The 144,179-nt window shown below is 43.0% G+C and overlaps 4 protein-coding genes across 5 annotated transcripts; 3 read left to right on the top strand and 1 right to left on the bottom strand.

Moving 5' to 3' along the window:
• The first annotated feature begins 32,797 nt into the window (after window positions 1-32,797).
• On the top strand, window positions 32,798-45,916 carry LOC134534612 (uncharacterized). Its single transcript, XM_063373096.1, has 8 exons — window positions 32,798-32,819; window positions 33,874-33,922; window positions 34,879-35,540; window positions 36,333-36,519; window positions 39,232-39,380; window positions 43,148-43,288; window positions 43,881-44,003; window positions 45,648-45,916. The coding sequence occupies exons 1-8, from the start codon at window positions 32,798-32,800 to the stop codon at window positions 45,914-45,916; spliced, it is 1,602 nt and encodes a 533-aa protein (XP_063229166.1).
• A 1,311-nt stretch (window positions 45,917-47,227) lies between these two features.
• LOC134534475 (fibrillin-1-like) lies at window positions 47,228-56,921 on the top strand. Its single transcript, XM_063372951.1, has 6 exons — window positions 47,228-47,298; window positions 47,503-47,664; window positions 48,402-51,656; window positions 52,576-52,686; window positions 53,716-53,829; window positions 55,636-56,921. Exons 1-6 carry the CDS (start codon window positions 47,232-47,234, stop codon window positions 55,791-55,793), a joined length of 3,867 nt encoding a protein of 1,288 aa, XP_063229021.1. The 5' UTR covers window positions 47,228-47,231; the 3' UTR covers window positions 55,794-56,921.
• Window positions 56,922-56,960: 39 nt separating this feature from the next.
• LOC134534611 (sushi, von Willebrand factor type A, EGF and pentraxin domain-containing protein 1-like) lies at window positions 56,961-73,723 on the top strand. The gene is made up of 10 exons (XM_063373094.1): window positions 56,961-57,007; window positions 57,063-57,196; window positions 58,570-58,690; window positions 61,614-61,750; window positions 64,483-64,625; window positions 65,175-65,277; window positions 66,998-67,032; window positions 67,303-67,371; window positions 68,671-68,770; window positions 71,721-73,723. Exons 1-10 carry the CDS (start codon window positions 56,961-56,963, stop codon window positions 71,795-71,797), a joined length of 966 nt encoding a protein of 321 aa, XP_063229164.1. The 3' UTR covers window positions 71,798-73,723.
• Window positions 67,366-130,999, bottom strand: LOC134534261 (uncharacterized). 2 transcript variants are annotated; one of them, XM_063372553.1, is made up of 14 exons: window positions 130,630-130,999; window positions 103,184-103,325; window positions 101,000-101,124; window positions 98,689-99,691; window positions 92,420-92,688; window positions 91,580-91,702; window positions 90,486-90,743; window positions 89,094-89,246; window positions 86,421-86,609; window positions 84,292-84,516; window positions 82,372-82,491; window positions 78,792-78,906; window positions 78,049-78,247; window positions 67,366-68,754 (listed from the first exon to the last, which is right to left on the bottom strand). In XM_063372553.1, exons 1-13 carry the CDS (start codon window positions 130,694-130,696, stop codon window positions 78,070-78,072), a joined length of 2,967 nt encoding a protein of 988 aa, XP_063228623.1. In that variant the 5' UTR covers window positions 130,697-130,999; the 3' UTR covers window positions 67,366-68,754; window positions 78,049-78,069. The 2 variants fall into 2 exon arrangements, with proteins under 2 accessions (XP_063228623.1, XP_063228624.1); XM_063372554.1 differs by lacking the exon at window positions 82,372-82,491 and having other exon boundaries at window positions 130,630-130,945.
• Between the last annotated feature and the right edge of the window lie 13,180 nt (window positions 131,000-144,179).

Raw genomic sequence — 144,179 nt, 5'->3', positions numbered from 1 at the left:
CGTTATTTTCATGTATAGTTTTAAGTGCTGGTCAATACGTTTTGCTTTTTTATTTGAAATGAGTTTTCATGATTTCGTATAAGAAAAACCTTCAAAGATTTTTACTGATTCATATGACGTGATTTCAACTGATTTTGATCGCTAGCATTTATAAAAAAATAACCCTTAAGATAAATTAGCAAAAACCACGGCCAGTGATTATCAAATTAGGATTGCAGCCCCAACAATGGGCCACAAGAATAAAACTACTGGAGTGTAAGGAAACCACGGGGGATGTACCTATAAACTACGCATGGCTTCGGCGTGTAATTAGCTTCCTGTAGAGCCGACGTCACAAAAAATCCTTTCAGTTCAAACTCCGCATAAATTGACGTTCCGGGTCACGGAGCTGGACGGTGAACGACCATCTGTGATACTCGCCGTGTTGTAATCTCTCAGCTCGGTTTCCCCGGCGTAGCCCGCTTGCCCCCACCACTCCTGCCCCGGCTGCTGAGGACCGCATAAGCCAGCGATAAGCGCCGCCATCCATCACGGCAGGCAGGCAATCGGCCCCAGGCTACACCCGGCCGCTATAGCCCGCGCCACGCACCTTGTCACGCATTTAGTTTTACACGTATTTCAGTCAGAGGACGAAGCTCTTTTCACCACTGCGGACTTTCCGTCTCCTAAGTCCAGGGTTGGAGACTCGTGCGCATACGGGCACACCAACAGTCCGCGATGGTGCTTGGACATGGATCCAAACCCACGGCTGTGCTTGGCTTATCACAGGCAAGAGGGCAGTGGGTTTTGTGCCGGAAATTAGGTATTTCGGCACTTTTTTTTTTTTTTTTTAATTTTCGTTATAATTTTAAATTATTTTTTGAAATATTTTTTTCTATATAATTTGGTTACAAAAGGATGATTTACACTTTGTTAGGCTGGTGTACTCTACTTAGTTAAACTTTGCTGCAGTGGCCCGAGGTACCCGTGGCGAAACCTGCATTTCGTGAAATTTTCGAAAGACCACTATTATCTTAATACCTTAAATGCGATTCAAAATACATTTGCACTTTTCTCAGCGATATTAAGCGGCACGCAATCAGCTTACTGGTGAAGTATAGCAACGCACGGATCTTCAAAATACAACCTGCGATTGGACTGCGTGTGCGGCGAACCGTATCCGTCCGAGCACCAGGTGAAGAAGTACGATTTCAAGACAGTGAATTCTGTCTTGCACGTCGGGGAAGCCCAACGGGCATGTCCTAGTAATTGACAGGCAAAGCATAGCGGATGTACCGACCTTCTGTTCTACAAAACTGTGGACCGTGTGTGCTGCTCAGAAGACTCAGATGGTCGTGACCCGGAACGTCAATTCATGCGGATTTCAAACTGAAAGTTTTTTTTGTGACGTCGGCTCCACAGGAAGCTAATCAAACGCCGAATCCATGCGTAGTTTATAGGTACATCCCTCGTGGTTTCGTCCCACTCCAGTAGTTTTATTCTTGTGGCCCATTGATGGGGGTGAAATCCTAATGTGATAATCACTGGCAGTGGTTTTTGCTAATTTATCTTAAGGCTCAGTGCCCTGATATCTGATCGATCACAGGTGGTATTGCTCTAGTCCAATAGAATTCCTACGAGGTGAAGCAGTCTGTTGAACTCAATACCTAGAAACTGTGTCGGGAGGGAGAAATGAATAAACACTACGTGGGAAACGTATCTGGCAGGTCGTCGTGTTCGGAGAACAGTCTAGTGGCCTCGGCAGACGTCACGGCCAGAGAACGAGGCCTCGTCGGCCCGGGAGAGACAACCGCTCATTACAGGCGACGCCTGCGCCATCTTGCCTCCCAGCCGCCGTGCTTGCCGCTGTCTCGCGCGCGTCGTAACACAGCGCTCTGGAAGCGCCCGGCGGCGCTAGTGTGAACCTCCGTGTGGAACATGCTGACAGCCGCAACACCAGCGAGGGGATGTTTAGCTCCGCGCCAATCAGGATGGTTCAAGTGCTGACCTTGCATGCCTAATTGTTAGAGACCTGAAAAATTCGCGGATTTATTTCGTGTTATGCTAAAATTAAAATAATTATACCTTAGCGCTGCTTCTGTCATTGGTTCACTGTTAATCTGGAGGACTGAGGGCCAATTAGAGACCCATCACTCATAGAAGTGTCGTATCACAGGCCCACACAATCGAGACGACTCACAAGTCAGCAGCCGATGAACAGTTGGCATTTGCCCGAGTGTGTAGAAGATATTGGGAGTCTATCCTGGAGGTTATTGAACCCGCGAATTTTTCCGGTCTCTACTAATTGAGGTAGAATCAAAACATAATTTCTCAATATTTTGTATCGTTTAGGGTTAAGAGAAATTAGATTAAGTGCCCTCTGACCTTTACGACGTAGCATTTTATACATTAATTTTTTCACGCTAAGATGTCTTATTTTTGATTTAAATAAATTATAATACTCCAAATACACATTGTTTTAAATTAAAGTAGTAGGAATATAATCGTTTTTTAGAGTATTTTATTTCTCAATTCATTAAAATTTCATTTATAATCGAGAACATAGCTTCATGACGTCGCTGTTTAAGGTTCACACTTTTGCACCACAAACGTACTTGGAAATTTTTTTTGAAATGTCGTGTCAGACGCTTGTGCTGTTTTTGCGCCAAGCGGACCACCACAGAGCAGAAATGTATTTTGCATACATCCTGACAGCTCCGGAGATGGGCAGTAACGACCTGAAGTTGTTTTATATTTGTTTGTAACTTTTTCTGACAAGAGAACCAAACCTCATGACCAAATGCATAACACAGTTCGGCTGGAATATAATTTACGACAGAAGATAACTATAAAACCAACCATATCATTTTTAAAGCTGCAATAACCGAATTTTCATATTGTGTTTATAGTTTCTTTGTGTGCCATTCTATGGAAGTATTTATAACATACGAGCGTCATAAATATGGCGATATAATAAAATATGCGAGTGATGGTTCGTATTTCAAACCGAACCTTCGACAGCATGAATAAAAATCGCATCTCACTTACTTTGAAATGCGTACTAAAATTTTTCATTCGTGTTACTTTTCAGTTTGCATTTTTATATGCTTGCTGATTTATATCATAAAAAAGTGGGGAACATTGATTTATAATGAATATATGGGTTAAAAGAAATATCAATAACCAGGCGGTAACAAATTTTAGTATATTATTAATCATTTTTAATAATAACTTATATTTTGAAATTAAAAAAGATAAATGGTTACTGTGTACAGGACTGCTTAAACATTTATCTCATGTAATTGACCTGCAAATAATTACTCCATTGCACATTTAAACTTTAGCAAATAATGTGTTCAGATATATTTTAAATTTTTCTCAAAAATATCCCAAAATCGTCTTATTTGAATTTACAAAGATAAATTTACCATACGAAATATTTATTCTCTACTTTTTTTTTTGCCCGTTGAACGAACGCACGAATTACTGGTCGCATCTGACGGTTTAGACCAGGGGTCGGCAACCTTTTGAGTCGGAAGAGCCAAAAATTACAATTTACAAAATTTCAAAGTTTTTAAAGAGCCACAAAAAAATTTCTTACCAACAATAAATAGTACTTGCATAATAAAGTTTTTTGATAAAAAAAACTAATCTATTTATTCATAAGAAAAATTTATTCATATATAAGTAGAGTTTTTTCACAACAAATTAGATAATATATATGGTCTTATTAGATAATTACTTATTATATTAGTAAAAAATTAAAACAATTAAACACTTACTAACAGCACAGCCCGTAAGTACTAGTAAAATGAAAACCTCGGGCGGATGATAAATTGATAATTTAACTGCTTGATGACATATTGATTAGTAAAATATAACAAGCGTGAAAAAAAAAACCAGGCTTACTACTGGTTTGTAATAAAAAAGTATTTTCTGTATAAATGACCTGGTGATGCAGTATTTCTGGAACGGAACTAAATAGCCGCAGCTTCACATCCAAAGAGCCGCATGTGGCTCGCGAGCCTCAGGTTGTCGACCCCTGGTTTAGACAATTGCCGTGTATTGGCAGATCCTTGGAGACATTGCTCAGTCAGAGAAATCATGCAGTTGAAAACATGACATTAAATGAGTCAGAGATCGGCTTCGGGATATAAGCAAATGAATGGTCCCAAATACTGACTCAAGGAAAAGTTTAACGCATAAAAAAAATAAATTTACCACTAAAACAATTCTGGCGTGGGAGAGGCTTCCCCCCCCCCCCCCCCCCTGATCCCGTCTCCTGAGGGCCGTCTCCAGACAATTCCCAGCTCCATGAGGCTCACAAAGGACAGGTTTGTGCGCAGCCCTCGTGCGCACTCTACCCGACTATCAGTCCAGGGTCGCTCTGGGCGTCGGGCCAGGCTCCCCGGCGCGCCGGGCGAAGACAAGGAGGAAGGAACGCGCCAAGGAGGAAGGAACGCGCCAAGGAGAAAGGAACGCGCCAAGGAGGAAGGAGCGAGACTGTTCGCCGGTCGGCGCGGCGGCGCGGCGGAAACAAATCGAAAACGCGCCTTCGGAAGATGATTTACGCGCAAGGCTTGCCAGCGGGGGAACCGCAGTGCAATGTAAACACGAGTGTGCGGGGATAATGAATGCAGATGAGATGTAGTTCGTTATAATGGCCGGCCATTAACCACGTGTCTTCTGCCCGGCCGCCGGCCGTGATTCATGACGTCTCACTCGCCGAGCCGCGCACCTCGCGTTGTGGAGCGAGGCCTGCTGACCACCGACCAGCTTTACAACTGCACATTTCAATTTTACCGTGGAAATGATGTTCGCAGGCTTTCACGGCCATTGTCTGAAGTAGCTTAGCTTCTGGGTTGTAGCCGTGTCCTTGGCGAATAATTCACCGACGTTTCGGTCGACATTGCAGTCGCCATCATCAGGGAGCAGTTACCTACTCTACGTAACTGCTCCCTGATGATGGTGACTGCAATGTCGACCGAAACGTCGGTGAATTATTCGCCAAGGCCACGGCTACAACCCAGAAGCCAAGCTACTTTAGCGTGTAAAACTTAATTGTAGGTTTATTTTTTAACACCACAAAATAGTAACTGTTGACAGCGTCTTATTACAGTTGTCATTCTGAAAAAAAAATGCAATTCTAAGTAACAATTTTTTATTTCGCAGGAGAAACTATTTGTAGCGTTCGGTCTCGTTTAGCAACAAGACATCCCATTAAATGATATGCTTTGCTCAAACAAAGCCAAACTTTTGGATATTAAATTATAAAAAAAAAGTATTTACCTACAAAAACGTTTGAAACAAAGATGGCGTCCTTCAGTTAAATCTCCTTCGAAGTAAAAGTGTAATACCACCAGACAGGCGTGGGGTGGGGGTTAACCGACACAAGTCATCTCTGGACGCGGTGCTTATATGTTATATGCTGTACACGGCCCATATTTTTACCTGCATGCACGCAGTAAGCAGAAAAAAAAACTATAAAATACACAGAAAGTTTTCGATAAGACATCATTTCGACATCGAACCCGTTTCATAGTCGCGCTTTTACAAGTGCAGGCAGGCTTCCACAGAGAAGGGCTTCTTGATTCCGCAGGGGGAGGGTGGGGGATCCCTACCACCCCCGACTACCACTATGCCAAGACAGATATTACATCGGCCAGTATGATGTCACGGCCGATACGTTTTTTTTTTTTCATCTGCTGTAGGGGCTGCCACAATGGATTCGACATTCCGCTAGAGTGGCGCTGCCGCCCATGTTAGGTTTGATCTTTACCCGCTGGAGCGAAGTATCATCAGACAGTTGACTGTCACGATGTACGCCATCTTGTCGGCCGTCCTGGCCGCCATCTTGGAAATACAGCCAGAATATGTATTTCCGAAAGTGCACCGGATGCAATGTTTCCAGGTTCAAGGAAAAGAAGGTACATCATCACGTGATGGGTCAGTGTGTGTGATGCTGGACGCGTGTGTCGGCAGGGGCAGGTGCAGGGGCCGGGGGAGGATGTCCGCGCCGCCGCCGCCCCCTGCACGGTGGGGTGGTCCTGAGGGCGACACCCGGGGGGCGGCTGGAGGCCAGCTACAGCTGCGACCCCGGCTACCAGCTGCGGGGCAGCGCGCGGGCCGTGTGCGAGGCTGGGCGCTGGAGCCGCGCGCGCCCCGCCTGCCTGCCCGCGGGTCAGTCCGGCCCTCCACACCTCCAGTGGTCACCACTCACACGTGCACACGTGCACCGGCTGCACGTCCGTGGCGCGATCAACACGTCGTGCACGTCGATACTCGGAATAACTTCTAAAACAACTGTTTTCATGTACAAAGCCGTGCGTACAGACCAAGAGTATCTTCGGGCCACGAGACTAGAAAAAAAAAATCATCCGTTTATCCTAAACATAGAGCGCCTGTACTTCAGTACATACACGTCATAAGAATGAAACCCTGTTTGGAAATTCAAACCTCGCCCCGTAATTATATCGTAAGGAGTAAAAACGGCATATATATATATATTTATACACACATATATATATATATATATATAGAGAGAGAGAGAGAGAGAGAGAGAGAATACAATTTTTGGCCGAGTTTTTGGTTTTCATTTTATTTTTCAAGTATTTGAGATTTTTTTTGCATTTATTAGAAATTCGAATTTAAAAAATTCAAACTAATAAACATGAATTAACAAAATTAATACTCACATAAACAATAACTGCTTAGAATATCAATTATTAAACATTGATCGATCAATAATTATTTAATAGGTCCGAATAATTTTCGCGAAATGATTCCCGTCCAGACCGACTGTGCGTTAGATCATTGCGGCACTGTGTGTGTTCCGTGATTGGTCTTTGAAAGGACCGCACAGTTATGTACTGTGCTCAGTGGAGGGCAGTCCAGCGCCGGGCCTGACCGCTGACCAGTCTCTGGCTCGTGTCACGTGTCCTCTGGAGACGGGTGACAGGGTGACGGGTATCTCCTGCCGGCCAAGGACACACTCAGATCGCCGTCCTGCGATACAGCCTGGTCCCACCAGCACTCCCTCCCACCCCCCCTTCCCCTGGAGTCTCCTAACGGCTCGGTGCACGAGGCACGCTCCACAGCTTTTTTGACGTGACAACGTCTAATAGATCGATGAACGTCGGCTGCACGCACAAAAAATTGTCCCGTTACGCACATTGTCCCGTTTCGCTGTGTCCCGTTATGCTCATTTTATATTGATCTTTTCTAACCTGAACCTCCTAGCATTGCGACCGAGTCCGTGGCGTAATTCTGTTTTCATGCATTTCAATGTAACATTTTCATTGCTCTTTGCTAACCCGTTCCTCCTAGCATTGCTGCAGAGTCCGTGGCGCAAATATATTATTTTTGACTGCATCTTGGTGTTGGGTAAGCCATTTTCCTTCACATCATCTTTGAAACACTCGCATTCGTTTCCTACTTTTCCTATCATCGTCCTATCCTTAACAGAATAACACAGATTTGAAGAAGTTAATTAGTAAACATGCATAAAAGTTATAGTTAAAATAATCTCTTCATTAAAGTAATAAACATATTTGAATTAATGAGTGCAAATGAAAGTATATTTATCAATTAAATTGTAGATTTCATTTCACTCCTTCTTTGTATCCATACAAAATAGTGATAATTCAATAAAAATGATTCAATTTTATTCATAAAAGTATGCAATCATTCCATCAATGTTTTGTTATGACGTTGTCACGTTAAACTATCGTCCGTAAACCGACTTTACAGACAACCAATTTTTTTTAATTGAAAGAGCTGTAGTTTAGTGCCAAAGAGCTATTTCGTTTTGGTGGTCGATATTAGACTCGGGAATTATGACCTTATTTCCATAGTAGATCGCCGGGAGCGGAGCGAACAATGGGAATGGAGGCTAATGCGAAGGGGCGTGTGTCCGCTCTTGAAGCGAGCCTCGCAGCTGCGGTCCGGACGACTTGGCCGGCCATTAGAGCCTCGCTCCTCCTCTGGTCGGGCTGACGCGTGGTTGGCAGGACTGCTGTCGCCCTGGCGGCGCGCCTGTCGCAACGGGAAGCCTTCGTTTCACAGACGAGAGAGCCGCACCCCGAGTTACTCGAAGTTCATCCTAGCTTCTTTTTTCCCCCCCCGTTCTATCTCATTGTATAAACCGGTGTGGCATTAAATTTTGCGGTCGAATAGGATAGGTTAGCCACATTATAAATACTTTTAAAACATTGTGGATGGTTGGTTATATTAGGTAAGTATAGCTACATTAAAAATTACTGTAAAATAATTTTATGGTTACTTAGCAAATAACTTTTTTAATATGTAGCTATCCAGGGCTAGGAAACCGTTTACATGATTCAACAGCATCTTTAATGTAGCTATCCTAACCAAATCAACCGTCCACAATGTTTTGAAGTATTTATAGTGTAGCTAACCTAACATAATTGACCATTAGTTATAATGAACAAAAAAAATAACCCCCCGAAGATTCACGATCGGGAGTTTGGCTCTCTCGTCTGTGAAAAGAAGGCTTCGCCGGGGGACAAGGGGTGCGAGCTGCTACACCCGCGCTCCAACCGCATCCCACTAGGACATGGTCCGTCCCTTGTTTCCTTCAATAAACCTGTCTGTTGGGCTGAGGCGGCGACCATGCTGGGTTGGTTATCCCAGCATCTGGTCATTGCCGAAGCCCTAATACCCTCCCGATCTAACAAAATGGAGCGATCCCTAACAGTTCTGTTGTTCTTATAAGCTCTGGAATGTTTATATAAAAAAAAAAGCGAAATGTCCACTATAATGCGTTAGCACCAATTTCTAGCCTCGCGCAGGGTACCGTCTGTTAAAACGGTTTGCCAATCTGTTTCCTTACTGGGGATTCGGTTTGGGCATGTTCTGGAATACGGCTCGCGAGTTAGGTTACGGTTACATCACCACAATTCAGTGCTTACTCGTTACCTTACCCGAACATCTTGGAATACCGCCCTAAGAGTAATGCCCTGGGAAGCACCATCTTTACTTTATAATAATCTAGCTGTATCCGCGTCTTCGTTCGCATTGGCAGAGCAATTCAGAGGTATTTAAGAAAAGTAGCCCTATGAAATTTTATGATATAAATAATATATTTTTTTATTTGTAGAGCTAATTGAAATTCAAGTTTAATATGTGAGAAATCATTTTAAAATAATGATTTTATCACTACAAACACGCCATAAATAAAAATAAGATTAAGTAATTTATAACTCAATTTATTTCTTTAATGAAATATATTTTTCGGAACTGTTTGAGATATCACACAAAATGACTTAATTCTATGTTTGATATTCAAAACTTCATTGAATTTCAAGTCAATAGCATCAGCAGTCCTTGAGTAATTAATTTCGTACAGATTCAAAGTATTTTTGACATATTTGGAATATATATGTATATATATACTTGATTGTCAGAAAAAATACATAAAAGACAAAAATCTCACACCAACATTTTCAGTTTTATTTATTAGCCTTTTTTTATTTCAGATATACATACTATATCGAACTTCATTAAACCAACGTAAGTGGTAAAACTAATATTTTTATTTTACGTCTCGTGAAAAATTCACATGCATTCCATTAAACAGTGCAGAGAAATTAGGGAATTACACGGAAATTGCCTGTATTTAGGGCGAATCTCTGGAGTGAGTAGGGAATTCCTGGATGATAGTCCGGGATACGAACCCGGGTATTCAGAGTAGAGCCCAACCTCTTACCCTAGCGCTACCTCTGGTGGTAGGGGGAAGAAGTGAAGATGCATAAGTCTTGTTGGCACATTCCGTGTCGAAAACGCAATGTGATGATAAGACAGACGTCAAAACGTTTCATTCGGAATGCCTGGAAGGTAGGTTACTCATAGTGCAACGCCTGGGAGATAGGTTACTCTTAGTACAACGTCTGGGAGATAGGTTACTCTTCGCGCTACGCCTGGGAGGTAGGCCATAGTGCACCTACGCCATAGAAGCAGCAGCGTTCATGGTCTAACAGCCTGCAGTACCGCGAACTATGCAATGGCCGTTTAAGGCATTGGCTATCCGGAATTTTAAACTACTTTACTGGAATATGTTTAACTCAACAAACTGTTTACATGTGGTATTCTGATCATGTTCCCATCTGGGCTATTTCTCATTCGAATTAAACTTTTTTTTTCAATTACTTCAGAACGACTCATATTCTATGCTTGTTTGTGATTGGCTGGCTTAACGTCAGCGAGCCATAAAAAATATGGCCGAAAGTGAAGCGTAGAGCAGGAGAAATATCAACAACAAACATTATAATTAACTAATTTGTTTTGTGTAAGTGAATGGCAGTATCAAATAATTATGTGGCATGATAGCTTTAACCATGCATTTAAGACACTTCCTAATAAACACCAAAATACAAACATTAAGTATACAATCGATTCGAGCTGTAAACAATCGATTCCCGTGTAACCAGACCAGCACGTTCTTCTCAACCAAGAAAATGATTTCAATGTGGCTACCTGAACATATTCTCCTAAAATAGTTTATCTGTGCCGTGCAACTTTAGTCACGCAAGTTGTCTCGTGACACACCTGGGGTATTGAACGTTTTGTAATCCACCGGTGCACCATTTCAGGCAGCAAGATCACAAACTTAGAAATTGCAGTGAATTTTCTGACTTTTCAAAGACAAATTCACCTCAAATAATCGAAAAGTTCGTAATTTTAAATATCTGAATATTTTTAGAAATTATGCCGTATTTCGACTTCCGAGATTTTTTTAAGGTGAATACACTCGTAGAAAATATAAAGAGTGGTTTTGCAGGAGTCTGAACATGTTTTTAAATGTTTTGCTAGTACCTATACAAAGATTATTTTCGTGGATTCATATTCAGAGCATGTATCCTCATTACCATACCGACATAACATTACAACAAGTTAGTATGTTATTCAATCGCAAGTTATAATTCCTCCTGGACTGTTTTCTAAAGAAATATGAAAACCCATTTTTTTAATATGCAGCTAGTCGCTCGCTTGTAATATGAGTTTGAATGTAAATTTTCTGAACTTTCAAATTCACACCAAAAAAACACTATAACAATATAATGGATTTTAAAATGTTTTTTTTTATTCTAGAGACGTAAAATAATGATTAAAGCAATATCTGGATGTAATATTTATGTTCCGTGATTTTTTTTACAAAATATAAAATTTAAAAAAAAAATTGGTTGTCTGTAAAGTCGGTTTACGGACGATATTTTTACGTGACAACGTGATAACAAAACATTGATGAAATGATTGCATACTTTTATGAATAAAATTGAATCATTTTTAATGAAGTATCACTATTTTGTATGGATACAAAAAAGGAGTGAAATGAAATCTACAAATTAATTGATAAATTTACTTTTATTTGCACTCATTAATTCAAATATGTTTATTACTTTAACGAACAGATTATTTTAACTATAACTTTTATACATGTTTGCTATTTAACTTCTTCCAATCTGTGTTATTCCGTTAAGGATAGGACGATGATAGGAAAAGTAGGAAACGAATGGGAGTATTTCAAGTTTAATGTGCCTGGAAAAAGTCAAATCGATTTTTGTTCCAATCGAGTGGAAGAGAGATAGATGCGGCGCAAGCGTACAATGAGCGTAACGGGACACATTGTAACGGAAAAAAATTTGCGTAACGGGACACATCGATTTATTAGACGTTGTCACGTTAAAAAAAAAGTAGTTTTCCCATCTTATACAATGGGATTTCATTAGAATCTGACGGCATGTGGAGCTTGGCGCTCCGACTGCAATGAAGCGGTCCCCAGGTGGGGCCGGGGGTGCGCGGGGGGACAGTCCCCCAGAAGGCCGCCCGGCTGGGGGGCTCGCGATAACATCGGCGCTGCGAGAAGCCCCGCTCTCACGCACCATCTTGCCCCGGGGGGGGGGGGGGTGGGGGGGGGGGCAGGGTGTCCGGCGAGGGACAAGGCCGCAAGAGGAAGACAATAACTCACTCTGACTTGCAGCCCGCAACGGGGAGATCTCCAACCACCACCACCACCAACCACGGACTGGCTTTTGTCGGCGGGGCCTCACAATCGGAACCTTTTAAACTCTAGCCCGAGGTGACTGGCCGCATTCACCCACGCTGGAGGGGGGAGGGGGGTGGAAGTGGCCTGGTGCAACGGTACTCGGTCAAGCGGGACTAATGTTTTCCTAACCTAACTAAAACTAAGTTTTTTTTTAAAGGGGCTTGGTTAGGGAGTACTCCAAGAGAACCTCAGGCTGAAGCCTATATGCCTAATCATGCTGGGTTTAACCCCCACGCAGAAAGGGTAGCTATGCATCGTGTGCTTCGTTTGAGAATTGGCCTGCCATTATTTCAGCAATTGATGCCATGATTAACTTCCCCATCTTAAATATAGCCTATAGACTGTGACTAGTTAAGTTGGGCCCAGATAAAAACCTGCACGGACAAAGGGGAAAAAAAACCTGGGTTCATTCATGCGGGGTTAAAAATTATTGCAAGCATTGAGCAGGCTGGTTCAACACAGGACAAGAAGGATTTTCCGGGACGAATAGTTTGGTCGGGTTAGCTGGAGACGTATTTTGAACGTAAATTCCTGGCTTAACTTGTTACTGAAGCTGTCATTGTTCTGGGTCGCAAAAAACAGGGCAGAGTAAAGAAGACAGCCAATTATCAATTGCTTGTGATTTCTGAATGGTTTCTGTCAGTTCTTTTATAGTTTTCATCTACTGTAATATTTGGAGGAATTAAATTACTAAAAAAAAAAGGAGGGGGGGGGGGGGGTTCACGTGTGAAAATTGAGCACAAATTCTTAACACATATATATATATATATTTTAAAATTACGAAGCTAAACAAATACAGAGTCTCTGATAGGAGTTCCGTAAACGTGAACTAACAACATGTGTCCACAATCACATCGTTGGGGAAACGAGTTCCCCGATGGACTTGTTTCAGCATGCCATGCCACCATGCCACTGCAAGCCCGCAAGACTATTCCACTTCGATAAGGGGCCACAAAAATGAACCTTAGCAAGATAGCAATCAGCAGACCGAAAGTCATTTGTCCGAAATTTCGGTTCAGTGCAATTTCGGCGAAATAAATTTTCGGGAGAGTGACTTTTTGGTGTATCTGAAGGTCTAGTGCCTTTTGCCAGAATTACATCCAAGTGAATTTCGATCTAGTGTCTGTCGCTCTAGTGTAGGTTGCCATAATTTAGACTAAACGACTCTCGGTATAGTTCCCGTCGATCTAGTTCCGTCCGGTCAAATGACTTTCGGGTTCACTACCAGTGCCGCCCCCTCGGCAAGGGACGCCAAAGGGACGGACGCTTGTGGAAAATGAAACTGGGCCTTCGACAGTTGCCGACTGCAGAGGCCTCCAAAGGCCCACCCAGCCGGTGAGGGTGGCGCCGCTGAGGGGAGACAATGAGTCAGACAGGCGCCACGGGGCTGTGCGCTCAGCGCGCCGGCCAGAAGGGCACCGGGCTTCCATATCGGGAAGTTCGCATCGGCCTGAGTCACAGCCTGTTCTCTTCCCCGCGCGAGGTCACTCAGTGCCTCACGCGCGCCAATTGCAATCCGGCGGAGCACCCCCTTTCCCCCCTCCAGCACACACACACACACACACACCAACACACACACACACACCGTTGAGTCAGGCAGCAGCTCGAAGGTTTATCTAAATCCGTTCGACAGTATTGCATCCGGTACAAGCAGTGCTGCAGGGGAGATGCTCTCTCTGTGCTGAAGAATTGTAATTGCGAAGATGGCAGCGCCCAAAGGCCGCCACAAAAGATACAGAGGATGCAACGATTGCAGAGAGTTTAAATTAAGTTTTGGGAAGAAAAAAAAAAACAAGAATAAAGCTGGTATTGATAAACGTATTGAAAAACATGTCCATACTCGCTAATTAGTGCCCTAAATTTACCACCTCACCAAAATAAGCTCATTAATGTTTTCTGAGCCTACAACAATGAAATGAATTTTATTTCATAAATACTTTCGTTTGATATTCTACAAATGTTTTATCTTTTTTTTCTTTTAACGTATGTACCTCAAATAGAATAAAATGTAACAAATTAAGATTAGAGAAAGTATCTTCATTATAACATTGCTGAATAAAAGAAATTAGCTTAAATTGTTATATACGATAAAAAAAGACGAACTTATAAATTAATTTATTGCATCACCATTTTAAAAAAAATCTGGAACAAACTCGCAGGTAAAAGGTTCTGATTCTTTAGTTGCAATAGCAGTCAAGCATTTTTTACCCAAAAAAATAACATTCAGACTGGATAATTGTCGATAATGTGACACATGGAAAAAACTAGAAATGAAGACATGATTCAACATGCCAGTAGACATGTGGATGCATATAATCTGTCCGAATGTCCATTTCTCCGAGAGACCACTTCCCCGAGCTCCTTTTGGTCGAAGGACCACTTGTCCGAGTAACCACTTCTCCGAGCTCCTTTTGTTCGAAGGACCACTTGTCCGAGTAACCACTTCTCCGAGCTCCTTTTGTTCGAAGGACCACTTGTCCGAATAACCACTTCTCCAAGCTCCTTTTGTTCGAAGGACCACTTGTCCGAGTAACCACTTCTCCGAGCTCCTTTTGTTCGTAGAACCACTTGTCCGAGTAACCACTTCTCCGAGCTCCTTTTGTTCGTAGAACCACTTGTCCGAGTAACCACTTCTCCGAGCTCCTTTTGTTCGAAGGACCACTTGTCCGAGTAACCACTTCTCCGAGCTCCTTTTGTTCGTAGAACCACTTGTCCGAGTAACCACTTCTCCGAGCTCCTTTTGTTCGTAGAAGCACTTGTCCGAGTAACCACTTCTCCGAGCTCCTTTTGTTCGTAGAACCACTTGTCCGAGTAACCACTTCTCCGAGCTCCTTTTGTTCATAGAACCACTTGTCCGAGTAACCACTTCTCCGAGCTCCTTTTGGTCGAAGGACCACTTGTCCGAGTAACCACTTCTCCGAGCTCCTTTTGTTCGAAGGACCACTTGTCCGAGTAACCACTTCTCCGAGCTCCTTTTGTTCGTAGAACCACTTGTCCGAGTAACCACTTCTCCGAGCTCCTTTTGTTCGTAGAACCACTTGTCCGAGTAACCACTTCTCCGAGCTCCTTTTGTTCGTAGAACCACTTGTCCGAGTAACCACTTCTCCGAGCTCCTTATGTTCGTAGAACCACTTGTCCGAGTAACCACTTCTCCGAGCTCCTTTTGTTCGTAGAACCACTTGTCCGAGTAACCACTTCTCCGAGCTCCTTTTGTTCGTAGAACCACTTGTCCGAGTAACCACTTCTCCGAGCTCCTTTTGTTCATAGAACCACTTGTCCGAGTAACCACTTCTCCGAGCTCCTTTTGTTCATAGAACCACTTGTCCGAGTAACCACTTCTCCGAGCTCCTTTTGTTCGTAGAACCACTTGTCCGAGTAACCACTTCTCCGAGCTCCTTTTGTTCATAGAACCACTTGTCCGAGTAACCACTTCTCCGAGCTCCTTTTGTTCGTAGAACCACTTGTCCGAGTAACCACTTCTCCGAGCTCCTTTTGTTCGTAGAACCACTTGTCCGAGTAACCACTTCTCCGAGATCCTTTTGTTCGTAGAACCACTTGTCCGAGTAACCACTTCTCCGAGCTCCTTTTGTTCGTAGAACCACTTGTCCGAGTAACCACTTCTCCGAGCTCCTTTTGTTCGTAGAACCACTTGTCCGAGTAACCACTTCTCCGAGCTCCTTTTGTTCGTAGAACCACTTGTCCGAGTAACCACTTCTCCGAGCTCCTTTTGTTCGTAGAACCACTTGTCCGAGTAACCACTTCTCCGAGCTCCTTTTGTTCGTAGAACCACTTGTCCGAGTAACCACTTCTCCGAGCTCCTTTTGTTCGTAGAACCACTTGTCCGAGTAACCACTTCTCCGAGCTCCTTTTGTTCGTAGAACCACTTGTCCGAGTAACCACTTCTCCGAGCTCCTTTTGTTCGTAGAACCACTTGTCCGAGCAACCACTTCTCCGAGCTCCTTTTGTTCGTAGAACCACTTGTCCGAGTAACCACTTCTCCGAGCTCCTTTTGTTCGTAGAACCACTTGTCCGAGTAACCACTTCTCCGAGCTCCTTTTGTTCGAAGGACCACTTGTCCGAGTAACCACTTCTCCGATCTCCTTTTGTTCGTAGAACCACTTGTCCGAGTAACCACTTCTCCGAGCTCCTTTTGTTCGTAGAACCACTTGTCCGAGTAACCACTTCTCCGAGCTCCTTTTGTTCGTAGAACCACTTGTCCGAGTAACCACTTCTCCGAGCTCCTTTTGTTCGTAGAACCACTTGTCCGAGTAACCACTTCTCCGAGCTCCTTTTGTTCGTAGAACCACTTGTCCGAGTAACCACTTCTCCGAGCTCCTTTTGTTCGTAGAACCACTTGTCCGAGTAACCACTTCTCCGAGCTCCTTTTGTTCGTAGAACCACTTGTCCAAATAACCACTTCTCCGAGCTCCTTTTGTTCGTAGAACCACTTGTCCGAGTAACCACTTCTCCGAGCTCCTTTTGTTCGTAGAACCACTTGTCCGAGTAACCACTTCTCCGAGCTCCTTTTGTTCGTAGAACCACTTGTCCGAGTAACCACTTCTCCGAGCTCCTTTTGTTCGTAGAACCACTTGTCCGAGTAACCACTTCTCCGAGCTCCTTTTGTTCGTAGAACCACTTGTCCGAGTAACCACTTCTCCGAGCTCCTTTTGTTCGTAGAACCACTTGTCCGAGTAACCACTTCTCCGAGCTCCTTTTGTTCGTAGAACCACTTGTCCGAATAACCACTTCTCCGAGCTCCTTTTGTTCGTAGAACCACTTGTCCGAGTAACCACTTCTCGGAGCTCCTTTTGTTCGTAGAACCACTTGTCCGAGTAACCACTTCTCCGAGCTCCTTTTGTTCGTAGAACCACTTGTCCGAGTAACCACTTCTCCGAGCTCCTTTTGTTCTTAGAACCACTTGTCCGAGTAACCACTTCTCCGAGCTCCTTTTGTTCGTAGAACCACTTGTCCGAGTAACCACTTCTCCGAGCTCCTTTTGTTCTAAGGACCACTTGTCCGAGTAACCACTTCTCCGAGCTCCTTTTGTTCGTAGAACCACTTGTCCGAGTAACCACTTCTCCGAGCTCCTTTTGTTCGAAGGACCACTTGTCCGAGTTACCACTTCTCCGAGCTCCTTTTGTTCGTAGAACCACTTGTCCGAGTAACCACTTCTCCGAGCTCCTTTTGTTCGTAGAACGACTTGTCCGAGTAACCACTTCTCCGAGCTCCTTTTGTTCGTAGAACCACTTGTCCGAGTAACCACTTCTCCGAGCTCCTTTTGTTCGAAGGACCACTTGTCCGAGTAACCACTTCTCCGAGCTCCTTTTGTTCGTAGAACCACTTGTCCGAGTAACCACTTCTCCGAGCTCCTTTTGTTCGAAGGACCACTTGTCCGAGTAACCACTTCTCCGAGCTCCTTTTGTTCGTAGAACCACTTGTCCGAGTAACCACTTCTCCGAGCTCCTTTTGTTCGTAGAACCACTTGTCCGAGTAACCACTTCTCCGAGCTCCTTTTGTTCGTAGAACCACTTGTCCGAGTAACCGCGCCCTAAGTTGGCCCCATCGGCCCCAATGGAAGAACCACATACACGGCCTGTGACTTAGGAATCCTGAACACTCGACCAAACGGACATCTTTTCGGCAGAAATTTAAAAAAAAGGGAAAAAGGGGGGGGGGGGGTTGTCTGCAAAGTCGGTTTACGGACGATAATTTTACGTGATAACGTCATAAGAAAAACACTGATGAGAAATTGCATACTTTTTAAATTTTCAAATATTATTTACAGTTTTTTGCAAATTTAATTTAAATAATTTGTTTAAATACAATCACGAACAATTACTTAAAAAGCCCGCCTTAACCTGTTTGATATTATAGAAGATTTTCTCGCACGGTGGTTGGCCGGTTATTGCACGCTTGCGGCTCAGGCGGAACGTTACAATGAGCCATGCTTTTTTGTGCGTGCAGCCGGCGTTCATCTGTTGAATGTGCCCTGAAGCTGGCAAACGGAAACAGCAGAAGGCAACGGCAACCCTCGTGCGCCCACCGAGACGCGCGCTAAGCACACACCTGGCTGACGGCTCCGGAATAACGATTACCAAAAGATCGACTATCAATCATCGCTACAGCAAAGACACTTTGTTATCGAAATGTAATCATGGGATAACATACACGTCCAATTAAAAAATACATCTAATCGGTCGGTCTTAACTGTCCTTTTGCGAGGATCTTCGCACATACCTACATACTCCGAGCGTCGCGTCCGGCTAATTGCTTACGTGTGTATGTTCACAGCCGTCGTTATTACATGCTTCATTAACTCCGCGTTGTCCTTTTTTTTTTGTAGCATGTCGTTTCTTTGTGTTCTATTTTTGAACTGGCTGTTATTTATTTGACCCTGGTACGTCTCGCCATACCTTTCTAAGTCCAGCTCTCTTCTGTTGTCGGTCTGTCTTGCGTGCTCGTATAAATGTTGTTTTATTTTCTTTTATCGTGCCTGTGTTTTTTTTCCTCTGACAGAACTGTTTTCTTTTGTGCTGCGAGACGTTGCGCACAGTCAACAAAAAAATCCGGCAACAACAACACTATCTCCGGCACCGACGAAACACAACTATTTGTGTTTACGTATGTTGGATTTCAACATGCTTACGATGTTAACCTCATTGTGACTTGCTCTAGTTGCTGAGCGGTGCTGAGACTGTCTGCTCAGTCAGTGAAGGGGACGCACCACAACGCCGAAATACCACAACGCCGAAATTCCAAATTGACCACAACGCCGACAGCTAAAAAACTGCTGTGTACCACAACGCCGAATTACCACCACGCCGAAATACACTAACGCCGAAAAATGTCATTGCAGGAATGCCACAAAGGTTAGGTTAGGTTAGACTAGGTTAGGTTAGAGTAGGTTAGGTTAGACTAGGTTAGGTTAGACTAGGTTAGGTTAGACTAGGCTAGGCTAGGATAGGCTAGGTTAAGTTAGGTTAGGTTATATTACGCTAGGTTAGGTTAGGCTAGGTAAGGTTAGGTTTGATTGTGGTATTTCGGCGTTAAGGTACATTTAAGAAACACACACAAATTCATTCAGTTGTTATTTCGGCGTTGTGGTACACAGCAGTTTTCTAGCTGTCGGCGTTGTGGTCAATTTTGACATTCGGCGTTATGGTATTTCGGCGTTGTGGTAACGACCCGTCAGTGAACACAGCTACACGGCGTGCCGCAAACACTGTGTCGTCATGGCTGTTTGCGGGTCACGTGGTCCACAAGCCAGAACTGGGACTCAACTTGGCTGAGCCGGTGAGAACGCGAACGAACATGATCCACCTGCGATGTCCACTGTTATTGTTTCGATCATAGCAGCTACAGTGTTCTGAGGTACATCCCGACGGTAAGCCTACGATGTACATCTCTGTATTGCACAGACCAGAATACTCACGTTGGCAAGCCTTCTTTCAACAGACGAGAGAGCCAAACGGCCGATCGTGCATCTTCGTTTTTTTTTTTTTGTTCATTGTAAATGAATAAATATACAATTCATGATAACTAATGGTCAATTAGGTTAGGTTAGCTACATTATAAATACTTTAAAACATTGATGGACGGGTGATTTGGTTAGGATAGCTACATTAAAGATACTGTGAAATCATGCAAACTGTTTCACCCAAAATAAATACACCTGTTGTGGTACAGGAAAAAAAAGCGAGCATGAACTTCGGGGAACTTCGGGTTCGGCTCTCTCGTCTGTTGAAAGAAGGCTTGCCAACGCGAGTATTCGGGTATGTGCAATACAGAATGTACATCGTAGGCTTCCCCATCGCGACACGGAACGCTCGAGCAGATAACACCAGTCTTGCGGCGGTATGGCGGGTACTCTGTCGCCGTGAGACGAGGCGCAGTGGTGAAGCACTGGTCCACTCAGTCGGCGGGACTCGGGTCGAGTCCCGTCAGAGTCATCCTGATTTCTGCTGCTCCTTGGCTCGTTCTTCGCTGTCGACCGCGGCGGAACCTACTCCGATCTGCCTGACTTGAACCTGACTTGAACCCTTACCTGCATACAGCCCCATGTGGGGATTTCAGTCTACAGGTTCCTATGAAGCCACTATGGGTACCGTAGTGGTGGAGGGGACATGTTTTCTGGATCTGGTAGCTTCAGTAGGAAGGGTCCCTGGACTATACAAATCTGAAAGCAGACTCCCAATCTACCCTTAAAGGGCGCGCATTTGGGAGGGGCGGAAGGCGGGTGCGTTGGCCTTCGGGCCTCCGAAAACATGTCCGATCTGCCTGCAGTGTTGGAGTTGTGCCTGTACGCCTCTGTCACCTCGCTGTTGACGAGTCGTACAGCCCTTTGACAAATAATAATTAAAAAAAAAAAACATAGCCATGTCGCCAAGTGCACTACAAGTGAAACACAGATAGAGGTATACGAATGTGTGCAAGTATGTGAATTATCAATATGCGAGTGATCAAGTATGCGATTAAGAAGGTATGCGATTAAGAAAGTATGCAATTTAAGAAACGATGTTATTAAGAAAGTATGTGATCAAGATTGTATGCGAGTGAACTAATATGCGAGCTAGTATGTAAGTGAGCTAGTATATGAGAGAGCTAGTATGTGAGTGAGCTAGTATATGAGAGAGCTAGTATGTGAGTGAGCTAGTATGCGAGCGAGCTAGTATGAGAGTGAGCTAGTATGTAAGTGAGCTAGTATATGAGAGAGCTAGCATGTGAGTGAGCTAGTATATGAGAGAGCTAGTATGTGAGTGAGCTAGTATGAGAGTGCGCAAATATGAAAATTTTCTGTGATGAAAACATGCCATTGATCGCCCCACTCCTGATGGTTGCACTTTAATCGTTTCCCTCCGAGCGTTGCACTTCCGTCACGCTCCGATGACGTCGCCGCTCCACTGCGGGAAGGTCGAGACGAGTGTCTTCCAGGTCAGCGACCGCGGGAGCTGCTGGCGCTGTCGGGGATTGCCTCATGCCCGTGCGTTAAACTCTCCGCGGCTCGCCGGGCCCATTACTCTCGGCTTCCGCAGGCCGGCGGGGACGCGATGGGCCGGCGAGCTGCCCTGCTACTCGAGGCGACCTGGGGGGGGCTTCGCGCCTCTGGTGGCCACGTGACCCCCCCCCCCCCCCCCCCCCAGCTCCTGCACGACTCGGTACTTCCGTAGTTCGACGACCTGCCCTGCTGTCTGGCGGGCCGATGCCAGCAACTAACTGGGATCCGCGTCGTCACGAACATTCAACAAAGCACGTTTCTTAGCCTCTTAGAGGATGCAATTTTTCGTTTAAAATAGACCAACTTGAACCAAGCGCGGCTCCAGAAGGGGGGGGGGGGGGGCGGTGGGGGCGATAGCCCCTCCCGAGACCAATTTCATTGATTAGTGTACATTTATGTTTACTTAAATATTTGATTTCATATGTTAAAACTTTTATCTCATCAAAAGTTGCACGGAGCTGCTAAGGTTCTGTATTTGAAAACCTGTAATTTGTAAATAATATTCCAAGGCCAATATCTGACCACTTTCATTTTTTTTTTTGCAACTACGACCTTTCTTTGTGCGATAGCCCCTCCCGAAAAGTCATCCTGAAGCCGCAATTGACTTGAACTTATTACTATGGCCTGTCTATACTATACAAAGTTATTTAATTAAAATTAATTCTATACATCTATGTGCAATAGTAATTTGATACGGAAGCGGCAATTCTAAAAAAATAATTAAATACAATTTTTGAGCTAAACGGAGTATAGTGTATTAACTGCACCCATATAAACTTACTAACTGTTAACACGATATTACGTGGTATTTAAAATGTAGCTAATTTAACCTAACCTGACGTTAAAAACTATAAACTGCATTTAAATTGCTTGAAATATCGCAGTGCCATCTTACAGAAGGATTAAAAAAAGTAAGGAAGTAAAAATAATTAATTATCCGATTTTTATTCGCTTCTTTGTTCACCCCCCCCCCCCTCCCCAACCCGGATGAGCCATTCACGTAATAAATTACCGTAATACCTCAATCCTGAGGTTAATTGATGTTTATTAGTGTGTTTCGCGGTTTGCACTGTCTGCAGACTTGGCAACCCCGCGCGCTACCGGCAAGGACTCTTGCGGACGCGCCGTGCAGGGCCTGGCTGGAATTCCGAAGGGAAACTTCCTCACAGCCGCCCATGACGGACACGGATCGTGTGGGCAACTTGCGCAGAAAAAAAATAAACGATTCACGGCACCAACGTTGAAATTATTATCGGCAACAAGAGCTGTTAAAAATAATGCGTCAGTGCATTTTTTTGAGGTTATGAAACCTTTCATACCCTTGCATAACGCAATTTAAATGCAGTAAGAGTTTTATATCTCATCACTAGACGAACACTCGGTGTACGGTAGGAGTAATGTGCTGCGATATGTAGCGGATGGCGTAAACCAAAGTTCACAAAGCCAAAAAAAAAAAAAAAAAAAAAAACTTTATAGTGTTGACTCTTTGATGAATTTTAACAAAATGTGTTTTTTTTTTTTTTTTTTTAAATAAAATTCCTTGTCTAAAATCAGGCGCAAAGCCGGGGTTTAGTAAATTTTCAAGTCTTTCCCGCTTTCATCGAAGTCGTTTGATTACACAGTTTAAAAATTTGGTCTGCAAATGGAATGATTCGATAGTCGACGTAGTTGCGCCGGCAGCGAAGTCTAGCGGCGAGCGCAAAAACTAAGTTGTGATTCGCGTCCAGAAATTTAGTTGAAAAACCACAACTTGCGTATATATATTTATCGCGCTAGGCGTTATTTTAAATAATTCTGCGTGAAATTTTGTGTCCAAGTTTCGTATTATATGAATTTGCTCTTTACCGAGGTTAGGTGTTACTGCCAAATAATCGCTCACGAAAAAAAAAAAAAAAAAATTTAACACTGATTTTTATAATTTTGACAAAATCGTTTGATTATTGAAATATAATTAGTAAACAAAACGCATCATTAATTTGTTTTTGTCCGATGCTTTGAACAGTTCCCTTGCCAGACAAGCCTGTTTCAGGCGGCGGTCGCGTCGCACCTGCCGAAGAGGGGCTATAAACACCGGCGCGGGCAGGTTGTCGACGTAGTAATTACCACGTGACTGCATCTCAGCCGTGACGGCAGGTGGGATGTGTTCCTTCCTGCCCCCACCCACTCCTCTGGAGCCTGGAGCGACATCTCCGCACAACTGCCGGAGTTGTTAGCTCATTTTTTAACGTGACAACATCTAATAAATCGATGAACGCCGGCTGCACGCACGAAAAAGTGTCCCGTTACGCACATTGTCCCGTTACGCACATTGTCCCGTTACGCTCATTGTACGCTTGCGCCGCATCTATCTCTCTTCAACTCGATTGGAACAACCATCGATTTGACTTTTTCGAGGCACATTTAACTTGAAACACTCCCCGTCGTTTCCTACTTTTCATATCATCGACCTATCCTTAACAGAATAACACAGATTGGAAGAAGTTAAACAGCAAACACGTATAAAAGTTATAGTTAAAATAATATCTTCGTTAAATAAATAAACATATTTGAATTAATGAGTGCAAATAAAAGTAAATTTATCAATTAAATTGTAGATTTCATTTCACTCCTTCTTTGTATCCATACAAAATAGTGATAATTCAATAAAAATGATTCAATTTTATTCATAATAGTATGCAATCATTTCATCAATGTTTTGTTAAGACGTTGCACGTTAAACTATCGTCCGTAAACCGACTTTACAGACAACCAATTTTTTTTAAAGTTTGTTTTTAAAATCTTTCACACCCGCATACGTAAGAAACCAGGTTCTGTTTTGATGTCCCTCCGTAACGAGGCGTTAGTGAATCTTCGGGATCACGTTGTCGCTGTAGCGACAAAGTCGTGGCGACTTGTGCCCGCGACTCTCGCGTCGCAAGTCGCGGTTCTTGTCGCAAGGCCAGTTCATAGCTACCCCCACCACTGCCCTGCAGGACTCCTGACCAGGCCGTTACGGGCTGGCAGCGGGTGGGCGGGAGACAGAGGGACGACCCTCGGTGGATGAAGGGGGGGGGGGGGAGCGATCAGCTAGTATTAACAGATGATCGATAAGGGAGGGCGCGAGCAAACAAAAGGCGAGCGCGAACGCCTCGACGAAAAAAAAAAAAATAATAAGAACACGTTGCCTCGGTTCTCCCTCGGGGCCCCCCTTCATGTCGAGGACCTGTGGTTGTCTCTGAACCCGGGTCCAGCTCACCCCTGGCCACGTGCAGTTGTCATCTCAACATGGCGTGCTCGCATCACTCCTCGTTGTGAAGTCGCTGGTGCCAGTGTTCCACTGGCGATCTTCGCTCGCAGAAAATGTCACCGTTTACTTTCATGAGTTTCAACGACGTGCGGGCATCTTGCATCGTCTTCCCCTCCTCCCCCCCTCCTTCACGACTGCTAACCAAGGTACAACGACACCAATTTGGCTGGTTGAGACCGGGAAAATTCATCGCAAGTATTCCAACTCATTTACCTTTCGCTCTAATTCTTCGATTGGATCTGAGTCTTGTGAGAATGACTTTGAGCCAATGAAATCGCCTAAAAAAAAAAAAAATAAGCATTCGGATTTAAATAATGCCCTTCGTTGTTTGACATAAGGACTGCAATCATTGATTCGCATCGTGCTTGTCACATGTCGGCAATGCCGTTGGGACTCTGCGGGCGGCAAGGAATCCTCGTGGTCATTGTTCTGTCTGGCAAGGCCACTCAGGATGCGTTTGTTTCCTCGCTGGACGGCTGTGATTGGTGTGCTGGCGGTGGACTCGTACATGAAATAAACCCACCCAATCACGAAACACAGACGATGCTACAGTGTTTCAACTCGAAATCTTGTAGCGAAAAATGCATGGCCATAGTGATACGTTAAATCATGTTTGGTATCTTATATGTTGATTTTTTACTATGTTTAATCTTTGATAATATATATATTTTTTTTGTTTTTTAAGTTTTCTATTGTTCTGATGACATTCTGCAGCCAAAGAGCAGGTGGCATTTAATCAAGAAAAGACGTAAACTAGCGACTTTTAACTTTCTAATTAAATAACTACAGACCACTTTATTCTGTAGATATTCATTTACACAAATTTTTTTTTGACGTGATAACGTCTTATAAATCGATGAACGCCGACTGCACGCACGAAAAATTGTCACGTTCCGCCTGAGCCGAGCGTACAAGAACCGGCCAACCACCGTGCGAGAAAATCTTCTATAATGTCAAACAGGTTAAGGCGGTTTTTTTTTAACTAATTGTTCGTGATTATATTTAAACAAATTATTAAATTTAAATTTGCAAAAACTGTAAATAATATTTGAAAATTAAAAAGAATGCAATTTTTCATCAATGTTTTCTTATGACGTTATCACGTAAAATTATCGTCCGTAAACCGACTTTACAGACAACCCCCCCCCCCCCCCCTTTTATTTTGTTTCAATAACCTTGTTGGCAAGGGCCTCTCCTACCAGACATGATTCCTGAACTCACTAATCAAACGGAGCACGTATTTACGGATTGCACGGGGCTTGGATCTAACACTTCGTTGTAGAGTTTTCGACCAATCACCGAGCAAGGAATAACGAACACGGAACTTAGTGGACATAATCGGTAAAGGACAAGTTGCAGGCGAGTTTTGGTTTCATTAAACTAAAAAAAAAAAAACTCGCCTGAGAAAGTCCAGCTGTATTCGTTTACATGCATGTTTCTTCAGTGATGTACTACTAGCTCGCTGTAGGAAAGGTTTTGATGGAGATTAAAAACTGACGAAAACTAGCTTCTACTGCGCAGATTAGGTTCCCCCCTCCCTTCTTTACGACAGAGAGGGGAGTGACGGAAATTCTCTGTCGCAAAGAAGGGGAGGTGGGAACCTAAGCTGCGCAGTAGAAGCTAGTTTTCGTCAGTTTTTAATCTACATCAAAACCTTTCCTACAGTACAGCGAGCCAGTAGTAGGTACGTGAAGTCTGAAAATCAACTTTGATAGTTTATAAAGGAATAAATCATTCGTGGGTAAGATCATCACTGACGGTTTGGTTTTCAAGGTTGCGGATTGTTTTTTTTTTTTTGTATCTTGCTGGGGATTCGATGAATAAGTCACGACTTAAAGAAAATTAATTTAAGGGTTCACGGGGGAGGGGGGAGGGGGTGAAGCGAGGTAAGTGGATATTCTGAACGTGCGCTGAGCCCTAGTGTGATTGCGGCCAGTCGGAATGTTAGAGCTGTAATTGGGAGGACCCTGGTAGTTGGAGGTCGTAATGCACGGTGGGGAAACTAACCCCCGAGCACTCATTTCACGCAGAACGTGAGAGCCGGCGGCTTGATGACTGGGATTACCGGCGAGTGATTCCATGACGCGATAACAGGCGCCGGGCGAGTTGCACTCGGTCCAACTGCTTGCGTGCCAGCCAGCTCGCCGGCGTGCGTAGCAGGCCGTGCACACGACCATGCACACCACCTGTGTGCGTTGGTTTCAGCCGATTTAATTTTACGACGAATCTAACATCTGTAGGTAGGGTTTGTAAACAAATATTTTTGACGTGACAAGGTCTAATAAATCGATGAACGCCGGCTGCACGCACGAAAAAGTGCCTCGTTACGCACATTGTCCCGTTACGCTGTGTCCCGTTACTCTCATTGTACGCTTGCGGCGCATATATCTCTCTTCCACTCGATTGGAACAACAATCGATATGACTTTTTCGAGGCACATTAAAACTTGAAACACTCCCATTCGTTTCCTACTTTTCCTATCATCGTCCTATCCTCAACAGAATAACACAGATTGGAAGAAGTAAAATAGCAAACATGTATAAAAGTTAAAGTTAAAATAATCTGTTCGTTAAAGTAATAAACATATTTGAATTAATGAGTGCAAATAAAAGTAAATTTATCAATTAAATTGTAGATTTCATTTCACTCCTTTGTATCCATACAAAATGGTGATAGTTCAATAAAAATGATTCAATTTTATTCATAAAAGTATGCAATAAATTCATCAATATTTTGTTATGACGTTACGTTAAATTATCGTTCGTAAACCGACTTTACAGACAACCAAATTTTTTTTAAAGATTTTTATGTACATTTATCGCGAATAATTTGCGATGATTTGTTTTCAAAGAAAGTATTACCCGAGAAATGCAATATCTGCCACCAAATTGTATATGAATGTAAACAGTTCTCATCTCCCGCCAAAATGCCACTCTACTCTGCTCTTATCGGCTGTTGCACCATGCGTCCGTAACATAAATTAAAAAATTTCTCTAAGGATCTGGTCTCTCATGCCATGTTGGATTTTTTTTTTCATTTTCTTGTTATTACTATTAGTTAAGGGCTCTCTATGAAATTATAAACAATACCTCCCTTGCTTTTGTTATTCTGTCACCAATAATTTCGTCAAATCAAGTCCAAAAACCGGGGTTTGGTATATTTTTTTCTTTCGGTTTTAACGGACCCGTTTCATTATAAAGTTTAAATTTCGGATTACGTAGATGCTCCGGCAGCGAATTCTAGCGGCGGGTGCGGTAACCACGTAGTTGAAAACACAGTAGCTACTGGTAGGTAACTGCTCCCTTAAGATGGCGACTGCAATGTCGACCGAAAAGTCGGTGAATTATTTGCCAAAGACACGGCTACAACCGAGAAGCCAAGCTATTTCAGACAATTGCCGTGATAGCCTGCGAACATTATTAGTTGAAAAACACAATTTGCGTGTATTTAACAGCTTGGCATTATTTCATAAAAATGTCGTGTCCGAGTTTGGTATTATGAGAGTAATTGCAACATGGTCGTTCCCGAAGGAGGTTACGTGTTACGCAACGGGAAGCATTCTTTTCTGACGAGAGAGCCAAACTCCCGATCGTGCATCTTCGGTCTTTTTTTGTCCATTGTAAATAAATATGGCGGTGTTGATAAAAGGAAAGACCATAAACCAGGCCACGGTATTTATTTGTAATTGTTTTTAGAGGAGTGTACGTGATTGTTTATTTTGGACAACTCATGATAACTAATGTTCAATTAGGTTAGGTTAGCTACATTATAAATAGGTACTTTAAAACATTGTGGACGGTTGATTTGGTTAGGATAGCTACATTAAAGATACTGTGAAATCATGTAAACGGTTTCCTAGCGCTGGATAGCTAAATATTAAAAATGTTATTTTCTAAGCAACCATAAAATGATTTTGCAGTATTTTTAATGTAGCTATACTTACCTAATACAACCAACCATCCACAATGTTTTAAAGTATTTATAATGTAGCTAACCTATGATGTATGTTAATAAATAATTTTAAGAATGACATCTTATAAGTTAAACCCGCGCATTTGGAGAATAAATACCCGCGATCCCCCTCCCCCCCCCCCCCAAATAAATACACCTGTTGTGGTGCGGAAAAAAAAAGCGAGCATGAACTTCGGGGAACTTCAGGTGTGTCTCTCTCGTCTGTGAAACGAAGGCTTCCCTTGCGCAACACCAGCGGGCGTCGAAAGACTCGCTGACGTCACGGGTGGTGTCGGGCGGTGTCGGGCGGTACGCCCTCAGCGCGGGCGACGCCCAGGGGACCTCCGCGGACCGCCGCGCCCCTGGCTGTTCACTGAGCCAGAGTGCTCCATCCGCGTTCCTGCTCATTCTTTTTTTTTTTTGACGTTATAACTAGAGACCTGCAAAATTCGCGGTTTCGATGGCCTTCAGGATAAGACTGCACATACCCCTGTACACTCGGGCAAATAACGCAAGTTCATTGGCTGCTGACTTGTAAGTCGTCTCAGCTGGTTTGTCTGTGATTCGATCCTTCTTTGGTTGAGGGTTTATAACTGGTTGAGATTCGTCCAGATGAACAGTAAGCCAATAGCAAAATTATCTAAGAGGTATATGTGTTTGAATTCTAGCCTATCACCGAATGAATCCGCGAATTTTGCAGGTCTCTAGTTATAACGTCTTATAAATCAATGAACGCCGGCTGCATGCACGAAAAAAGTGTCACGTTCCGCCTGAGCCGAGCGTGCAAGAACCGGACAACCACCGTGCGAGAAAATCTTCTATAATATCAAACAGGTTAAGGCGGGCTTTTCAACTTCTTGTTTCGTGATTATATTTAAACAAATTATTTAAATTAAATTTGCAAAAATTGTAAATAATACTTGAAAATTAAAAAAGTATGCAATTTTTCATTACTGTTTTCTTTTGACGCCTTCGCGTAAAATTATCGTCCGTAAACCGACTTTACAGACAACCCCCTTTTTATTTTTCCTCTTGTAGTGTAGGTTTTCCGATATTAATTTTTTTCCGGTGTGGTATGTTATATGACGTTAAGGTAATTGTGAATAAAATGAAAGGTTGGTTAGTTGTAATGCTGTGAAATGGTTTGGTGGAATGAGTGGTTCAGGCAGAATGGTCAAGGGTGCCCATATGAAAGTTTTTAAGGGGGGGGAGGGGTACAATTTGTATGGGGAGGGGGGCAAACCAATACAAATGGCCAAAAATGGCCAAAAATGGCCTTAAAGGACTCAAAATTTGCCCAAAATGCTCAAGAACACCTAATTGTTGTCTTTGCCTGAAAGCTAGGGGGAGCCACGGACCCGCCCTGCCCATAGGTACGGGCGCCCTTGGGTGCGGTGGTGGTGTTGTTCATCACGACTGCGAAGCTGCGCGAGTGTGCACTCGGGACTGGTCGGGCCTCAGTGAAACTGGGGGCCTCCGCGGTTCGCGACCGTGTTTTCCCGGCATGCCCTGCGGCCCCGGGCCGGAGGAGACAGTGTGTGTGTTACGTGCGACCTTGCAGACCTGTTCCGCCCCGGGCGTAGCGAGGCGTTCGACGATATTTCAACAAGGAAAGCTTTTCTTTTTTAAAATCCCGTTCTCAGTTTCACATTTCCAACCTCCCCCCCCCCCCCTCCAAAGTGTTCAATCGGCGCCACATAAACTAAAACTCCAAAAGGAAAAAAAAAACAGTTCACAATTAATAACAAAACCATGATCTTTAACGCAACCTTTTTCCAAATCACGCGCCTGTTTCTTTTGAAGGAAAAGAAACAAATGTTTACTATTTATACGATAGTCTGGCGAAATATGCTCCGTCGTAACTCACGAGGTTGAACATTTATAACATCCGTGAACCAAGGTGCAGGAAGAATTAGGCTATCGGTTGGTATATATAACTTCTGGTCACTGGCATGAAATGTCTCGAGTTCAAGTAGAATTAAATTTTTTTTCTTTTCTTTTAGTATTCAGTCGTAACTCTCAGTAGACATTTTGAATTATTGTTATTTACTTGCCATAGGTATAGAATGCTTTGAGACAGCAACAGTAAACGTCATATGAAACAATTTTTTTTGACGTGATAACGTCTTATAAATCGATGAACTACCGGCTGCAAGCACGAAAAATGGTCACGTTCCGCCTGAGCCGAGCGTGCAAGAACCGGCCAACCACCGTGCGAGAAAATCTTCTTTAATATCAAACAGGTTAAGGCGGGCTTTTTAACTAATTGTTCGTGATTATATTTAAACAAATTATTTAAATTTAATTTCAAAAACTGTAAATAATATTTGGAAATTAAAAAGTATGCAATTTTTCATCAATGTTTTCAACCCCCCCCCCTTTTTTTTTCACTTAAAAAAAAAAAACTTAAAAGTGCCTACAAGTGTTTACTCCATATCCGGGGAGTAAGTATGTGCTGTGAGTACATGTCTCTCTCTACCTCTCATGAGCTCATGTTCTCCGGATACATCCATCGCTCACAGGTGGAGCGTCTTGTCGCCTGAAGGTGGGAGGAGGCACAGATGGGGCGTGGCTGTATCCGGGGCGCATGAACTGTGAGGAAGTGAACGAGTCTTGAAGCCACACGCCTCAACCTCCCATGAGCTCATGTTCTCCTGATACATCCAAAGCTATGTCTGCGCCTTATTGCCTGACCGCAAGTAACGTGACTGTATCCGGAGAGCATGAATAAATAGTTAGTTGTGAGGAGGTTACTGTTGTCGCACGCTTTATCCTTCATTTACACGTCCTTCATACACGTTGCCTAGTCCAATACACAATAATATATTCAACCTTTGGAGATATGCATCAGTCTCAGTCCTTTGATTCCCAAGCAGTAAATTGAGAAGTCTTTTTTTTTATTAAGAAAGGTGTGCGTACTGATGTACGCTTGTTTGAAGTTATACTTCTCAGTATTCAATATTAATGTAAACATGTGTATCAAAGTATTTATTTAACTCAGTAATATAATCGAGATAAATTTTAATTAATAATGAAAATCAATAAATATGCTGAATGTTAATTCTAATTTATTTACTTTAATTATTTATCAAATCATATTGTAATAATTTATAATGCAAATAAGTTACAAATACGGGAACATAACTTCACTTATATTAATACACTTGGAAAAAAATTATAAACACAATTCCTATCACTAACATTCACAATAAAAATATATGTTTTTTTTAATTATATGGACTTGTATTCAATATCTTACACTGAATTTCTGAACGCGACTCGCACGTAGTTTCCGCACCCGCCGCTAGAATTCGCTACCGGAGCAGCTACGTCGACCGTCGAATCATTCGATTTGCAGAGCCAAAGGTTAAACTATGTATGAAAGGTCACCGATAAAAACAAAAATATATATATATATATATAAATAAATAAATTGAGAAAATACTAACCCAGGCTTGAATTGATTTTTGACAAGTTATTTTATTAAAATACTGCCCACCTTGTTACAATTGATTAAAAAGTTAATTTTTGAAGTTTTTGCACACGTTAGATGGCAATAATTTATTAAGTATTAAAGAATAGTTGCACGTTTATAAAGTGTTTTCTTACCTATGCGAATTCATGGAAATTCATTTCGAACAAAAGTGATTAATTTAATATCACTTTATGTATAAATGGAGTACATAGGCATACCCAGTAAGAAATAACCAATCCAATGGTCTGAGATATGATTTCATAATATTATAGCAATGCGATAAATAATGTATAAATATTTGCTTGGAGCACAATTTGTATAATCCAGTAATCTGTAATTGAAAAAAAAGGAAATAAATAATTATACTGGCGGGTTTTAAACCACTTTCAGTTAGCTTGTAAAAACCACGCACTATGACCACTGCGTTACGAAGCATGACAGGAGATTGTAAGGAAATTACGTGTTATGACTGGTATAGTACCAGAATCCTTACTTTTTTTAAAATTAAAATTACTCTTTACTATGACTATTTTAGTAGGTATACCAAATATATTCCAGGGTAGTTTCAATATCATAAAGTTTCATTTGGCACACCAATACGTTTGTTATTTTCCGTAATTGTTATATAAAGTGTCTAAATATGGGTTTATGTACATACACGTGGGCGCCATCTTCCTGTGAAATTTTCGTTACATGGTGCGCGCGCATCGTAAAGAAGTATAGCTAAAAAAAAAAAATAAGGATGTAGCTAATAATGTTCTCGGACACAATCAAATCCATCCTGTTTTTTTTTTCTCTACCAAATGGCTCTCTTGAGCAATTCTCGACAAGATGACTTTTTTTGTTAAGAGAGACTCGGCACACTCACGACGTGTGTACACCGATGCGTCATGTCGAGAGAAAGGGAACGAGTTTGCGCTTTTGAAGAAGGCCCGTGGACGAGAGAGACTTATCGAGGCGCCGACTGCCCATTGTTTCCAAGCGCGGGGCCTTTAATTAAGTTTTTTTTTTGTTTTGACACCCCTTCCGCGCGAGACGAGCAAAGTCATGACCTCGGCCGACCCCGGAGGTTAATTGCGCGCACGACAAGGCAGCCGCGAGGCGCCGCGCCGGGGGTTTCTTTGCTTTTCCCGGGCGACGAAGTGTTCGGAGCCGCTCCGTGATTCACGGCCGCGGCTGACCCTGAGGCCCAGGGCCGCTGAGCCACGCCCTCGGGTCTCAGACGGGGCGATGGTACACTACCATACTGGAAAACTACCATATTATATGGTAGTTTTCCGTTATGGCACAATTCCGTCCGGCCCCATAATTTTTCTTCACATCGTGTTTATACGAATACAGTGCTGCTCCCTGCCGAATTTTTTTTTTTTAGAAAAAATGGTTTCTTCTCGTGCGCGATCTGTTGCCTATTCTCCGCACTACTTCGATAGCAAATGCGTTGTAGTCATTCCGTCGAGTGTGTAAAAAAAAAAAAAAATATGGCAGAATTCCGCCTCGTCCTTTTGAAATATGGTAGTTTTCCGATGTGGTACTTTTCCGTCTGTTTCGAAGAGGCGAGGCGGAATTGTGCCATGACGGAAAACTACCATATTATATGGTAGTTTTCCAGTATGGTACTTTTCCGCGTCCCCTCTGAGACTCGAGACCCAAGCGAGGGCGCATGCCTGCAGGTCTGAGACAGACGCTGCAGAACTCGCCGGTTTCCGCGCAGCGTAGCGTAGCGTAGCGTAGCGTAGCGCAGCGTAGCGTAGCCAGGAGCTCCTCCAGAGTCGGGGGCGATGGCTTATACCGAGCCCGAATATTCTTCTTCTTTATTTTAGAGGGTATATTTAAATACATATTTTTAACTTTAATTTCATCAAAAGCTGCGAGAAAGTTCTAAAGTTCAGCATCTGAACCCACAAATTTCTGTAAATATTCTAAGGTCAAACTCTGAATTATTAAATTTTCATGTTTTTTTTTTTGCAAATGCATATAGTAATTTAGGAGTTATTTTACTAACGTGCTAAAACAAATTTGTTGTGTGATAATATTTTTTTTTTTTTTGTAAAAATTGCGAAAATGTTTTCACTTCTGTCGGCAGTCCTCATGACTGCTTTGAAATTTTTTAATTTTTTTTCCAGACCAAGAACTGCACGCAGAGCACACAGATACCGGCCCGAGATCGCAAAGGTAAGGCACAACTTGCAGGTTCTGTGCTGTGGTCCACGGTTGTAAATTATTAATATTATTTACATTTAGGATTTAGACACCAGAGAAATGATCGCGCAGAAAAGTAGCCTGAAGAGCAGCCTTAGAATAATTAATTATTCTGACGTGAACAGGTTCTAATAAGAAAACACGTTTGTAAAAATTATTTGCCCAAATTTTTTAGATTCCTTCAGAATTTTTTTTGCATATCTTTTCAGAAAAAATTATGCATTAAAAATTTTAATTTACGCAATTGTAGAAAAACAACTGTTTATAAATATCATTACGTCATTACTACCTGTGGGTATGCATACATCCAACGTGTACATTGATTAAAACTATATTAGGCTCGGATCCTCAAACGAAGTAATACAGATTATTTTTAAGAAGGACCTATGAGCACCCGTCAACGCTGAATGTGACGTCAGATGATGCCCTGAGACGGGACGGAATGACGGGAGCATCCAAATAAACGCCTCTATTGGCCACGTTCCCCAGCAGGCGTGTGATTGGTTGCCACTCGCACCGGTAGTTCAATTACACACACACACACACACACATATATATATATATATATATATATATATATATATATATATATACACACACTTTAGTGAATAATTTACAAAAAGGTTATCTGCGCATGGTATTAACTACGGTTGTGCGGCTGGTGACAGTACAATTCAAAAGTGTAAAATGTTTTGGTATGTACAGTACTTTTAAAAGTATAGTCAACGGAAACTCAGTTGCCAATGATATCATTCGTAAAATTGCAAAAGGCAGACAGTTTTGTACCATTTGCAGTTTTACAAAGCTCTGCCTTGCAAGTTTCTCAAGTGATGTCGTCGGCAACTGAGTTTACGTGGATTTTCCTCGTAAAAAAAGTACGAAGATGCTTGTACAGCGAAGGACGTGAGGGGGGTTTGTTTGTGTTCCAGCGCCGCGGGCCAACTTGACATCGTGACCGGGAACACTGACCATGTGACCGCTGCCCCTGACCATGTGACCGGGAACACTGACCACGTGACAGCATCCCGTGACCATGTGACAGTAGTCCGTGACCATGTGACCGGGAACACTGACCACGTGACAGCAGCCCGTGACCATGTGACCGGGAACACTGACCACGTGACAGCAGCCCCTGACCATGTGACCGGGAACACTGACCACGTGACAGCATCCCGTGACCATGTGACAGTAGTCCGTGACCATGTGACCGGGAACACTGACCACGTGACAGCAGCCCGTGACCATGTGAAGGCAGCCCCTGACCAAGTGACAGTAGTCCGTGACCACGTGACGGCAGCCCCTGACCATGTGACCGGGAACACTGACCACGTGACAGCAGCCCGTGACCATGTGAAGGCAGCCCCTGACCATGTGACCGCAACCCCTGACTACGTGACTTCAGCCCCTGACCATGTGACCGGGAACACTGACCACGTGACCGCAGCCCCTGACCAAGTGACAGTAGTCCGTGACCACGTGACCGCAGCCCCTGACCATGTGACCGGGAGCAGTGACCACGTGGCTGGAGACTCGCCAGTCACGCCTCAGACACACAAGAAGAGGCGGAGAAAGAAACAACGTAGAAAGAAAGGTAAGACCGACGTTACACCCCGTTTGTACAACTTGTAAACGATAGGGTTTAACTAAATTCAAACTAAGTAAAAAAACAGAATATATATATAGATATTTATTAGATAGGCGTAACTTACGAATTAATCGTCTTCTCGCAATAAGGACGCGAGAAAGACAGAGAATAAATACTTAGCCAAATATTTATATAAAGAAGCACTATGCTGTATACATGTTGGGGTCTTTTTCTTTCTCCTCTTTGTACGATGATTCGTACCCCGCCAAAAAAAAAAAAAAATAGAACCAAAAGGTTAACGAATGAGAGAGAGTGTGTGTGCGCATGCGCTTGTCTCAGAAAATAGATATAGGTATCCTGTACAGTCAGCTGTGAGTGCTACCAGCGCGCTCACGTTCCTCTTTGTTCAACCAGCAGCGTAGAGAGCGCTCTCGAGACAGTCCCTGCATTTCCCGCACAGGTAGCGCTACCTTTTTAAGACTTTCGCGTTTCGTTCAGAGATCTGGCGTGTTTCCGAACGAGAAGGATTGTTTGAAGAAACAGTAACACGCACAGTTTGGTTTTTGCACTTTCATCACGTGTACTGAGTCACACGCGCTAACTTTTAAGACTTTATCGCGTTTCGTTCAGAGATCTGGCGTGTTTCCGAACGGCAAGGATTGTTTGAAGAAACAGTAACACGCACAGTTTGGTTTTTGCACTTACATCGCGTGTGCTGAGTCGCGCGCGCTGTTCGGACGGTAGTGTATAGTTGAGAAGGGAGGCAAGGAAGGTTGTTGGTTGTGCCGCGGGTTGCAGGGCGGCCGGCGGCCAGGCTGAAGGGCAAGTCGTACAGCGGCGGCAACCTGGTGGGCAGCTACCCGGGCCAGCTGGACAGCGAGCTGGCCGCGGCGCTGGACCTCAGCTGCCTGTTCAGCCCGCAGAAGGGCCGGGGGTTCATCAAGGCGCCGCAGATCCCGCACTCGGCCGGCGCGCGCTACACCAGGTACCTCGTCCCTGCTCATAGGCGTGCCCAGACATTTCCATTAGGGGGGGCCCTGCTATATGTTTTAAGCAGAAGCTGAATTTAGAATGTTAAATAGCCTAAATACATTCACTCATTGACTTGTTGATATTTTTGTGCAGTATCAACGAGCTATGTTTACTAGTTATTATTTATACCCGTATAATTTTAACAATCTTGAAAATATGTTTTTTTTCCATAGACAATGTTTAAAGTGTACTTACACATTTTTCCCCCTCGAATTTCCAATAGCTTGGTCCAGATCTACCTTGAAATGAACTTCTTTTTAGTGAATTCAAACACAGCCATTCATTGAGTGTCACAGTGCCAGGAATATACGAATATTAACGAACGCATTAGAGAAAATGCCGATCTGAGTGATTACATTGGGGGGGGGGGGCCATGGCCCACCTGGGCTCCCCCCCCTGTAGGCACGCCTATGTCCCTGCTGCGGTTCCTGACCCGGGAAACTGTGGCGTCTGCTCACGGAACTCACATTGAGGGTGGAAGAGTGGCCCTGTTTTTGCGCAAAACGGCAGCAGTTCACTGAGAGAAAGGTTTGTTTGCCTCAACAAAATATTTGTTCATGTATGGCGAAATAAATATATTTTGTTAATTCAAACAAATATTTGTTTATATATGGTGAAATAAATATATTTTGTTAATTCAAACAAATTTTTTTTTGTAGTAGGAAAGATTCTGGTTGACACAAGAAAATGATTTTGTCAACTCAAATGTATATTTGGTTAGGTATAACAAATTATTTTTGTTATTTACCGAGTTCGGTTAAACTAACAAAATATTTTGTTCTGCCAAGTAAATATTTGTTTCGCCATATATAAACAAATATTTGTATGATTCAAACAAACCTTTTTCTCTGTGTGGTGTCCTCAAGGGGAACACCACGCAATTTACATTCAGATGCCAATTCATCTTTAAGGAGAAACTCGGGAATCAAAGTAGTAGTCATAATGAACAAAAAAAATTAATACAAAACACTAAAAGAACTACAAAACTGCTGTCACCCGCAAGCCATGAAAGTTCCGAGGGAGCAACTCATGCAAGCCAGAAGAGCTACGCATGCGCAACACAACACCCCCAAGATGAAACACCAGAACGTATTTCGTGTGTAGATTTGTGTTTTTATGAGAGTTAATATTGTTTAAATATGTGTTTTCAGAATAATTTTTTAGACATGCACAACCGGTAGAAATTCTTGAAAGCACTAAATTGATATGCATTACATATGTACATCCTTATTTTCATTTCATTCTGCCATATACGAAAACCTTTTTTTAATAGTTCCGTTTAGTCATTAAAAAAATTAAACTCGTAAAAAAAGGTTTTATTGATCGTTTTAGTTAACTCCATATCTACTTCATATACCCACATAATTACCATTTAGTTTTAAGCACTTTTCGTAAAGTTGCACCAGTTTCTTTAGCCCCTCTGCATGGAAGTTCGACGCCTGGGAATCAAACCGCCTGAGAGCGCGGCTACTCGCAGTGCAGACGAGTGAAGCGGTAATCCCGCACACAGGGGCATCTGCACAACGCGCGTGCTCACGTGCCTCACATATGTTCTGCTGGTCGGCTGGGGCTGCCGACGAGTAGCCACGCCTGCGAAGATGCCATCGTCTTTGGGCCATGGGAGGCCATGACAACTGCCCCTGTGTGCAGGCTTCCCGCCTCGCTCGTCTGCACTGCGAGTAGCCGCGCTCCCAGGCGCTCCGAGAGAGACTGGCTGCTGTTTGCTGAACTGTCTTCGGAGATGTCGCCGCGGCCGCTTTGTGAGTGGACCACGAAGAACTCGAGACTGCCGCTGTCAGTTTAGTTCCCAGGCGGCTAACTTCCATGCGGAGGGTCTAAAGAAACTGGTGCGGAGTTACGAAAAAGTGCTTAGAACTAAATGGCGATTATGTAGAAACATGAAGTAGATATACAGTCAACTAAAACAGTCAATAAACCCCATTTTACGCGAGCTTATTTTTTTTTGAAGTAAAACTTATTTCCTTAACGTGAACCTACGGATCGCCGATGGACCGTCGGTTGGATGTCTCGTTCACAGCGAGGCTAAAGACGGCATAGTACAGGGATGTTGCCGGCATACCTACGCACACAGTAAGTAACCGTTCCAGTATTTGCCTGGAGTGGTTCCTGGAGATAGTGGCCCAGCCCGCGGCAGCCTTTGGAGTGATAGTCCTGTGTCTGCCGCTCCACGACCATTCTGTTGGTAGCTGTCCCCTGGGATACATACTCCCGAACATCTGCCTGGAACATACCGCACACAGGCGAACTAGCCAGAACAACAACCCTCCCTCCTTTCAAACTCTTCATGGGCTTGGTTCCCGGCAGAGAATTTTGCACGATTGAAACTAGGGAGATGTTACTTTTTCCTTGGAATCATCACATTTTCCGCCTTCTACGATTTCTGCATTAAAAGATGATTTTTTTTTTAATGTAAACCTTGAGATGAGTAAAACAGTAAATGCGTTGTCAAATCGGAGAGAAGGGTAAATCAGCAAAGGCATGGTCAAGTAAATAAAACAATAAGTACAATATTATTAATGCTAGTTGATAATTATAGATGCATGAAGTAAACAAGGAGCGATGCACGGAAGTGTTGTAACGGAAGGAGTGATGGGAGACGGCGGAGCGACGCAGAGCGGGGTTCACGGGGGCGCGCTGTGCGCAGGCGGCGCAACACGCAGCGGCCGCACAACCGCTACCTGGTGGCCGTGTACGAGTGCTCCGAGGGCCACGCGCTGCTCGACCCGGAGGTGGACCGCCTCTACTGCAGCGCGGAGGAGTGGGTGGGCGAGCGGCCCGTCTGCCAGGCCACAGGTGACTCCGGCAGTCCCTCTACACCCGGCACACCCTCTACACCCTGCACACCCTGCACACCCTGCACACCACGCACACCCTGCAACTAGGCGCTACTACCAGCGACTCGTTCTACTGTCTGTGTTTATTTACACACACGTGGGACGAGGTTTATGTTATATGTTGAAACGGGTCGTTACCACAACGCCGAGATACCTCAACGCCGAACGTCCAATAACGCCGAATACCATAACGCCGAATGCCAAATTTACCGCAACGCTGACAGCTAGAAAACTGCTGTGTACCACAACGCCGAAATACAGTAACGCCGAAAAATGTACCACAACCTAAACTAACCTAGGCTAGCCTAACCTATCCTAACCTAACCTAACCTTACCTTACCTAACCTAACCTTTGTGGTAGTCCTGCAATAACTTTTTCGGAGTTAATGTATTTTGGCGTTGTGGTAATTCGGCGTTGTGGTACACAGCAGTTTTCTAGCTGTCGGCGTTGTAGTAAATTTGGCATTCGGCGTTATGGTTTTCGGCGTTATTGTACGTTCGGCGTTGTGGTATTTCGGCGGTTGGTGCGTCCCCCATTGAAATACGAAAAATAGGAGTTATAATAACAGTTTTGTTAGGCTATGCATTACCATGAGGTCAAATATCAAGGGCAAGGGAGGCAACTTCCCCCATTTTCGAACTTTCAGTTACCGAAAATGTGTAACTAATCCTCACAAACTATTGTTAATTTTAAAAAGAAATAAATAATGTTCTTCCTTTTGTTATTGTTCATGATAGCATGGCAACGTGGACCATACTTCCCCAAGAAACGATTTAATTCCGAATAAAACGTCCCCTTCCCTTTTTTCTTTCTTTTTGATTTGATATGGATGCGCTCTTGATCTACACTAACTATTTAACTAGATTGCGAGTATAAACGTGATCATTTTTTTTTACATAAATTCAAACGTAATTTTACCAGGGGGTTCGTTTGGTGATGTAAAAACTGTGTAACTTACCGTTCATTTCATAGATGCCATCACAATTGGGGGTCGGCACCCTTCTTTCTCAATCAGAGTCGATCCGGGTTCAATTCCCTATCAGGTGGAAGCCCGCAATTTAGAATCTTTTCTCTGGGTTGAGTTTATAAATTTTCAAAATTTTTTAAACGGCTAATTATATATATTTAAATATTTTGTTGAGTAAATATAACAGTTTACTTTCGTTTAATATGTTTCGAATATTTGTTTTTGATCAGTTGGGCAGAATGTGTCATTCTAATTTCAGCTCTTACTCATGGGTACAATATGTTTTATCCAGTAGTGCGCGTTTATCTTAACACATCATTTGATGCTCCCCCCCCCCCCCCCCCCCCTTCGGTGCGACCCGCAAAAGTGTTTTTCCTGCCACGGACGCCCACCATAGTGCCGTGCAACCATTCTCTCAACGACGACTGAAACTAATGCACATACTTTATATAGTGCTTTGTTTTTGTTATTATAATACATGTAATACCAAACACACTTGTATACAGCGCGTCCTACAATTAGTGCCCAAACGAACAAAAAAACATTGAGCCCCGTGGCTCCAAACGATGCAGAAGGATGTTTTTTAAACTTTTCCTTCAAGGTAATACCGAAAAAACTTGTAAATAACGTAAAGGTAAATGTGTGTATATGTGTAAATAGTTATGTTTATTAAATATGTCTTCCCTCTTGGTAAAAGATCACTGAGTGCTGGAGTACCAAATATTACTGTACAATCCCATGTAAAAAAAAGCATAAATAAAGACTTTTGAACAGGGGCGCAACAACTAAATTTCCAAAGGGGGTGGGGGCAATACACCTTTTTATAAAGAATCATCGATCCCCCCTATTGAAGCGAGGGGTCCGGGGGTCCTGCCCCGGGAAAATTTGTATTTCAAGGTAGAAATTTGTGCTATTTAAGCAGTTTTATTATCTAAAAATTGATTACACAGCACTTTCTTTGCCCCCGTTTGCCGCCATTTCAAGGTTTCAGAGGGAGGGGGGGGGGGAATACCCTTGCCCCCCCCCCCCTGTCGTTGCGCCCCTGCTTTTGAACTGAACTGAACTGTATTCCGATGCGTCACAGTCGAGAGTGGTATCAGCGTGACGCACCCGTGTGTGAAGGGGCGAGCACCGGTGAGGTACCTGGAAACTCTGACAATTAGCGCTTCCGAGAACGGCACGAGCTGAAGAGCGGTGGCGAAGTGAGGCTCATGAAGCGCGCTCGATTTCCATACAGAGGGCCCATTATTCCGTCCAGGGCGGGCCCTCCCACTAGAGTCGCCCCCTCTCGGCGAACAAGACAGCGACGACCAAGCGCCGAGACGCTACATGTCGGGAAGCCTTCTTTTCACAGACTTACCTAATATAACCAACCATACACAATGTTTTAAAGTATTTATAATGTAGCTAACCTATCCTAATCGACCGCAAAATTTAATGCCACACCGGTTTGTACAATGAGATAGAACGGGGAAAAAAAGAAGCGAGCATGAACTTCGGGGAACTTCGGGTGTGGCTCTCTGGTTTGTGAAATGAAGGCTCCCCCTCTACACGTACAGCTCATTCTTGACCGTCGGAACCTGCCCTCGAACAACCGGCTCATTGCCACGAACAAAACTGAACACGAACTGTCCTCGGCAGAAACTGAGCAAGGTCGAGCCGAAAAGTGTAAAACTAGACGAGAAAAAAAAACAGATGCATCGGAAGCAAAACATTTTATTACGTGCATATTTTTTTTAAAAATAAACTCATTAATTTGTGGTATCCAAAAAAGAATAACTTCCTGAACGAATGCATCAGTTTGGATAACTTAGGCATTATTTGTAGGCAATTTATGTATTTTAATTGAATCGAATTTCAATGATTAAATGCTTGAATTGTAACGAAATAAATCAAAGGAAAGAACTGAAATGTGTGGAAATGTTACTTAACTGTACATATTAATGTGAAATAACCGAAAGAATCTGAAACCAAACTTTGGTCATTTAAAAGCCAGATAGGTATTTGTTCACAACTAAAATGCATCATGGTCAGTCAGTTCAAAAATTTCCTTTTCTGTTCCTCCGCAGCTGTGAAATGTGTACAACAAAAGCTCGGTACCGTTTAAGTGTTGCGTGTCTGTTCAGAGAATATAAAATCGAAAGGAGAGGTGGAAATGGCGCGCGGTATTGCAACGCTGCCGACTTCCACGCACGTGCGTCGGTAATCACTGTTATGCATACATCTCAACACCCGCTAAACAATCACTACGAAGAGTTTCCGCCAGATACTAGACTCTACAGAATAAATTAACGCCACATATGTAGAGTTACGAGATAATCCCTCCGCCAAGTAATATAAAAATTACCCAAAGTTTGCAAACCTTTTAATCGTTAAAAAGATTTAATAATTTGTAGAATTAATATTTATGTTAATATTACTTCCAACAATGTGGCAGTACCAACATGCTACAGGTCACCTGGCTCGGTACAGCGCTATTCAGAGCCCTGTAATGGAAGGATACTGTAAGTAGTTCCTAAGAAAGGGTCCCGAAAATGTTAGTTTGAGCGTGCAGTTGTCAAAGATATACGGATACTCATGTATACGCCAGAAAAATTGCAATTTATTTTTATTTTTCGGGCCGATCGTAACTGAAGTGAAGAGGGTTGGTTGATTTTATCGAAATAGGGAGGGTCGTCATGCGTAGTTGCGGAGTGGCTGGAACTCGCATCTCTTGAGGTTGGTGTGATGGCTGGTTGGTGGCGTGTGTGACGCGCAGGGGACTCCGCGGGACCCGAGCCCGCCACGTCGGCGTGCGGGGCCGACCAGGGAGGCTGCGAGCACGTCTGCTCGGAGGAGGGCGGGCGGGCTGTGTGCTCGTGCTTCCCCGGTTACGAGCAGCTCGGCCAGGCCTGCCGAGGTGAGCAGCTCTCAGCAGTTCATCCCCTCCGCACCTCCTTCAGCACCTGCCCTCAACACCTCTTCTCATAACCCCCTTCAGCACTTCCCCTCAGCTCATACCCTTAACACCTCCCATCTACACATCCTATCAAAACCTCCCATCAACACCTCTCATCAACACCTCCCATCAACACTTCCCTTCCGCACCTCCCATCACCTCCCCCCAGCACCTCCTTCAGCACCTCGCCTCAACACCTCTTCTCATAACCCCCTTCAGCACTTCCCCTCAGCACATACCCTTAACACCTCCCATCAACACATCCCATCAAAACCTCCCATCAACAACTCTCATCAACACCTCCCACCAATACCTCTTCTCATAACCCCTCTCAGGACTCACACCCCTCAGCACATACCCTTAACACCTCCCATCTACACATCCTATCAAAACCTCCCATCAACACCTCTCATCAACACCTCCCATCAACACTTCCCTTCCGCACCTCCCATCACCTCCCCTCAGCACATCCCATCAACACCTCCCACCAACACCTCCCATCAACACCTCCCCTCAGCACGTGTGACTGCACGAGCGCTGGTGTGCTGTGCAGACGTGGACGAGTGCCAGGACGACAAGGGCGGCTGCGAGGGGGTGTGCGTCAACAAGCCGGGCTCCTTCAGCTGCTCCTGTCACGAGGGCCTGCGGCTGGCCGAGGACCACCGGCACTGCCTCGGTACGTCGCCTCCGCCAGCCTGGCCTCACGCGCTTCTCGCGTTCCAACACGGTTGTTCGGTGATCACTCCACTCGCCTCCCGCTTCCTTTCTAGGTGGGTTTGGAACCTGGTTCACTCCATCAATCATTCCATCCATCTTTGTCTCACCAGTCAACTCTTCATTCCACCACGCTCAGTCTCACTAATCAACTCTTCATTCCATCACGCTCTGTCTCACTAATCAACTCTTCATTCCAGCATGCTCTGTCTCACTAATCAACTCTTCATTCCACCATGCTCTGTCTTACTAATCAACTCTTCATTCCATCAAGCTGTCTCACTAATCAACTCTTCATTCCATCAAGCTCTGTCTCACTAATCAACTCTTCATTCCATCCCGCTCTGTCTCACTAATCAACTTTTCATTCCATCACGCTCTGTCTCACTAATCAACTCTTCATTCCACCACACTCTGTCCCACCAATCATTCCACCATTCTCTGGATCACCAAACCAATCTTCATTCATCCACTGCTCTGTCCCACCAAACAAACTTTCATTCCACCACGCTCTGTCTCACTAATCAAATCTTCATTCCATCCCGTTCTGTCTCACTAATCAACTCTTCATTCCATCCCGCTCTGTCTCACTAATAAACTTTTCATTCCATCACGCTCTGTCTCACTAATCATCTCTTCATTCCACCACGCTCTGCCCCACTAATCATTCCACCATTCTCTGACTCACCAAACCAATCTTCATTCAGCCACTGCTCTGTCCCACCAAACAAACTTCCATTCTTTCATTCGTATCAAATGAACTCGATATATACTAGATGCTTGATTCTAATTCATTTATTTATCCAACCATGTTTTAACTGCTGACTGGTAATGACTTCACTGTGACCACTATATGCATTTCATGCAGATTCCCAGTGTTCCAGTCTGAGAGACATCATTTTTTATGAAGTGACAGTCGCACTATCGATCCCATGAAAACCATGTTTTTTTTAACAGCCTCAAATCGTTACACTTACAGTCAAAGCGACCCCAGTAACACCAAACTGCCCATTTCCCACCGTTTCCACCAATCTTTAGATGCTTCCTAGGTCAGTGCTGTGCTCTGCGTGCGGTAAAACACTCGGGCCCGCCAGAAATGTCTTAAATGCCCGGTTGATAAATCTGTGAACTGACTTTGCTGCTTTACTTTACTGCTCAAAGCACTGAAGTTTTTATCTGATGAACTGAAGACACATCAGCTATCTTGAGTTGTGGTGTAAAATACTTTTACTTACACACTCTGTAAAAGTAAAGTTTTGGCTTAAACCTTTTTTGTAAGAAGTAATTCATCATGCTCACAAAACCTCACCTGCAGTACACGTTGTAGTAAAGAAGTTTTCACAAAGTTATCAATAAACCAGCAATACTTTAACTTTCGGGGTGATTAATGTGTAAAGTACACAGGCCAATTACCTTAACCTACAGTCCTGTAGTAAGTCATGTAATCTACTTAAGGTTTCGGCTACCGGTCTTTGACTGATAAATAAATGCACAGCTTTTAATCCATCTTGCTTTCTAAAATGGAGTAGTTAAACAGTTTAAACATCGGGCTGATGGTCTTGAGCAGTTGGACTGTCGGGGTGCATCACGGGGTATGGGCATACAGACATCAACGAGTGCCTGCTGAGGAACGGGCACGGGCCGTGCCAGGACACGTGCTCCAACCTGCACGGCGGCTACTCGTGCAGCTGCGACGGCATCCCGGGCACGCGACTGTCGTCGGACAACCACACCTGCGAGGACGTGGACGAGTGCGCCGCCGGCACGGCGGGCTGCTCCCACACCTGCATCAGCACCATGGGGAGGACCTTCTGCCTGTGTCCTGCCGGCTACGAGCTGGGCTCCGACTGGAAGACCTGCCAAGGTACCGTATGACCATCCTCTCTCCTGCAGCGCGGAGCGGACTCCTCTGCCATCAGCACCATGGGGAGGACCTTCTGCCTGTGTCCTGCCGGCTACGAGCTGGGCTCCGACTGGAAGACCTGCCAAGGTACCGTATGACCATCCTCTCTCCTGCAGCGCGGGGCGGACTCCTCTGCCATCAGCACCATGGGGAGGACCTTCTGCCTGTGTCCTGCTGGCTACGAGCTGGGCTCCGACTGGAAGACCTGCCAAGGTACCGTATGACCATCCTCTCTCCTGCAGCGCGGGGCGGACTCCTCTGCCATCAGCACCATGGGGAGGACCTTCTGCCTGTGTCCTGCCGGCTACGAGCTGGGCTCCGACTGGAAGACCTGCCAAGGTACCGTATGACCATCCTCTCTCCTGCAGCACGGGGCAGACTCCTCTGCCATCAGCACCATGGGGAGGACCTTCTGCCTGTGTCCTGCCGGCTACGAGCTGGGCTCCGACTGGAAGACCTGCCAAGGTACCGTATGACCATCCTCTCTCCTGCAGGTGCGGGGCGGACTCCTCTGCCATCAGCACCATGGGGAGGACCTTCTGCCTGTGTCCTGCCGGCTACGAGCTGGGCTCCGACTGGAAGACCTGCCAAGGTACCGTATGACCATCCTCTCTCCTGCAGCGCGGGGCGGACTCCTCTGCCATCAGCACCATGGGGAGGACCTTCTGCCTGTGTCCTGCCGGCTACGAGCTGGGCTCCGACTGGAAGACCTGCCAAGGTACCGTATGACCATCCTCTCTCCTGCAGCGTGGGGCGGACTCCTCTGCCATCAGCACCATGGGGAGGACCTTCTGCCTGTGTCCTGCCGGCTACGAGCTGGGCTCCAACTGGAAGACCTGCCAAGGTACCGTATGACCATCCTCTCTCCTGCAGCGCGGGGCGGACTCCTCTGCCATCAGCACCATGGGGAGGACCTTCTGCCTGTGTCCTGGCGGCTACGAGCTGGGCTCCGACTGGAAGACCTGCCAAGGTACCGTATGACCATCCTCTCTCCTGCAGCGTGGGGCGGACTCCTCTGCCATCAGCACCATGGGGAGGACCTTCTGCCTGTGCCCTGCCGGCTACGAGCTGGGCTCCGACTGGAAGACCTGCCAAGGTACCGTATGACCATCCTCTCTCCTGCAGCGCGGGGCGGACTCGGTTTCTGCCATCAGCACCATGGGGAGGACCTTCTGCCTGTGTCCTGCAGGCTACGAGCTGGGCTCCGACTGGAAGACCTGCCAAGGTACCGTATGACCATCCTCTCTCCTGCAGCGCGGGGCGGACTCCTTTTCTGCCATCAGCACCATGGGGAGGACCTTCTGCCTGTGTACTGCCGGCTACGAGCTGGGCTCCGACTGGAAGACCTGCCAAGGTACCGCATGACCCTCATTGACGTCAAATCGAAACATTTATATTATCTAACAATTAGATTGAAACAAGAATGAAATAGTACATGAAATATTTTGGAAGCATGTATCATAAAACAGCTAATTTTAAACAAAGGACATTTAGGAGTGAAGATGAGAAAATATCCGAGAAATTTCTCAGAAAGTGCGTTGACGTCTTCTTTGTGCAGACATCGACGAGTGCGACATTGAAGACAACGCGGCGGTGTGCCCTGGGGAGTGCGAGAACACCATTGGCTCTTACGTCTGCGCCGAAACTTCCCAGCGAAGTCCGGAGGGAGACGATCCTTGCGAGCCAGGATATTTCAGAAACGTCACAGGAATTTGTGAAGGTGGGCAAACAATAATAGGGGATGATGGTTTGTGTGTACCCCCCTCCCAAGAAATGTATCATTCCCACCAACAAAAGGAAATCATTTGAAAGCAGACTCTATTCCACCCGAACTGAAATATTGTGTACACGCCTGACAAATAAGTCTGTTTCTGATAAACACAATGGTTGCCAGTAAGTTAATAGGAACTTTCCCTTTAAATAGTTTCAATCTCGTGATCGAAAGCTGGCCTAATGAAGGAACCAAGCGATGTCGATATGAACTTTTTAAAACATTTTAATTGCCCCTGCACAAAAAGTTATGCTTTATTTTCAGTTTTTTTCCAATATTCATAATGTACTTTTAAAAAAATATCATTATTTTATTTGTTATACTGTCCTTTAAGGGGAATTAAAAATGTATTTTTATGTTACATGATAAATGGGGCTCCGATTGGACCTATGATAGTGGCAGAATCACACTGAAGATCAATTGGTGTATACATCTTTACACCGAGTGAGTGGGGCTCAATTGTAATATGCTAGACTCACATTCGGGGAACCGGTATTTCTGATATGGGCGGAAAATGTATCCCCGAAACCACAACAATAAAATTTTAAAATAGTTTGTTACAAAGACTTTGGAATATTTTTCTCTCTCTTAATATGCAACCATGGGTGTCGCCATCCCAATAGGCCCTATCTTCGAGGTAGAGTCAAGAGCTGTACAAAGCTGATCCAGAGTCCCTGGTATTGCAGACGTGGACGAGTGCACCAACGCCACGGTGGACTGCTCGCACGAGTGCGTCAACGAGCCAGGGGGGTTCCAGTGTGCGTGCCCGGCCGGCTTCGACCTCGGCGACGACGAGAGGACCTGCGAGGACCTGAACGAGTGCCTGGAGGAGGACCTGGGGCCGGACACGGGCTGCTCGGACGTCTGCGTCAACGACGTGGGCAGCTACCACTGCGAATGCCTGGGCGGCTACGAGCTGGGCGCCGACGGCAAGCTCTGCGCGGACGTGGACGAGTGCGACCAGGACCCCGGCTGCAGCCACATCTGCGTCAACGACGCGGGCAGCTTCCACTGCGAGTGTCCCCTGGGGCTGAAGCTGGAGGACGACCTGAGGACCTGCGCGGAGGAGGACCCTTGCGCGCCGCTCGGCTGCTCCCACGAGTGCTCCAAGACCTCCGAGGGGCACAAGTGCAAGTGTCCCAGGGGGTACACCCTGGACGCCGACAAGCGGACCTGCAGGGATGTGAACGAGTGCCACGAGCTGGAGAACAACGAGACGAACCCGCCGTGCTCGCACGACTGCGTCAACGAGGAGGGCGGCTTCAGGTGCACGTGCCCCGCGGGACTGGTGCTCGGCGCCGATGGGCGCGTCTGCGCGGACGTGGACGAGTGCTCCGGCGGCGACGACGACATCGACGGGACTCCCCGGGCGAACTGCTCGCACGAGTGCATCAACGAGTACGGCAGCTTCAAGTGCTGGTGCCCCGCCGGCCTGAGGCTCGCGGACGACAGGACCACGTGCGAGGACGTAGACGAGTGCCGCGAGAGCGAGAACTCCACTTGCTCGCACGACTGCGTCAACATGCACTCGAGCTTCAAGTGCATGTGTCCTCCGGGCATGGTCTTGCAACAAGACCTGAGGACGTGCGAAGACTTCGACGAATGCTCGTCCGAACACAACTGTTCCCACCAGTGCATCAACGAAGTAGGGAGCTACAGGTGCGAATGCCCAGACGGGTACACACTTTCAGACGACGAAGCTACTTGTGAAGATGTCGACGAATGTGTTGAAGACAACGAAGTAGACAGGTGCTCCCACGAATGTGTGAACACAGAAGGAAGTTACAGGTGTGAATGTAAGTATGGGTTTGTTTTGGATCCTGATGGACGGATGTGCGCTGATGTAAACGAATGCCTAGTCAATAACGGTGGGTGTTCTCATTTGTGTGCAAATACTGAAGGGGAATTCATATGTGCTTGCCCAGAGAACTACGTGCTTTCAGAAGACAACAGGACTTGCAGTGCAGTTGTCACATGTGACTTTAACAATGGTGGCTGCTCTCACTTTTGTGCAGAGAGTGAGGATGGCGTGACTTGCAGTTGCCCTGAGGGTTACACCTTGGCCGACTATGACGACAAATTATGCAAGGATATTGACGAGTGTGACCTGGAGCATGCAAACTGTTCTCATAAGTGTATCAATACTGATGGCAGCTTCTTTTGTGAGTGCAGTACGGGTTATTTTGTCAATGAAATCGACCGCAACCTATGTGAAGATGTTATAGAATGTGCGAAAAATAATGGTGGTTGTTCCCACGAGTGTGTAAATACAATCGGAAGTTATTATTGCAGATGCCCTCCTGGTTTAGAAATAAAGGAAGGAAAAAGTAATAACTGCTCCGATGTTGATGAGTGTGAGCTGGACAATGGTGGATGTTCACATTCATGCATCAACACTCATGGTAGCTACTATTGTGAGTGTCCTGAAGGTTACCAACTGTCTATTAATGACCCATTTACCTGTGAAGATGTAGATGAGTGCAGTGATCTGATTAGTGGTGCCCACAATTGTTCACATACATGTCACAACACGGAAGGTAGCTACACATGTTCTTGTAGAAATGGTTTCGTCACATCTGAAGAAGATAACGGAATATGTGCTGATATCGATGAATGCTCATCAGAAGATAACGATTGCAGTGACTTGTGTGTGAACACAGATGGGAGTTTCGAGTGTGCATGTCCTTCCGGCTACAGTATTGGCAATGATGGGAAAACATGTGCAGACGTTAATGAGTGTTTAGATGAAAACGGCGGTTGTTCAGACATTTGTTTAAATTTAAATGGAAGTTACAAATGCGAATGCCCCGAATCAAAGTTTCTTTCCCAAGACCAGAAGATTTGCATTTTCAGTGATCTGTGTTCTGAAAACAATGGCAACTGCTCTCATTTGTGCTTAACAGTAAATTTTACAGTCCAATGCTCTTGTCATAAAGGATTTGCCCTTTCAAGCGACGGAGAATCCTGCGCCGATGTAGACGAATGTTTATTTCAGAACGGAAGGTGTTCGCATGCGTGTGAAAATACCGAAGGAAGCTTCGTTTGCAGCTGCTCCAAAGGTTACGAGCTGTCATCGGACGGACGCACCTGCTCCGACACAGACGAGTGCCGATCAAGGGAGAACAAGTGCTCCCACACCTGCAGAAACACCCCAGGGAGCTACGCCTGCAGCTGCCCGGAGGGATACGCACTGCTGGAGGACCGGACGACGTGCGCCGACCAGGACGAGTGCTCGGTGAAGAATGGAGGGTGCTCCCAAGAGTGCGTCAACACGCCAGGGGAACACCACTGCTCCTGCCGACCAGGCTACCACCTCGACGCGGACAACGCGACCTGCGTCCTCACCGACTCCTGCTTCCTCCTGGACGGCTGGTGCTCGCACGACTGCGTCAACACCGCGGAGGGCCCGCGGTGCTCCTGCCCGGGCGGGTACGTGCTCGGCGGCGACCAGAGGTTCTGCAAGGACGTGGACGAGTGCTCGCTGAAGAACGGCGGGTGTTCCCACACGTGCGTCAACACCCCGGGCAGCTACGAGTGCAGCTGCCCGCAGGGTTTCTACCTGGCGCACGAGGAGAGGAAGTGCGCCGACCAGGACGAGTGCTCGGTCAAGAACGGAGGGTGCTCCCACACGTGCGTCAACACCCCGGGCAGCTTCCGCTGCGAGTGCCCCCGGGGGTGGCAACTGCGTGGCACCAGGTGTGTGCGCAGGAACCCCTGCCTCGAGGGCAACGGCGGCTGCGACCAGCTGTGCCACGACAAGTCGGGCCGCGCCAAGTGCTCGTGCGAGGCCGGGTACCGGCTGAGGGACGACCGCAGGAGCTGCGAGGACGTGGACGAGTGCTCGGGCCGCCACGGCTGCCAGCAGCTCTGCGTCAACACGCCGGGCTCCTTCCGCTGCGGCTGCAAGGACGGCTTCCGGCAGGAGAACAACACCTGCTTCGGTAGGTGCGGCTGCGCTGAGAAGCTGCCGTAGAAGGAAGGTACCGCTATGCCCCCTCCTCCCCTCTGGATTCACCAATGGGTCCTAGACTTTGTGGGGCCCGGGTCATTGTCTTTTGCAGGGTTTCGTATTTTGGAGAGAGGCTTACTGGGGCTCTTAGGGGAAGGCTATGTAAGCCACAAGAGAAAAGTAAATTTTACAAAAAACAAACTCTTTGAAACAATGTCTTTTTAAGCCAACTGAAACTTAAATTCCGACGATATTTTTGCCAATTTTGCACAAGAAGTCGTGTTATTCTTTCCTGATACATTAGATCGTCTTATTTTATGAGTCAATAATCTTTGAAAGTTTTTGTATTAAACCATCAAGAAAACTCAATCGAAATAAAATGGTATTGGCCAGCACTTTAATTAAATTGGAGTATTTTGAGATCAATAATAATACAGATAAGAAATTCTTACCTAAAATTTTGTTTCACTGACTGCATATATTAGTTGTTTGACCGCATTCTCTCATTATTGGGTGGGTTGAAAATACTTTGTTCAACACTTTCCGTAAATGTCACCAAAATGTTTAATTCAGTTGTGTGCTTGGTACTTTCTTGAAACAAAACATTTAATTAATTGTACCAAGCTAGTGGGATAATACAAATGCTAATAAAATATACATGGTAATACATCAAAACACATACTCCAGAAATAGTTATTTTGAAATTCGCATAATTAAGAATGTTTATTTACTTAGTAGGCTATGAACAGAGGAATATGTGCTCTGTAAATGAGTTCCCGGTTTGATGAAGCAATCGTGGTACCATTGAGTGAAATAAGACAAATGCTTTATATAAATTTCACCTGAGACTGCTCAAATTTACATCCACCGTACCCATGTGCAGCTTACTTTTCCTTTGTTTGTTTATTCAGATATCGACGAGTGTCAGACGGCCGTGTGCGAGGGACGTTGCGAGAACACGGTCGGGTCGTTCTACTGCCAGTGCCACTCTGGTTACAAGCTGGAAGGGGGAGTCTGCATCGGTAAGAGTTTCCAGCACCAACACAGTGCCACTTTACTTGACCAGTTCAGTGACAAATTGATGAAATTTTGCTTGTGGCTGATATCTTTGTGGTCACTTTTGGAAACCGGAATGCCCCTCAGATATACCACAATTATTTATCTCCATTTCATTCTGCATCATTGAGGTGAAGAGGAATTACAGCTCTCATTCATAATATGACAGTAACATTTTCTTTCTCTGAGTATCATCGGATTAGTATCTAGATAACTAGTTTAGTTCACCTTAATATTCTTTAAAAAAAACTTAAATGTACTTAAAATTTGTTTGTATACCACGCTATGGTTCACACACGATGTTGGAAATTTACGAAGAACGCTGGTTACAAATTATTCAGGGATCTTAGTGAATTTGATGATATCTTCGTACATTTACGAACACTTACTTTGACATGATTTCAAAAGAATATTAATGTTATGAAACAAAACATAAAACTTAAATGTCGAAATACAGCCTAGTTTCTATGAAGATTCAGTTATTCTAAATTACGAAGAGCTCTTTGTTTGTTTGAGTTAAATTCCTTTTTGGAAGGACCGTAAATTTACTGCAATTTCTAACAGTGCAACAATTATTATAGTATGGCTTAAAATTTTTTAACATTAAGTAATTTACTAGTGGTTATGCGCCGATTGCGAACTTAGGGACACTAGTCGGAATCGAAGCTTTTCTGCGCCTTTCAAACCTAACTCAGTCCTCCAAAATTTTGTCCTATCTCAGCTCATCGCAACTCCCACACCTGGTTCGTTCTACCGGATGGCTTGTAAGGGCAGTTCTGCCCTTCTGGTGGGCAGCTTGGTCCACCAAATCACTGGCCTCGTCTCATTCGTGCTGGTCTTGTCTCGTGCGAGAACGAGTGCCATTTATGTTCCATCATGAACATCAGGGATGGCTTGAATTTCAGTGTATTGCTCCTCCGTGATGTAGGTGGATTGACTGGTGAGGTCAATAATCCTGTCAGTTGCGCTAACTATGTGTGTGTGTGTGTTTGCAGACATCGACGAGTGCGCGCTGCTGTCGCCTTGCAAGGAGAAGTGCGTCAACACCTTGGGGTCGTACCGTTGTCTCTGCGGGGCCGGCTTCACCTACCGCGGCGACGAATGTGTTGGTAAAGTGCATCCACGCTGGTTCCAGCTCCTTCGAGACTGTCATGTGATTACTAGCTATACTTGTAGCTTATTGGCAGAGATTTAAGAAGTGCAGTTCCATTCCCTAACAACTTATTACAGACCTTTGAGCGAAGAATTTATGACCAGAGTCACCAAATAATGTTTCTCGGCTTTTGAGTAGAAGCCAATTCAATCTAGAATCGCCAGCACAAGCATTTCGGCATGACTTGGTAGACTCAAAGCCTGTATGTAATTATGGGCCTCACATTTGTGCTTTCATAGTGGCCCTTAATGGTCATGATTCGTTGCAGGCGTATGAAGTAGGATGTAGTGTTATTTTTAATTTGTGATTAAAGTTTCTCTTTTCATCCATGATATAGTTTCACTATGTGTAATCATGTTTATGTTCGGTCTTCGCGGCCATAAAAGAATGTCCAGTTATAAATTTTAATATGTCAACTGTAACCACTGTAGAGTGTTGGTTCAAGGTCACAATCAAAGAATAACTCAAACAGTTAGATAAGTGTATGCACGAGTACTGCTTTGTTGTATTCTCGCTTGCAGCGCCACCTGCGCAAAATGGCGACTCCTGAGCGTAAAGAATTTTGTGTTCTGCGATTTGCTGAGAGTGAATCTGTAATTTCAGTTTAACGTGGGTTTATTTTAAAGTTTAATTGTGATCCCGCATGCAGCAAAACCATCCGCCGATGGTATGGGCAATTTGAAACGACCGGATGATAGAGTTCTTTTTCGCTGGCCTTCACGTTCACCTGACATAACGCCATGCGATGGTTTCCTTTGGGGCTTTATAAAAGATCGTGTCTACGTTCCGTCCATACCCAATGATTTTCCAGAGTTGAGACACATAATTGAAGAGGCCATTACTGCCATTACTCCGGACTTGTTAACCAAAGAGTGGAAAGAATAGGACTTTAGGTTGGGTGTATGCCATATAATTAAAGGTGCACATGTCACACATTTGTAAAAACAAAAAGCTAGGCTAGTTTACTTTCAATTTGTTGTATGCTTTGTCGTAAATAGTCTAAATTAAACTGTTATGATAGTCTAGTGAAACTGAGACATGCTTTTATGGACACAGTATATAATAAACTATCTTGGCTTTCAAGAGTTGAGTCGCGTCAAAGTGGCGTATGTTACCAACGTTTCGTTCTGCTTTGACGGAGGCATCATCATTGTTGAAAAATCAACTGATAACTTAACTCTGAAGATGCCCGATGCAGAGTAAGGGCGAAACGTCGGTACAATGAACCACTTCAACGCGGATCCACCTTTTTACGATCTCCTGTGACCATCACGCGGACACAGTTCGAGTGAAGACTGGGGAGACATGAACTGCGGCACGTCGAGAAAGGTTTCGCGGGGAGCTTACTTGACCCGGGGATCCGGGCCCTTGCCGTGGGAGTCCGGGGGAGACCTGGGGCGACCTGATGAGACCCGAGTAGACCTGAGGTTACCCGAGGAGACCTGAGGAGACCTAAGTAGACATGAGGAGACCTGAGGAGACCTAAGTAGACATGAAAAGACCTGGGGAGACCTTGGGAGATCTGCGGAGACTTGAGGAGACCTGGAGAGACCTGATGAGACCTGGGGAGACCTGAGGAGACCCGAGGATACGTGAGGAGGCCTGGGGAGACCTGGGGAGATCTGTAGAGACCTGAGCAGACCTGAAGAGAACTGATGAGACCTGGGGAGATCTGTAGAGACCTGAGCAGACCTGAAGAGAACTGATGAGACCTGGGGAGATCTGTGGAGACCCGATGAGACCTGAGGAGTCCCTGTTGCAGACGTGGACGAGTGCGGGCGCTCCAACGGCGGCTGCAGCCACTCGTGCGTGAACACCGCGGGCTCCTTCACGTGCACGTGTCCGGCCGGCTTCAGGCTGAGCCACAGGTCGGTGCCCGCACCTCCTGCGTTTGTGTCTTGTGGCCATCGTCCGTTATAAGGTTGTCTGTATTATTTTTAAACGGTCCTGTTTATTTTAAGTACAATTGTAATCTATTTTCTAAGCACATACGGTATTATGGTATTTTATATGTTTTTATATATTACAAATTTTAGCGTGGTTTTTAGGAACTTTCATAAAAAATTTGTTTTTGGTGATAGCCTGGAACATATGGCACGTAAGTGTTGGAAATTTCACTATTTTTTTTATCGACACTACATGTTGCTACTCCTACAATTTATTTGCTCTTCTAAAGTTTTAAAAGTGTTTTTTTTTTTTTCCCTCTGCAATGTGAGCATCCCTTCTGATGCGAGAGCGGGTCTGGAACCTTGTAGCGGGTTTCAGAGTTTGTTTGAATTTCGACTTGATGGTAGCGCCTCGAGTTGTAACGACACACAAATATCTTGACAACTTTTATTTAATTTTTAAATCATTCTAGTTCAATCAGTCGATAAAAAAATCACTAAGTGAATGTATGCCAGGCATTTCTGTTGTATAGTTTTATATGGTGAATTAACCCCTACTATCTTCAACTTTTAACAGTGTAGGAAGTCGAAATACGGAGTATTTTCTACGAGGATTCAGCTATATAAAATTGGGAAGCCTTCATTTCACAGACGAGAGAGCCACACCCGAAGTTCCCCGAAGTTCATGCTCGCTTTTTCCCCCCCGTACAACCAGTGTATTTATTTGGTATGTAGCTTACTCATACATCATACGCCGTTCTATCTCATTGTATAAACAGGTGTAGCATTAAATTTTGCGGTCGATTAGGATAGGTTAGCTACATTATAAATACTTTAAAACACTGTGGATGGTTGGTTATATTAGGTAAGTATAGCTACATTAAAAATACTGTAAAATCATTTTATGGTTACTTAGCAAATAACTATCAAATCAACCGTCCACAATGTTTTAAAGTATTTATAATGTAGCTAACCTAACTTAAATGACCATTAGTTATCATGAGTTGTCCAAAATAAACATTCACGGACACACGGAAAAACGAAGAAAAAAAAATTATGGTGGCGTACAAATAAATACCGTTGCCTTGTTTTTGGTCTTTCCTTTTATCGACACGGCCATATTTATTCACAATGAACCAAAAAAAAAAAAAAAAAAAAAAAACCTGAAGATGCATGATCCTCGTCTGTGAAAAGAAAGCTTATGTCTGTCGGAGGCGAGCCGTTGGTCGAGAAGTGGGCGGACATGAAGTGTGTGATCTGTAGAGGGTGTGTGCGGGTAACGGACCGAGGGGCGGTGACGCAGGGACCGGCGACTGTGCGAGGACGAGGACGAGTGCGGCCGCGACAACGGCGGCTGTGCGGGGGAGTGCGTCAACACGGCGGGCAGCTTCTTCTGCCGCTGCGCGCGCCAAGGGGCCGACCCCGCCGGCTGCAGGGGTGAGCTGGTCCCCTAGCTTGCTTCGCCTGGAGCCATTTCCTACTGTACCGGGGAAGGGGGGGCCCTTCAGGCACCTTCTCCAGCCGGAACTCCAGAGATTTACAAGTCCGGATCCGAATCCGCAATTCAAATTAACGCGAACAATTCAATAAGTCACTAAATCTACGGCAGATGTTTAAAGTAAATTTTTTTAAAAAAATTAATAAATCAATAAACAACAATTTTTTTTCTCGTTTCATTTTAATGATATAATAAATACTTCAAAATATTCAGAAATTTAAAATCCCGGAGGGCTCAGGCTATGAGGTGTCCAGGATTATTCTTTCTTTCTTTCTTTCTTTGTTTCTTGTACAGTACCTTACTAGGGATAATAATCACAAGCATGTTCCCTCGACGGGGAAGACTGATTCAACACAGCGTCTCACACTGGATGCCGTAAAGAACGGCCATTATTATGTACAAACATATTTTTTCTACGTCATTTAATGTTCGCAGGCTTTCACGGCCATTGTCTGAAGTAGCTTGGCTTCTGGGTTGTAGCCGTGTCCTTGGCGAATGGTCCACCATTATTTGCCAAGGACACGGCTACAACCCAGAAGCCAGGTTACTTTTCTATGTCATGTATTTTAAATCAGCAAAAAACGTATTTTGCAATATATATGTATGTAAATTACGTTAAAAAATATATAATCCTAATGCAAAATTACACTCAGAAGTTCTAAGATTGTATACTCATATAAATGACACTATTGTCTCGTGAGTGATTTACGTTTGACCTCGGAGTATTTCAACACTGTGTTTCTTACAAAACGCCTTAAACCTTTCTAGAGACAGTATGTTTGCAAATTTTTGCCAAGTAAAATGGTCCCGAGACCCTGGCGGTCAGTGCAGAGCGAGGCTATGACCCGGGTCCTGTGGCCGTGATCGCCAAGGGGTCATGTGTAGAGGTTCGTGGGTTCAATCTCCAGCACCCAGGCATGACTCGTGTTCATGGTTCAAGAAAAAACTATGCTTTAATGAAACATCAATCAAAATATAAAACTATGCTACCAAATTTTAGTAAGTAATACTCAGTGGCGTAGCAAGCGGGTGGCAGGGCCCGCCAGGGGCGCAAAGTAGCAGGGGGGGGGGGGGGGTGGAAGGGCGCCACCGCGACGGTTTCGCGTTACTGAAGGCCCCCCCCCTCTTTTAATCCAAGAGGGGGCGCCATTTTCAAGTCTGGCCCGTGGCACCAGTCACCTTAGCTACGCCACTGGCTAATACTCAGTAAAATGTGTTTCACATTTGCGAAACTGACCACAACAGTGTTGTAATATGTACGTGTGGTGGTCTCCAGAAGGGTTGTGTTGTAGAAGTGGAGTGCATGTCGCAGCCGCCGACCTCCCAGAGGCCTGGGTGAGCTGCCCGCGGGACTCGAGGGTACTCCTGCCGCTGGGCCGGGGGCGCGCCAGGGTGCGGCTGCCGAGGCCCGGCTCCAACGTGGACTGGTGGAGGTGCGTGCCTGCACTAGACACTAGCGGCACTGGCGCCGGACCTGCACCAGACACTAGCGGCACTGGCGCCGGACCTGCACCAGACACTAGCGGCACTGGCGCCGGACCTGCACCAGACACTAGCGGCACTGGCGCCGGACCTGCACCAGACACTAGCGGCACTGGCGCCGGACCTGCACCAGACACTAGCGGCACTGGCGCCGGACCTGCACCAGACACTAGCGGCACTGGCGCCGGACCTGCACCAGACACTAGCGGCACTGGCGCCGGACCTGCACCAGACACTAGCGGCACTGGCGCCGGACCTGCACCAGACACTAGCGGCACTGGCGCCGGACCTGCACCAGACACTAGCGGCACTGGCGCCGGACCTGCACCAGACACTAGCGGCACTGGCGCCGGACCTGCACCAGACACTAGCGGCACTGGCGCCGGACCTGCACCAGACACTAGCGGCACTGGCGCCGGACCTGCACCAGACACTAGCGGCACTGGCGCCGGACCTGCACCAGACACTAGCGGCACTGGCGCCGGACCTGCACCAGACACTAGCGGCACTGGCGCCGGACCTGCACCAGACACTAGCGGCACTGGCGCCGGACCTGCACCAGACACTAGCGGCACTGGCGCCGGACCTGCACCAGACACTAGCGGCACTGGCGCCGGACCTGCACCAGACACTAGCGGCACTGGCGCCGGACCTGCACCAGACACTAGCGGCACTGGCGCCGGACCTGCACCAGACACTAGCGGCACTGGCGCCGGACCTGCACCAGACACTAGCGGCACTGGCGCCGGACCTGCACCAGACACTAGCGGCACTGGCGCCGGACCTGCACCAGACACTAGCGGCACTGGCGCCGGACCTGCACCAGACACTAGCGGCACTGGCGCCGGACCTGCACCAGACACTAGCGGCACTGGCGCCGGACCTGCACCAGACACTAGCGGCACTGGCGCCGGACCTGCACCAGACACTAGCGGCACTGGCGCCGGACCTGCACCAGACACTAGCGGCACTGGCGCCGGACCTGCACCAGACACTAGCGGCACTGGCGCCGGACCTGCACCAGACACTAGCGGCACTGGCGCCGGACCTGCACCAGACACTAGCGGCACTGGCGCCGGACCTGCACCAGACACTAGCGGCACTGGCGCCGGACCTGCACCAGACACTAGCGGCACTGGCGCCGGACCTGCACCAGACACTAGCGGCACTGGCGCCGGACCTGCACCAGACACTAGCGGCACTAGCGCCGGACCTGCACCAGACACTAGCGGCACTAGCGCCGGACCTGCACCAGACACTAGCGGCACTAGCGCCGGACCTGCACCAGACACTAGCGGCACTAGCGCCGGACCTGCACCAGACACTAGCGGCACTGGCGCCGGACCTGCACCAGACACTAGCGGCACTGGCGCCGGACCTGCACCAGACACTAGCGACACTGGCGCCGGACCTGCACCAGACACTAGCGGCACTGGCGCCGGACCTGCACCAGACACTAGCGGCACTGGCGCCGGACCTGCACCAGACACTAGCGGCACTGGCGCCGGACCTGCACCAGACACTAGCGGCACTGGCGCCGGACCTGCACCAGACACTAGCGGCACTGGCGCCGGACCTGCACCAGACACTAGCGGCACTGGCGCCGGACCTGCACCAGACACTAGCGACACTGGCGCCGGACCTGCACCAGACACTAGCGGCACTGGCGCCGGACCTGCACCAGACACTAGCGACACTAGCGCCGGACCTGCACCAGACACTAGCGGCACTAGCGCCGGACCTGCACCAGACACTAGCGGCACTGGCGCCGGACCTGCACCAGACACTAGCGGCACTGGCGCCGGACCTGCACCAGACACTAGCGACACTAGCGCCGGACCTGCACCAGACACTAGCGGCACTAGCGCCGGACCTGCACCAGACACTAGCGGCACTGGCGCCGGACCTGCACCAGACACTAGCGGCACTGGCGCCGGACCTGCACCAGACACTAGCGGCACTGGCGCCGGACCTGCACCAGACACTAGCGGCACTAGCGCCGGACCTGCACCAGACACTAGCGACACTAGCGCCGGACCTGCACCAGACACTAGCGGCACTAGCGCCTGGCAGCTGCGAGACACTGGCGGCACTAGACACTAGGAGCACTAGACACTAGCAGCACTAGACACTAGCACCACTAGCGCCGGACAGCTGCTAGACGTCCTTGCCTCCACGCTTAATGTTTAGCTCGCGGTACCAACATTAGCTTGCGATTTGCTACCAGAACTGTAAGAATCAGCGGGTCCAATTAATGTTACTTTCTTTTTTTACAAAATGGTTCTCCAACACAGATGTCCATTTGTTAAAGTTATTTAATGAACGGTGGTAGTTTTTTAGGCAGTTGATATCTAAACACAGTGGATGCGTGCCATCAAACACTAACACGGGCGTACTGACTGCCCTGAGATGTTCAGACCTCGACAGTGCGGCAAGCCAGTTGCATTGCCGGCACCCAGTGGCGGCGCCCAGAGCCGTCCACGTAACAGAGGTCTCGATTGGGTTAGGAAAAAAAAGGGGGGGGGGGGGGTTGCACGGAATAGCCCCCGGGAAATGTAAAAAAAAAAAAATAACCTTTTTTGAAACAATTTTTTTTCCAAGAAAATCTGGAACTTTTAATTTCTACGATAATTTTGCTAATTTATCTTTAAAATTTTTTATTTTTTTTCTCAAATAAATAAATTATACTCCAGTTGGTTTCATAAATTCATAAGGTCAAATTCTTGTAAACTCGTGTCGTTTATATGTGGGAAATTATATAATTGAAAAAAAAAAGTTTTTCTTGTACTTGTACGATGTTTGTAATTGGAAGAGGTGTTGATGAGCGCCTGTCCGTCCGTGCACTGAGGGGGCGGGCGGGGGCGGTGGTTGCAGGTACGTGGAGGCCGTCCCGCCTTGGGGCAAGCAACTGGAGGCGGAGCTGCCCCCCGGCCGCCACGAGGTCACCTTCGTCGCCACCAACCCCGTCAGCAACTCCTCCGCCTCCTGCAGCGTCGTCGTGCTCGTGGCAGGTGCGCCCGCCTCGTCAGGGGCTTAACTGCGCCGGCGAGGCGCAGGGCCGGATCTTTGAATATATATATATATACTGTATAGAAGTCGCCAGCCCAGGTTAAAATATCTAATACGGTTTTGAGGTAGTTGGTTAATTCACCGCCGCAATCGCCACCATCTCTAGGGCATCGACTTGTGGTGGTCCCTAGCGGACAAGTGTCGAACTCTTCAAACACCCCTTCCCCCTCCCGTTGAACGACCTTGAGCTGCAGTGAATGATGGATGGGGGGTGCGGGCGAATGACAGCGGGCGACAGGGCTGCGCTCTAACGTGTAAATAACAACTAAGACGATACAGGGCGTTACGGCAGCGCACTGCAGCGGTGAAGTTCCCAAGCTGCTCATCATGCGCTTCTGAAAAACGTGGAGTAAATCCTATCCACTCGCGACTTCTATACAGTATATATATTCAAAGGCCGGATTCAGGGGAGGGCAACCGGGGCGAAAGCCCCGGGGCCTCCACAGACGGAGGGCCCCCACTAATCCTTTGATTTTTTTTTTTTTTTTTCGTTGTTTTACCTTTACCTACAGTCAGTGGCATAGCCAGGATTTCTGTATGGGGGGGGGGGGGTTAAGAAGCATGCCCCCCCCCCCCCCCCCCGTATTAAAGCGTGGGGTCCGTGGGTCCTCCCCCGGGAAATTTTGGATTTTAAGGTGTAAAATAGTGCTATTTTAGCAGTTTTCGGTACTTTAATTTAAATATTGTAATGGTAAAAATTTTATTAATTTTAATATAAAATTTGTTTGAGTGATGAATAAGAAATTAATTAAAGATTTGGTGTAAGGGGGGGGGGGGATTGAACCACTAAACACCCCCCCCCCCCATGGCTACGCCCCTGCCTACAGTGCTTTGTACATACATGATTATATTATCGTTAAATATCAACAGGAATATTCATTAACACTAAAATTAAATTTCATATAATTCTTGTCTCCGATTACATTTATGTATGTTTTTTTTAAATACTAAGAGAATCTATTTGATTTCACAATAATTTATTTATTGGAAAACTCGACTGAAAAAAAAAAAATTGTTCATTTTATTTGTAAAATAATTTGGGGCCAGGGGGCCTCCGCTCCTCTGTTGCCCCGAGGCCTCCAGACATCTAAATCCGGCTCTGGCGAGGCGGGATGATAAGCGCGACGCTCGCTGGTGCTTCTAGCGCGGTGTCTCCTCTGGACTGGCGCGCAGTCTTCTCGTCGTCACAGGATAACTGTGAAATTGGAGCGGTGACCGTAACATTATATGGCCGAGAAATGAAGATAAAGGTGTAATGCATGTCCCTAAAGTGCTTTCAAGAATCTGTACCGGTTGTTTTACGTCTAAAAATTACTCTGAAAACACGTGTTTTTAGCAATTTTAAATCTTCTAAATATAGAGCTTATACAGGAACCAAATCTACTTTCCGGCCCTCAGCGAACTCTTAAATGCTTTTCGTAAACATACCCCACTCGTGTATCTCGAGTAGTTTTGAAATCGCGTTGTTTTATCCTGAAGCTCTGCACCACCGTATGTGTGCCCGGGTAGGCGGAGCCCTTTAAGGGCGTATGTCCCTTTCCAGGTCATCCCTACTAATCCCTACTGATAGTATAAATGCGAAAGTGTGTTTGTGTGTTTGTCCTTCATTTACGCAGCAACGGAGCAACGGATCGACATGATTATTTTTTTTTACATAGAGATAGTTTATGGGCCGGATAGTGACATAGACTACATATAATTATGAAATTCCGTTCCTAAGGAAGTGAAAAGGGAGTAAATTCAGTTTTTTTTAAATAGAACATCATAGGATGTACTAGGTCATAGACACACAAACGTTGAGTTTCTGTCATTTCTCAATTTCCGCCACACGGTTATATAGTAAGGTCTGACAACTTCCTATCCTTCTTCTGTGGCGAAACCCATCCGCTTGGTGAAGCTCGCGGCTGTTAGCGAACTAAAGGCGCTAATAACAATTTAAATTATAACTTCGTGAATAAATGGCGTTTTTTCTTGAATTTGTAACGCGTTATCGCTTGGTGCGTCCGTCACGTCTTGCCTAGGAGTTACCTGCCTCAGAATTTTTTATGATTTTAAAAGAATTAATAAAATAAAATACGTTTTTTTCTGATTAGCCACCTGCATTGCCTTTAAACTCAAAAATGTTAAGTTATTCCTTTCCGTTTAGTTTTCCTTATCTATACTGCACAAAAATGTTAAAAATTTAACTTTTCCAGATCATAATGCTACAGGTATGCACTATATATAACGAAATAAATCAAAGGAAAGGACTGAAATGTGTGGAAATGTTATCTACTTGAACATATTAATGTGAAATAACCGAAATAATCTTAATCGATAAAAATGGAAATGAAATAAATCCACATATACGGAAGTGAGTCGGAAACCTAATACATCAAACAAAATCACTCGTTACAATAGAAATAAAATTATGTATACCCAAGTGTATTAAAATAAATAAAATGAAGTAGAAAAACAACAAACAGCGTCAAAAGATCCCATTTATAACGAAATAAGTGTACTTTGATAGAAACTTACATACCTGTTTATATATATATATATATATATATATATATATAACATTTTGTTGACAGTTGAGCCACTCAAAAAGTAGTATATGATATTGTTTCAGTTAGTTTGTTCGTGCCGGACCTGAAGTGCTGAAGTGTGACGGCGCGGTGTTGCGGTGTTGCAGACGCGGAGAGGCCGCGCGTGCTGAGCTGCCCGCAGTCGTTCCGCGTGCAGCTGGACCCGGGGAAGACGTCTCGCGCCGTCACGTGGGACGAGCCCGTGTTCGCCGACAACGTGGCCGTGCTCTACCCCGTCTACAAGTCCAAGGTACTCGCCGTCACACCCTGCCGGCAGTCAATCTGCACCCTGTGCGAGGCTAGAAGAAGGGCAGCTCCCTGTGCGAGGCTAGGAAGAGGGCAAGACGCTGTGAGAGGCTAGAAGGGCTGCTCTCTGTGTGAGGCTAGAAGTATGGCAGCTCCCTGTGCTCAGCTAGGAAGAGAGCAGCTCCCTGTGCGAGGCTAGAAGAAGGGCAGCTCCCTGTGCGAGGCTAGGAGGATGGCAGCTTCCTGTGTGAGGCTAGAAGGATGGCAGTACCCTGTGCGAGGCTAGAAGGACAGCTCCCTGTGCGAGGCTAGGAATGAGGGCAGCACCCTGTGCGAGGCTTGAAGGATGGCAGCTCCCTGTGCGAGGCTAGGAGGATGGCAGCTTCCTGTGCGATGCTATAAGGACAGCACTATGTGCGAGGCTACGCACTGCCTGTTCCTGAATTTGGCAATTACACCGGAATAGACGAGTTTAGCTGGTACCGGAATGTTTGGCCGGTAATCTCATGCAAAGAACATGATGTTGGTCCTGCAGCTGCCGTGCCTGTTGCAGAGCCCCGGCCAGCAGATGTCCGCCGGGCTGCACCACGTCAACTACCTGGCGCACGACGCGGCGGGCAACCGCGCCACCTGCCACTTCTCCGTGCACGTCAAGGGTGGGTGGAGGCGTGGCTTCGACCCTCCCCCGCCCCTTTTCCCGCCAATGGTGACGTCACAATACAAGATGTTGTCAAAGGCTTATCGGAGGCTGTAGATATGGACGCTTAAGCCTCAATATGGACTTTTCAAGCCTTTCGTATTTTGACGTGACAACGTCTAATAAATCGATGAACGCCGGCTGCACGCACGAAAAAGGATGACTCATTGTCCCGTTACGCTCATTGTCCCGTTTTGCTTTGTCCCGTTACGCTCATTGTACGCTTGCGCCGCATCTATCTCTCTTACACTCGATTGGAACAACCATCGATTTGACTTTTTCGAGGCACATTAAACTTGAAACACTCCCATTCGTTTCCTACTTTTCCTATCATCGTCCTATTCTTAACAGAATAACACAGATTGGAATAAGTTAAATAGCAAACATGTATAAAAGTTATAGTTAAAATAATCTGTTCGTTAAAGAAATAAACATATTTGAATGAATGAGTGCAAATAAAAGTAAATTTATCAATTAAATTGTAGATTTCATTTCACTCCTTCATTGTATCTATACAAAATAGTGATAATTCAATAAAAATTATTCCATTTAATTCATAAAAGTATGCAATCATTTCATCAATGTTTTGTTATGACGTGGTCACGTTAAACTATCGTCCGTAAACCGACTTTACAGACAACCAATTTTTTTTAAGTACTAAAATTAAATTGTTTGTTTTTTAAAGCTTTTTCAGACTATTTTAACCACAATTCACTAAATAATTGCTAAAATTATTCTATATACCCTTAAAGATTCATTGTTAAATACTCTAATTATTAATAGCCAAACCATTTATTTGTAAAGTAGATATCGTTTACACACATCTCAAGAGTATGCCTGTTTTTTTGTTGTTTTTTTTAATCAATCGAGTGTTTTGCCTGATCTTTCATCACGTGAGTAAATTATTGATTTATTTCCTTCAAAAGAACGGCCTCAAACCGTAATTCATTTAACTGTTAGTTACATTACCTGCCCAATTAATATTACATCATCAATGCTTCAATTTAGGTGATTTCACAGATGCCTGTTTTTCCAGGCCGCCCATGTGGTAGTTTGTAAAGAAAAAAGGGAGGAGGGGGTAGTAGATCTAGGTATGGAGCATTTTTAATATTTTGGAAGAAGAATGGTGACTTGTAAGTATATTTGTAAAACAACACTAAATAAAAATATTTTAGTGTTGAACCACTTGTATGTAATACCAGATTTTAAATAATTTTCTTGAAAGAATAACACTTTGGGGGGGGGGGGGGGACCTTCCCCCCGGACATGGGCGCCCTTGCTTTTTTTTATCATAAAACATGTTTGATTTTACAGTTTTGGCTTCATGTATAAATAACATGAATTTTTGTAGGTTGTACATAAAATTCTATTTCCAAACGTTAGAAGAGAGCATGGCTATTAATTACAGCTATAAAGTCTTGTTCTATGTCTTTTGCTTTTTGATCATGCGTATTGAATATGTTTTGTTCTTAAGCAGGTTATAATCATGTGCCAGATGTTATGAATGTGGCATTAGCCAACTAGCAAATGAGAGTGGCTAGAGTTTTCAGAAAACACCATTTAAATATGTAGGACTATTTAAAAAATTTTAGCATTTATTTTTTCAGCGGTTTAATTTAAGTTATTTGATATTTATATATTACTAATAATATTTTCTGTGCACGATTTTTTTTTTGCAGAATCCGGCTACCGAAGTGATGGTGTTATTGCTCCTGTAAGTGAAACCATGGTTAGATAAACTACCAGCACTCTCTATGAAATGTTAATTTTCTCTTCTCGCTTGCATAACTATAGTGATGGGCATCTGAATAATTTAATTATTGTTAGAATCGGGTTTATATTTTCAAGTCTAAATTTGACAGCTTTGCATACCTATATTAAAAATAATACATCACAACGAAATGTTCTTAATTATAGTGAACTATGAAGTAAATTGTGCCAGTGTGATTATTACCATACATTAATTCCTTTTTTTTTTTTACAGAGGCCGATGTATCTTCGTAGAAAGGTCGTATGTCAAGGAAAACAGCGAATAATAAAAGTCACATTCCCAGTAAGTAGTTTCACTGCGTTTATTTCCACGAATGTCTTTCAATTACTTATAAGGTTTGTGTTACATGTATAAACAGCAACTTCAGTGGCAGTACTCCAGCTTCTAACACTGAGATTCAGAACGATGAGCTTACACAAAAGCATTGAATTAAATTTGTTCGTTTGGCAATAATTTATTTTTAAGTGTAATCATTTACTACGGAACGCATGCCCAGTCTCTGATTGACTACACGACGCTCTGTTGTCGGGTGTTATGCCTGGTTGGCGCCATTTTCTGAGGTCGGTACCAACTGAATCGGCCAGCTTCTGTCACAGAAGTTTGCTGACGGCGAGAGAGCCTTTGGGGAGTCAAATATGTAGGCGTAGTGCAATCTGCAGTCGCCTACGCGAGGTAACCTCCTCATAGTTTCCATGATGGAGGCTGTTTATCAGTAGTGCTGAGCCATGCCATGTCATACGAATGATTTGGATGAATGATTGACAATATCAACCACTGCGTGAGACACGATTATTTCTTGGATTCATTGTTTAGCAAAGTAAGCTTTAAGTGCGTATGTATATGCTTCCCTTGACCATTATAGACCAGCAAAAAAAAAAAAAAAATCAGACGAAACCGTGACGCAATCACGTGTCACTCGCCAAAGGATGTGTGACATTGTTTTCGACCAATGAGCGTTCTTAAATTGTATGCAGGCGAGTTGAGTCTAGCCTCGAGCGATATAAATCCGTAAAATGATCGTGTTTCAAGCATGACGGGAATAATTCCTCCTTATAATCGTAGATATTCTTGATTTAACAAAAATTTCTAGGACATACGCGCGCAGTTGTAGTTTGGCACTGTTTGTCATTGGAAAAAAATCCATAAATGCTGAATCAGCTGAAGTCAAACAGATGAATCCAACGGTGAAACTAAAACAGGTGTTACGGACAACACAACAAAGACAGCACAGACGAACAACTTCGAACTTCGATATCAGACAGCACAAGTTTGATTGTGTTCGTCTGTGCTACCGTAGTTGTACTGTTCATAATACTTGTTCAGGTTCATCGTTGGATTCATCTGTTTGAGATAAGCTGATTTAGGCATATTTTTTTCTATGGGTTTATGTTTTAATTTGTATTTCGTATTTTGCATTTATGTATTGTTACCCATGGCAAACAGTCCCACAGTGCAATGGCACTGAACACTGCGCGACTCGTGTGAAGAGCGGGGGTACTGCCGCCTGCAGTGGGACAGAGGTGACGAGTGTGGTTGCGTGTGGTTGCGTGTGGTTGCGTGTGGTTGCGTGTGGCTCCGCAGGTGGTGGTTCCCTCGGGGTGCTTCCTGAGGCGCTCCCGCCACAACCTGCTGGCCGTCCAGACCTTCGGCGGGGCTCGCTCGGACCTGCACACCACCACAGGTCAGCTCACACCACCACAGGTCAGCTCACATCACCACAGGTCAGCTCACACCACCACAGGTCAGCTCACATCACCCCAGGTCAGCTCACATCACCACTGGTCAGCTCACACCGGCACCAGGATCACGTGGCAAACCCCCATTAAGTAGGACCAGGCCCTGACATCTCGGAGTTTTCCCATAGTTTTGCTACAGGTCCAATTTTTTATCTATCATCCAAATATTTTGGCAATCTAAGCCATAAATAATATATCCCAGACCTTGTTTACTCCAGCATGTTTACTAACAGGCTCCAGTCTGTAAGCGCCGAGGGGAAATTATTTATCTTTGAAAGATTTGTGCAATGGGAGTGCATGACTTGATGTTAGCTTTTGGACATACGCCATTGCTATGCACTTTTCCAACTTCCTCAGAGAAATATGCATACCGGGCATTGATATTATCTTTGAAAGATTTGTTAAATGGGAGTGCATGACTTGATGTTAGCTTATGTACATACGCCATTGCTATGCACAATTATTTATTAGGTACTTCCCGCGGGCGACTACAGCTGTCGTGATAATCACGGCGCTTCACAAGTGTCGACTTCAACAAGTAGCCAGATATAAGTCCTATGCCATGTCAAACAAAACAAAACAAAAAACACACGGAAACTTTATTGCAAGCGGTTTCAAAATAATTGAACTTGCAAGATGGCAGGGCCTAATCCCCTTAAATACAGACTAAAAGGAAACACACAATTCTTGCCGCTTCTGCACACGAGAAATTTCGGACTGTAATGGGGAGGAAATACGTTATTGAAGCTCAATAAAGAATTACAATGATCCTTCCAAAATAATCTCTCTGTAATCTTATGTAGCTAAGTTTCTGCCCTTTTTTTTTTTTGTTGTAATCATTGAAGGGAGTGGTCCGGCCCTCACTGACTTCACCCCCCCCCCCCCCCTCATACTTCTAAGTCTTGGTCTGGTCAACAGTTTCCCCGGCGATCAGGCGCAGCCCTCTCGAAATTAGTATAAGTATAGTCCGTGTCACGCAACTTGTCTCGGATTACCACAGTTCCCAAAAGCAGTACCAGTGACACCCGTTTCCCAACTTTCATTGCAGAGCGACCCACGATGTTTGTTCACGAACATGAAATCTGTGAAGCCTAGTGCAATTCCTCTTAAATACTACTGGCAGTCAGGTAGCTTTGGTAAATCTGTAACTGTTTGTAAATTGCTTTAATAGTTTGTTAATAACCGGAAAAATATACATGACGAATATTCTTCCGAGGCCCAGATCGTCCTCAATATAAAATGTTAAATTTTTTTTTGACGTGATAACGTCTTATAAATAGATGAACGCCGGCTGCACGCACGAAAAAGCATGACTCATTGTCACGTTCCTCCTGAGCCGAGCGTGCAAGAACCGGCCAACCACCGTGCGAGAAAATCTTCCATAATATCAAACAGGTTAAGGCGGGCTTTTTTAAACTAATTGTTCGCGATTATATTTAAACAAATTATTTAAATTAAATTTTGCAAAAACTGTAAATAATGTTTGAAAATTTAAAAAAGTATGCAATTTTTCATCAATGTTTTCTTATGACGTTATCACGTAACATTATCGTCCGTAAACTGACTTTACAGACAAAACCCCCCCCCCCTTTTATTTGTTTTTTGGGGGGTGGGAGGGGATGCCGAAATGTAAGTAACTCAGGCTTTCGTTGCTCGTGGTGCATGATGATAGTCGGTGCTGTTGAGGTGTAGGTAGAGACCGGAAAAATTCGCGTGTTCATTTCATGATATGCTATAATCCAAACAACTGTATCTTTATATTGCCTTTGTGATTGAATCACAGTTAGAGACCCGGAAAATTCGCGGGTTCAACGACCTCCAGGATAGACTCCAATATCCTCTACACACTCGGGCAAATGCCAACTGTTCATTGGCTGCTGACTTGTGAGTCGTCTCGACTGGGTGGCCTGTGATTCGACACTTCTATGAGTGATGGGTCTCTAATTGGCCCTCAGACCTCCAGATTAACATTGAACAAATGACAGAAGCAGCACTAAGGTATAATCATTTGAATTTTAGCATAACACGAAATGAATTCGCGAATTTTCCGGGTCTCTACTCACAGTTTATCTGAAAAACTTTGAGCCAATGAAAAAAAAATTCAACCAAAATAAGTATCGAATCGCAAGCGTCCCAGTTGACAGGTGTCGCGAGTCAGTAGCCAGTGAGCATAGGTGGCATTTTCCGGGATGTGTAGGGGATTGTGGAGTCTATTCCCTAGAGGTCATCGAAATCGCGAATTTTTTCAGTGTCTGGGGGCCGTATTCCAAGACACAAAAATAAGGGTTTAGGTGTTGAATATGCAATACCTGTACCCTAACCATATTCCAAGTGCACGATAGGACACGGCCAGTCCCTTATTTTTAGGGCACTGATTTTTGGTGTCCTATCTGTTGCCGATTTGATCCATAACTGTATATATATATATATATATATATATATATATATATTCCTTTTTAATGAACTTTAACGGAACTTTTACGATTACAACTTCCCCCCTAATATCTTAAAAAACAGCAAACATAAATACGGCCAAAAATTCATCGTTTATTCTTGTACAACCAAAATTAAATATTTTATTTCACATTATAATTCCATAGTTTAAAAATAAGGTTAAAATTACGATGGATTCCACGAAGTACAACTGTTTATAGCCTCGAACAAGTCCTCATTTATTAAAACGGCTGCCGATCTGATACCTTACAGGGGTTCAGTTAGGACACGTTTTGGAATACGACCCGAGAGTTAGCGTACGGCAGTTGCCCAACAAGGCAGTGCATATTCGCTACCTTACTCAAACGACTTGGAATACCGCCCTGGGTGTAGGAGGCGCCGCGCGGAGGAGGGGAAGTGTGTGTGGTCACACGGGGTCGCCGCGGGGGGGCTGGTTCGCAGGTCGCCGGGCCCGGCACAAGCCCTGGGGCACCCGGAGGACACACGGCTCGCCGGGGGTGCCGCCCTGCTGCGTCTGACACCCCCCTTACCCCCACCAAGCCGTCACTTCAGCGACGAGCGAGCGAAGCCGCGGCGAGCGAGCAGCGAGAGGTCAACAGAAAACTTCTGTAATGGGGTTTCGCAAGGCACCGCATCAGAAACCCCCTGACTTCAAGACCAGCAACAGAACAACCACAATGCATATCATTCTAACCCATGGCTTAACAGCAGCGTCATGTATTTCAGGAACAGTTGAATATGTATAGAGACCGGAAAAATTCGCGAATTCATTTCGCGATGGGCTAATATACAAATAGTTTATACCTCAGTACTGCCTCTGCTATTGGCTCACAACTCACCTGGATGACTCTGGGCCAATGAGAAACGCCCGACCAAAGCTTTGTCGAATCACAGGCTGCTACGTTGGGACGTCCCACAATACAGCAGCCAATGAGTGGGTGACATTGGACCGAGTGTACGTAGAACTATGGAGTTCATCCTGGAGGTCATTGAACCCGCGTATTTTTCCGGTCCCTAAATATGTACCAGAAACACACCAGATAATTTCTCTCTTTGTCAATGGCACACATGGGTTGTGGCCACCGAAATTTGATTCCTACTGCCATAGAGTCCTCCTTCAGCGTAAAGAATTACTGTAATATCTATGGACTTTAAAGCGAAAAAAAAATTGTGCCTCAACTGTTCCATAAACTAACATACTCTTCGTGGTGGCTACAGCAGATGGTTCTGTGTTCTGCTGTGAACATTCACGTGTATGGAATAAATAGGGTTCTGTTAGCGAGATATTGGAAGTTTCGTCAATACTCCGTGATGATTCTTATGGGTTCGTGTTCGAACGAATTGAGAGCCCACCACCCAAGATTTTACGAATATTTCCGTAACCTTACGAAGATCCGTGAATGATTTGCAGCAAATGATCTTCGCAAAATTACGTTGAAAACATTGAACCGTGTATGTGTGTTTGTTGTTCAAGCTAGAGTTAACGTTAGGTGACCAACCAACCTGTTTTTTTTTGCATTAAGGTTCGTTTTTATCCACTGTTGCCCTGCAGTACAAGGAAGACGAAATGCAGGGTGTCCATAAACGAATGTCCCAGGTTCAATGGTATATTTTAACAGTTTATTTGCGACTGTTTACAACAAATCTTACATCATATTAAAAGGTAAAATAACCTAGTTTTTCTTTAAAATGTTCAATACGTGCACCTTCAGTTATACAGTACACTTCCAACCTAAAGTACAATTCTTCCCTCACTTTGGTTAACAAGTCCGGAGTAATGGAAGCCTCTTCAGTCCTGTGTCGCAACTCCGGCAAATCATTAGGTAGCGGCGGAACGTAGAAACTGTCTTTTATAAAGCCCCAAAGGAAACCATCGCATGGCGTTAGTGTCAGGTGAACATGGAGGCCAGCGAAAAGGGCTCTGTCGTCTCGACCATTACGACCAGACCAACTGCCAGGTACTTAGATGTTCAACCACTATCGCACAAAGAGATTACAATGGGGAGGGGCTCCATCCTTTTGCCAAATACAGTTTACAGGTTTACCTTCTACTAATTGGAGAAATTACGTTCAGCAGTCGCCATCTTGCGTAGGTGGCGCTGCGAGAGAGAGAACAACAAATCAGTACTCGCGCACGCGTTTATCTAAAACTGTTTGAGTTACTCTCTAATTGTGACCTTGAACCAACACTTACAATGCTTACAGTTGATATTATTAATATTTATAACTGGGACATTGTTTTATGGACAGACATATGGACATATGGGATTTCCATTTTTAACCAAGTGTGTTGCGAAAAGTTCTACATTTTTCACTTAAACCACCACATAATAATCTATTCTATTTTGTGTTCCTGAAAAAGCCCCATTCAGTTTTTAAGGGTATGAATACCTACCATGTTATTAGGAATAACTTAATTTTCAAGTTGTGTTCAAATAATAGATAATGATGGCTATTGTGTAACATTTATCGTACACGTTTTTCTATATCTAATATCTAATTTTTCAAGATTTTTATCAATTATTATCTATCTGCCAAATGTCATTTATTTTAATGAGAAAAATATTTTTAATTTATTTTTATTCTGACGATATCTGCAAATGTTTGTTAGCTAACAAAGTGTGATTACGAAATATTTTATGTATCCTATTTAAATTACATTATTGTAGATATGTGTATTATGATTATTTAAAAAAAGTTGGTCACCCAGCAATAACCACGAAATGGAATAAAATGAAGTTTTGCTTGGAAATAACATATTACCTGAACTGATGTATAAAATTGCTTTTATCTCGGTCGCTTGGGGCATATTTAATGCACACTTGCAAAAACCTGATTTTATCTAGGGAGTTACGTTCAAAACTGGCATTGTAACTATAGCCTAATTTTAATTTCCCGATCTTGATAGTAATTTTAAAGGATTGAAAATTGGTTGACTTACTCGTCTATAATCAATCGAGACTTGGATATTTTGCTTATACTTTTGAGTTACTTGAAGCCACAGTTATTTTTCATTCAACTCATTGACACTTAGCTAAAACATCTTAAAGTGACGTAATTAAGTATGTACAACCATATAAAAACAAGATGAAAATGTATAAAGGCAGTTTTACAGAGAACTGTATAGTTAGCCTTCTTAACCATTTCTCAAAATTTTCATGTTTCTGATTATTATGTCTATTCGACATTATTATTCATGATAACATTATGTTCAAAAATGCCTGGAATGATTAATTCCTGATTACCAAACAAGGTATCAAAACGACAATACCAGACGCTATTGCTATACTAGCTAGCTGTATTTTGATTACTTATATTTTTTTTATTAAAATCAACTGTTATTAATATTAAATAATGCTACCTATTGTAATTGCGAATAATGTGAGAATACATGGAATTTGTTACCCTGTAGGCATATGCAACTTCTGTTAAATATAATTCATGAAATAAATAAAATAATAATATTAGTTTATAACCATACTACACACGACAGTCCCAATTTTCTTCTAAATTATCGCAAGGCATGCCAAAACCTTTACATGTTAGTAAAACCAACTAGTTGTATAAACAGTCAAAACCATTTACTGTTGTGGTTTGTTCAGTATCTAAGTCAAATAGGAAAGCCACATCTCGCAACCATATCTCTAGTCCTACAATATCTCCTAGACTGACCGAAAATCATTACCGAGAATAATTTCTTTAAAAGTTTAGCATTAGTTGCAATCTTTATTCTTTGTAAAGAATGAATATGTGTGTTTGATATTAATGTAGGAGTGTTTTTTTACTGTTTTTGAATGTTTTAGTTTTAAAGCTTTGAATGCCTGTAAGTGCCTTACTATCCATATAAAGTGATTGCTAATAAAAACGCAAAGTAATGACAGTATATTTTAAGTTTCACCACCTTCTCTTACCAGCAGTATAAAAAAAGCTTTGTGTTTTTATAATTTGTTTGTGGATTATTTAAAATAAAATACAATAAAAATATTTAGTGTAAATATTTTTTTTAGAGGAGTGGAGAACAGTGTGATTTCATAATAAATGTAGCCAACATATTGTTGCGAAAAAAAAAGAATGAAATAAAATTTTCTGACAATCACTGTACTTGACAATTAATTATTTTTATGACACTTTTACGCCTACGTGAATAATGAAGTTATTACGTAAATATTGTTTTTTATTATTAAATATTTGGCACGAAGTAGTTATACTGCAAAATTTTTTTAGTTTAGGTGTATTGATTATTAACTTGAAAACATATATAAACAATGTGTGCGTGTACTTATGTACGTGCGTGAGAAGTTATACTTTTTTGGCATCATTAAAAATAGTTTTTAATTGCATTCAAATAATTAATTAAAATAAAATAATAAAAGGGCTGGAAAAAGATAGTCAACACAGTCAATAAAGTTCAGTTTAAATTTGAAAAATTAAATAAATACAATTTAGAGAATAATGAATATATATGTCATAATTTGTACTAAATATTATAAGATTCTTATTTTTTATAACTATTATTGATTATTTAATATTTTAAAATAAAATAAATAAATTTAATAATAATTTCAAAAATTTAATTTAAGTTTAATTTTTTAACATTTATTAATTTCTTAATTTAATATTCACATAATCAAAAAGTTATTAAATTTGTTCATTTAATTAGATAAATATTTATTATTTATTCAATTTAATAATAAATATAAAAAATTAATTTTTTAATTTAATGTTATTTTTTTTAATTTTTGTCACAAATTTTTTATTAAATTATTTATTAAATTTATTTTTTTATTTTGTAAATATTAAATAACCAATAATAAATATTTAACATTAATAATTTAATAATATTTAGTATTAATTATATTAAATAATAATATTTTAATTTATATCAATAAATAATACTTACGAATAGTTAACTTTAATTATATTGGAGCACTTGAGAAAGTATATAAGCACATTTTTTTTTACTAATATTTACGAATAGTAAATAATATTAATCAAAATATTCAATTTAAATCACTTCTGAATATAATTTATTAGCACATAATATATAATTCGCACTTGTATGAAACTAAAACACGCGCTTTGAATGTAGAAACTATAAACATGTGGATAAATATTATAAATATGAAAACAGTGATCAGAGGCGACAAGCTTGCCAACATGCGCGACTAATAGAGGTTCTATTTCTATTTTGATGGTAGCTTTTTTTCGAGACTTAATGAGCGCTTTAGCGGGCAGCTTCAGCCTGTTAATTTTATGTTACAGTGATGCGCGCGCATCTAAAAATTTCACTCTCATCATTTTTTCATAACGCGCCTATAGAAGTATAACTTCAAAAAGTTAGTCTAAGACTTATATTAGAGAGTCACTATTTCGACAAACATGGCGACCTAAAAACCAGCAATGAGTCTTACCACTGTCTGAATCTCTACTTGATTTATAATTGCATTTTCCCTCTTCCCAAGCGAGGGCCCCAATCCTGAGTAATGCACTTTCGATCAGGGCCCCAGAGAAAATAGATGTGTGTGTGTGTGTGGGGGGGGGGGGGGGGGGGGACTAATAATTTCGTCTCTTATTTAATGACCACATTTTCAAAACCAAAAATAAAAATAAAAAATTCTAAAAATTGTAAAGGTCTGTGGCTAACAGTAAGCTTGATCTCTGCGTATCACATAACTTGGAAAGCTTCATGTGAATTATGTTAACAATACACTTGTAATTTTAATTATATCAGGGTAATCACAAAGATTTTTTTAAAAAACTCGAAACTCAACTGCCCTCCACCCCTGGTGCCTGGGTCCAGGGGAATTTCCCCCCCCCCCCCCCCCCTTTTTTTCAACAATACTGGCTGTGAAGAAGCTTCGCTTGAAACGATAGCTCGGCCTTAGTTGCGTGTGAGGGTGTCTTCATTTGCAGAATAAAATATTTCGAACACACAATATTCTCACAGGAATACTAAAACAAATGTTATTTATATTCATGAAATCTAAATCATGTTCTTATTATATTTTCTTTTCATATTTCTGTTTATTTTTAATTTTTTGTAAATGATACTTTTGAAAGACTAACATGTCGTTACTCATTACTTGCCACATATTTGATTTGTCACCGTACAGAACACATAAGATATACAAAATTTGTTGTTCTTAAAATGCAATATTACTCCATCATTTTTATAAAAGTTTTAATAAAAATAAATTAAGCCAATTTTTTTTTTTAATTTATAAATATTTGGATTATGGTGACGGATTTTCAAGATGGCGGCCAAAATTAAAAAAATGGGTGAATATGTGTGCATCAAATAAATTTGTATTCATCAGTACAAATTTAACAAGCTTAAGCGTAAGTGGTTTGAATTTAACTTGCAATGATTTTGAACTAAACAGACAAACAAACAAGTGAAGTTACACAAGAGCGTGTACTTCTACGCGGGAAGCTCAAGATGTCCATCAAGTTCTGTCCCTGCCCGAACACGCCCGAATATTCACCTTCGGCCAACCTCGGGTTCATTTATATATATTTATATTTCTCTGTTTATTTTAATGTAGCTGTACCAACCTAACTAACCGTCCATAATGTTTTTAAAGTGTTTCAATGTAGCTAACCTAACCGACGACTTTTAACATTTGAATTCATTTTTTCCTGCGCGTGAATGAAACAAATCCCGAGGTTGGCCGAAGGTGAATATTCGGACGTGTTCGGGCAGGGACAGAACTTGATGTACATCTTAGGCTTCTCACTTCTACGCGCTGAGCAGTTGCCCGGCACTGACCCAGGACGAGGAGGGGGGTCCCTAGCGGCGCGGGGCGGGGTCCTCGGAGCGGCGACGCCACCCGGACACCGTCACGCCCAGGGCGCAGGAGGCGGCGAGGTGCGACACGGGGTGTCTGGCGGTGAAGGTCACGACCCACGACCCCGCGGGCAGGTCGCCTTCCAGCCGCTTGCCCCACATGGGCTCCGCGATCACGTGTCTGCAGCAAGTCACACGACACTTGTCACGCGACACCCCGCGCGACTAGCGAGGCTACCTTGTTCCACGTGATGACGTCCTTATGAATCGATAAACGCCTGCTGCACGCACGAAAAATTTCATGACTCGTTGTCACGTTCCGCTTGAGCCGAGCGTGCAAGAACCGGGGCCAACCACCGTGCGAGGAAAATCTTATATAATATAAAACAGGTTAAGGCGGGCTTTTTAAAAGCAGCAATATAAACAATTTGATTTACTGGTCCAATTTAGTCATTTAAAATTAATAATTTATTGACATTGATTTGATTTCAGTTTACCTCTATAGCTAATTGTTCGTCATTATGTTTAAACAAATTATTAAAATTAAATTTGAAAAAAATTGTGAATAATATTTGAAAATTAAAAAATTACGCAAATTTTCACTAATGTTTTCTTATGACGTTATCACGTAAAATTATCGTCCGTAAACCGACTTCACAGACAACCAAATTTTTTTTCGTTACATTTACACCTCCGGTGGTAGGGGAACCCCCCCGCCTGCTCACCTGAACCAGTCGACGCTCGTGATTGGTCGCTCGAACACCACGTGCACCGTCCTCCGGCCGGGCGGCAGCTGCGCGGTTATGTTCTCGGGGCACTTGATGGCGGGCACCATGAACCCTGCGCGAGACCAGCAACACCGTGGATCCAGCGCTCACCCCTCGCTTGTTCCCGGAGCTGGGTGCGCCACGGGAAGCCTTCTTTTTACAGACGAGAGAGCCAAACCACCGATCGAGCATCTTCGGTTTTTTTCCCTTCATTGTAAATAAATATGGCGGTGTTGATAAAAGGATACTAATGGTCAATTAGGTTAGGTTAGCTACATTAAAGATACTGTGAAATCATGTAAACGGTTTCCTAGCCCTGGACAGCTACATATTAAAAAGTTATTTGCTGAGCAACCATAAAATGATTTTACAGTATTTTTAATGTAGCTATACTTACCTAATATAACCAACCATCCGCAATGTTTTGAAGTATTTATAATGTAGCTAACACATACTAATCGACCGCAAAATTTAATGCCACACCGGTTTATACAATGAGATAGAACGGGGAAAAAACGCGAGCATGAACTTCGGGTTTTGGCTCTCTCGTCTGTGAAAAGAAGGCTTCCTGGTGCACAACAGTAGCAGCAGGTCGTGCGCGCAAGAGTTGACCGCCACGTTTCCCAACCTACTGGTTCACAACAACGCACAGGGCGGTCGTGCGCTTAGAAGGGAATTCAATAATTTTCATTTCTGTAACGGACGCATGGCGCAACAGCCTGTGAGATATATAAGGTTGCCATTTTGGCGGGACTAGAGAACTGTTTATATTTATCAATCATATTGTAGCAAAAAACTGTCGAGACATTACAATTCTATAAACTACGTAAATAACTTTCTTTAAGATTTTATTTTAAATTATTACTACCGCTAAGTAACTAACCTAATTTTTTTTGTAGGTGTTCAAGAAAATTATAGCTGGTACCACACTTCGTGATTAGATAACAGTTTAAATTATATTTGTAGCCATATTCTAAGAAAAGATTCGGGAATAAAAATGAAATCTAAAAAAAAAAAAAATAGGCTGACTTGTTTTTACAAAAAAAAATAATTTAATGATACAAAAAATAAAAGCACCGATTTTAAAAATAAAGAAAGCAAGCGTGTGCTTGCTATAAGCTTTGAGTCAAAGTTAAAAATGGTTTAAATCCCACCATAACCACGGCGGTTCGCTGCTCTAAGCCTCCCTTTTCTGGTATTGACACAGAAATGTTTAATTATTCCCCGCAAACCTTTCACAATAACTGCCCATATGGTCGCCTGGTAATTTACCACCCACACGTCTGTGAAGACAGCGTGGTAGTCTAGCTATCAGGCGCTTTCACTATAATTTTTCTTTTACGTGACTGTTTGTAATGTTAGTGATGATTGAATTGCGAAAAACCTCAGCCAGAAAAAGGCGCACACCTTACGGTTATTGCCTATATTGAGCCATTTCACACCTCTATAAACCAAAGAAATGGACCGCTATATGGGACACTGACACATTAGTCAAGTGACTTACCTGAAACCACAACACTGAGATGTAAGCTTAATTGTTGTGACGAGAAAAACAACGGAGCTTACATAATTTACTGTTGTTAAGTGTGAGGCACAGATAACTGTAGCATCCTTATAAGTTTCAAAATTATTAATTCTATACATTTTGAGAATCAATATTTCTGCTATGCTTGAAGGATTTACACATACGATAAATTTAACACTTTTTAACAAAGGCTGTATTTCATACCAAAATTAACTAAACTTATTTTTCTAGCACAAATGTAGTTGGGAGAACAGATAGTGATAATTGAAACTTAAAAGTTATTTAAATATACTGTAAACGCAGTCCATGCTCTAGCTGAATTTAACATGCATTATTTCTTTAATCCTATAACTAAAAAAAGTTATAAGAAATGAAAAGTATGTATAAAAAAATGTTAGCAATGCTTTGAAACAGACATATGTAGATGTTTCATATAGCTTAGGGATTCAAGGACGAACTTAGCCGAGTTTACACGAATATTTTTTCGCTATTGAACCCAGCATTTACGTTGTTAAGGTAGCTGAAATATTACACCCATAAAAAATATTTGGCATAAACTATGTATTATAAATTGATCTACTTCAAAAACATTAAAACGAAGCTAAAATTTGGAAAAGCTAGTTTTATTTAAATTACGTAAACCATTTCACAATAATTACAAAAAATTCGCTTTGAAAACCAAAGTATCACACAAGAAAATTAACACTATTTTAATTTGTGTACATTGCAATAATTTTTTTGACAATTACATTTCTAAATATAAAAATAAAATAATGAAATACCCTATAATTTTACAGAAATTACAGGAAATACGGATAAACAAATTCAAATTCATTAATGGAAACGTTGTCGAATTACATCTATAATACTAAAAATGTTGTATTATCCACAGGAATTTTCCTGACAGTTTAACATGTCCTCATATTTCGTTGAGCATTTCAGTGATGAATATCAAACACATCAGATACGCTACTACTCTAAGACATCTCACGAAAAAAAACCTCGTTTCACTAACACAAACAAAATACAAACAAACAAGATACAAACAAAGTAACTTTGGCACTTTGCATGACAGATCTCTAACCGACTCGGCCATGGTTACAGTATCGTAACACAACACTTGCAGTTAAATGTATTTAGAGAAAAAGTATTCATCTGTTTCGTGAACAATGTCCTACTATTTCAAAAGCATCCTATAAGTTAACCTGGTTTTATCAACGCATCTAAGAAAAATATACAGTCGATGAAACGTTAACATCAAAAATGTGTGCAAAATTGTATTCGTGTCTAGGTATGTTATCAAATTCATTCCTCAAACAAGCACAGCTAACACTGTTAGTTTCACTTGAGTATAAACACCATGCACAATTTATTGCAATTAAATAAATAAAATCAAACAATCATGCGATGCATTTGTAAACGTGCCAACTCGATGAATTATAAAATTGTTAATATTTTTTAAAATGTTCCTAGTTGGCTTGGAACAATTTACAATTAAATTAAAAAATACTATCTGCGTAGGGAGATAAAGGCGATACCAGACCGTGCTTTTCTTAAAATCATCTGGAACCATATCTTTACCCTCCCCCCCCCCCCTCCCAACTTCTCGCGCATGCATTCCTACATTTTCTTTCTTTATTAGCATTTCCTAGTCTCTTTACGTTCCTCACCTCTTCCTATGGCTTCACACTTGCTTCCCTAAACCAAAAGTTATTTTTTTTCTTTTCTTATTGCATGTATGTTCGATTAAATGGTTATGTCAAATTTTCTGGGCTTACAAGAACGATTTTATTGTTATGTTAGAAAACTTCAGTCAGAGAAAGAGTTTAATTATTTTTTTTGTGAGCCAGAGGATTTTCTTCACGTACGATTCTTATGATCACAATGTACACGGACCATAATTTTCAGACAACATTCTCATGCAAACAGTTTAGTTGAAAAGACTGTTTAAAAGTCCAGTGACACAGGCTTGCACAAGCAAATGCGAGAGATGCAGTGGAAAAGGCGGCTTACCAAATGTCACCCTGATGTAGTTGCCATAGTGCCGGGGGTATTGGTAAACCTGCCAGCCACTTACACTTCGCTTTAGAGGCAGCCACGGTGACAGGTCGTTGTTCTCCGTGTAATGACTTTCTAATGGGAATTATTTTAAAGTCAACTACAAGAAATAACTGTACCTTGCACAAAATATTAGAGTGAGTAATTAAAAATATACAGAAATTTAACTCCCAAAGTTTACGTTAAAAACTAAAAGTAAAAAATAAGAAAAACTCAAGAGCTGCCTGAAAAAATAGGGATTATTAATATTTAATAGATACAGTGAACTTATACACAAACAGAAATTAAAAGTCATAAATAATCCGGGAAAGCATTGACTGAAAACTGTAAATGCTGTGTTGAGCACGTCTAGCAGTGTTCAGGCCTGTGTTGAGAAATATCTAGCTATAATGCATTCCAATTAACCTAATAAATATTAGAACTGACTACTGGCAGTTATTCTTGTCAAAAACATCAGGAATCCCAATTAGCTATAGCATATTTTACAAGTGTTCCAACTGAGAACTAAGAAAAATAAGTTAAAATTTATACACCATAATGTCTAATGCGAGAATTCAAAACTGTGTAGATAAGCTAGAATTAACATGTAGTTAGATCCATCACTATGTACAGGCCTTCTAACAATGCTCAGATATATTAATAATCCAGTGCTGTGTGTCCCACCACGCGTAGCTGTGTCCAACAATGTGTATAGCCTTTGTAGCTGAACTGACTATTTGATCTAACCTTTATAGCAGTATCCAGAGCTACGTCTACCTCCTGTATAACGCTGTGTCCAGCCACCCGTAGCTATGTCCAGCACTATCTATTCCCTATAGCTTGTTTCTGGTCACTGTAGCTATATCCAGAGCTACGTCTATCCTCTGTAGCTGCGTTCAGAGCCACATCTACCCCCTGAATCTGTCTAGAGCCACGTCCACCCCCTGCATCTGTGTCCAGAGCCACGTCTACCCCCTGCAGCTGTGTTCAGAGCCACGTCTACCCCCTGCAGCTGTCTAGAGCCACGTCCAACCCCTGCATCTGTATCCAGAGTTAAGTCTACCCCCTGCAGCTGTGTTCAGAGCCACGTCTACCGCCTGCAGCTGTGTTCAGAGCCACGTCTACCCCCTGAATCTGTGTCTAGAGCCACGTCCACCCCCTGCAGCTGTGTTCAGAGCCACGTCTACCGCCTGCAGCTGTGTTCAGAGCCACGTCTACCGCCTGAATCTGTGTCTAGAGCCACGTCCACCCCCTGCAGCTGTGTTCAGAGCCACGTCTACCGCCTGCAGCTGTGTTCAGAGCCACGTCTACCCCCTGAATCTGTGTCTAGAGCCACGTCCACCCCCTGCAGCTGTGTTCAGAGCCACGTCTACCGCCTGCAGCTGTGTTCAGAGCCACGTCTACCCCCTGAATCTGTGTCTAGAGCCACGTCCACCCCCTGCAGCTGTGTTCAGAGCCACGTCTACCACCTGCAGCTGTGTTCAGAGCCACGTCTACCGCCTGAATCTGTGTCTAGAGCCACGTCCACCCCCTGCAGCTGTGTTCAGAGCCACTTCTACCCCCTGAATCTGTGTCTAGAGCCATGTCCACCCCTGCATCTGTGTCCAGAGCCACGTCTACCGCCTGCAGCTGTGTTCAGAGCCACGTCTACCCCCTGAATCTGTGTCTAGAGCCACGTCCACCCCCTGCAGCTGTGTTCAGAGCCACGTCTACCCCTTGCAGCTGTGTCTAGAGCCATGTCCACCCCTGCATCTGTGTCAAGAGCTTAATCTATCCCCTGCAGCAGTGTCCAGAGCTATGTCTACCCCCTGCAGCTGTGTCCAGAGCCACGTCCACCCCCTGCAGCTGTGTCCAGATCTAAGTCCACCCCCTGCAGCTGTGTCCAGAGCCACTCACGCAGGCAGACGCCGTCCTGCGGGCCCGTCCAGACGCCGGCAGTGCTGCAGGTGCGGCGGTAGGAGCCGCGCAGACGGGAGCCCAGCGGGCAGTGCAGGCGACACACGGTGCCCGCGTGGTTGACCACCCTGACGCGGCGCCGGGCCCTGATTGGCTGCCTCTCGCACTGCAGGTAGCCGTGCGGGGGCGTGTCCAGTGGCGGGCAGACCTCCGCCGCCGCCGCCTCTGCACACCAGTAGCCACCAGTAGCAACACTCTCGCCTGTCTCCAGTTCGGGGGTGGCCTTGTCTCTCCAGCTGCAGAGGCAAGCTGGGAGAGGCAAGACCTCGGAAGATGGTGGATGGAAAAGGGTTTTTTGACGTGACAACGTCTAATAAATCGATGAACGCCGACTGCACGCACGAAAAAGGATGACTCATTGTCCCGTTACGCACATTGTCCCGTTTCGCTCATTGTACACTTGCGCCGCATCTGTATCTCTTCCACTCGATTGGAACAACCATCGATTTGAAATTTTTCTGAGGCACATTAAACTTGAAACACTCCCATTCGTTTCCTACTTTTCCTATCATCGTCCTATCCTTAACAGAATAACACAGATTGGAAGAAGTTAAATAGCTAACATGTATACAAGTTATAGTTAAAATAATCTAATCTCTTCGTTAAAGTAATGAACATATTTGAATTAATGAGTGCAAATAAAAGTAAATTTATCAATTAAATTGTAGAATTCATTTCACTCCTTCTTTTTATCCATAAAAAATAGTGATAATTCAATAAAAATGATTCAATTTTATTCATAAAAGTATGCAATCATTTCATCAATGTTTTGTTATGACGTTGTCACGTTAAACTATCGTCCGTAAACCGACTTTACAGACAACCAATTTTTTTTTATCAACAGAGAAAGTCCTGGGGTTCAGGTTGAAAGTTAAAGAAGCTGTCGGACGTTTCAAAACACTAGCGCCATCGTCAAATGTAGAACCTTACCTGTATCTGAAATGGACTGCGTGAACATGGGAAGTGCAAAAAGGGAACAACTGTAGTGTGTTTTTTTTTTTGCGGCTGTGCAGATCGCGTGGCGACGATATTGAACGAAGATCGAGAAACACTTCGTCCACAATTATCACGTGTCATCTCTTTGACGTGACTGCGGAAGAGCCGACTCCTGTCGGAATCATTGCGCTCTTGATACAGGACTCTTTATTTTATTTTTTCTCAGATCGATCACGGTGCAGATACGGTGATGTGATACAAGTGTGGAAGTTGGCTTTATAGGGTCTCGTGGTAGAGTGATTCTGAGAGGATCGGCAATTACCTATTCTAGTGTGAAGGTGAGGCACTACACTACTAAACCCGGAACACGAAGTCTTTCGACTAGAGAAAAATTTTCCCGACTTGGCCGGAATATAGACTAGAAACATTTATGTTCCCTACTAGCCAAAAGTCTTAGCCGCCAAATAAAACTGTCAGATATTTAAATAAATAAATAAATATATATATATATATTTGAATCAGGGGCGCAACAACAGGAGGGGGGGGGCAAGGGTATTTTGCCCCCCCTCTGAAACCTTGAAGTGGGGGCAAACGGGGGCAAAGAAAGTGCTGTGTAATAAATTTTTAGATAATAAAACTGCTTAAATAGCACCATTTTCCACCTTGAAATACAAATTTTCCCGGAGGAGAACCCCCGGACCCCCCCTCTTCAATAGCGGGGATCGATGATTCTTTATAAAAAGGTATATTGCCCCCCCACCCTTGAAAATTTAGTTGTTGCGCCCCTGATTTGAATATATAAATATATAGTATCTCAAACAAAACTAGCTAGTGTTACAGCCCATATTCATGACACGTTTACCTCGGTTCTCAGTGGTGTTTGATACGTGCATAGGAGTGAGATTAGGTAAACGTAATTCTGGTGAAATAACAAGTGTCACGTGTCTTGATGTAAGCTTTTGGACATACGCCATTGCTAAGCACATGTATACATACATACATAACATACATGTGCTTGGCAATGGAATGGCGTATGTCCAAAAGCTTACATCAAATCATGTACTCCCCCATTGCACAAATCCTTCAAAGATGACAAGTGTCACGTGTGACAGGACGGTTGTCAGCGAGCTCACCGATGCAGGAGCGGCCGTCCGCGTCGAGCGCGAAGCCCGCCTTGCAGCGGCAGTGGAAGCCGCCGCGGGTGTTGACGCAGCGGTGCGAGCAGCCGCCGTTCGCCTCGCTGCACTCGTCCACGTCCTTGCAGAGCAGGTCCGCGCCGGGAGCCAGCCCCGGGGGACACGTGGCGGGCGTCAGCAGCGCTCCTGCCGGCATGCACGAGCTCACACTGGGGACGCACCACAACGCCGAAATGCCAAATTGACCACAACGCCGACAGCTAGAAAACTGCTGTGTACCACAACGCTAAAATACACTAACGAAAAATGTCATTGCAGTTCTCTCACAAAGGTTAGGTTAGGTTATACTAGGTTAGGTTAGACTAGGTTAGGTTAGACTAGGCTAGGCTAGGATAGGCTAGGTTAAGTTAGGTTAGGTTATATTACGCTAGGTTAGGTTAGGTAAGGTAAGGTTAGGTTTGATTGTGGTATTTCGGCGTTAAGGTACATTTAAGAAACACACACAAATGCATTCAGTTGTTATTTCGGCGTTGTGGTACACAGCAGTTTTCTAGCTGTCGGCGTTGTGGTCAGTTTTGACATTCGGCGTTATGGTATTTCGGCGTTGTGGTAACGACCCCTTCGCCTTCTGCGACTGCTGTGACGAGACTAGGAAGGGGGGGGGCAGACGGGGCTCGTGCCCCGGGCGCCACATTAGTGGCTGAACTGCCAGAGTAATTACTACCATGGATATTTACTTGAATATTATCGTAGTGTTGAACGGCACTTGAACTGAATTATTTGCATTGAAATATGCATGCACGTATTACCGTCAAAAATTTGAAATATCTTGATATACAAGTTTTCATGGCGATCGGTTGAACGATGTAGAAGTTGATGCGCTGCAGCGCCATCTAGCGGCAAGTTAAAAAAAATGGATAGCATAAAAAACCTTCTCCATGAAAAAACTTCGATGTGCTAACTTTCGTGGAGATCGGTTAAAGGGTGTCTGAGTTTATCAACATAAAACATACCAACATCCAATTTTATATATATTAATATATTCCCCTTAACATTAACTTAATATATATACCTAATTTAAAATACTACATTACAAGACCCAACATTCAGATTTGTAATTCCCACTCACATATTCTGCACTTTTCATGCCACCTAATGAGCAGGCATAGAATGTGCAAAATTGTAATTGCACCCACCAGTATAACTATTTCCTTCAGTGTCTTGATTACTAACTACTGCTTGTAAAGAAAATACCTGGCTACTGTTTGGCTGCAGTTTAGTTTGTAGACGACACAGCCAACGCGAAAAATAAATCCTACATCGCGATTTTTGGAGACAATTGAGGGCCGAAACGTTGCTCTGGAGCAGTAATGACATACACTATTCGAGAGAACAGCACTACCTTGGGAAATGCAACTTTTGTCACGTTTCCCACTTATAGTGTGTTTAGGTTTGTTACCATTAGGAATAGACCCAGGATTGTTTTGGTGGAAACCACATGCTCTGACTACTCGACCATTATTGCTTCATCAGATACACAAGTTACATTCATAATAATGTGGTAAAGTCCTGGTGGCTGGAAGGCAAGGTGGTCAAGTTTTCTCCAATTTTATCATGCTTGGATGATGATGGGGTAATCAGCATGGAAGAGCTAGCAAGATCCCCAGCCATCGTCATGGGTAGATGACCATTGCGTGGCAAGAGCAGACTAGGAGAGGTGATTATGCAGTGGATCCCCATTGTCTTTTGCAGTATACTGAGGTGAGAGCAACCCAACACTTAGTCCCATACCCAGGAGAAAAAATATCCGCATATCCGGCTGAGAATCGAGCATGAAACATTTGACTTTCCAGTCAGGGACTCTAAAGAATGAGACAACAAGTTGGACAAAATGGTCCAACCAACCACATGGATACTGGTATCAGGGACCTAAGATTTCTGCAACAAGATGAAAGCTCATTTTGTTTGTGGTAGTGTCTCTAACTACGGATAATATCAAACATGTAATGATCAGCTTTGTTCCAACATTTTGGTCGGCATCCTCCACCAGTCCTCTCATATGTGCGCCCTTTAAGGGTAGATTGGGAGTGGCTTAGAGATCCATTTTTAAAATTCCAGAGCAAGTAAAATTACGACGGATCTGTCAAGGGATTATTTCCCCCTTTGATCAGGAAGGTGTTCAAGCCTCAGCTTGACCAGGCTAGGGCAACCCAGCATAGTCATCACCTTAGCCCCCTGCCTCACTCAGCTAACCAGACAGTTGGCGCCTACCCCGATCTCCCACATCACACTGGGACCCCTCAAAACACCCAGTGGTCCGTAATGATCAGATTGTTCCAACCTACGGCCGGCATTCTCACGGTCCCTCCTACATGTGCGCCCTATCAGGGTAGGGTGGGAAAAATTCCAGTTTTTTACATTCCAGAGCTATATAAATTAAACAGAACTGCTCGGGATCACACCCTCTTTTTTGATCGGGAAGGTATTAGATCTTCGGCAATGACCAGCGGCTGGGGCCACCAACCCAGCGTAGTCACCGCCTCAGCCCCGTGCCTCACTCAGCTAACCAGACAGTTGGCTGTGTCCTGAGCCCTAAGACGTAATGATCAGTGGAAATTCGGTCTACGACATTTGTTAGCAAAGTGCCCTCAAGAGGAGCGTGATGCTCACCTGAGACGTCCGAGCCGCAGTTCCCCGGACCGCTGCACTCTTGGACCGGCTGGTCCCCCGGGCTGCGGCAGTGGTAGGAGCCCACCGTGTTGACGCACTCCGCGCCACACACCTCTCCTTCCTGCAGCTGCGGGTCCCGGCACTCGTCCACATCTGCAAGCACCCGCCAGAGTGCAACCAGTCCGATCCCCCAGCGAGCACGTGGACGGGCATTGGGATGAAGAAACGACCTGACATCACCAATCATAAGCTGTTTGCGCTGATGGAACCTAGTGAGCCTAAAACAATTGGTCGTGCTAAAATATGGCCTAGATTCCACCAACGCTAACATATTCCTGGCCTCTTTCCTTTCCATGCTGCAAAGCAGCAAAAAATAACAACCCTGTGTCACTTTTTATTAGTCAATTAAGTTTGCCTTTGTAACGCCATGTTTTAAAATAATGAGTGATTCTAATGGGTACAAAATCATGTTCCTTATTTCTGCTACTGTTAATTCATTTAATTTCCAGTAGAATGTCCAATAAGTTGGTTCGAGCTGTGTCAAAATATCAAAGTATCTTAACATAAATTAATGCATACGAAATTTGCTCTAAGCTCTTTAGGATCATACCCGGACATCTCGCTGAAAATTTCCCATCTCCTAGTTTTAAGTATCTAATTAAAAAAGTTCTGAACGACACAACTTTCGAAGAAACTGCCTTCAAATGTCTCACATAAAAAAATTTAAATTGGATCTCTGTTAAATAAAACTTGAGTTAACCTGAGATTAAATGTTAAATTTATTTAGTTTGTGTTGATGATTCTAGGTTCACGCAGATATATTTTAATGTATAAATGTTATAAATGTTTATACCAGGAGGCATAATGAAAAGCACAAACATCCATGAAACTCCTGGTCCAAAGTTTACACCTTCAAACCTCGGTCATGAAAGATAACTAGGGACACAAAGTCACAGACTAAGGCCAATTGATGATAATGATTATGAGTGCTTCGTCACTAATAACCTTGGCAGGTATTCCAGTCGGAGCCCAGCTCGTAGCCGGCAGGACACAGGCAGAAGGTCCTCCCCATGGTGCTGATGGCAGAGAAGGAGTCCGCCCCGCGCTGCAGGAGAGAGGATGGTCATACGCTACCTTGGCAGGTCTTCCAGTCGGGGCCCAGCTCGTAGCCGGCAGGACACAGGCAGAAGGTCCTCCCCATGGTGCTGATGGCAGAAAAGGAGTCCGTCCCGCGCTGCAGGAGAGAGGATGGTCATACGGTACCTTGGCAGGTCTTCCAGTCGGGGCCCAGCTCGTAGCCGGCAGGACACAGGAAGAAGGTCCTCCCCATGGTGCTGATGGCAGAGAAGGAGTCCGCCCCGAGCTGCAGGAGAGAGGATGGTCATACGGTACCTTGGCAGGTCTTCCAGTCGGAGCCCAGCTCGTAGCCGGCAGGACACAGGCAGAACACCCGGCCCAGGGTGTTGAGACAGGTGTGGGAGCAGCCCGCTGTGCCGGCGGCGCACTCGTCCACGTCCTCGCAGGTGTGGTTGTCCGACGACAGCCGCGTGCCCGGGATGCCGTCGCAGCTGCACGAGTAGCCACCGTGCAGGTTGGAGCACGTGTCCTGGCACGGCCCGTGCCCGTTCCTCAGCAGGCACTCGTTGATGTCTGCACGCCCACACCCCGTGATGCACCCCGACAGTCCAACTGCTCGAGACCATCAGCCCGATGTTTAAACTGTTCAACTACTCCAGTTCAGAAAGCAAGATGGATTAAAAGCTAATCATTTATTAACCAGTCAAAAACCGGTAGCCGAACACACCTACAACCTAAAACCCAGCATTAGGAACTAGAAAATCTCGTATGTCTAATGATCTCTATGCTAGCCTCAACAGTCTTATGAATTTAAGAGCAAATAGTTTGGTTCTTTGGTTGCTGCTATAAAGGCTTCTTGAAGATGTCAATGTGATTCAGCCCTTCTCTTGTCACTGATTTACTGTTGGTGTAAAACCTTCTAGAGCATGTGACACGGTCTCTGGTTCAATGCAAAGTAGTAGAAAACAATTGCATGTAAATATTTTGATTTTAACATGTTTTCAAATGCATTCATGAAAGTTTCCTGTATCTATCTATGGTGTCTTTTCCGGTTCATACATTGCAGTAGCTGAGGCATCACATACTTGATGCACTAATTTAGTTAATATAGTCGGTAGCTGAGATTTTATGCACATGGCTAAGTTCTTTAAGTCATAGAGTAAGATTTCTGATGCATCATTGAATGCATTAAAAACTTTATCACAGCACTGATTTATGTCATGGCCTGCCAAATCCCAAGCAAATCACAGAATTGACGGTTGAAAACCCACGTGTTTGTATTTGAATCTTAGATCTGAGTCACATTCAGACGACCCCCAATACGAAGCTAGAGATAAAAGTTAGGTTTAAAAAAATAAAGTCCATAACACAAAACAATATCAGTAAGATTGGTCGATATGTTTTATTACCTCGACAGGTTTTTCCATCAATATTAACTCTGAATCCTTGTGGACACTTGCAGAAGAAGGAACCTGCGGTGTTGACACATTCGTGTTCACAACCACCATTCTCTACGCTGCATTCGTTTATATCTGAAAAACAAAAAAAAAATCAGTTTGTCAGGCAATTTAATTTCCAGATACCAAGAATCAATATGTTTGTCAGACAATCAGCGCACACTTGTATAATATCCATCTTACTTTAAATATGTAGTCATAGACGATCATTAGGTAGGTATATTTATTGGCTATCTGCTTGTCTTCAGAACATTATGGATCACTATAAACGACATACGTAATGGCTCAGCTGCACACTAGTAACAAACTATAGACAAAATTTACCTCCACAATTTTCTTCAAAGACACTCGCCTTGCACCGATAATTTCCATCATTGACTAGTAAGGTAAAGAAAAAGTTCATAAGATTCGAAGTAAAAATCTGTTCCCAAAACTGAAATACTTATTTGCCAATATAACAGCCAAAAAATGTGTTATTGTGGAGACAGTTGGCACATTGTTGAGGATATAAAAACTCACTTCACTCTGTATTTCGGAGTTTCAATACAATAGATGTTTCATCTGTCATTGTAATATGTTCTATATTAAATAATTACCATAAGTTTATTTTTTTACCGAAAGTGTGTGTTTATTGTGGAACCATTTGGAAACAAATGTTCGTGGTATCGCATACATAAGCAGATTTTTGACAGGTCTAATGACAAATCATAAGTCAACAACGGCCCCGTGTCCAGAAGAAAGAATCGCTCTATGTCTTATCCAACCGGCTTGTGTTTGGTGCGGACGACTCACCGTGACAGGTGGTGTTCTGCGCCTGGAAGCCCCTGTAGCAGGAGCACAGGACCGACTGCCCCGGCCGCTGGCACACGTGGTCGCACTCGGCGCAGTGCATGCTGGCGTCCAGCACGTCCAGCTCCTCGTCCGAGGGCACGCACCGCGGTGCTTCCCCGAGCCAGGCGCGCAGCGAGCACCACAGCCTGTAGGCGGCAGCGTGCTCCAGGCGATACCCCGGCCTGCACTCGTAGCGCGCCACGAGCGTTCCGTCGGCGCCTTCCCCGCTCCTGCACCACACCACCCTGCACTGACCGCTCTGCCACTCTCACCACACCACCCTGCACTGACCACTCTGCCACTCTCACCACACCACCCTGCACTGACCACTCTGCCACTCTCTCACCACACCACCCTGCACTGACCGCTCTGCCAGTCTCACCACACCACCCTGCACTGACCACTCTGCCACTCTCTCACCACACCACCCTGCACTGACCGCTCTGCCAGTCTCACCACACCACCCTGCACTGACCACTCTGCCACTCTCTCACCACACCACCCTGCACTGACCACTCTGCCACTCTCACCACACCACCCTGCACTGACCACTCTGCCACTCTCACCACACCACCCTGCACTGACCACTCTGCCACTCTCACCACACCACCCTGCACTGACCACTCTGCCACTCTCACCACACCACCCTGCACTGACCACTCTGCCACTCTCTCACCACACCACCCTGCACTGACCACTCTGCCACTCTCACCACACCACCCTGCACTGACCACTCTGCCACTCTCTCACCACACCACCCTGCACTGACCACTCTGCCACTCTCACCACACCACCCTGCACTGACCGCTCTGCCACTCTCACCACACCACCCTGCACTGACCACTCTGCCACTCTCACCACACCACCCTGCACTGACCACTCTGCCACTCTCACCACACCACCCTGCACTGACCGCTCTGCCACTCTCACCACACCACCCTGCACTGACCACTCTGCCACTCTCACCACACCACCCTGCACTGACCACTCTGCCACTCTCACCACACCACCCTGCACTGACCGCTCTGACACTCTCACCACACCACCCTGCACTGACCACTCTGCCACTCTCTCACCACACCACCCTGCACTGACCACTCTGCCACTCTCACCACACCACCCTGCACTGACCGCTCTGCCACTCTCACCACACCACCCTGCACTGACCACTCTGCCACTCTCACCACACCACCCTGCACTGACCGCTCTGCCACTCTCTCACCACACCACCCTGCACTGACCACTCTGCCACTCTCACCACACCACCCTGCACTGACCACTCTGCCACTCTCACCACACCATCCTGCACTGACCACTCTGCCACTCTCACCACACCACCCTGCACTGACCGCTCTACCACTCTCACCACACCACCCTGCACTGACCACTCTGCCACTCTCACCACACCACCCTGCACTGACCACTCTGCCACTCTCACCACACCACCCTGCACTGACCACTCTGCCACTCTCTCACCACACCACCCTGCACTGACCACTCTGCCACTCTCACCACACCACCCTGCACTGACCGCTCTGCCACTCTCACCACACCACCCTGCACTGACCGCTCTGCCACTCTCACCACACCACCCTGCACTGACCACTCTGCCACTCTCACCACACCACCCTGCACTGACCACTCTGCCACTCTCACCACACCACCCTGCACTGACCGCTCTGCCACTCTCACCACACCACCCTGCACTGACCACTCTGCCACTCTCACCACACCACCCTGCACTGACCGCTCTGCCACTCTCACCACACCACCCTGCACTGACCACTCTGCCACTCTCACCACACCACCCTGCACTGACCGCTCTGCCACTCTCACCACACCACCCTGCACTGACCACTCTGCCACTCTCACCACACCACCCTGCACTGACCACTCTGCCACTCTCACCACACCACCCTGCACTGACCGCTCTGCCACTCTCACCACACCACCCTGCACTGACCACTCTGCCACTCTCACCACACCACCCTGCACTGACCGCTCTGCCACTCTCACCACACCACCCTGCACTGACCACTCTGCCACTCTCACCACACCACCCTGCACTGACCGCTCTGCCACTCTCTCACCACACCACCCTGCACTGACCGCTCTGCCACTCTCACCACACCACCCTGCACTGACCGCTCTGCCACTCTCACCACACCACCCTGCACTGACCACTCTGCCACTCTCACCACACCACCCTGCACTGACCACTCTGCCACTCTCACCACACCACCCTGCACTGACCGCTCTGCCACTCTCACCACACCACCCTGCACTGACCACTCTGCCACTCTCACCACACCACCCTGCACTGACCGCTCTGCCACTCTCACCACACCACCCTGCACTGACCGCTCTGCCACTCTCACCACACCACCCTGCACTGACCACTCTGCCACTCTCACCACACCACCCTGCACTGACCGCTCTGCCACTCTCACCACACCACCCTGCACTGACCGCTCTGCCACTCTCACCACACCACCCTGCACTGACCGCTCTGCCACTCTCACCACACCACCCTGCACTGACCACTCTGGCACTCTCACCACACCACCCTGCACTGACCACTCTGCCACTCTCACCACACCACCCTGCACTGACCGCTCTGGCACTCTCACCACACCACCCTGCACTGACCGCTCTGCCACTCTCACCACACCACCCTGCACTGACCGCTCTGCCACTCTCACCACACCACCCTGCACTGACCACTCTGCCACTCTCACCACACCACCCTGCACTGACCGCTCTGCAACTCTCACCACACCACCCTGCACTGACCGCTCTGCCACTCTCACCACACCACCCTGCACTGACCACTCTGCCACTCTCACCACACCACCCTGCACTGACCACTCTGCCACTCTCACCACACCACCCTGCACTGACCACTCTGCCACTCTCACCACACCACCCTGCACTGACCACTCTGCCACTCTCTCACCACACCACCCTGCACTGACCACTCTGCCACTCTCACCACACCACCCTGCACTGACCGCTCTGCCACTCTCTCACCACACCACCCTGCACTGACCACTCTGCCACTCTCACCACATCACCCTGCACTGACCACTCTGCCACTCTCACCACACCACCCTGCACTGACCGCTCTGCCACTCTCACCACACCACCCTGCACTGACCACTCTGCCACTCTCACCACACCACCCTGCACTGACCGCTCTGCCACTCTCACCACACCACCCTGCACTGACCACTCTGCCACTCTCACCACACCACCCTGCACTGACCGCTCTGCCACTCTCACCACACCACCCTGCACTGACCACTCTGCCACTCTCACCACACCACCCTGCACTGACCGCTCTGCCACTCTCACCACACCACCCTGCACTGACCACTCTGCCACTCTCACCACACCACCCTGCACTGACCGCTCTGCCACTCTCTCACCACACCACCCTGCACTGACCACTCTGCCACTCTCACCACACCACCCTGCACTGACCGCTCTGCCACTCTCTCACCACACCACCCTGCACTGACCACTCTGCCACTCTCACCACACCACCCTGCACTGACCGCTCTGCCACTCTCACCACACCACTCTGCACTGACCACTCTGCCACTCTCACCACACCACCCTGCACTGACCACTCTGCCACTCTCACCACACCACCCTGCACTGACCACTCTGCCACTCTCACCACACCACCTTGCACTGACCACTCTGCCACTCTCACCACACCACCCTGCACTGACCACTCTGCCACTCTCACCACATCACCCTGCACTGACCACTCTGCCACTCTCACCACACCACCCTGCACTGACCGCTCTGCCACTCTCACCACACCACCCTGCACTGACCACTCTGCCACTCTCTCACCACACCACCCTGCACTGACCACTCTGCCACTCTCTCACCACACCACCCTGCACTGACCACTCTGCCACTTTCACCACACCACCCTGCACTGACCACTCTGGCACTCTCACCACACCACCCTGCACTGACCGCTCTGCCACTCTCACCACACCACCCTGCACTGACCGCTCTGCCACTCTCACCACACCACCCTGCACTGACCACTCTGCCACTCTCACCACACCACCCTGCACTGACCACTCTGCAACTCTCACCACACCACCCTGCACTGACCGCTCTGCCACTCTCACCACACCACCCTGCACTGACCACTCTGCCACTCTCACCACACCACCCTGCACTGACCACTCTGCCACTCTCACCACACCACCCTGCACTGACCACTCTGCCACTCTCACCACACCACCCTGCACTGACCACTCTGCCACTCTCACCACACCACCCTGCACTGACCACTCTGCCACTCTCACCACACCACCCTGCACTGACCACTCTGCCACTCTCTCACCACACCACCCTGCACTGACCACTCTGCCACTCTCACCACACCACCCTGCACTGACCGCTCTGCCACTCTCTCACCACACCACCCTGCACTGACCACTCTGCCACTCTCACCACATCACCCTGCACTGACCACTCTGCCACTCTCACCACACCACCCTGCACTGACCGCTCTGCCACTCTCACCACACCACCCTGCACTGACCACTCTGCCACTCTCACCACACCACCCTGCACTGACCGCTCTGCCACTCTCACCACACCACCCTGCACTGACCACTCTGCCACTCTCACCACACCACCCTGCACTGACCGCTCTGCCACTCTCACCACACCACCCTGCACTGACCACTCTGCCACTCTCACCACACCACCCTGCACTGACCACTCTGCAACTCTCACCACAACACCCTGCACTGACCACTCTGCCACTCTCAAGTGGCATTCGTACTCTTGGCAGATCTGCGAGTTACTTCCCCTGGGTGTTTGAACGCCCTCTAAACGCCTGCCCCCTGGCGCTTCATGCAACAAACAGTGCCCCGTAGTTCATTTCCAACCCACCAGAGTGCTGCACTAGTCCCCTCCATAAGCCCAATGATTTAGCAGTCGCCTCGTGCGAGTCGATCTTTTCTTGTTACGGACACACCTCCGTAGGTCGCGCTGACATCGGCCAGTACCACCAATTTCGAGATGTCGAAGTCAGTATTTCTCGACCACCCCCTCGGAGATCTTCGTAACCTTTCGGTCCGGAAGCCGAAGTCTCCCCCATTTCTTTTGATTGACTTCGTCTTTTTAATTACGAGTCGCTGCCGCCTCGAAAGTACTGCGCGCCACGAGAGCAGACGGACCACACCGTATTGTCAACGAACCGTACATCAAAACTTCACTCCTGTCGTTGTTCAAATATGTAATCAGCGAGGCAAGGGATGTGGTCCCTACAAATTTTTAGTAATTAGTAATTAGTCAGTCTGCGTACCTCGTAGAAATAGTCATGCTTCGTTAATAATACTTAATAATATTTTCTAATCATTTTAAACTATGGACATGTCCGCGACAACCACGTGTTCGCGAGCTTCGCACCCTGGCTGATGCTAGAAGCCATCTCTCTGTAAGGTGAGTTTTTGACAAACTTTATCCCTCGACCATCATCGTTTTTAGTGGGAATTTTCTGCCTATTTTGCTAACTGTGAACCAGTTCTGAACATGTTTGATTCGGGCTTGTTCGCAGACAGGGTCCAAGGGCCGGATGCGGACCTAACTACACCATCCTCGAGTCCTTCCTCCAACAAACAGGACGACTATGTCGCCCTGACACCATGTTAACAGCTCAACTTCGGCCAGCGAACGTCAAACCTCCGAGTCCTCCAGATTTTTTTTTTTTTTTATGTATTCTGTATAAACATTAAATCACGAAGTTGAAAAGACCGTAACACCAGATATTTTTCTTTCGGGACTTTAATCGCTCTAAGCGCTCACACTGGGATTGTTAAAACTTAACCTGTTTATTGTTTTTGATTCTGTGTTAATTATTTCCAATGAAACTTAATGGTAATTTTCTAATTAGGGCCGGCCCATTCTTTAAATGATGTAATTTAATATATTTTATATAATTTTAATATATTTGTTAATCAATTTATCAAATTTTATAATTTTCGTGTGAAAGTTATTAAGAGTTAAATAGACTTAGAGGTATTTATATCTCGACAAAATCACGCCTTATTTTTCTTTCTGTTCAGCCTTTTGAAACTAAAAGATCCACCAGTTACACAAGTCATCAGGAGGGAGTGAAGTGCAACAGCTGGCAGTCGCACTAGGCCACCAGGATAACACAATATACAGTCTGCTGATCAGTCGAGACTCACCTGATGTACTTGACGTCGGCGTGGTTGACGGCGGGCGCCGGCAGGAACCGGCCGGTGATGCAGGACAAGTCTCCCTTCTCGGACCCCAGGAGCGGTCCGCTGACGTCGACCCTGTTGTGCCGGGAGAAGGCATCGCCCGACGTGTTGCTCCCGCCCGCGGCAAGCGGCGAGGAAGTCGTCGGAACCCCGGAGGCGAGACCCCTCCCGTCTGTGGTTGGTTCGGTCGAGCTGAGACCTCCGGCTTCGGGCCTACCAGCGTCCGCTCTGGGACCAATCTCAGGGCTGTCTGTTGTCGAAGCACTGCTCCAGCGGGGGACGATGCCGAGTGTCCTTTTCGGGTCACTGCCCGCGTCCTCGAAGGTAGTGTTCTTCTGGTCGCTGGTCGTTTCGTGGTGCTGCCTGTCCGAGGTGCTGACGTTAAAGTTCATCACTGCGTCTCTCGGTGCAGAGGGATCGAGTAATTCGTTGCCCATTGTCGCTCCAGAGACCGTGGATGACTTTTCGATGCTTCTTTCCAACATCGAATTATTTTTCGATGGTTCATTTCCAGGGGTTTTCTCGGCGATTCCCCCCGAGCCGTTAGACGTGCTATTCAAAACAAATCTGTTGTCAGAAGGCTCTGAACTAAAGGATTTCTCACTAATATTCTCACTAGGTAATTTCATGTCTGGTAACTTTTCAGATTTTTCCTTCTCTTTCTGCTTTTTCCTTTGTCTTTCTTTTCTCCTTTCTTTCATGTGTCTTTTCTTTTTTCGTCTCTGGGACCTCTGTTTATTGATCTGCCGCCTTTGAGCTTCGCATAGCTTAGTGTGTGCTTGGTCTTTTGCTGTTTCAGTACAGTTGCTGGCAAGTTTGATTCCATTTCGCCAGTTCTTGATCTTGGGCTTCTTAACTTTCTTCTTTTTGGATTTTCTTCGGATAACCTCACTTCCTCGAGCTTCACTGGTGTTAGATTTATACTGGAGTGGTTGAGGGTTGTTGATGTTTAAATCTTTGTGGCGAACTGAAATAATAAATATCCTACTGATATTACTGACGTTGGATTGACAAATGATCACTTTCAATGAATAGTTATTGGCCATGGACTCTAACTACACTCTTGCAACATTTTTTAATTTACACTCATACAAATGTGTGATGACTAAAGCAACTGGATCAAAGTATTTCTAAGAATGTGAAATGTGTATTGTAAACATGGAAGAAATTAAATGTAAGTCTTGAGTTTTTTTTCTTCCGAATTAAAAAGTTTATGATTAACCCTACTATTAAAAACTGACAAGTTTCTATTTGGAAAAGAGGAAGGGTTAATTGTTAGTCATGAAATATAACAAAATGAGATTTTTGCAATGATAAAAATTGTAATGAACTCCAGAACATCGACATAAATTGAAGATATGCATTATGTCGTATTTGATGATGTTCAAAATCTATATAGGTTAAAAAAAAAAGTATAAAATTGTTTTTGCTTGCCTCATATTTATTGTTACGTATAATTGTTATTTACTTTACTCAGTTTTACAGTTCAGTAATTTTACATTACATTCAAATTTATTTATTTAATATAAATTTATGAACCCAATTTAATAGAATAATAACTATGGTTTTTCTCTGAATAAAATTATATAAAAATCCACAAAGGACGTGTAAATTCGCACGTAAGCTACACTGGCTTACGCACCCATACGATCTTAATTTTTCACTCTTAAGCTAATAAAACGATGTAAACGTGAGTAGTAGAAGTTTACTAAAAAAACTAAAATATAGACACAAATTAGGTGTATACGATAGTTTATTAATTCTTACGTTTAGCCAATAGGAAATTATAACTTATATAAATAAAAATGTACACAAAATCAGTCTTTATGAAAAACGCACAACAAATTTCACATTTCCAGCTTTCCATGTTGGTTCCATATGATACATAAATTAATCTTTTCATATGTCTGTTATTTAACTACTTTCTGTTATTTAACTACTTAATATGATTTGTTCTTACATTGTTTTATAAAACGCATATTGATATAAAAATTCACCAATTATTTTATGAGAATTTTAATACCATAATTTATTTAGTTAAGAAATAATAACCAATATTTAAAACTATTTAAACTAATTTACTGCAGCGCTTCAGAAGTAACTACTGTTAAGAATTATTTTTTTATTTAAAAAAAATAGCAAAATGTCCGAAACGTTTATGGGGTAGGATACACTTAATTAACTACAAAAAGAAGTCCCTCGCGAAAAATCACGCTCCAACCAAGTCTGGTGGCGATTTGTCGTACTTCTGACAGTTCACTCGCGAAATACTTACACAGGACTAGGTTTTCTGGCTGGTCATTTCCTTGGCGGTTCGCGAAGTAGGAGGATTCTTTCACGGGTATTGAAGAGAGACTGATTTCCTCAGGATTTCTGGTTTCTGCTGGCGGGTAGTCCCAGCTGAAACCAATCAGTTAGGCCCATAACTGATGAAATTCACTGGTCAAGTTCATACCACCTTCAGCACAAATCAGCTGCCTTTGAAGTGAGCCTTGAAAACTACAGACGCGAGGGTGGCTTAATAACACGCAATGCATTATTAGTAGAGACCTGTATAATTCGCGATTTCAAATCCCTAAAGGATAGACTCCATTATCCTCTATGCACTGGTGCAAATTACATCTGCTGATTGGTTACCGACTCGTAACACCTGTTGACTGGAATGATCGTGATTCGCTAATTCTTCTGGTTAAGATTTTTTATTGGCCCAGAGTCCTTCAGATAAACTGTGGCCCAATCACAGAAGCAAAATAATGTCAAAAGTATTTGGACTCTATCCTATTGCGAAATTAATCCGCGAATTTACAGGTCTCTAATTATTAGTATCCTACTTGTTGTGGAGGAGGAGATTTGACAAGCATTTCGAAGACTCGCTTTTACTTAAATTTATGCTGTTTCTTACAAACATCCCTGCAGTTTTAACCTGGAATTAACGTTCATCTACTCTTCAGACTGCAAAAATTTTCATTTCTAACTCGAGACTAGACACTGAAACGGCGTAACTCTAAGGAAAAATATTAGCGACCTTTGCTTCGGGGTCAATAATCATTAGGAGTTCATCATCGCAGGTCGTATAGTAATATATTTCTACTGACGGACGTGTTGTAATGCCGCTTTACAAAGAAGGTCGGATGTATTTTTAAATTGTTGTTGATGTGAATTACTGTAAACAAAAAAACCTACAGAAAGGTGAGCTGCCAAATTTCTCATCAATCCAATAAAAAAAATACATAAATATATAAGTAAATGAGCAATCAATCTAAGGCCGATGAAATTATTCACATTTATTTCAAGTCTAACATAAAGGGTTAATTGGACTTTCGAAAATTTAAGGTCTCATACGATCGTATGTGGGACATCGTCCCAAATTTACGAGGTAACTAGCCACACAAACTACTCTGAAGGTCGCATCGCCACGGTGATCAGCCGTGCATTATTAATTACGTTTGTGTCACAAGACAATTATTTTACTAAAATATCAAAGGCAAGTTAAAAAAACATAATATGAGACAGATTAACAAATAAACACACTAAAAATCGTTTTAAAATAACACAATTCCTTTCAGACATTTTTTGAGGTTATAATATTATTCGTTTGTACATCGAAAGTTAAATCTTGGAAATATTTCGACGGACGCGGACGCACGGAAAAATTTCGGGCCATCTGATTGGCTGTGTGCCACGTGACTGACGGGCGGACGGATGAGACGGAATCATTGAGAGTCCAGCTTCAACTGTTCATTGGCTGCCGCAACCACGCGGAGAGAATCAGGCGACGCGTCACAGCCACTCCAGTCGGTTCCGGAGAGACTGCCGAGGGTATAAAAGCGGCGACGCCGGCCTCCACCTGCAGTGCAGTGAAGTGCGAGTCCAACGAGGACGAGAGACCCCCTCTGAGAGTGGCGCGACGGGTCCGTGCGAGTGCGACTGAGTGGCGCGAGGCTGTGTGAGTGGACAGGTGCGAGGTGAGGGAACCAGTGTCGAGCCTAGCTCCAGTGAGGACTGGACAGATCAGGGGCTCAACAACTGAATTTCCAAAAAGGGGGGGGGAATATACCTTTTTATAAATAATCATCGATCCCCCCTTTTTAAAGCGGGGGGGGGGGGGGGGATTTGTATTTCAAGTTGGAAAATGGTTCTATTTACGCAGTTTTATTATCTAAAAATTGATTACACAGCACTTTCTTTGCGCCCGTTTGCCCCCACTACAAGGTTTCAGAAGGGGGGGGGGGGGGAATACCCTTGCCCCTTATCCCTGTTGTTGCGCCCCTGAGACAGATACATAGTGATTTGTGAACAGACATTTACTTAGTAATACAAATATTAATAGGAAATAAAACTGTAAAAAAAATTAATTGTGCTATCCTTACGAAACCAGTTTTTCCCCACTCGTAACTGAATTCCATTTCGTAAGGTCTTCCTCTAATCTCCATGCAACGAGGATGAAGCTCGTCCCCACCTGAAGGGAGGGCGGACAGTGCCTCGCCAGCTGAGGCCCGGCTGAGCGCTGCGCCCGATGACGGGCAGGTGGTGCTCCTGCTGGTACTGCTGAGCGCTGAGCAGTCTCACCGCCGAGTGCCTGAGCCCTGGGACTCCTGCACCTGCGGACAACACGCCTCCAGCTTCTTCACGTCGCACATGCATACGTAGAGGCACAGGCGCCCAGGAATGGCTTATTGGTAGAGACCGAAAAAATTCGCGTATTCATTTCGCGATAGGCCAATACACAAATAGTTATACCTCAGTGCTGCCTCTGCCATTGGCTCACAACTCACCTGGATGACTCTGGGCCAATGAGAAACGCCCGACCAAAGCTTTATCGAATCACAGGATGCTACTCTGGGACGTCTCACAATACAGCAGCCAATGAGTGGGTGACATTTGACCGAGTGTACGTAGAACTATGTTGTTCATCCTGCAGGTCATTGAACCCGCGAACTTTTCCGGTCTCTACTTGTTGCTTAGAGGCCAGGACCATTTCACGGATTAATTTTACGATGGGCTAGACTTCAAGAATTTCACAGAGAAAATATTATCTTCGTAAGTCGGTCATTGTTGACTTCAGACAGACCATTCCAAAAGTTTAAGACCACAAATTGCTTCTTAAAGGAAATGAAATTTTTAAAACAAATCTTTTTCAATGGCTTTTGGTGCCTGGTTAGCATATTTTATAAAAAGTTAAAATAAAGGTGACAGTAATATTTTCTTTTGGACTGCTGTTCATTTACTTTAATTACTGATTTCAATTTTATTTTCAAAATAAATCGTCATCTTCTTGAGAGAAGGTTTTTTTTTTAAAATTTTTTAGTAGATACGGGTTCGTCTGAATATTAAAAAAAAAGCAGACTCCAATTAAAAAAAAACATGGGTGCGCGTTTTTATGTACGCGCTATAGATGTTAATTACATGGCGTAATAAAAAAAACTAACTTCTAATTTTTAATTCAAATAATTAATAGAAATAAAACAATAAAATGACTGGAGTGATATCGTATACACGGTTAGTAAAGTAAAAATTCAATCAAATTTTTTTTTAAAGAAATTAAATAAATTACTCAGCATTCAATATTCGTATGAACCCATGCATAAAGAATTATTTTATTCAGTAAAATAAAGGAGATATTTCCTTTGCAGCAGCTAACAGCCATCTGGGCGTGGGCGCTACGGACTCGATCTGAGAAGCGACCCGGGGCGTGGAGTAGCGTCGACACACGCACCTTCGCTCCGGTACGACGTCCGCCCCCGCGGCGGTGAAGTGCTCTACCCGACATGCCCTCTCCCTCTCTCTCTCTCTCCCTCTCTCTCACTCTCTCGGACCCTTCTCTCGCGAGACGCGGCCATAAACCCGCCGGCTGTTTGTTTGCCGCGGCCCGGCGCGCGCGAGTGACGAAGCCCTGCCTGCGGTACAGTCCGCTGCTGCCGACCGGCGAAGGCTTCATTTCACAGACGAGAGAGACAAACGCCCGATCGTGCATCTTCGGTTTTTTTTTTTTTTGTTCATTGTAAAAGGTTAGGTTAGCTACATTATAAATACTTTAAAACATCGTGGACGGTTGATTTGGTTAGGATGGCTACATTAAAGATACTGTGAAATCATGTAAACGGTTTCCTAGCCCTCGATAGCTACATATTAAAAAAGATTATTTGCTAAGCATCCATAAAATGATTTTACAGTATTTTTTAATACTTACCTAATAAAACCATCCATCCACAATGTTTTAAAGTATTTATAATGTAGCTAACCTATCCTAATCGACCGCAAAATTTATTGCCACACCGGTTTATACAATGAGATAGAACTGGAAAAAAGAATTGGTTGTCTGTAAAGTCGGTTTACGGACGAAAGTTTAACGTGACAACGTCATAACAAAACATTGATGACACGATTGCATATTTTTATGAATAAAATTGAATCATTTTTATTGAATTATCACTATTTTGTATGGATACAAAGAAGGAGTGAAATAAAATCTAGAATTTAATTGATAAAATTACTTTTATTTGCATTCATTATTTCAAATATGTTTATTACTTTAACGAAGAGATTATTTTAACTATAACTTTCATACATGTTTGCTATTTAACTTCTTCCAATCTGTGTTATTCTGTTAAGGATAGGACGATGATAGGAAAAAGTTGGAAACGAATAGGAGTGTTTCAAGTTTAATGTGCCTCGAAAAAATTTCAAATCGATGGTTGTTCCAATCGAGTGGAAGAGAGATAGATGCGGCGCAAGCGAACAATGAGCGTAACGGGACAATGCGCGTGACGGGACACTTTTTTCGTGCGTGCAGCCGGCGTTCCTCGATTTATTAGACGTTGTCACGTCAAAAGCGAGCATGAACTTGGGGGAACTCCGGGTGTGGCTCTCTCGTCTGTGAGATGAAGGCTTCCCGTCTGTTGCGGCGGCCTAGCGGCGCCTAGTGACGGAAAAGACGCACAAGTGCGCCCCTCACCGATGCCCCGGGCGCTAAGAGCGCGCCGACGAGAATAGCGCGGCGAGTCATGCTCGCACTTTCTCCTCCGGGTCGTTGCTCGGGGGAGGGGCCGTGCTAGTCGCGGGGGCTGATGACCCCGTCCTAGCCCCCCGCCCCCTCATTCCCGTTACTTCACGTGCCGGCATTTCATAAACCACGGCATGCGCAGTGTTATCACTAGGGACCTGTGAAATTCGCGGATTCATTTAGCGATAGGATAGAGTCCAAATATACTTTTGACATTATTTTGCTTCAGTGATTGGGCCACAGTTTATCTGAAGGACTCTGGGCCAATGAAAAATCTTTAACAGAAGAATTAGCGAAACACGATCATTCCAGTCAACAGGTGTTACGAGTCGGTGACCAATCAGCAGATGTAATTTGCACGAGTGCGTAGAGGATCATTGAGTCTATATCCTTTAGGGATTTGAAATCGCGGATTTTTCCGGTCTCTAGTTATCACTAGGGACCGGAAAAATTCGCGTTTTCAATGACCTCTAGGATAGACTCCATGATCCTCTATGTACTTGTGTGCGGATTACACCTGCTGATGGGCTACTGACTCGTGACACGTGTTAACTGGGAAGCTTGTGATTCGGTACTTCTTCTGTCGAACGTTTTTCATTGGTCCAGAGTCCTTCAGATAAACTGTGGTCCAATCACTGAAGCAGCAAGAAAGGCAAATGTATTTGGATTCTATCTTATCGCGAAATGAACCTGCGAATTATTCAGGTCTCTAGTTATCACGCATGCGCGAGGGAAAAAAAAGTTATACTTACTTGGCGTAGTAAACAAACTAAATTTAATTTTACACGCAAATAATTAATTTAAATAAAATAACAAAAGGACCGGAGTTAATTATAAATACAATCAAATTAGAATTATCAAGTAAATACCCAGTATTCAATATTAATATAAGCACGTGTGGATAAAAAAATATATTTTTTAAATTTATTTATTTATTTATCGTCTTTATTGGTGGCGAAGTTAAGGCGTTACGCCTTTTCTTACACTTAACCACTTTTCTGCAATTTACATCAAATAGTATAATATTAAAAATTAAGCATGATATAAGCATATGTTGACTAAATACTAAGAGGACAAATTAAAATTTTAACTTAATGTTTAAATATTAACTATTACAAAAGATTCAACCATAACTAATTTAAAGGAATTAAAAATAAAGCATAGACATACATAAAAAGGAAAGTGGTTTTGTAAATTTACTAAAAATAATCAAGATATATTTTAATTGATAATTGAAATCAATAAACATGCTGAATGCTTATTTTAATTTTATTATTTTAGTTATTTATTTAATAATTGATGATTTATAATTGTAGGTTTTCCAAAAAAAATATTATAATATTGCGTTGGGAAGGAGGAAAGAGGGCGAGCAGCCAGCTAAACACACCAACTAGACGCGCCCGATATGAATACTGATAGAGATATCTAATGCGCTGTTATCACCAGTGGTGTACGCAAAGTATGCTTAACGACCCAATACATTTTTACATGTTTATTTTTAATCCATTGATAAACTAATTCTATACTTTCTACATGTTTCTAAAACACAAATAAGTTGATCGTTTAGTAGATAAAATAGTAAGTACGTTCAATTTTCAAATTAACTATGGTGAGGTCAGTTAAGAATAAAATTTATAAATAATAATATTTTACAGACGTTGTTGCCGAATAGTTTGCTGTGTGGTCTAAGCCACGTAGTTTATGATCTCTCTCGCTGACGTGAAGCTGTCAGCGAAGGAAGTTGCGCGCGCAGCCAGCGACGCTAGAAGACGCGCTGCATTCGCGAGCGGGAGTCCACAAGACCACATCCTGGCGGCCTGCCATGTCTCCACGGCACCAGAGCCAGTCCCACAGCTATTCGCGTGTTTTACTGCGGTTTAAATGCACCAAGCGGTCCAGTTGGGACCTGTTTCAATACGAAGTGTCCATAAATTAATGTCCCACTTCCAATTATAAATTATAACAATTTAGAATGTTTACAACAACTTATACATCAAATTGAAGGTAAACTAACATAGTTTTTTTTTTACAAATGTTCAATATGTGCGCCTTTTTATACGGCACACATCAAACCTAAAGTCAAATTGTTCCCAAACTTTGGTTCACACGTCCGGATAAATGTAAGCAATGGCCTCTTTAATTCTGTGTCTCAATCTGGGAAACCATTAGGTAGCGGCTAGCGGCGGAACGTAGAAGCTATCTTTTATAAAGTCCCATGTCAGCGTTATGTCAGGGGAACGTAGAGGCCAGCGAAAAAAAGTTCTGTCGTCTCGGCCATTTAATTGTGACCTTGAACCAACACACTACAACGTTAGGAGTTGATACTATCAAAATCAAAATTTATAACTGGAACATTCTTCTGTGCGCATTCTTTAGTAGACACACTGCATAGACCTGACATTTCCGGCATCGCGCTTGTAACTTCTAAAAATAACTCGTTAAAAACATAATGAAGATTTTCACAAATGTGAAGAAGGATTAGTTCTACACGTAATTTCTATAATGCAAAAAAAAACATGCTATCAAATGCTTATTTTTCTTTGGCACTACTTAAACAAAATGTTTTTGACCCAATTTTACCAAAATTTTGGTTATTAAAAAATGTTTGTCATAACAACCCATTGGTTGTTACTAAAGAAGAGGTTTTATGATATAGATTTTATACCTGAATATATTCTGCAATTCTGTCACCTGCATTTGTATCCTGACTTTAAGTATTATAGTTGTTTTAACGTTAGATTTATTTTATTTGAACATTAACATTTTTTCTTTAAAGGTTTTTGAGAACGAAATAAAATTTTGTGGGGTGAAATTACAACGCGCAAATTAATGATTTTTTGTGGGTTTAGTGACTCATTATTTTTAGTTCATAGTTCAATCGCGAGATAATTATTGTTATCATGACTCTCAGCCACATCTGTTTTAAATTTTAATCATTTCGATTACATTTATAAGTGGTCGTAAGCAATGACAGATAAGGAATTGTATAAATATGTTCATTACTTGTTTACTCTTGAGCTTCTTGGTGTAGAATTTTTTTAAAATGAATATTCAAAGTTTTTTCCGGGCCTACAAGCATTTTTGACATCTCAAATTTAAGTGGCACATCATAAGATCATATATTAGTAAGTCATATTAATTCAAACTAATAATTTTACGATTTAATAGTTATTTACGCACAGTAAATTAAGCCTGTGACGAAGTTAAATTGCCATTGGACATCGGTAAAGAAATAAAAAAATTTTTTTTTTAAATCTTTTTATTTTGGTTTGTTCAAAGTAGCAAACCGTGTTCTGAGTTCAAGGAACTACTGTTTAGTCTGCCACGCTTGTCGGTCATCTGTGCCGTTCGGAGCTATCTACCCGGCTGTCTCCTACTTACTAGTCATAAATATTCCAGCCACTTTCAAGACGACTGAAACAGAGGCGTAGGACATTAGCTCTAGACTAAACTCTTGTAAAAAAAATTAATCGATATAGTCTCTCCTCGAGAGTCGCCCTTAACGACCCCTCGCCTCTCGCCCATCACACGCGAACCAGATCCAGCTAGTATTAATGTGGCTCAGCAAGAAACAAAAAGCTCGTTTTCAGCCGTACGAACTGCTCGAAGGTGTTATGGATATCCCGACTCGTATCTCCGTTAAATCAATGCCACAAATTTTTTTTTCTTCATGTCAAGAGTAGTTACTGTTGTAATAAAAACTAAGCTTGTGTTTACAGGGTAGAGTATTGAAACCCGAAACAAGTACATTTATGTCTACGTGTATAATTTTTATCCGAGCGAATTTTAACCTATTTTTCTTTAAAATTGTTAATAATGTTCGCAGGCTTTCACGGCCATTGTCTGAAGTATCTCGGCTTCTGGGTTGTAGCCGCGTCCTTGGCGAATAATCCACCGACGTTTCGGTCGACATTGCAGTCGCCATCACCAGTAGGTAACTGCTCCCTGATGATGGGCGACTGCAATGTCGACCGAAACGTCGGTGAATAATTATCCGCCGAGGACACGGCTACAGCCCAGAAGCAGCCAAGCTACTTTAAAGTTGTTGTCGGGTTGGTGTAAGGTAACTTACTGCATTGAACGTCAGGGAACTGCTCCGAGGGGAATGTGTTCACGGTGTAGTGTGAGGAGGGAGGGGGGGGGGACGAGAGAGACGCCGAGGTGACGTGTGCAGGATGGAGACCACGTGTGGACTCTCCCAGCCTGCGTCACTCGCAGTTCCGGCTACCCGCGCGCCACGACCAGCGAGACACATAACATTATTTCTATTAATTATTTACATTCAAATTAAAGTTAGTTTTTTTACTACCCCAAATACTTATTATAATAATGTAAACAGCATCGTAATAAAAAGAACTTGAGTTATTAGTAGAGACCGCAAAACTTCGCGAATTCATTTCGCGACAGGCTAAAATACAAATAGTTATACCTCAGAGCTGACTCTGCTATTGGCTCACAACTCACCTGGATGACTCTGGGCCAATGAGAAACACCCGACCAAAGCTTTATCGAATCACAGGCTGCTACGCTGGGACGTCTCACACGACAGCAATAAATGAGTGGGTGGCATTTGACCGAGTGTACGTAGAACTATGGAGTTCATCCTGCAGGTCATTGAACCCGCGAATTTTTCCGGTCCCTATTCATTGTTAATGACAAAACCCTTGTGTTCTAAACATGTCTCTTAAAACTGGAACGTAGCATTTTTAATCTCAGCAAAAAATTTACATCTATTCGCAGTAACAGTTTTTTTGCAAACAAAATTGATTTTTTTTAAATGATAAAATTAATGTTTTTTTTTTTTGCTGTAACCAAATAATTATAACTTCTAACGTGCGTACGTATGTATATACACGAATTTTATTTGCCAATTTTTTCCTCATAGTTAGCAAAAAAAAAAGTAATTTTTTCATGAAATAAAATTTTTTTAGTAAAATCTAGCCGTTGTTTTAAAAATCACAGAAAAAATATATTTTAAGATAAATATATATTGACTGCTGTAAAACTGTTGTTTTACTGAGGAGTTTATGCAATTGTTTTATTAAGGCTAGGGGCTCCCGAGTTCATTCAAGCGTGCAAACAAATAACACTAATGCATTTGTCAGTGTTTCACATCTCGTACGGCATTTCATTTCGGACGCAGATTTATCAACGCACGATAAAGTTACCTAGCAAAAATTTACGAGATTATATATTTATATTTTTCAAAAATATATATATACTCTTAGTTAAATGTTTAATGTTGGGAACAAAGCAAATAAAATGTTGTGTACACGATTAGTGATTGGGTGATAAGCGCGACGCTCGCTGGTGCTTCTAGCGCGGTGTCGCCTCTGGATTGGCGCGCAGTCTTCTCCCAGTGCACAGGACGGTAACGATGCCATTATATATGGCGTCGAAGATAAACAAGATAGTATGGAAAACACAACGACGTGTATCTTCATTGCTGTGCGCATATATATCTGCTGCATTGTCCAGGTTTTTTTTTGTCTGCCTGCATTTACTGTTATTGTTGAATCTGTCTAGTTCGTTGTTTGCTCCTCTGTGTTATGTTTTTTTTTCATGACTAAATTCCTTCCACTGAATTCTTAAGCTGTTTAATATTTAAGTTTGAACGTATTATATCTGTGCTGTCGTCATTGTGATGTCCATAATAGGCTATTTAGGTTCATGGTTGGGTTTATCTGTTCGACATAGCTGATTTGGGCTTGTTCTCTGTGGAATTATGTTTTTTTTTCTTTTAATTTGCGTTATTGAATTTTTTGTTCCCCATGACAAACAGTGCAACACGTATGTCCAAGATATTATACCAGATATAAATAGAGACGGAAAAAATTCGCGGATTGATTTAGCGATAAGCTAGAATCCAAACTCGTTTAAATTCACGCTGCTTTTGTGATTGGACCAAAATTTACCCGGAGGACTATAAGCCAATGAAAAACCCTCCACAAAAGAAGTATCGAATCACGAGTATCCCGGTTAACAAGTGTCATGAGTAAGTAGCCAATGAGTAGCTGTTATTTGTCCAAGCACCTATAGGATCGTGGAGTCTATCCTAGAGGTCAATGAAAACGCGAATTTTTCCAGTCCCTAGATATGATTGCCCTAAAGGACACCCAAACTTCGACACGACGTGTTGGCAGGTGTTGGTAGCGACAGGTTGACAGTGTAGCATGGCCTCTACGACCTCCGCCACTGGTTCTTTCTCCGGCAGACATCTGCGCCAGGCACCAGGGTTCTCTCGGCCGAGGAATGTGTTTGTCTCTTCCCGGAACAGGCATTATCCTCCCTTTGCTCGGCTTTCCAAACACCGGCAGCTGCAGTTTCACGACTTACGAACCTACACTGTAAAAAATATTATTAAACTTACATTACCAAATGTTAAGTAATTTTACATCTATGTCGCGGAGTTCCGAAAAAACTAGTACAGTAATTTTACACAAATGTTTATAAAATATATATATATTTCTACAGGTTTAGGTAAATAGAAACGAATGAACACCTGCTTTTACAATAATAAACGTTTTAAATTACACATTTGGATGAATTGATGATGTTAAATTAATGTTTGTCCTGTTTTTGTATGTATCTCTGTACTTACTCGTAGGTACACATATGCGTCATTGTAAAAGTGCAAAATATTTGTCAGAGTAAATTTAAAGCTACCAATAAACTGCAAAAAAATGTATTTAGCCAATTATACTGACAAAATCTCATTTAATTTGCATCAGTTTACGAAAGCGGTAATTCCATCGCACTGTTAACTATCCCTTAGTGTTTTGGAACAATCCGCATGGAGTGGCGTGAATAAGCGCCGTTATTCTGGATGCTTCGATCGTCGGTTTTGGCTTGGGATGACGCGACACGTCACAACCACTCCAGTACATTCCAGAAAGACTGCCAACTGATATAAAAGCGGCGACACCGGCGCGATGCGGAGTGACGGGACCGTGAGAGTGCGACTGAGTGGCGCGAGACTGTGTGTGTGGACAGGCGCGAGGAAAGGGGCGAACCACTGTCGAGCCTAGCTCCGGTGAGGACTGGACAGATACCTAGTGGTTTGTGAACAGACATTAAGTGTGGTGATTTAATTGTTAATGTAAATATTATGAGTAAATAAAACTGTATAAAAATTAATTAGGCTCTACTTAAAAAAAAAAAAACGTTTTCCTCACTCCTGACAATATTTTAAATGATGTTTCATTCAAGCATTCAGAATAATCAAATATTTAACAATTTAACTTTATTTTAATTTGTTATGTTTATTATGTGCGCGATTTAATACCGGAAAGAATTTCATGGGAACTGTTTACAAAAAACTTTTAACCATCGGAGGTACTGGGACAACACAGAGCATAAATTCCCGGGTAAGAATCCGATCCCAGCATTACTGCGAACACTATTTTTTTAAGCGATACAGTTGTTTTCGTGTAAAAGAAAAATTTTGGAAAATATCTGTCATTTTACTTATTTATATATTTATTTATTTATTTATCGTATTTATTGGTGACGAAGTTAAGGCGGTACGCCTTTTCTTACACTTAACCACTTTTCTGCAACTACATCAAATAGTGGAATATTAAAAATTAAGCATGATATAAGCAGATGTTGACTAAATATTAAGAGAACAAATCAAAATTTTAACTTAATGTTCAAATATTAACTATTTCAAAAGATTCAACCATAACTAATTTAAAGTAATTAAAAACTAAGGATAGACATTCATAAAAAGGAAAGTGATTGAACATCAAAAAAATAGTATCAAAAAAATAGGTGCTACTACATTAAAACCAGTCACTCGCACATTCACACACAGATTCAAGCAATAGAGTAGCGGCGAAGTGGTCATGGTAAGCAGTTGTTACAAAGATGTTTTTTTTTTTTTTCCAGCCTGTACTGTTCCATTTACGAAAATAATTACATTGTGTTGTCGCATACATGTTGTGTAGAATTTTAAAAAATGATGATGATAATAATGACGGTGTATTTTCGTGGGAGTGTCAGCTGTGGTCGGCGCCGCCAAGTGTGGGCGGGGCTTCTCTGGTTTTACTGCGCGCAGTTTCCTGTCCGCCTGCCCCCCCCTCTCCCCCTCGCAGCCCGCGCCAAAGAGACGAGGATCCACCGCGAGTTAACATCCGTGTTTATGGACCTGACCTCCAGTCTCGGCGGCCAGCCGCCATGTCCGGCCTGGAGGCGGACATGAGACGAGGCATCGAGCACGTCATTGGTCCTCGAACTGTGTATGCGCACCGCAACTACACCTCACCACAGAGCATTTTGTGACGCGACAACGTCTAATAAATCGATGAACGCCGGCTGCACGCACGAAAAAGTGTCCCGTTACGCACATTGTTCCGTTACGCTTTATCCCGTTACGCTCATTGTTCCTTTACGCTGTGTTCCGTTACGCTGTCGGCGAGTGCAGTAATAATAGGTTATGTTACAATTCACTAAAAAATTATGGTGATTCATATAATTCATGATAGATATTTGATTACAGTTTATTTACACGAAAACTTGTTCATAATTATATTTAAACTTTATAACTAAACGCCAGTTTTTAAAATTAATTACAAGTCATCTACACGTGAACTGTTTCGTCGACTGTTTATAAAGTGAAGTGAAAAGTTAATGTGGTTTTCATTGCTTATTACAACAACAATTTCGAAAATAAAGGTTAATTATTATTGTATTTTAAAAATCTGATTACTAGTATAATTTCAAATATTTATTCTTTTATTATTAAAATTAAAATGATTCAATTTTATTCATAAAAGTATGCAATCATTTCATCATTGTTTTGTTATGACATTGTCACGTTAAACTATCGTCCGTAAACCGACTTTACAGACAAATTTTTTTTTTTCTGTTTTTTCCCCCCCTTATTTCATACACAGTTTAATTCAAAGTTTTTTGTATTTTGGCTACGGTACAGTTTCGCATCGCAAACGCATTTAACTCAAACTCTATTTTAACAGTTTAACTTTAATTTTTTTTTTTTTTTACTTACATGTATCCAGTTTACATCAGAGCTTCATAATGTATGTCTTCAAAATAAAATAAAAAAATAATATTTTGTTAACTGTCCAGTTTCAAATCACAAATAAATTCGGATAGATTGTTTATTTTAAAACTTTGCATTTAAATACAAATGGATAGGTTACACAGAATAACTGCTTCTGGAGACAAGTGTTCCTGTGAAGTTTCATACATATTTTCAAAATCAAATATATTGTTACGGACTATATGTGGAGAGGACTGGTTTTTTTTTTTTTTAAAAAAGATAGCACAGTTAAGATTTAATACAGTTTGATTAATTACTAATAATTACATTACTAATAAAAATTATGCTTAAAATGTCTAATCACCAATCACTCGCACTTAAAATTTTTTATTCGCAAGTCACTCAATGTCTGCCAAGTTCCACAAATCGTACTCCTCTGGAGTTAGGCTCGACAGTGGTTCGCCCCTTACCTCACGCCAGTCCACACACAGTCTCGCACCACTCAGTCGCACTCTCTCGATACACGTTGCTCTATATCACGCCACTTTGGTTGGAGGATGGGGAGGGAGGGGTCTCTCTCACCATTATCGCCGATGTCGCACTTCCCTTCCCTTGCGGAACTCTCTGAAATCTCGGAACTCTCGCGGAACTGTTGTAGAACCCGAAGTCGCTGCTTAAGTACCTAGGGCGCCCTTCTCGAACCGACGAGAGCGGATGTGACGAGTCGCGTCATTCCGACCCGACCCGACGCCCGAAACATCAAGAAATGCGGTTCTCATTCACGCCACTCCGTGCGGATGCACGCGGAATTCCCAAGGCCTATCAGCGATAGATAACAGCGCCGGGAAGGACGTCACTTGGCACGGCACGTGACGCCAGTGGCCGTGCAGGGCCGCCAGCCAGCTACGAACCTGGCATCGTGGTCTGGCCTCTCGCGTTCGTAACAATATTTTAGTGATTCTACAGATTTGCGTCCCAAACACAATCATTTACTTTATTTATTTTAATATTTTATTTAAAATATTATTGAATAATCAATATGGAATAGATTTTCCAAATACAACCTACATAACTGCGCCTTGTCTTGACACTGAAGACTGGCAACGGCTGCCTGGCGAAACGATCACATACGTGAATGCGTTTATAATTAAAGCTAAAACTAATCCACCACAACAACAAAAAATAATTGCAAACCGATTATCCTCGCCAGCCAATAGAATCAGCTCTCAGTTCAATCGGAGGACTTCTCGCCTGCCATTGGCCGCGTCTGTGCCTGATGTCGGGAGCAGATCTCAGATCCCGAAATGTCGCAGCTGTTTTGTCTTGTGTTCGTATGTGCTGTCGTTGTGTTGTGTTCTGTTTACCTGGTTTAATTTCAACGATGTGTTCGCATTGGAGGACTGTATTGTCTGTTCGTTGTCCAGATTAACTGTCTAATATCAACGTTGGTTATTTTTGTCTGGCGCTGGGTTGACAATTATTTTTAATTTTTATTTACAGTTTTTTTCGGAACTGTATAGGTAGTCATTGTCAGCACACTATGTTCACCTACGCTGTGATATTGTTCTCGCTAATTCCTTAGGAATTCTCTGTGCTTTTTGGGCTGTAAGATTGGCTGGTTTTGACTTATTTGGGTGTGGTTGTGCATTAACATTTCTTTGTCCGTTCTTCTGGTTTTCCTAATGACACACGGTGAAAACAGGCAATGGCTTTTGTCCAAAATAACCATCACTTTCACGGGCCCCATGTCGACGCTCTCCATTTTTAATTTAATTTTTCTGTGAAAAAAATTAATGGGAAAAGAAAGAATTAAGTTTTTGTTAGAGTGAAATTTCAAGTGCTGGTCAATAAATTGCCTTACGATTTCAGTTGAGTTTTCATGATTTAACTTCCGAAAAACTTTCAAAATTTGTACTTTCACCGGAATTTTATCTTTGAAATTGACATAATAAACCGGAGTAAAGATTGTCAGGAAAATGATATCAATATTTCTTAAAATAAATGACAAGACCATTGTCGAGATTTAAGTTCCAGATAGGTTTTAAAAAAAATTGGTTGTCTGTAAAGTCGGTTTACGGACGATATTTTAACGTAACAACGTTATAACAAAACATTGATGAAATGATTGCATACATTAATGAATAAAATTGAATCATTTTTATTTTAATAATAAAAGAATAAATACTTGAAATTATAATAGTAATCAGATTTTTAAAATTTTTTAAATAATTAATAAAATTTAAATAATTTAAAAAAATTTTAAATTTTTAAAATAATTAACCTTTATTGCCGAAATTGTTGTTGTAATAAGCAATGAAAACCACATTAACTTTTCACTTCACTTTATAAACAGTCGACGAAACAGTTCACGTGTAGATGACTTGTAATTAATTTTCAAAACTGGAGTTTAGCTATAAAGTTTAAATATAATTATGAACAAGTTTTCATATAGATAAACTGTAATCAAATTTCTATCATCAATTATAAGAATCATTATAATGTTTTAGTCAATTGTAACATAACCTATTATTACCTACTGCACTCGCCGACAGCGTAACGGGACACAGCGTAACGGAACAATGAGCGTAACGGGACACAGCGTACGGAACAATGTGTGTAACGGGACCCTTTTTTCGTGCGTGCAGCCGGCGTTCATCGATTTATTAGACGTTGTCACGTCAAAATGTTGTTTTGCAAAATTTCCCCCGGCCACCGCGGTGAGGCCCCCCTCGAGAATGTGAGTGCAGGGACGCCACTGCTTGTTCGGAGCGCCTGCCGGAGGCCGCGGCGGGCCCGCCATAGAGGTCAACATCGCGCGACCGGCCGTGCCCGGGAGAGGCGCGACGCCTCCTTATTAGGAAGTTTCGGCGCCGCGCGGGAAAGTCTGCCCCTATCCACGGCGCGCCTAACTGCCGGTCTGTCCTCTGTTCCCGGTTGGCCACACGCCATGCCAACATTTCTCAACGTAAAGCAGCGCAACCATCGTCGATAGTTAAGTTCCGTTTAGACTTTTAAAAAGGGGGGGGGGGGGGGTTTGTCTGTAAAGTCGGTTTACGGACGATAATTTTACGTGATAACGTCATAAGAAAACATTGATGCAAAATTGCATACCTTTTTAATTTTAAAATATTACTTACAGTTTTTTTTTTCAAATTTAATTTAAATAATTTGTTCAACTATAATCACGAACAATTAGTTAAAAAGTCCCGCCTTAACCTGTTTGATATTATAGAAGATTTTCTCGCACGGTGATTTGGCCGGTTCTTGCACGCTCGGCTCAGGCGGAACGTGACAATTTTTCGTCCATGCAGCCGGCGATCATCGATTTATCAAACGTTATCACGTCAAAAAGAAATATATTTTCTAAGTGAAACTTGTTTGGGCGCGGCATGAGTCATGTTAAAGAACGTATGACATCGTAGCCGGGCGTACACCAGGTGGATGAATGCAGCGCGCTTGTATCGACGAGTCTGGTCAGTGAGCGGGCTGTGACCCCGTGTTGGGTCAGGGGTCGACGGCTCGCTGGACGCGTGTATCACTCCGCCACGTCGCGCTGGCTCCCCCGCGTGACTCACTGAGACGCCCGCGCGCGCTATTTTCAGTCCCCGCCCCCGGAGAACCCGTTACCTCAGTCCTGCGCGCTGCAAGGGTGGCGCTGGTGTTCGCTTCCGCGCAAACACGGCCTCTGGTCTTGCCTTGTTTTGTTATTATAATGCATGTAAAACCGAATAAACGTCTATCTAGTGCTTTCTGCAATTATTAGTGTCCAAGGTAACAAAAAAATTTTGCCCCGAGCTCCAATTAATGCAGGTTTTTTTTAATTTTCCTTCAAGATTATCCTGTAAAACACGTAAATAATGTAAATGTATGTATACGTGAGAATAGTTATAAATTATAACTATATAACACTTATATTATAACTTATAACACTCAAGATTAATTATTTTATAACAGTTAATTAAACCAAAATAATTTTTTTTTCATAGTTGAGAGTATATCAATGGCGACAGCACTAACGCATGCGCTAGCGGTTGAATGGGAAGACGGCAAGGGAGGTACGTAGCGTAGCATGCCGTATGCTAGTTGTAACGACCGGAAGGTGTGACGTAGCATTGATGTTACAGGATTCTCTTAACTCTGCTTGTGTTTGTCTACTCCTCAGTTTTTTTTTTTTTTTTAATTTGAGATCATACCCGCATCCTTATTATTATCTCCTGTTCTAAAAAAAATACTAATAAGTTATGTCTATCTATACATAATAATCTAGAAGTGTCACTTCTGTCGCGCGTGGGGAAATGTATTTACAGATGACAGGGTAAGTCGAGTCGATGACTTTTCGGAGCGTCACGAAAAGTGCAACGTTTAGGAGTGGGGCGCTCGATGACGTAGTAGGAGGAGGGGGGAACCTTGAGCATTGTACTCCTCACTTTAGGGAAAGTGACAATACAGTACTGCATTTTACGTTTACTTTATTGTTTAATTTTATCGTTCAGTACGGTTCTCGAGTGAAGACCCATTTAATGGTTTCCGGTTGAAAAATAAAGTACGGTCCACCTCTCGTGTATCTCTTTGATGATGGTTCTCACCAAGCAAAGTAACAAGCTTAATAATAAAAGGTAACGCAAAAATATGGAGCTTATTACATTAGAATAATTGGCACCTGAAAGGCCGTCTAACCGGTCAACGACAGGTACTACTGTTAGTTACTAATGTGGAATTGAACGTTGCAAATATGGGCACATGTTACGGGATCAACAAGTAGTGAACATTTCCAGTGCAACAATGTATACCAGCAGTCGCGCGGGTCATCTGTCACAAGGTGGTCGCAATTCGCAGACCAATAGTAAAAAGCCTTGTCGAGACCAATGGAGTCAGTATAAGCTATACAGCGTTTTGAATACATCTCGGCAGAAGATGCTTTCGCGATAAATCTCCATCGCCGGTCGTGAGTTATGACTTAACTGGCCGAGCGCGGCCCTGAACCAGTAATAAACACGGAGTAGCAGTGTGACCAACCTCTTCCAGATGAAGACGGCCTCTCCAGCTGACACCGCTGTCAGTCTTCTGAGAGCGAACTATCGTTAGAGACCGGAAAAATTCGCGAATTAATTTTGCGATAGGCTAGAATACTAATAGTTACACCTCAGTGCTGCCTCTGCTATTGGCTCAAAACTCACCTGGATGACGCTGGGCCAATGAGAAACACCCAACCAAAGCTTTATCGAATCACAGGCTGCTACGCTGGGACGTCTCACACGACAGCAGCCAATGAGTGGGTGACATTTGACCGAGTGTACGTAGAACTATGGAGTTCATCCTGCAGGTCATTGAACCCGCGAATTTTTCCGGTTCCTACGAATAATGCATGCCCCTAGCGACACGCGAAATCTAAGCTGACAGGCAGTGGTTATACTCTGACAAGTCGTAGTCAGTAAACAGTAAACCAAAAGCTATTTTACTAACTAATATAAGTATGTACCAAATCATATATATTGTAAGTAACGCGTTTAGGATTAAGGTTTATTTTCAGAATTATAAAAAAAGTAACAAATTGTTAACAATTTATAAGCAATCGTTGGTTTTTCTTTGATGGGTTTCAGGCACTTAAGTTTGAAGATAAAATCTTTGAAGTTTCGGTCGATATTGCAGTCGTCATCGTCAGGATCGCAGTTGCAACTTAAAAATTCACGCAGCTAAAACTCATGAGCCAAGCCAATTCACGCAACGACCTCGATAGTCTGTGAACTCTATTACTTTCACACCTGTTCTACAGTCCTATCTTGAATTATAAAAATACTGTTTTTTTTTTATCCATTGAACACTGTTGTGAGTGGTTGGACTAAGTATTATAATTCTTTTAAATATCGTAATTGTTTTATATACAGAAATGATAAATTTTATTTTAAAAAAATAACATTATTATTTTGGGAATGATTTTCAGCTAACTGGGGAATATTTATTTTAAAATAAAACTATAGGATTGTAAACAAAAGACGGATGTGTTCAAAGCTCTGAATGTTCAGTTTACGAGAAATTATTGGTAGGTAAGTCTCACGCGAAAAACCAACTTTGCCCCGACACGTTATTTTGTACGCTCCGCGCTCAAAACACTTTGTTCCCGAACCTTCTACAGCAGCCTGGATGTACGGAGGAGTACGCGTCGTTTTGCCTAAACTCATTTAGCCTAAAATGTTCTTTAGGCAAAACGACTTTAGGCAAAACGATTTTAGACAAAATAGTTTTAGTCAATACGACTTTAGGTAAACTAACTTTAGGCAAAACGAATTTTAGGCAAAACGAAGGTGGGGAAACACGATTAGGCAAAACCCTTTTAGGCAAAATGACTTTAGGCCAAACAACTTTAGGCAAATAGACTTTAGGCAAAACGAAGATGGGGAAACACGATTAGGCAAAACGATTTTAGGCAAAACGACGCGCCCCCGTACGGAGCGTGTTTCCCCGGACACGAGGAGATTGTTTGTCGCCGCGCTTCCGTGAAGGCACCGGTCTTGCGTCTCGCGTCTGCCGGGGAACAGCCGGCTTCCTGGAAGAGGAGCCCAGTGACTCACGGGTGTCGGCGACCAAGTAGGGCGTCAGGGGCGGTCACGGGTCACCGCCTGCCCTTACCCTGCACGCGTCCCCCCTCCACTCCTCCACCCCTTCCCCCTCCAGCCCTCCAACCCTCCCGTAACTCCGTGCGCGAGGTGCAGGATGTTGCCACACCGACCAACGACGGGAAATAACACCCAAGCCGGGTCGTTACCACAACGCCGAAATACCACAACGCCGAATGCCAAATTGACCGCAACGCCGACAGCTAGAAACCTGCTGTGTACCACAACGCCGAAATACAGTAACGCCGAAAAATGTTGCTGCGGGGAGGATGGGGCCACAGGAGCAAAATGAAAAACAACTGAATGAATTTGTGTGCTAACCTTACCTAACCTAACCTTTGTGGCAGTCCTGCAATGACATTTTTCGGGGTTAATCTATTTCGGCGTTGTGGTACACAGCAGTTTTCTAGCTGTCGGCGTTGCGGTCAATTTGGCATTCGGCGTTATGGTTTACGGCGTTATTGTACGTCGGCGTTGTGGTATTTCGGCGTTGTGGTATTTCGGCGTTGTGGTATTTCGGCGTTGTGGTATTTCGGCGTTGTGGTATTTCGGCGTTGTGGTATTTCGGCGTTGTGGTGCGTCCTCGAACGGACGTACCTCACGAGCGAACAGATCGTTTCGCGAGAACCGCGCGCCCCCTGCTGGTGAGTCACCGCTCCGACACGCCCTCCGGACCGTGCAGAAGTCATGTCCAAGATGGCGGCGGAGGGGAAGGGTCGCGGCGGGAGTGGGCGAGGGGAAGCCTTCTTTTCACAGACGAGAGAGCAAAACGCCCGATCGTGCATCTTTGGTGTTTTTTTTTTTTGTTCATTGTAAAAGGTTATGTTAGCTACATTATAAATACTTTAAAACATTGTGGACGGTTGATTTGGTTAGGATAGCTACTTTAAAGGTACTGTGAAGTCATGTAAACGGTTTCCTAGCCCTGGATAGCTACATATTAAAAAGTTATTTGCTGAGCAAACATAAAATTATTTTACAGTATTTTTAATGTAGCTATACTTACCTAATATAACCAACCATCCACAATGTTTTAAAGTATTTATAATATAGCTGACCTATCCTAATCGACCGCAAAATTTAATGCCACACCGGTTTACACAATGAGATAGAATGGGGAAAAAAAAGCGAGCATGATCTTCGGGGAACTTCGGGCGTGGCTCTCTCGTCTGTGAAATGAAGGCTTCCCGTGGGCTAGACAGCCCTGGCGACCCGCCAGCGAGCCGCGCGCTAAATGTCGCGCATGCGCCCCGCGCGCCACAATGAAGCCTCGGCGATGCGTACGGCCATAAATCACGACCGGCGCGAGACTCGGCCGACCCGTCACCGGCTATATATACACACACACACACGTGCCGAGTCCTCGTTAGCGGTGACGGGCAGAATCGAAAGATTCGATTAATCTCTTGTTAAATCGATTCAATGTGTAGAATCGTATCGTATAAAGTAGGCCTATCTAAAATCTGAACATTCTCTTCAAGAGCATCCCCCCCTCCTTTTTTTTCATTTAGCAACCACCAACACAAAATTCTTTGTTTTTATTTTAAAAATAGGGAATATTAAATTTACATAAACGAATTATCGCTTTTTAAAAATAATTTGTCTGTTGATGATTACGATGCAAATTCTGACATTTTCTCCAGTCGATATACACACACACACCAACACACACATATGTATATATATATATTCCAAAAGGATGAATCAAACTCTTTTTTTTTTTTTTTCATATTCCACGCAACGAAAATGTTTCGACTGTTTTCTATTAATGAATTCAGCTTATTCGTAGGGGAAAAAGAGGGGGGGGGGGGGGCGACTAGACCTGGGGGTATTGAGAATTTTTAATATTTTCTAAGATGAATGGTGAATTTTAAGTAGCCATAAAAGGTTTCAGTTCTATTATATAAAAATATATATTAGTGATGAACCACTTCCACGTGATACTGACTTTTAAATCATTTTATTGAAACAAAAAACATCAGACTACACTTTTTTTTTCCTTTCCCTGAGAGCTAGACACCCCCCCCCCCCCCCCAGCCATGGGCGTACTTGGTAGCAAGGTTTAAGGTGAACATGATATTCTTCCAATTCCACTGAAACGATTAGATAAATGTTATATCCATTGCGGTATGTTGAAAATACCACCAAGATACAAAGGGTTAGAACTATGTCGTAATCCAGACGCGCTCAAACTCAATGCTGACAGAGATGTCCAATCTAATTTCCCGAACTTCCTCGGTAGTTGTTTCTACTCCGACCAGCTGTTCTTCCTGAACCATCCTTCTGTTTCCTGTTGCCAACCTGCCTACACATTACGCATGCCCCAGTGTTTTCCCCTGTGTCTGTGCAGATTTTACCTGGGCCCAACTTACCTAGTTTTTAGTTTAGAGTTAAGAAGTATTAGGGAGTAAGGAATGGTTGGCCAATCCCCCTCCTAGCACACGATGCATGCTACCCCTCCTGCATGGCTAACACCCTGCAATATTAGGGGTATAGACTTCGGCCTGGGATGTACTTGAAGAGTCTTCCCTACCTAGATACACTTAGTTGAAGTCAGGCTCGCATATAGGCTTTGGCGTGGGAAACACTTAAAGAGGGGAAGTCTAAGATGCACATAAAGTTTTGCCATTCCCGATTACACCAGAACAATTCACCTTCGGCCAACCTCGGGTTTATTTATATATATTTATATTTCTCTGTTTATTTTTATGTAGCTATACTAACCTAACTAACCGTCCATAGTTAGAGACCGGAAAAATTCGCGGGTTCAAGGAACTTCAGGATAGACTCCAATATCCTCTACACACTCGGGCAAATGACAACTGTTCATTGGCTGCTGACTTGTGAGTCGTCTCGACTGGGCGGCCTGTGATTCGACACTTCTATGAGTGATGGTCTCTAATTGGCCCTCAGTCCTCCAGATTAACAGTGAACCAATGGCAGAAGCCGCACTAAGGTATAATTAGATTTAGCAGAACACGAAATGAACCCGCGAATTTTTCAGGTCTCTATCCATAGTGTTTTAAAGTGTTTTAATGTAGCTAACCTAACCGACCACTTTTAATATTTGAATTCATTTTTTTCCTGCGCAAAAATAAAAACCAATTCCCGAAGTTGGCCGAAGGTGAATATATATTGTTCGGGTGCAATCGGGAATGGCAGAACTTTATGTGCTTCTTAGGTCTCTCCATTAAAGAGTCTTCCCTACCAAGATCCACTTGGTCTAGGTGAGGCTCGCGGTGTCGGCTGGTGGAGGTCGCTGTGGTCGCCGCGAGTGGCTGGCGCGCTGCCCCTCGCCGTGTTCCCGCGAGGCGACGAGACGACGGCGGGAGCATGGCGAGTGATCTGTCTCTCCCCCCCCCCCCCCCCCCCCGCGAGCCGCTCCAGAGACCCCGGAGCGAAAGGGCACTCGACGCCGCGTCACCGCGCAAGCGCGCGGCGTCAAGCGTCCATCTGGTTCCGCCGCCGAGGCGCCGCGCTTGGGGCAGGCCGGCGGATGACGTCGCTACGGGAGATCACTACTCGACGCGGACAGATCAGCATCACTGGTCGAGGACTCAGTGGCATCCCCGGGGATGATTTCAGGAAAACCACGGGAACCCGATATCAGAACTTCGGGCCGAGATTCGAACGTGAATATCCGGAATTCACTTTTTTTTTTTTTTAATTGCGTGCGTTACTAAGTTCATTTCCTTGGTCTCACACCAAGGTAACATACAGTCATACGCCACACACAGAATTGTGTCTTTAATCCTAGATTTCTTATATATATATATATATATATATATATATATATATATACACACATTCATTAAAGTCTCTTCAGCTACGGCAAAATCGAAAATTCAACAAAGGCAGCTACAGAAAACCTAGGCACTAGGCCCAGCATACAGAATTATATTTATATATATGGATGGATTGTTAAGTTTTGACAATACCGTCTATCTTTCAAGCTGAATGAGGAATTTTAAATGGCATTCCAGAACCGCAGGCGTGCTAAGGATGTAACTGCCAGGCACGCCAGGTGCCTAGTCGCCTCTATGTGCAAGGCGCCGAAAATGGCGTGTGGGATTGCTAGGTACCTCCCGTAAGGCTTTCACTTACAACTTCCTAGTTATTTTATTTTATTGATATTAATACTAACTATCACACGTACTAAAAAGCTACTATTCCTGTAACTCTCTCTCTATTTCGTGTTTAGCTACTAATTATGTCACAAGATTTTCACAAACTGTTGTCTAGTATGGGTAAAAATGAATGCAAGTTTTCATTATCAATACCACTTACGTGACATTTTACAGTTCGCAAATATTTTTTTAGTAAATTCCTGGTGACTAGATTTATGACTAAACATAAATTGAAAGATGTTTATCTAGAGAAGATCGCAGGAATGGGACTCGGATAATAGTCATTCCAGAAAAAAAATAGTAATACGTGTGGTGTCAGAATGTTTATACTCTTAACACTCCTTCACCATAAAACTTTTCCTGGGCGCTCGCGCAGTGAGTCAGCGACAAAGCGAGTGGCGGTACCACCCCCCCCCCCCTTTTCCCACGAACCCATGCACAAACACATGCAGTGAAAACAAACAGAACTGCAAAATATGAACGTGTTTAAAACTAAACTGGGAAAAGTTATTACACTCAAAGAACATCATAAGAGTTCTGTAATAGGTTTACAAGGTTGAAAATAACCAAAGGGGTGGTGATATATATACCCCTCACCCCCCCCCCCCCCCGGATGTCCTTAAAAAATTAATCATCAAAACCAACTAAAGGATAGAATCTCCCTTCTACACACACACACACACATATATAACACAAACGCACAAATAAAATCCTGCGCACGTAGGAAGTTACCAAAGCTTCGTGCGCCACTCTCAGTGTAACAGTCTGTAACAGTCTGTACCATGGCCCCCGCATTCGATTATACGGGCCCTGCACCCAGGATCGGAGGAGACACACAACCCCCCTCCCCCTACTTGGCCAAAATTTTACAGTGACGTGCTACATTTTAATTGCATGGTTATTTCTTACTTACACCCTTATTAGAATGTTATTTTAACCGTAAAATACCGGGTATAATTATGGTTACTATTTTTAAAAGTCAAAACTAAGATTTTTTTATAAAATTATTTTTACTTTAAGATAACCACAGCGAGTATGTGTATTTATTTCACACGCTGAGATGAAAATAAACAGGGCTGGATCCAGGGGTCCACCCAGTCCCGCCCTTGTGGGGAGCCGTGGTCTCTACGTATAGCTCGGTGCGAAACACGTCTCGCAACAGCTGCCGCATCGCGCGCCTGTCTCCAAGGGCAGCCGGGGTCCATGCAATGGCGGTTCCAGGAAGACCTCTCGGGCAGGGCTCTCACACACAGGAGGATGACATTGCCCTTGGGATATCCACAACATATATGGTCTCAAATACTGACATTTAGTATTTCCGTACAAATTTTGATTGAAAGAAGAGTTTAGCACATTAACGAAAGTATTTAAGTTAACATTGATATTCCCTGCAAAGAAATAAGAAGTAAAATTTGGGCTCGGAAGGGGCTATCGCCCCCCTGCGCCCTTCCTCTGGAGCCGCGCTTGGGTCGATCACGCCCTATGTGCTTCACGGGTGGGAACCGTGGCGGACGTTGCCGACAGCCGGCGTGTTCTCTTGGGGCACCTACCCCCCGGTCGCCTCGTCCATTCGCCCCGCCAGCGCCCCTTCATCGTCACACACAGGTGTGTTTGCTTCAGACAATAATCATGCAGTATGAAATATTTTGTTGACCCAAGTGTTTTTCAACTCAAATGCACTTTTTTTTAAGAAATATTTTTTTTTACATGCCAAAATTCGTTAGGCCCACAAAATATTTTGTTGCGGTAAGTAAATATCTGTTTTGTCATATACAAACAAATGTATGTTTGATTCAAACAAACCTATGTGCTACTTCTAGTACCACCAGGCTGCTAGTGGACACGAGTTTTTCATCTTCCCAGCACAGCTTCATTTTTTTTGTTCTGTAAGATGGACAGATGCGCAGATTATTGAATTTAAAAAAAAATCATATATACCTACGTGATGAAAAAAAAATTGCGAGTAAGCAAGTATGGGAATGCGCAAGTATGCGAGCGCGCAAATATGCGATGTGAGCTACGATGCAATGATGCAACCTAGCGCCACATTCCTGAGACCCCCTCCCACCCTTTCCTGATCATTAGGGACCGGAAAAATTCGCGGGTTCATTGACCTCTAGGATAGACTCTACAGTACTTAACAAACTCGGAGAAATGACACCTGTTCATTGGCTGCTGATTCGTGAGACGTCTTAACCAATTTTTTCCATGATTCGGCACTTTCTTGGTTTAGGTTTTTCCATTGGCCCGAAGTTCCCCAGATAAAATGTGGGCCAATCGCAGAAGCTGTACGAAGGTATACTTTTTTGGATGTCAGTCTATTGCGAAATGAACACGCGAATTTTTCAGGTCTCTACTGATCGTTGCTCTTTACGTCACCCTCTGAGCGTCACGCTTTCGTTCGCGATGTTCGCTATGTTCGTTATGTTCGCTATGTTCGCTGCGCCAGGCGGCCAGACACCAAGCGCGGCTCCAAAGGAAGGGCGCAGGGGGCGATAGCCCCTTCCGAGCCCAAATTTTACTTCTTATTTCTTTGTAGGGAATATTAATGTTAACTTAAATACTTTCGTTAATGTGCTAAACTCTTCTTTCAATCAAAATTTGTACGAAAATACTAAATGTCAGTATTTGAGACCATATATGTTGTGAATATCCCAAGGGCAATGTCATGATTACTAACCGCATCCTCCTGTGTGTGAGAGCCCTGCCCGAGAGGTCTTCCTGGAACCGTCATTGCCAGACAGGACAGTCCAGTTCGCGATGTCGGAGAGAAGCATGCCGTGGTATTCCAGTGATGATTCCGACGATGGTAATACGTTTCTTTAAATGATTCATGCAACAGGAATTTCGATTTAATGCAATTTTTTTTGACATACACCATTACAGTTTTGCACCGTTTGTCATGATAATAATAAAAAATAATAAAAAAATACAATTTATTATTATTTTTTAAATAATATATTTAATTTTTTATTTTCGAAATTTTTCCAAGGCAAACAGAACAAAAACTGGATTGGTTTATGTTCAAAAAGAAACTGCATTAAATCGACGATGATAATATGCTGCTGTCTCTCACAGCATGTAAACGTTAAAAGAAATCGGTTCATGTATTTAATATAAAGGCAAAAGAATTTGGATAATTTACCATATGATAAAGCAGTTGCTTTGTGAGAGCGAAACGAAAATTCATGGATTATTTCAGGATAAATTCAACTCAGTTCGATAGCATTTCCCTTGGAATCGTATCCCAGGCATTGTCCTGCATATGCTGCCTTCCATCGATTTATTCCACAAACATGGAGATTTTAAATTAACTTATCCGTCGACTTGACCCTGTTTAAAGAACAATACTGAGATAAATCAAACTTCATGAAAAGCAAACGCAAATGTACTGCACAATTATTACAAGTGAAAAAAAAAATATATATATATATATATAATCTGCGCATGTGCGAAGTCAGCGAGGTTTTAGAAAAAAAATAGTCGAGGACCAAAACACCTGGCGATGTCGCCAACATAGCGAACACAGCTTTGTGTGGCCAGTGACATCTGAGAGGGAAGCCTTTTCACAGACGAGAGAGCCAAAACCCGAAGTTCTCCGAAGTTTATGTTTTTTTTTCGTATATTTAATGCAGCTATCCTAACCAAATCAACCGTCCACAATGTCTTAAAGTATTTACAATGTAGCTAACCAAACCTAATTGACCATTAGTATCCTTTTATCAACACCTCCAAATTTATTTACAATGAACAAAAAAAAAAAGAAGATGCACGATCGGGCGCTTGGCTCTCTCGTCTGTGAAAAGAAGGATTCCCCACCTGAGATGCAGCTGGCTGTATTTCACTCGCGTGGCGAACATCGTGAGCATAGAGCCGTGTGTGGGTCGAAGGTCCCGAACTCGACTCCCGTTCGGGTCGGGGTTTCGTCACGCGTGGAAAGAGTGTACTTTCCTTTCGCGAGTTCGTTATTGCTTTGTCCCTCCGATGATTCTCCGCTACGGAAGGCAACGGCGAACCATCGCACGATCACTGCCGCGAGGACATCAGGAGAGCCGTGCACCCCCCCCCCCCCTCCCTCCCAGGCCGACCTACCTACCCGGGGTCACTTCGCGACAAGGACTCATCACTTGTGGTACATCAGGGCCGAAGCAAAGGAGGACAATATTCGACGTACAGAGAAAAAAAAAAGAGAGAGAGAAGGGTGTGTTATTATTACCACACACACAAAAGAGAGGGCAAAAAGAGCCCCCCAATGAATTTCTTTTTCCTACTTCTTTTCTAATAAGTCCACGTGATTTGAGATACAATAGGTATTCAGTATCGGACATGAAAGCTTTCAATTATAAAACAAATACGTCCCAGAAGCCTGTCACATCCTGACAGACAGCCAGACACTCGTAGTTGCCGCAACAATAGGATTCCGTATGTATTGTTGTGATGATGATGATGATGATGATGGGTCCCAAGCCATCGCTACGGGTAGTGTCCACGGTATGACTATAGGAAGAGACTAAGTGAGATTATTCCGCGGTGGTATACATGCGCATCATCGGTTAACAGAGTCAAACTAACTGCCTGGCTTGTGTAATGCGGTTAGTTGTTGATATACTTTATACGATTAAGTAAAAACGATAATGAGTGGTAAGTTACTGATGGTAGTCCACAAAATGTCATTTAATACGATGTAAAAAAAAAAAAAAAGAGTTCTGAGTGTAGTCAACAAACTGCCATTTAATACGATGTCCAATTTTTTTAAAAAAATGTTCACAACTTGCCTACCTAACAAATTTATTTTCTTACGTAAGAATGCCATCCTGATTTATTTTGCTAAATAGTAATTGTATAAGGATATTTAATGAAAACTACGTCAAAAATATTAAACTCAACTGAACTGTAAATAATAACAAAACAGTAGAATATTGAAATTTCCATATAGTACTTGCACGATAGATATTTTCGAAAACTGTATTAGCGCACGAAGGTTTTACAAGATAACCTATAATTAATAAATAAAGTTTCTTTGTCTGGTGATATTTTCATTACTAATTAAACACATAATAACTTTCTCCCATAATGTGTGTAAAATAACAAAAGACAGGTGCATAAGCGTTTGAAATGCATTAGTTGGCGGTTAATTTAAATAGGAAGTAAACTCACCTTCTGCCAGAACGAAAAGTATGAAAGCTGGAAAAGTTATGATGCACATGATCAAGAACCGGTACATTTACGGTATAAGAAATCTGCATAATATCACAATTTGTTTTCTACATCGAGAGTAGAAATTTAAATTTATTTGAGAATTAAATAGTATATGTACGATATGTGCAATGAGTTGCTAACAGCAGAAACGCGGCACGTTCGTACCGTTTGAAAATCAGACGTGGTCTATGGTTACACCGAAGCGAAGGACGACCTCTCGTGCGAATGCACTGAAACCCAACGACCATATACTGAAACCCACGAAACCGCACAGATTTACAGGTCGCGAATCTCGTTGCATCTTCCGGGAGAAACAGCGCGCGGCATGCTGGTACTGGTTTGAGAGTCTGCCGCTAGGTAGCAGCACAGAACAGCAACTACGAACGCTATCTACCTATTACGAAATAAACTAATAATTCTTTGCCGGTGATGATTTGCAAGTAGTACTTAACATTACAGCTTTTTTTTATTGTTAAATTTTGCATAGATAATTAGGTGTTTCGAAAATGTATTTAAAAGACGCACAAAAGCTCAAAAACACATGAAGATAATCTAGGTTTCATTTCGAAGCGTGTTTCAATGAAGCCATAATAAAACTTGTTATCAGATTTTGTATAAAATTTAAAGTTTACATTAATTTGATGATAATCATGTTTTTTTTTTTAGTTTAAAATCTTCAAACAAGAGGATACATAATAAAATTAATAGGTTTCCAAATATATATATATATATATATATATATATATATATATATATATATATATATATATATATATATTAAAACATGTAGTGACCTTATTAGAGTAACTGATAGTTTTTAAACGTACGTACAATTGCGTTTGCATTTATTTAGGTCACATGAGTAAGTTTTTATATAATCATAAGTGTTTTATCTATGCATGGTAAATCCGTATGGATAAAGTTAGTGCTTATGATGAGCCTATTTCTGTCCACAATATGAAATTCTAGCTTCAAAATGATGTTACTACTTATGTTATAATCAGAATTACGTTAAGGAAACACATAAATCTATAACAGAATGCGTTTTTTTTTATTCGTTCGCAAAATAAATAAATCACGTGTGTGTATGCAACCACCTTCACTCCTGTGTGCACATTTCAGTCTACACTGCAGGGTTTGATGAGCGATGGTTTAGTGTCTCGGCCAGGGCACGTGGTTTGTTTGCATGGAGGTTGAATAAATGTTTGTTATAAGAAGTTTGTTGAAGCAAAAAAAAAAATTTTTTAGCGTTCAAGTTGTGATACTACATCAGATCACAGAACACTGAAACTTTAATTTAAATAATTTATTTATGTTTTCAGTATTTGTTTACGTTTTTATTCGTGCCAAATTTATATATCTTTCATGTTAATTAACTTCTATATTTGTTTTGGATATTGCTTTGAGACCTTTCTCTATGTTAATAATGTTAAATGTAATATCTTTTAAATGCTTAATTCAAGGCCGGTGATTGGCCGATAGATCGGTGGATCTTTTAAAGACATTGTTGTTAGAGACACTATTAATTTTTGTAAGAGAAGAAAAACTTTAGTGTGCCATATTGTGGCTTGTGTGTGTTGTCGCATCGGGCCTTGCCGACGTGACATTTTAAATATTATATAGCATCGCTACGTCTCTCGTATTGGCGAGAAAAATACGCCCCGAGCTTCGGTGAAGCTCTGAGAGTATTGGTTATATTGGGGCTCTATCTGAAAACCATATATCGTCAAATCATCAGGTATGACTATATGCTATGTTAAATACTGAACTGCCGCGTCACCGAATCATAGCACTAATTGTGTTAGTGACCATCTGCTGTCTGATTATGCTAATTGTTTTAAGTCAATCGTCTTTGAATAATATTAAAGCCTCTAGTTTTCTTGGAACTATGGCACAATTAATGTTTTGTATGACTTCACTCAGAGGTTTTGAAAGATTTTGAATTTCATGCGAACCGACGAATACTGAACTAGCTAAATTTATTTTTTTATCTCCTAACCAAATGAACTTTTGTATCTGTTGTGCCCAACGTAATTTTATTAGCTAAATAATATGTATTTTCCTTTTATTCACAAGTATAAGCAACCTGGTTTGTCATTTATTTTTTTATGTTAAATAATAAACATATTATATTTAGTATTAAACTTATTTTTCTATTTAATAAATAATTAAGTTGGGTACCTTTGGGTACTGGTACCCATTAAAGATTCAGAAGCGCATGACAGAGAGAATTATTAATCTGTAACTGTGAAGGGTCTTACACCTCATAGTGGGGCATTACAAAGTGGTTTTCAAAATTTGTATTTTTTTCATTTCAAGGGAAAAAAAATTGTGCGTAGGCTAAGTGTTCTATAAAATGGTGTTTCAGTTTTAACAAAATAACGTTTTGTGTGCCTAAATTCTCTAACAACTTTTTTCTCGATTGATTTATACTCGAAGAACAGTACATGCCTAAATGTGTTGTGGAGTTTGGTTCGTTGATTGCTCGACATTCGCGACTGGTCGGGGAAGGCGTCGTTTTCGCGTAGGACCAAAAATGGCGAGCGTTTATTCATACCTTTTATTTATTTAGCTACAAGCAAAAGCAATGCGTTGCTGCATGGTTCTGAAAATTTAGATAATAGACATTGTTTCAACGAATGGCTGATCCAGAAATCAGGGACGTAACTTTACTAGTTTATACTCCTCCCCCTCCCCCCCCCCCCCCTCCAAAAAAAAAAATTATTTCAAACAACCCAAACCCTAACCTTTGAAAATAACACCTCATGTCGCCACCACATACCATTTAATTCCACGATTCCACCAAATATATATTTTTTATTTAACTTAGATGACAGATAAATAGACTTATTTGCAGTCATTTCAATTTTGATTCATCGCAAGTTATATAGTATGCGAAAACATCTAATAATTTTTATATTTGACGATAAGCATGTATGTATCTTTCAATACAAAGAATTCAGTTCATGTGCACTCTAACTTATTTTTTGTGTACCAACACTGCGATATTCAAGTAAATATCTGTACTGATAATTACTCTGCTAGATCAGCCCCCCCCCCCCCCCCTTTTTTTCTACGTTTTGCTAACCCACAAATGCGGCCCAATCGATACGCTTATCTGTGTCAATACTTGCATATTTTTTCCCAAATCAGTTTATGAAAACTACCTAAGTACTAAAGTGTAAGAATACTTGGTAAAAAATATATATATAAGCTTTTCAGTCTACAATTTATATAAATGTGTTAAAGTCTTATAAAGCAATGGGTGAGCGTTATTTCTATAAGCGAGAAATAAACCTCAGAATGAAATTTATTGTGTACCTTTTTAAAACACACAGTAATGTTGCTATATACGTGAGTGGGGAGAATTTTCCCGAAAAATTTCCCAATGCCAACATGGATATACAAAATTTAAGATAATAATACAACCTTCCCAACTGTAGTCTGTATGTTTGTATAGTTTTTAGTATTAATCTCTATTGCGAACTTTTTATACCACTTGTAAAATTATTATTTTATTCATTCCTATTATATTCGAATACAAGTAAAAACTTTGAATTAAAATAAGTAAGTATTGAACTGAGAGTATGCTAATGTGTATATAGTACATTTTGTGTTTATTTGTCACCTAAAGAGTCATTAATTTGTTTTATTTTATTATGTTTTAATGAAACGGATTAGAATTTACCGTGTGTTTCAATGAGAATATTACTCATTGGAAAATTTTCCAGTCAGGCAGAAACGGTAAACTACCGGATACATTTTTTCAGAAGAAACCACGCAATTTAAAAATTGATGAAGATTCAGAGCTGTGTGAGCTAACGAAAATAATTTAAGAATAAGCTGAGAGCGTTTGAGAAGTTCTGTTTTCGTATTTCGCTTTGAAACTGTATTTTTAGAAGAGTGAAAAAAAAAAAAAAAATGGGCTAAAACGCGTTTACACAGAATAATTGTCGGTAAAGAAACGCCCGGTGTGGATTCTTGAAAGCACTCGAGGGAATTGCATTACACCTTTATCTTTATTTCTCCGCCATGTAATGATACTTATATATTATCACAGTTGTCCTGTGACGACGAGAAGACTGCGCGCCAGTCCAGAGCCTAGCGCTTAGAGGCGACACCGCGCTGGAAGCAGCAGCGAGCCTCGACCTTACCACCCCGCCTCGCCAACGCAGACGGGTCGTTACCACAATGCCGAAATACCACAACGCCGAACGTACAATAACGCCGAATACCATAACGCCGAATGCCAAATTGACCGCAACGCCCACAGCTAGAAAACTGCTGTGTACCACAACGCCGAAGTACAGAAACGCCGAAAAATGTTGCTGCAGGGGGGACACAGGAGCAAAATGAAAAAACAACTGAATGAATTTGTGCGTGTTTCTTAAATGTATCTTAACGCCGAAATACCACAACCTAACCTAACCTAGGCTAGCCTAACCTTTGTGGCAGTCCTGCAATGACATTTTTTCGGCGTTAGTGTATTTCGGCGTTGTGGTACACAGCAGTTTTCTAGCTGTCGGCGTTGTAGTCAATTTGGCATTCGGCGTTATGGTTTTCGGCGTTATTGTACGTTGGGCGTTGTGTTGCGTCCCCAACGCAGACACACGAGGAGGTAGAGAGACCAGGCACCGCCCCCCCCCCCCCCTCCTTTTGCCAAGACGACTCCGGTTCGGTTCCCGGCGGTGAAACATGACGGACGTTGTCGACATGACGCTCGTAACTAATCAATCAATCAATCTCGTCTCGTGACACGCTCGCACTTGTAGGCTACCAGGAACAGCTTGTTTATTCAGTTCTCACATCTACGACACGCCAGTGTCACTTTCTGTCGAACGACGTATCTATGACGACCATTGTGTTTGTTTCTGGGGGGGGGGGGGGGGGGGGGGGGGGTAAGAGGGAAATGATGGCTCTTGCAAACAATTTCGTCAATAATCATTGGTCGTGTTACCACATCGCGACCTCAGTTGATTTGGTGGGGGGAAAAAATTAATCTTGTCGAAACGCGCGGCAGATAAACATTTCCAGCGAAATAAACGGCTTTGCAGATGTCACACTAATTGACGCATGGCTGACGTTTCTGTTCTGATTACGAAGACGAAAAAAAAAAAAAATTGGTGTACCAGATGGGCGCAAACTGTGAAAAATCGCTGCATGATAACTTCTTAGAAATTAACCGCCAAAAACTTAAAAAAAAAATAATAATATAATGTGAGCGACTGATATTAAACATCTCGTTAACGAGCAAATTAATGTGTTCTCATGCTGCAAGTACACTTATATTACGAAACTAGGACACGAAATTTAGCGCCGAATTTTTAAAAAATAATCCCGAGAGTAATAAATAAACGCATTATGAGTTTTCAACTATATTCCTGAACGCGAATCACGAGTAGTTTTTGCACTCGTCGCTATATTTCGCTATTGGAGCACCTACGTTGACTATCAAATCATTTAATCATCAGACTGAAATTTTAAACGATTTAATACTAAATACTAAACCCCTGCTTTTGACCTGATTTTCGACAAGGAATGTTACTAAAATACTGCCAATTTTGTTGAAATTCACTAAACAGTGGATAATATAAAGTTTCCCTTTGTCTTGGTGAACTTTAGGTCGCGATATTTGCCACAGATGACAGCACTGTGGTTTTTACACATTTCCGTTTCTTGATTTCTGTCGCATTCACTAAATTACTCCCGTCAAATGCAGTATGCCGAGAGCTAATATGTTACACATCAGAGAGTCTGAACAACAAAACTATAGAAACTATCTGTAAATCTCTAATGCTCCACTGACAATGAAGTTTAAAAAAAATTGGTTGTCTGTAAAGTCGGTTTACGGACGATAGTTTAACGTGACAACGTCATAACAAAACATTGATGAAATTATTGCATACTTTATTAATAAAATGGAATCAATTTTATTGAATTATCACTATTTTGTATGGATACAAAGAAGGAGTGAAATGAAATCTACAATTTAATTTACAAATTTACTTTTATTTGCACTCATTAATTCAAATATGTTTATTACTTTAACCAACAGATTATTTTAACTATAACTTTTTTACATGTTTTCTATTTAACTTCTTCCAATCTGTGTTATTCTGTTAAGGATAGGACGATGATAGGAAAAGTAGGAAACGAGTGGGAGTGTTTCAAGTTTAATGTGCCTGGAAAAAGTCAAATCGATGGTTGTTCCAATCGAGTGGAATACAGATAGATTCGGCGCAAGCGTACAATGAGCGTAACGGGACACAGCGTAATGGGACAATGTACGTAACGGGACACTTTTTCGTGCGCGCAGCCGACGTTCATCGATTTATTAGACGTCACGTCAAAAAAAGAGTAATCAATCGTAATCGACTATGCTCAATAATTTCCATAGCTCACACACAAACTCGAACTAGTTGCTCCGTGAGTCAGAAACCTCGCTCACCACTTGGGTAACCCTGGTTCGATTCCTAGCGGGGGCAAACACTAACTTTCCGCAAGTGAGAGGCGTAGTGGATGTTGCGGTCAGCCAATGGGGTTTCTGATAATACTCTCGTTTCCCGCCGCACATTTTTCCCGACGATGCGTCATCAGCATCTCAAAACCTGTCATTGCCAATCCTTCTCGCAATGAATGTGTGATCGGAGAACTGTCATGCCACTATTTCTTCTAAAATTAAGACTTTTTTTTAAAGTTACAACAAATAAGGGATAAGGCTTGCTAGTCCCAGTAGTAGAATATGCAACAAAAATTGTTTTGCAACTAAATTTCAGCAAATAAACGTTTTATCGTTGCATATGTACATGTAAGCTGAAGTGTCGCCACGTGTAATATTAGCTGGTATTTTATTTTAACGAAATATGTATGTGTTTGCATAGCTGTTCACTTACGCATGTAGAAACTAATCGTTTTTGATTTATTTTTTTTGCATTCAAATATAATTATTTTCTTTTTCGAATTATTGATACATATCAACACCGCGTTTAGTTACGTAAAGGATCTACCGCAATTGAATTATCGAATGTAAGAAACGTTGTGGAATGGAAAGAACGACAAGACAAGCCAAGCCATGGAAACTACAAACTCTCTACGCCACCTAGAGTATTTAGTGTGAACGTAACCTTCCTGTGCGCTTGTTTTCAGCGTATTTTTTTTTTCCCTCGTGGTTTGCCTTGAAAGAATAGCAAGAAGATCAAGGACACTCTTTCCTGTTTTCGCGCCGCGAATTTCGCAGAATGCTGACGTCTCAGTGACAGCACAGCTGACATACGACTACGAGAACACGCGAAACTTTTCAGAAATTTAAAATATTTGAAATTTCTCATTGATGAAGTGAAAACTTCTTTAGCCGCGTTGAGCGTTTTCTGGTACGCGACGGGTACGCGTCACCGACATGCTGTAATAGCAGTAAGTGAAGTTAAATTGACCACGTGAAAAAGATTAATTTGTGTATACTGTGTATTGCCCAGTGAACACCTGACCTGGTAAGTCATAGCTAGGTAATGAATTTTTACGTAAATTTGACATACCGCTGACATCTATTGAAACTAAAAAATCATTTTATTACAAAGTTAAAGATTGTTTATACCTTAGTAACACCTTTGTAACACTTTTTTTTTTACTTTTGGTCAATAAAACTTGTTAAATTGTTATAAACTAACTATTAATACTTGGATCATCGACTGCTGCACCGTTAACGGAAGACTGCCATATCGGAAGACTACCATAATAACAGTATTCCGCCTGGCCTCTTCGAAAAAGGCGGAAAAGTACCATAATGGAAAAATGCCATACGTCCAAAGGACGAAACGGAATTCTGCCATATTTTATTACACCCTCTATGGAATGAATACAGCAACATTGCCCTCGAAGTAGTGTATAGAATACTCGGTAGGTAGCGCTGTCAACCCTCTAAAGATTACAGATAGCCCTTCTGACGGTGATAGTTGCAATAACAAATCACGTCCAGATCGCGGACGAAAATGTATTATAGGTAGCACTCTATTCTTATTACGAAGATTTAAAGAACCATGTGGTACCTAGTATTCCATTCTGCGAAAATTCTTATACATTCTACGGAGTGAGGAAAACGGCCTTACTCGTAAAATTGTAATGTAACTAGCTTCATAGAATTTACATTTTCGCACACTGGAATAATTGAAGTAATTGGTAGAACCTTATTTAATGAGTGCAAATCCAACAGAAAAATATTCAAGGATTTTCTTATGAAATGTTTTATTATTAGGGTGGCTCTACACAAAAAAAAACATTATTTAAAGTGTAGTTTGTTGGCACAGGGCAAGCAGCACAGGCGATCTAGGGGAGACATAGGCTCGTACATCGAATGTTGATGGGCTTTGCACAGGCTTGCAGTTTTTCAAAAATAAACTCTGCTGAAATTTAAGTATTTTTCATATTAGAAAATAAAAAAATATTAACATGCGTAGCATATTATCCTGCTTTATTAAAACTGTCAGATCAAATTGAAATTCAGTTTTTTGTGCTTTACAGCACCTATAAACGAATTATGACATAAAAACACATGACATACACATCAAGGCGACAAAACACGAAACAACACAACACACAGATAAAGATCAAGTTCATGTTAAGCAATTGGTTACTTTGGTTTTCACAAAAATCTTAAACCGAAACTAAAATGGTGTAAACAAAATAAATATGTAGATTACAAAAGTCTTACCAATGAATATTTGTAAATTATTCAAAAGGAGTTATATTTTTTTACACATTTTATAGAAACTAAAAGTGTCACTAATTCTGTAATTGCAAGTTGGAATTCTTAATCCAAACCGAGTTATTATGTCGAAATCAACAAAATAGTAATAAAATGTATAAAATAAAAATTGCATCACTGATAGAACGTCTATAAATAGAAAATGCAAATAGGCTATATAGGAATGTAGCATATTCAAAAAAATTTAAATGTCTGCAATTTTTAAATATTAATTTAAGAATTATTTGATGCCGAGAAAGTTTTTAATTTAATTAGACCTAAAGATCTTCATGTGTTGCTAATAGTATTATCTACATGTTGATGGAAAAAAAGCTTGGCATCCAATTTAACTCGAAGGTCTTAAAAGAGGACACCACGTTTAATGTCATTACTTACTATGTGATAAATCTGATTAAATAATTAATTTTTTTACTAAAGTTTATACAATAAGGGATATTGTAATTCAGAGACTTTGTTAACTTGAAAATCAGATCTGGATAGCTGAATAGTTTCACAAACTTATTTCCCAATCATATAATATTTCATCAGCATCTTATCTTGATCACAGTTGGAATATAATTTATTAAATATTAAAGAGTAGTTGAGATAAACTACTACTTTACGGAACACCTAATACCATGAAATTGCATTAGAAAATTTGACTGAACAGCGTCTATTTCTAAGATAATTAAAACATATATAAGTATACCATGCATTGCTTGACAAGGCCTAAAATTGATAATTTTTTAATCATAAGATTTTGTTGGAAATTATCAAAGGCTTTACTCATGTTGAAATAAATAGAATATTTACTTTTATCTTATACTCGTACACACAAACACGTATTATATATATAATTACTTTGGTTACTTTGGTTTTCACAAAAATCTTAAACCGAAACTAAAATGGTGTAAACAAAATAAATATGTAGATTACAAAAGTCTTACCAATGAATATTTGTAAATTATTCAAAAGGAGTTATATTTTTTTACACATTTTATAGAAACTAAAAGTGTCACTAATTCTGTAATTGCAAGTTGGAATTCTTAATCCAAACCGAGTTATTATGTCGAAATCAACAAAATAGTAATAAAATGTATATAATAAAAATTGCATCACTGATAGAATGTCTATAAATAGAAAATGCAAATAGGCTATATATAAATACGTGTTTGTGTGTGTTAAAGACTATCTTTCTGATTTAAAACTATGTGGTTTTTGAGAAATAAAATTTTTAGGAATAAAATTCATGTGCCTATAAATACCACATAACAAAGGTGATTAAAATTTAACTGTAAATAATAATTCAAGAAAATATGTACCGATAAATAGTTGAGCACACAATATCGGTATATAAAACTCACCGACTGATAAACACTTAATTCAAATATTTTATGTACAAAAGCGAAATAAAATATATGTTGTTTTGAGCTTTATTTACAACATGGTGGAATGATAATTCTACAGTTACTAAAAACTATAACGCTTAAAACTAGAAAAAAAAAAAATATTTTTGCAAAACTCCGTTCCCCCGGAGAAACCCCCGGAATGGCCACCGCATGGGGAGCCCAGGAAAAGAAACGGGCTCCCCATTTGGAAGCCACCTGGAAGGTTTTTTTCTGTTCCACCCACCGTTTCTTTGGTAGCCTGACTTGTTACAAGGGATTGTATTCCTACCAGAGAAAATGCCACCATTTCGTCTGGGCAATCCGCCTTGGAGGAGCCGGGGCGCGAACCCGGGTCCTACAAGTCACAAGGCAGGCGCTCTACCCCAGAACCAGAGCGGTAGAGCGAATACTTGCAGTCTTCTTAACACTGACATGATGTTATTCCACGAGGTTACTGTGTCATTAACACGTGCAGTAAAGTACGTGCAGTAACATCTAACCTCGGTAACGAACAAATTTATGTGTTCCTATGTTGTTCGTTCAGCATGAATTATGTAATTTCATAAAAGTGAAATATAATTTGTATAAATATTCTGGCAATTTTTTAGTTGTTTTCCTGCAATTAAACTTACAGTCCCTCAGTACAATAATTATATAGAAATATAGACTAGTAAAAAAAATATGTAAGTGCTTGCACTGTCGATGGTTCAGTTATTTTTAAATAAATGTTAGATATTAAAATAGTGTGTTTAGTTCAAATATGTCTGTGCTTACAATCATGAAGTTATTGTATAAACATTTTATTTATTTGGTTTTAAAGCCATAGAAAAGTTAATTTTTTAATATTTCTTTTGGCTTCGTTTTACCGTGCTTAACATGCGCAGCTAATACTGGAAAGCTATTCAAACAACTAATTGCAAATAACTAATGTTGGAGGTACTGGGGCATTACGAAGAATAAATAAATGGCAACACTATTTTGTAGTGATACAGTTATTTTCATGTTAATTTACAAATATGTAAGTTTACATGAATATTTCTGTTCCATTCGCAAAGAACATTTACTGTGCACAACACAAACAGAATAACTCAACGATGAAACTTAACAGATAAAAATTTAAAAAAACAATGGCTATACAGAGACGCACAGGTGAACCCAGCGATGTGAAGAAACAGTGATGACAGCACAGACAAACACCGTAAGAAACAGTTGAGCGAAAAAACAGATATTTTGAAAACCACAACGATGATAGCGCAGACTAACACAGTATATGATTCCTAAGAGAACAGTTGCAGCGTTTCGAGAAAGAGATCTATTCTTTTCTTAAGGCACAAACAGACTGAGGTTTGTCATGACATACAGTTTAATGAGTAATGGCGTATGTCCGAAACTACATGTTTAGTTAATTTACCTATTATTTAAACTGTTGTTTGTCAGTGGAAATTTTATTTAATGAACTACACTGAATTTGTTGATAGCAGTGGTGGATCCAGAGGTTCACCTCGGAGGGGGCACTCTAGGATTTCAGAACAGCCAGAGAAAAAAATGTCTTAAAATTACTAAATTTGTATTTAATCTACTCACACTACACATAACATCCAACCACCAGATTTTATGATTCTACAAGAAATTCATTAATTATATAAAAATATTTTATTGGTTTTAGAAACAATCATTTTTGTCGGCAATATTAATGTAGCAGGCAACTGTTTTTTTTTGGGGGGGGAACACTTGCCCCTGGTGCCCCCCCCCCCCCCTAGATCCGCCACTGGTTGATATTCACATAGATACTGACTTTATTTAAACAGATTTGTGTTTTGTTTGTTTTATGTGTATATTTGTTTACACTTCTGTTAACAAGGCACAGGCATTAGTGCACAGAAGCTTATTCAAAAGAGGAACCTGTTTCTGTAACAATGAGTGTCCAGAGCGTATTGAAAAAAAGGCGGGGATGTAGGGTTCCGAGATTTATTTAGACAAAGAATTTTATTTTACAAAAATTACAATGGCAGGAATCTCAAAAAGTACTAAAGGGATCGTCAACTAACCTAAAAATGTATTTTCAAGCATTATCTTTGTAAAAGAGTTTCCGGAGGAGGGACTGGCTTCTGCCCTCTCCTTCCACAAATACTGTCTACATCCATGGTAATTGTGTAAACAAAATCACATGTAGTTACACGCACTAGTACACGATATATTCAAAAGACGAGAATTAAAATTTTGGAGACCGTAATTTTTGATAGGTGTACTTATAATATTAGATGTCAATAATTTTTCAAGACATGTGATGATAGCCTACATGAAGTACTATAGTCTGAAACTATGTATTTGTACTGTTATGCAATAATCGTACACTCACGCCGGTAGCATAAGGAATCACTACAAGGCAATCTGAAGATGAGAAAAGATACACTATCGAAGTTTATGGACTGAGTCGTAAGACACTATATTCATATTCCAGAGAACATAGGTTCAAATCCCGGCTGGTAATTGTCGTATTTTGACGTGAAACGTCTTAAAAATCACAGCGAAACATATGGGTACCAGAAAAAGTCTGACGAAAAGGTCTGTATTATCTTGCTTTAACATTTTCCTTACTATATAGGCTTCGGCCTGAGACGCGCTTTAGTGTCTGTTTTGAATTAAAAATTTAAGTACGTCGTCAATTTCTCGTTTTTATTGTTTTATATTTTAAACTATTACACTAAAAGCGACTCCATAACATACAAGTTTCACGTGAAAGCAACGGCCGTGAGTCTCGATACAGCCCCACCGATTTTTTATAGAAAATTGGTAGGATGGTTCCGTTCTGAAGGTCATGGCTAGTTCCTTTCACATTGTCACTCTACTGTGGCGTTGTGTTTTGCCGTCTGCATTGACCTCGCTATTAATATGTTTACGGACAAGCAAGCATTTCATAATAATAAGAAGAAAAAAAAGCTATTCCGCTGGTAAACATACATAAAAATGATTTCAAGTCTTTCATAAATTAATATTCTGAAATTTTTTCACTCAATTGGCTCATTACAGTATTTCTAAATTATTTATTAGTCATTGAGGCAGTTAAAATATAGGTATAATTTCACAACTACTTAATCAGTAAAACTTAAAGAGCAAACGTAAATCGATCTCAAGTAACATATAACAAATATTCCGTATTCACAGTTCACAGGCTGGAAATGCTGTGATTGTTTTTATCTATTCTTACTGGCAATTGTTTTTTTCTGTACATATATATATGTTAAAATACTCTTCTAATTTTCCACAGCACATACTAAAAACATCATACTGGAATCACAATACCCTGTAACATCCCCAAATTGACAAAAACAACACCACATCCATTAAGAAGTAAGGTAGTAGTGAAGTTAGCCCACGAAATG

This window comes from Bacillus rossius, chromosome 7 (assembly GCF_032445375.1).
Source record: "Bacillus rossius redtenbacheri isolate Brsri chromosome 7, Brsri_v3, whole genome shotgun sequence".
In the NCBI taxonomy this organism is placed as follows: domain Eukaryota; kingdom Metazoa; phylum Arthropoda; class Insecta; order Phasmatodea; family Bacillidae; genus Bacillus; species Bacillus rossius.
Note: the sequence above shows the minus strand (reverse complement) of the source record. Positions and strands in the feature narration are given on the sequence as shown.

What these genes read in the sequence shown, in the direction of transcription:
- LOC134534612 (XM_063373096.1), top strand. Translation starts at nt 32,798, where the DNA reads ATGACCTCGGCCGACCCCGGAG. An exon ending in GACCTCGGCCGACCCCGGAG is followed by an intron (nt 32,820 to 33,873) that starts GTTAATTGCGCG and finishes TTTTTTTTCCAG; the next exon opens with ACCAAGAACTGCACGCAGAG. An exon ending in GAAACAACGTAGAAAGAAAG is followed by an intron (nt 35,541 to 36,332) that starts GTAAGACCGACG and finishes CGCGGGTTGCAG; the next exon opens with GGCGGCCGGCGGCCAGGCTG.
- LOC134534475 (XM_063372951.1), top strand. Translation starts at nt 47,232, where the DNA reads ATGGGGAGGACCTTCTGCCTGTGTACTGCCGGCTACGAGCTGGGCTCC. An exon ending in CGACTGGAAGACCTGCCAAG is followed by an intron (nt 47,299 to 47,502) that starts GTACCGCATGAC and finishes TTCTTTGTGCAG; the next exon opens with ACATCGACGAGTGCGACATT. An exon ending in GGAGAACAACACCTGCTTCG is followed by an intron (nt 51,657 to 52,575) that starts GTAGGTGCGGCT and finishes TTGTTTATTCAG; the next exon opens with ATATCGACGAGTGTCAGACG.
- LOC134534611 (XM_063373094.1), top strand. Translation starts at nt 56,961, where the DNA reads ATGTCTGTCGGAGGCGAGCCGTTGGTCGAGAAGTGGGCGGACATGAA. An exon ending in ACCCCGTCTACAAGTCCAAG is followed by an intron (nt 64,626 to 65,174) that starts GTACTCGCCGTC and finishes TGCCTGTTGCAG; the next exon opens with AGCCCCGGCCAGCAGATGTC. An exon ending in GTGATGGTGTTATTGCTCCT is followed by an intron (nt 67,033 to 67,302) that starts GTAAGTGAAACC and finishes TTTTTTTTACAG; the next exon opens with AGGCCGATGTATCTTCGTAG.
- LOC134534261 (XM_063372553.1), bottom strand. Translation starts at nt 130,696, where the DNA reads ATGTACCGGTTCTTGATCATGTGCATCATAACTTTTCCAGCTTTCATA. An exon ending in GCCAGAAAACCTAGTCCTGT is followed by an intron (nt 99,692 to 100,999) that starts GTAAGTATTTCG and finishes TTATTATTTCAG; the next exon opens with TTCGCCACAAAGATTTAAAC. An exon ending in CTGCGGCTCGGACGTCTCAG is followed by an intron (nt 86,610 to 89,093) that starts GTGAGCATCACG and finishes GCATGCCGGCAG; the next exon opens with GAGCGCTGCTGACGCCCGCC.